The sequence below is a fragment of the Carassius carassius genome, chromosome 26 (genome assembly GCF_963082965.1).
Source record: "Carassius carassius chromosome 26, fCarCar2.1, whole genome shotgun sequence".
NCBI lineage: Eukaryota > Metazoa > Chordata > Actinopteri > Cypriniformes > Cyprinidae > Carassius > Carassius carassius.
Window position 1 is genome coordinate 6,459,620 of NC_081780.1, and position 144,179 is coordinate 6,603,798.

General features: G+C 36.1%; 5 protein-coding genes and 1 long non-coding RNA gene across 9 annotated transcripts in view; 5 read left to right on the top strand and 1 right to left on the bottom strand.

Moving 5' to 3' along the window:
* Positions 1-2,625: 2,625 nt before the first annotated feature.
* Positions 2,626-14,905, top strand: LOC132105635 (inhibitor of growth protein 3-like). Of its 3 annotated transcripts, none has more exons than XM_059510908.1 (12): positions 2,626-2,783; positions 2,914-2,985; positions 3,923-4,023; positions 4,900-4,965; positions 6,229-6,325; positions 6,603-6,674; positions 6,752-6,868; positions 9,681-9,841; positions 11,971-12,161; positions 12,295-12,481; positions 13,361-13,399; positions 14,020-14,905. In XM_059510908.1, the coding sequence occupies exons 1-12, from the start codon at positions 2,756-2,758 to the stop codon at positions 14,134-14,136; spliced, it is 1,248 nt and encodes a 415-aa protein (XP_059366891.1). In that variant the 5' UTR covers positions 2,626-2,755; the 3' UTR covers positions 14,137-14,905. The 3 variants fall into 3 exon arrangements, with proteins under 3 accessions (XP_059366891.1, XP_059366893.1, XP_059366892.1); XM_059510910.1 differs by having other exon boundaries at positions 9,681-9,820; positions 12,137-12,161; positions 14,020-14,059; XM_059510909.1 differs by lacking the exons at positions 2,626-2,783; positions 2,914-2,985 and adding an exon at positions 3,011-3,200.
* A 2,624-nt stretch (positions 14,906-17,529) lies between these two features.
* LOC132105636 (cadherin-like and PC-esterase domain-containing protein 1) lies at positions 17,530-67,062 on the top strand. Of its 2 annotated transcripts, none has more exons than XM_059510912.1 (21): positions 17,530-18,246; positions 25,841-26,012; positions 30,309-30,403; positions 31,024-31,105; positions 34,092-34,176; positions 34,256-34,412; positions 37,148-37,272; positions 37,426-37,498; positions 37,663-37,827; positions 38,117-38,221; positions 38,395-38,546; positions 39,891-39,944; positions 40,080-40,262; positions 41,363-41,531; positions 57,381-57,498; positions 58,424-58,560; positions 61,511-61,731; positions 62,593-62,694; positions 62,869-62,956; positions 63,074-63,220; positions 65,650-67,062. In XM_059510912.1, exons 1-21 carry the CDS (start codon positions 17,962-17,964, stop codon positions 65,887-65,889), a joined length of 2,955 nt encoding a protein of 984 aa, XP_059366895.1. In that variant the 5' UTR covers positions 17,530-17,961; the 3' UTR covers positions 65,890-67,062. The 2 variants fall into 2 exon arrangements, with proteins under 2 accessions (XP_059366895.1, XP_059366894.1); XM_059510911.1 differs by having other exon boundaries at positions 17,533-18,246; positions 37,142-37,272.
* A 1,126-nt stretch (positions 67,063-68,188) lies between these two features.
* On the top strand, positions 68,189-74,498 carry LOC132105637 (protein Wnt-16-like). Its single transcript, XM_059510913.1, has 4 exons — positions 68,189-68,516; positions 68,681-68,907; positions 70,884-71,170; positions 72,811-74,498. Exons 1-4 carry the CDS (start codon positions 68,425-68,427, stop codon positions 73,273-73,275), a joined length of 1,071 nt encoding a protein of 356 aa, XP_059366896.1. The 5' UTR covers positions 68,189-68,424; the 3' UTR covers positions 73,276-74,498.
* Positions 74,499-84,924: 10,426 nt separating this feature from the next.
* LOC132106258 (uncharacterized) lies at positions 84,925-86,068 on the top strand. The gene is made up of 3 exons (XR_009424089.1): positions 84,925-85,073; positions 85,163-85,243; positions 85,920-86,068. It is a non-coding gene; the product is annotated as an uncharacterized LOC132106258 (long non-coding RNA).
* A 1,585-nt stretch (positions 86,069-87,653) lies between these two features.
* Positions 87,654-103,624, bottom strand: LOC132105640 (liprin-beta-1-like). The gene is made up of 25 exons (XM_059510924.1): positions 103,448-103,624; positions 97,920-98,001; positions 96,919-97,124; positions 96,266-96,355; positions 95,985-96,098; positions 95,740-95,850; positions 95,031-95,123; positions 94,484-94,601; positions 93,653-93,714; positions 93,115-93,199; positions 92,603-92,685; positions 92,212-92,285; positions 91,805-91,856; positions 91,261-91,399; positions 90,996-91,125; positions 90,778-90,909; positions 90,539-90,689; positions 90,331-90,442; positions 89,597-89,685; positions 89,256-89,375; positions 89,039-89,164; positions 88,770-88,958; positions 88,483-88,641; positions 88,286-88,351; positions 87,654-88,214 (listed from the first exon to the last, which is right to left on the bottom strand). The coding sequence occupies exons 2-25, from the start codon at positions 97,981-97,983 to the stop codon at positions 88,137-88,139; spliced, it is 2,643 nt and encodes an 880-aa protein (XP_059366907.1). The 5' UTR covers positions 97,984-98,001; positions 103,448-103,624; the 3' UTR covers positions 87,654-88,136.
* A 30,188-nt stretch (positions 103,625-133,812) lies between these two features.
* LOC132105638 (synaptotagmin-10-like) overlaps positions 133,813-144,179 on the top strand; it is a 14,704-nt gene continuing 4,337 nt past the window's right edge. The window contains exons 1-3 of the mRNA XM_059510915.1: positions 133,813-134,124; positions 135,459-135,921; positions 139,159-139,720. Coding sequence (XP_059366898.1) covers positions 133,923-134,124; positions 135,459-135,921; positions 139,159-139,720 — 1,227 coding nt within the window. The 5' untranslated portion in view covers positions 133,813-133,922. The remainder of the gene's footprint in view (positions 134,125-135,458; positions 135,922-139,158; positions 139,721-144,179) is intronic.

The following is a 144,179-nucleotide window of genomic DNA, read 5'->3' on the forward strand; positions in this document are numbered from 1 at the left end:
AAAAGAATAGTGATATAAAAAGTTGCAATTATCTTTTTTTATTTATTTATTCATATTTTGCCATTGAATTCTATAACCTATGATTCAGATATCAAATATTCACTTCAGAATAGTGAATATTTTAATTGTTGCTAACTATTCAACCGGTATATTTAATTTCAGTAACATAAACATTTTATGAAAAGATTAGTATTTGTATTTTATTAGCTGCTATAACTCTCACATATGCCAGCTTTACTAATATTACATGCTAGTATGTTATAATCTAGTTCTATTTATATTTAAATAAAAAATAAACTTGTTCATTTTACAATTATGTCATTTATACTAAATAAATCAATATTTCGTTTTTTTTTATAACAGAGTAGTAATACTATGAAGAGGAAAACATTGTCAATAATGTATAGTTTTCAAGGGCCTCATTTGTGAAACATACATAAAATTAGATTTGATCCTAAAATCCATGAATTTCAACCCATGTCAAAACTGTGTGTGTGTGTGGGGGGGGGGGGGGTGTTGGAATTCATATATGTAAAAACTGACGTAAAAATGTTTATGTATATGCAAAACAGTCCATAGCTGTTTATTAAGATGTAAAGATCATAAAATAATCATAATATGCGTTATTATGCACTCATTATACTTGTCCAATTAGGGACAAATTGGGCTTACTCATTTTTCTGTGCCTTATATTAATTCTAATCTGCCATTCCACCCACTTAATCTGTTTCTATGCTCACAAATGCATGCATCAGCAGTGCTTGGCATGTATCCAGATCCCTACCCCCAGGATATCATATGCCTGGGTAAAGAGGTCAGATCTGATGGGCGTATTATTGTCTTGAGAAAGTCTGTCACAATCTGCTATTATCTGGGGATGTGTTGATGAATATTACTATGCTGCAGCTATCCTGGTACTACTTTATATCAGAGTGTCCATGTAAATATCAATTTACAAAAGCAGTACAACTATAATAGCAGTTGATTAACATTGGGCAAAGAAAAGACTTGCTCTTTACATTGACTATGCATAGTTGCATTACAGCACTTCATTTAGTTCTCTCACAAAGTGGCCTATTCTAACACTTAGGGTTTAAATATTTCATACTGTTAATAGTTGGGTTATTAAATATATTCATTGTTAAACATTTTAATTAATCCTTAAATTAAAAAAATTAAAAATCTGAGTAAAACGGTACTTTCGTTCACAAGCACACGGCATGCAAAACCAATATTTGAAACATCCTAACTGCTGACTGATTGATATTATTTGATATTCTTGTGTGCAAATATAGCACCAGGAAACTCATATGAGAAGAAATATAAAAAGAAAACTAGAAATAGCTTTCAAACTGCCACAAATGCAGATGGAACAGTCATCAGAGGAGCCACATTTCCTGTTTATGAGCATATTTTTATTTGATCTAAATTGAGAGGTACAATGTCAATTTGTGGAACACTTCTTGTCTACAACTGTGTGGTAATTTTGTCTAAAGAATAAATGGTTTTAATGGGATGTTTTATAAAAGCCTCCACCACGACTGCTCCAAGTCATAACTGTCTACAATGAGCATGGGGTCAAACTGAGGCTTTTTCCTCTCAAGAAACAGCTGGGTAGTTACATTATCTTCCACTGGCCAGTTTCTAGTGGTATGTGTTCCCAAAGCCTCTTACACACAGACGGTTCCAAATTGTAACTGTCTAGAGCAAACGTCTGAACTGTCATCAGGCATTGCAGTCAGTGTTGCCCTCCAAAGGCCAAAACTGAAACCTGTCAAACGAGAGACTAATCAGAGGTACAAGAGTTGTGAGTGTCTGATAACCATGATGAGGCAAATTTTTAAGAACACTATAAAAAAAAAATTTCATGCTTAAGTTATACAATTATATTATTTAGTAACAGAAGAAAACGAATGGATAAAGATTTTGTTCAAAACTATTACTATTTTCTTAAGAAAATCTTGTTGAAAAATGTTATATAGAATGGTTTTATATTATAGAATTAGACTTTTTGATTTCATTATCATTATACACACTGACAAAAGCACATATAAATAAATACATACGTATATTTATATTAAAACATTAATATTAAATAAATAAATACATGTATATATTAGTATATATTATGTATATATTATTAATTTGAACTACAAATTTTGCCATGTTTACAGTATAATTATTACAAGGACAGTCGTTCTTGACAGAAGGATTTTGGGCAATATTTCACACCAAAAACCAAACACACACACACACATAATTTTCTTAAGAAAATCTTTTTATAATATATTATAAAACAGTTTGTATTATTTATATTTGACTTTTTCAATACATTAATTTTTTTACACATATTTAATGAGAGAGAGGGGACAGAATTCACAATATTGTTTTGAACTATGTGCTAGAAACCAACATAAACATCCACTGGTAGAGAAAACACACATTTGTGTAAGCATACGTCTGCATATTACCCATATATTGCACGATAATCCATATTAAACTGCGTACATCCCAGGATGGCTGTAGTTATGTAGTTGCGCAGTTAAAGAACTACAAATCCCATGCAAGCCATTTGAAAAAAAAAGTCAGCTTCCGCGCAACTCCATCATCGTCCAATCAAATCCCACGCCCTACACGTAAGCCCCTCCCCTATCTACTTCTGTTTTACCTCCCCTTCAGTTCTCCGATGCCTGCGACGCCATATTGACGAGAAACACCCTTTCTCAAAAACGCCTGAAACACTCTCTCCGCCAGAATGTTGTACCTTGAGGATTACCTCGAGAGTGAGTATATGAGCTATTTTAATGGTTCTTGCTTATATTAGAGAGGCTAGATGTCTGAGAGGGCTGTTTTGTGCGCGTGAATGCGTCGCAGCCGTTAGCCTGTAACGCGCCTCTGTTCTTCTCCCGGCAGTGATCGAGCAGCTACCCATGGATCTCCGCGACAGGTTTACGGAAATGAGAGAGATGGACCTGCAAGTGCAGAGTACGAATTCAGTTTAAGCTCACAATTCTGCTGTAAAACATCACCTCTGACCTTGACTAATTGCAGAAATCCTTTCGTATTAGTGGGGATATGTTTGGCGGATTTGCATACATATATAGAGCATGCATGCATTATGCACTCACTTCACACCAGCATGCAACATCATGTTGGAAGTCCAAGTGGAAGTTAACCTATATGAGTGTAACTCAGCCAAGGTAAAGCTTGGGATTCGCATGCATTAATAAAAAAAAACAATAAAATAAATTATATATATATATATATATATATATATATATATATATATAATAAAAAAAAAATTACTTTTTTTTTGTACCGTCCACTGACTGTCAATACCTCACTACTTGTATGAATTAGGCTCTTCATAGTCTTCATCGCACAGTTTTTGCTATTATTTGTTGACCATTATAGGTTTTCCATGAAGTTTAAGTTGTGAGTATTTGATCTGCTTAGTAACTAATTTTAATTATTAATTAGAACTACTAATTAATTTAGCCATGTTTATAGTACATTTATTACAAGGACAGTCGTTCTTGACAGGTTTCGCCACTAATCTCATATCCAAGAACATGCCCAGGTAATAATTCACACCAAAAATAAATAAATAATTATTAATTATTTATTTTTTTATATATTTATAGCAACCCTTTTTTTTATAAATTTTTTATTGTTATGTTGAGGTGAGTGTGACCCCCCCCCCCCTTTCTATTAATTGCCTCGCCTTCAATTGTTATGGTTCATGGATCACCCTTCATGGGTGTTGAACCTACAACCTTTTAATGATCTAGCCACTAGGCTACACCACTTCCTCTGTTGAAAGATTTAATTGGGTGATCTGACCATAGGCTCCACAGGAGCCAGTGTGTGTGAGCTGAGTGTTGGGTTCTTGACTCATTCCTGCCCCTGTTCTTTTGTTCAGATGCGATGGATCAGCTAGAGCAGCGGGTTAATGAGTTCTTCACTAATGCCAAGAAGAACAAGCCTGAATGGAGGGAAGAACAGATGGAAATCATTAAAAAGGTAAAGAACAGATGCTGTGAACCTCAGTTGATCCATGTTTTACTATTATTAATAACAGTTGTATTAGGTAGAATATTGATACTGGAATTCAAATGTGACATTTTTAAAGGAAACGTTCACCTGAAAATTAAAAATTGCTCAAATGTACTCACCCTCAGGTCATCCAAGATGTAGATCAGTTTGTTTCTTCATCGTAACAGTTTTGTAGGAATTTAGCATTACATCACTTGCTCACCAGTCGATCCTCTGCAGTGAATGGCTGCCGTCAGAATGAGAGTCCAAAACAGCTGATAAAAACATTACAGTAATCCACATGACTCTGGTCCATCTGTTAACATCTTGTAGATTGAAAAGCTGTATGTTTGTAATAGCTCCATCCATTTGTTTCTAAATTCAACCCATTGTTTCCATCTAAACTGCACGTCCTCTTGAGATAAAACTGCATCCTCCAGTGTAAAGCCTTTTTTTCTGACTGTAAATATTAGTGATAACAACCAAAGGAGTTATGAATAAGTTGGTGGATTTTAGTATGAGGAAATTTTACATACAAATATTCATCTTTCTGTTTCACAAGATAATAACTGATGGACTGGAGTCATGTTAATTACTCTATTCATGGATTATGGTGATGTTTTTATTTAGTTGTTTTGATTCTCATTTTGACGGCACCCATTCACTGAAGAGGATCCATTAGTGTGCAAGTGATGTAATGCTACATTTTTCCAAACTGTTCAGATGAAGAAACAAACCCATTTACATCTTGGATGCTCTGAAGGTGAGTGTATATTTTAAAGTGAACTGCTCCTTTAATCACTGATGGATAGGTTTGCAAGTGAATGGTCATGAGCACATTTTTTTTCTTTTTCTGTTCATCAGGACTACTATAAAGCTTTGGAAGATGCAGATGAGAAGGTCCAGTTAGCCAATCAAATTTATGATCTGGTGAGTAGCAGGGTTTCCACTAGGTGGCAGCACATCATAGATAGTGAATAAGCCATGGCTCTAAGGCAGGGGGTGGCAACCTATTTATTTTTCTGGATAACCACTGTGCCAACCCCCCTTTTTAATGTATTCTGTATTTAAACGGTACATACACTTTTTTAAAATGATATGATAAAAAAAAACCATTTATGCAAATAGTTTCTGAATATTTTTTTATAATTTTTTTTTTACTTTTCAAAAAAAAAAGTGAATAACAGATACACAGTGTGCCATGTGTGTGTGTGTGACAAGGCCAATTGATTAAAACAGTTCAGTATAATCACCGTTAATGCGCTGCTTTAATTAATGCATATACACACACACACACACCACTCACACACACAGATCTGAGATCGTGTTGTGCAAAAAGTAACATTCTGAAGCTCATAAACTTGTCAGTGCTGCCACGCGACTTTTATTAATCGATACTGAATCACTACATTATATTTCTCAACAACAAAATCGGCAAAATCGCTTCATTGTTTGTAGAGAGAGACAGATGCAGAAAACTTACACATCTCTCTCTCTCTCTCTCTCTCTCTCTCTCTCTCAAAATGGCCATATTTGAGAAAAGTTTTCATCACTGGATATAGCTGTCGGTCATTTAACATTTCTATCGTGAAATGTATTATTAAAAGTTGACTTATATTAAATGATTTGCAGCTTCATCTTACCTCGCTCTCTTTAACATTCAACTGACGCTTCTCGCTCTGCTTCTGTGAACAGTAAACCCCGCCTACTTTGATTTGATTGGCCATCTCAGTCATTTTGACATTGACGAGCGCTGTTAGACCACTGAGGCTTTGATCTGAAGCGCCTAGTATGTGCAGCGTTCTCGCGCATCCATAGACTAGCGCAAGTTAATTCTCACACTTAAATAGTATTAATAGCTCCTAACAGACTGTGTGACTATGAGAAGTTATTCCCTCAAAATTTATGTCAGTGCAGTTTTCCCTATGGCTCGTGTGCCAGCGATTAACCCTCTGCGTGCCACTGTTGGCATGCGTGCCGTAGGTTGCCGACCCCTGCTCTAAGGAATGCCGCTACTTCTGCTGTTTAAGTTATAAACGCTGGTTGCTTTTCGTGTGCTTTAATTCAAGTCTCCTTTGATTAGGAATGTATTTTATTTTAGTCAAAATGTATATAATAGTACATAACCTTGATCCTGGTGAGAGGGTTTAATGGATTTCTGCTTCCTGCTGATGATGGGGTCTCTTTATGTAGGTTGATAGACACTTGAGGAAGTTGGATCAGGAGTTGGCGAAGTTCAAAATGGAGTTGGAGGCAGATAACGCTGGCATCACAGAAATCCTAGAGAGACGTGAGTGGCACCTGTCAATCACCTTCTTCATAGATGGTTAAAGGGCTAATTTAAATAATAATTAAAAGCTAGGAATTACCTCTTTTACGCTTTTAAAGATGTGATGTTTTAATGTGTAGCAAATAAAATACTACTTACTGAGTCTTTGGAAAAGTACCTTATAGAAAAAATTAAAGGTAGTCTGCAGATGTTTGGGTTCATTTCAGTCAACTGATCATGTTATGGCTTTGTGCTGATTTGAAATCGTTCACCTGAAATTTAGTTTTACGTTTTCTAGGGTCACTTGAGATGGACAGCCCCTCTCAACCTGTCAATAACCACCACTTGCATTCACACGCCACTGTGGAGAGTAAGTCTGTTCCAAGAGAATGTCTGCTCCTTGTTTCCTGCTTCAGTGCTCTTACCTGTTTTGTGTGTCTTTGACAGAGAGGAAGTACAGCACGCCAGCACACCACACTACTGAACACGTACCAGAGAAGAAGTTTAAGTCAGAGGCCCTTCTCTCCACACTCACGTCAGACGCTTCTAAAGAAAACACACCGGGTAAAACACACATGCTCTGTCTTATGAGTCACCATATGAAAACATGTCAGTCACAACAGAAAGATATTTTTAAAGAAAGTAAACTTTTTTCAGGCATTTGGCAATATTTTAGTTTATCTTAATATTTACACTGCTGTTCAATTGTTTGGCGTCGGTAACTTTTTTTTTTAACTTCCTTAGGCTCACCAAGATTGCATTTGTTTAAAAACATTTTTATAATTTAAAATCATTTTAGTATTTAATTTTAAATTGAATTTAATCCTGCTGAATGTGCATGTCTTCAGTGGCACATGATCCTTCAGAAATCATCCTTATATGCTGATTTGGTGCACAAGAAGAAACATTTCTTATCATTTTATAGTTGAAAACTTTAAATATTTGTAAGGTTTATTTTTTGTAGAAACTGCGATACATTTATTTCTTTTTTTTCCTGGATTCTTTGATGACTAGAAAGTTCAAAAGAACAGAATTTAATCTAAATAGAAATCTCTTGTAACATTATGAATGTCTTTACTGTCACTTTTAATTATTTTTTAAAAATCCTTAATCATTGTTGCCAAATGCTAATTCAAAATTATTTATGTAAGAACTAAATCTAAAAAAGGAATTATAATAATAATATGTTAAATGAACACAGGAAAGAATGACTATTTCATCTTGTTAATTGTTTACCAATAAAACTATACATGGTGATAAATAGCAAAATTTACTTACATTCCTGTAAACATTTTGATGCTAGTAAACACTCTCATACATGCATTTTGTGAGAGAGGATTGTTAAACCAATCTAACGGCACATTCTTTAGGGAACATTAAGAATCATTTTATTCTTCACAGTAATTTCCTGCAAAATCATTATAGGGCTGCAACTAACGATTATTTTGATGATCGATTAATCTGTCGATTATTTTTACGATTAATCGGTTTATGTACTTATATTTTAGTTTTTTCCATTTTTCCCCCAAAGTAAATTATTAATAAAGGGTCTTTATCATTCAGCATAGATTTTTAAGAGATTTTAATAATTTTGCATTGTCATATCCTCATCACAAATATACCTGGAGTTGTTTTATTATGTGTTAGTGATCCCTTGTCAAACTCTTCTGCAATCAAAACACTGACCCATACTCTAGCAAATTTCACAAGGAGATTTCAAATAATGTTTTCACCATGGCAGTCCTTAGAGCTCCTAAAGTAGTTTAACATCCCGAACAAAGCTTATTAAGGAATCTTTCAGAACATATTTTCACGAAGAATAAGGATAAAACAGAATAAGATTGCAGTGCGTTGTATTTTATTATTTACTGGGAAACAGCTTTATAGCTTATGCTGTGAAATTGTAAACAATCCTTCGAATAAAGTGCCAATGGCATGAAACCTTAATGGAACTCACAATTTAAAGTAAAATCCATCAGAAGGTTGTCCAGAAAAAACGGACACACAAAAAACCTGCTGTGTGAAAAAGAGCAGTGAATACTTAGAAAAAAAAAGTGCATTTCAAATATCTTTAAACATTTACCTCTCTCATTCAGTCATAATTAGGCTGCACGACTGAATTATGAACTGGTAAACGACAAACTGATCACAGAACATGTTTGTAAAGCTTTAAATGTTAACTGTTAAAAAGCAATGTTATCAGCTTTTACAACTAAACATTTGCAAACAACATTGTACTGGAGAATCTGCACAAATAAAAGGCTTAGGGGCCGTTCACATATCGTGCCTGAAACGCTAGGCGCACCCATAGACTGTGCGCACCGCTTTCTCCTCCTTTCCAAAGCGCTCGTGCAGAAGTGCCCCTGAGGCGTCTGCCTTTGCTAAGCAACCATGACGTGCTCTCTCCTTGAAGACGCGGAAATTTCAGCAAAGGATAAATGGATTTGAAGCTCTAAAAATCGCTTGCAGTAGCTCTGCTACTAAATTTATTTCAAAATGGGAATCCATATACAGCTATGATCAGCTGTTCCTTCATCTTGGCTGAGCTTTAAAAGTTGTTACGGGAAAGGATGAAGCTGATTATTTAGTTCTTGTCACATGACCCGCGGTGCGCTTGCTGCATTCTGAAAAGTTGAAATGTTTTTAACTCGATGCGGTGCGCACGCGCCTGGAAAAACGGGTGCGTCGCGACCGCGTCGCTTCCATTATGGGCGCGCATACTGCGCGCCTACATTGGAAATAACGAACATGAGCGCGCAAAAGACGCGATATGTGAACGGTCCCTTAAACAGTTCAGTAGTGCAGAGTTTACAGGTTAATCTTCTTTTTTGAAGGCTCAAAATAAAGTACTCCCACATCCTGCTGAATGCTGCAGAGACGCCGTTCGGGAAGCACGTGACATAAAACGAGGCCAGCTATTGGCTATTCGCTACTTCTCCTGTTGTACTTGCTGAGTAAATCCTCCGGTGGCTCATTACTGCCACACTTTGGTCACCGCAGATCTGAAATATGCACGAAATAAGCCGCTTACGGCAAATAAATTATTTAGCAACGAATCGATGACTAAATTAGTTGACAACTATTTTAATAATCGATTTTAATCGATTAAATCGATTCGTTGTTTCAGCTCTATATATATATATATATATATATATATATATAGCGAATATTCAGTATAACTGCAGCCCTTATCCTAATCACAGTATCAAGGGAAATAAACAACAACTATGATCTGTCGTAATGCTGCTGCACTTATTTTTGCTGAGTGTGCTAACTACTGAATGGTTCAGAAAAGTGAGTGTAATGAGATTAGTTATGAGTCATGTTGGACAAGTGTTTCTGTTCATGTATGAAATGGTATTTGTGTGTGTTGCAGGCTGCAGAGTGAACAGCACGTCCTCTTCTAACAGCGTGTATAACGTCAACTCCTCCCAGTCGCTTTCCTCATACAACCTGAGCCCACTTCCTGCGGGGCCCGCTGCTGGGGCGGGGGCCATTTCTATGGCAGCAGCTCAGGCAGTGCAAGCCACCGCACAGGTAAAACCACCGTCCCCCCTCTTCCCCTCTAATTCTAGATCTCTTTCTACCCCCTCCTCCCTTCACTTCCTGTTTCAACTATTTTTGGCCTCTTAAGGGTCCTTTTTACCTCCCATGTTATTTTTTTGTATTTTTAGGTAATGTTTTCCTGGCACCCTGCCCATGTTAATTTCAGCATTTACTATACAGAGGCACTTTGATATTGTTTCTCGAGGAAAATCATATCGACACAGTTTTCATTAAAAACTCTCGTTTTGTATTCCCATGAGACTCCTTTACATCAAAAAAGCTTAAAAGATACAAGCAACTGTAATAAGATATTGACACCCTAAATATTTTTGGCAGCTCAGACATAAAATATTTTACAATTTATTACATAAAATGTATACATTTTATTATATATTTCAACCTTTTTTGTATGTTGTTTTTTGTATTTCTTTTATTATTATTATTCATTTCATCAACAGTTTAGTCCCTTAATATAAAAATATTATGTATTATACTATATATATATATATATATATATATATATATATATATATATATATAGGTTGTTGACATGACATGGCATTTTCAGTGCCTCACAAGATAAAAATGAATATAATGAATATTGACATTATTTAAAATGCTGTCAGTTGTTAAACATTTATTTGTCTTACATAGAACTGTTGTTAAAAAAGCTGCAGTTATTCGACTTTAAAAAATGTTAAGCCAAATGTCAAAATTGTTCTATGGTGTGACTATCTCTGGCATGGTTCCGTAAATAACAACTTTTATAAATGAAAAAGAAAAACATAACATTTTTACTAAATCTGGCATAATTGTACATGTCTATTTTAGCAAATGCCAATATTTTTTTTTCATCTATATATGTTTTTGAAAGTGTAGGAACTTGATACATTTTGTCTCAAAAACCATGTCCTTTGGTGGGACACCATATCCTGATTTTAAATCACCCAAATCCAGAGAAAACTTTAATTAGTGCAAGGAATCCATTCATGATCGTAATCTGTGACGTGCACATGGACAAATTTTTGTCTTAGAATTGTTCAAATATTTTTTCCCAACAATGTTTTTAATTGATTTTTCAATAAAACAAACAATAACAAAATTCCAAATATGCTACTCAAAGCAGCAGTAATTAAAATAATACAGAATAAAAATGTCACACTCAAAACATTAATACTTGTATCCTCTTATTTCTTAAGGAAATCAATTAAAGGTGCCCACATCTCTTCAAATTGCTGTGCTTTACCCCTTGTAATGTACGTTAACTTCTCTAAAGTAACACACATTGCCATCTCCTTGATCCAAAAGTGTGCAGAAGATATTTCAGTCTCTTTCTAACTCAAAGCAACCTTCCTCTTGGCCTGCAGGAGGCCAAAGTTGATAAGAGTCCTCTGATTGTCATTGATAGAAAGATGATCTGGGTATATCCCCAGAATACAGAGTTTTGCAATGCACGGTATTTGAGTTTTTGTGATGTTACTTAAGGTACAGACAACCATTTTACAAAAAAATTACCAATTTAGGGCACTCCCATACACAGTTAATTAAAGTTTCCTTCTCAAGTAGAATTATTGCAATTTAAATTATGCAAATGTGTTTTGCAAACTGCTAATGAGGTTGTTAATTGACAGAAAAAGGCTGAAACATCCTTTAGGGTGACAGAAAATGTCCTCCGGTGTCACACCATTGGACAAAAAAATGTCACACCAGAGGATAAGGTCTCTTTAAAAAGCATTTAAAATAATTAAGATTTGTTTAACTCCTTTTTATTATTTTTGATCATTTTCAGTGTTCTTAAATCCAATAATCACATTAATTAAACTATTTTTATTTTTTACTTTGACATTTTTTTAAATGAAATAAATGTTTTGTTGTTGTTACAAAAGCATGATATTGTTTATATCAAAATTAAACTTACTTTTTCTTTTGACGTTCAAAATTAAATAGAAATACTTTAATAACTACCATTTCTGTACTATTTCTTCCGCTCTACAAGCGCCTCCTGCTGGCAGAGAATTAATTTGCATATTTATGCCGCCACATATACAAGTCTTTGGGAAACAGTGATATATACATAGGAACTTGAAAATTTCTTTAATATTTGTGTGCATGTTTTTCAGATGAAAGAGGGCAGGAGAACATCCAGTCTCAAGGCCAGTTATGAAGCTGTCAAGAACAATGATTTCTTGGGGCGGGAGTTTGCTCTGAGTCGGGACACCAGCAGTTACTCGTCTTCTGCACTGGCTAACACACTCACACAGCCCCTCATGTCCAACAACGGCTCAGACTCTCGCACTGGACGCAAGACCAAGTAAGACCCGCACTGTTTCCATATTCATTTATTTGATTCCTTAATGAGCCACCCAGACACATTTTTGTACACTGTGCCTCCTCTCAAATTTTATACGTTTGATCTGAAAACACTTTCATGCTTGGTTTTTCAGAAGCAACACTAAGTCTTCCAACCACCAGTCCTCTTCATCCTCCTCTTCCTCTTCACTGTCATCCTGCTCGTCATCGTCAGCATTGGCTCATGAGCTGGTACAGACCACCATCACAGAAACTGACACCAGCAGTCAGGTGGACTGGACCTACGACCCCAATGAACCCAGATACTGCATCTGCAACCAGGTGTGTTCCTTTCACATCTCTCTTACACAGCATTCCAGCAACACCAATGTTTCTACTGCACTTACTGTGATTCAGATATTGAATTGATTTACTATTACATTGATTCACTAATTCTAATGATTTGGGAGCACTATTTGCAAATTACAAAGCTCTTTTGTGGCTGTAATGTTTCAAACATTAAAGCTGTTAAGCTCATGTTGGTTAGACAGGTTAGTTAGTCTAAATTTCAATTGCTCTGAGGTTCCCTCAAGAAATTTCCTATTCCCTTTTCAATGTTTCTACTTAATGGAAAAAAAATCATATATATATATATATATATATATATATATATATATATATATATATATATATATATATATATATATATATATATATATATATATATATATATATAACGTATCATTTTTTTTCCCTATCCCTTTAAAATAATTATTTTATTTTAAAAGGTTTATTCCTTTAAACAATTGCCAAATATGAACAGAACAAATGTTTTGAAAAGGAACAAATTCAGTCTCTTGAGCTATTTTTAACTATCCCCAATAGAGCAATATCTTACTGGAAAATAAAAAACCTGTTTAGGGAGGTGAGGTGTGTGTGTGAGACTCCTGTGAGTGTGTGTGTGTGTGTTTTAGTTTATGTGTGAGTGCAAAAGAATTGTCTCCCCACGAATGCTTTGTTTTATGGCCTCAAAGTAATATTGTTTTTGTCAAAGTATCAAAAATAGAAAAGTGTGTGTGTGTCTCTGAATAGACATCAAAGACAAAACTTGCACAGTCTTTGTTCGCAGGTGCTCACATCCATGACACTCGGCTGCAGGTGTGTATGTGCGTTTTTTGACTTGTATGTTCTGTGTTTCATTCTCTTCCTGTCATTGTGCAGGTGTCATATGGAGAGATGGTCGGCTGTGATAACCAAGATGTAAGTCAAGACTTCATCTCTAGAGACACACAGCTATGTTTTATATATTTCTAGCTCTGTCGGCTCTTGTGACCCTTGGGTAGTTACTTTATTTGCAGAGAGGACGGAAAGCAGTCATGAGTATTATTGTTAAAATAATAAGAATATATATTTATATTAATTTAATAATCATTTCCTATCAATTAAAAATATAAACTGCTATTATAAATAAAAATATAGAGCCGTAGATCACTGACAAGCTACGCAATATCGCGTTCATTATCGAAGGTGATTCATCTGTGATAATAAACACGATATTGCGTAGCTTGTCAGTGATCTACGGCTCTGTCTATTAAATGCCGCTCCATTTGAAAGCAGGTGATGGCGATTTCCTGCTAATCAGGGAACTGGCTTTACTGACGAAATTCACGTGACAATCGCATGCGATATATCGCCCATCTCTACCGAATATTTTAAAAATTCTGAAATATGTAATACTGTAATATAACAATTTATATTGAACGTAATATAATTTATTTTTTTAAATATGTTCTTAGAATTCTTGGTCATTTTAATGACGTTTTGTTTGCTGTAAGAGAAATTGTCATGTGATCCCAACACTTTCCCGTCTTTTCCCACAGTGTCCAATCGAGTGGTTCCACTACGGCTGTGTGGGTTTGACCGAGGCACCCAAAGGGAAGTGGTACTGCCCACAGTGTACGGCGGCCATGAAGAGGAGGGGAAGCCGGCACAAATAAATTCCAGATCCCCTGGCCGACCTCTTTGAAATGACTGTCGTTCTCGACTGAGAGTGTACATGTTTCATCACCATGCGATCAGGGTGTGTAGATATGAGAGAGCGATGTCGCTGTCTGAAAGATGGTGTGGCTGCTGTGTGTGTGTTTGTGTAAATCGCAGGCAGGTTGGTGTTTTTAGCTGGTGAATCTAAGCGCACACTGCCCTCAAAACTTTTCCTGTTTTTATGTTTTTCTCTTCATCTCCATTAATCGTTATGGAGACGGATGGGCAAGATGGTATTGGGAGGCCCATGTTTTTTAACATTCAAGACATTCCTCGGTTTGCCATGCGTGATGACCCTTCGCATCTGGCAGCTCCTGCTAATCCATATCTGGATAGTATGGATTGACATGAAATAGACTGGGAATTGTAGTCCTGAACTGCTTGATGGACTACAAGTCTCGAGACATTCAGCTCTTGACAAATCTTAAAGGATCCTGATATGAACAGATTACGACAGCAACAGTGACGGCTCATTGCTCGCCAGTGAACGTGACTATTTTGCAGGATTATTTGTGTGTAATGGATAGATGATGTATTGTGTTCTCCTTAAAGGACAGGATGTTTCTTATTTTACAGAGGAGATCTTAAAGTGTACAATAGAACAAATGAACAGCTGTGACCTGTGAGTATGTTTGTGTGTCTGTGTCTCTAGCTTGTGCTGCACTGATGTGGTGATACATTTTGAGAGATGTGGGCGAAAAATAAAATGATCAAGAACTTTTGGTACACACTGTCTTACAGTGCATTGTAAAAGATTGGGAAGGATGTGAGAATTGAGAGACACTGAGCTATATTCATGAAATGAGCAGAATGGATTTTTGTGTAAATCCGTCTTGAAACAGTTCCTAAGTTTTCACACTCAAGCAAATGGGACAATTTAGGATGCCATTCTCTTCGAATTAACTCATTTAATCCTAAGCCATGACAATCCATTTGTAACAAAAATGTACGTTGTGTTTGAAAGGCTAAAAAACTGTACCCATTTCAAGTTCAGACCTTCTTGTTTCAAGTTCAGACCTTCTTGTCAACGGAGCATTTGTGTAGCTGGTTTAAATGAGCAAAATTAATTAATTCCAGATATTAATTTAAAAAGGAAACGTCAAAGCTCAACGGAATACCAAAATACATGACATTTTGTAAATATTACAGTCATAGAGACAAACATAGACAGACAAATTTTGTGTTTTTAAAGTTTGTTGCATAAGCTGTTCTCGTGCTCATTCACATTGTTTCTAAATTATCGTGTATAGTGATCAGATGCATTTTAAATAATTGCTAATAACTTTATTGGCCAAAAAATGAACTTATTCATTATTTTTTTTTATTCTGACACAAAATGACCAGGTAACATTAATCGACTAATCAAATCAGCAGCACATGTGAAAGTGTGAATGAGCACTAGTCAGTTGAAATCTCTGAAAAATAATCTACAAATACCCAAGCAGCAAACTTTGCAAAACACAAAATTTGTCACTGCCGACTGTATATATATAATATTTGAGGGTCCTATGTTTACAGGTGCATCTCAATAAATTAGAATGTCGTGAAAAAGTTTATTTCAGTAATTCAACTGAAATTGTGAAACTTGTGTATTAAATTCTGGAGTCTGGAGGAAGGGTGGAGAAGCTCATAGCCCAAGTTGCTTTAGGTCCAGTATTAAGTTTCCACAGTCTGTGATGATTTGGGGTGCAATGTCATCTGCTGGTGTTGGTCCATTGTGTTTTTTGAAAGCCAAAGTCACTGAACCCGTTTACCAAGAATTTTGGAGCACTTCATGCTTCCTTCTACTCACCAGCTTTTTAAAGATGCTGATTTAATTTTCCAGCAGGATTTGGCACCTGCCCACATTGCCAAAATCACCAAAAGTTGGTTAAATGACCATGGTGTTGGTGTGCTTGACTGGCCAGCAAACTCACCAGACCTGAACCCCATAGAGAATCTATGGGTTATTGTCAAGAGGAAAATGAGAAACGAGACCAAACAATGCAAATGAGCTGAAATCCACTATCAAAGAAATCTGGGCTTCCATACCACCTCAGCAGTGCCACAAACTGATCACCTCCATGCCACGCAGAATTGAGGCAGTAATTAAAGCAAAATGAGCCCATACCAAGTATTGAGTACATGTACAGTAAATAAACATACTTTCCAGAAGGCCAACAATTAACTTATTTATTTATTTTTTATTGGTCTTATGAAGTATTCTTATTTGTTGAGATAGTGAATTGGTAGGTTTTGGGTTAAATGTGAGCCAAAATCATCACAATTAAAAGAACCAAATACTTCAGTCTGTGTGCATTCAATTTATTTAATACACAAATTTTTCACAATTTGAGTTAAATTAATGAAATGAATTAACTTTTCAACGACATTCGACTTTACTGAGATGCACCTGTATATATGCTCTCATAAATCCTGACCACAATACATGTAAACAAGATAGTGGTCACACTGTGTATTTTGAAAATATAAAATACTGTGTTTTTATATATATATATATATATATGTGTGTGTGTGTGTGTGTGTGTGTTTGTAAATATATATGCACACCAGTGAACATTTGAAGGGGATCAAAACCTTTCATTAAAGTTAACCTAATACCTACTTTGAACCTTTTTGATCCACTTAAAATGTTGACTACTATATATATATACATATATATCTGTGTGTTTGTGTATATAGAGAAAGAGAGAGTGAGAGAGATTGTAGCACTCAGATTAAAGGTTAAATAGAAATAGAAATCTCTCTCTCTCTCTCTCTATATATATATTCTATAGCTATATAATATATTGTGTGTATATATATATATATATATATATATATATATATATATATTATATAGGCTATGTAATTTTTTTTTTTTTTTTGAGAAAGATTAATATTTAACTTACGGAGGAATTTGTTTTATTTATCTTACGTTTTGTTTTGTTGACTAAAATGCATGTGCTATTTTAGCAGGGAAAATGTTGGAATTAACGCAAGCCAGGTGCGCACTTAAACAAATAAAAAGACCAGACTCAAACATCCTCTTTTTTTTCATGCTGGCTCTAACTTAAACGGTATCTACTATAGTTAGCTACTTCAATTTAAAAAGCTATAAAAAAGGAGCAGCACACAGGAGTCTGGAGTAAAAGTTACAATAGAATGAAAAAAATACTCGAACAATACATTATGTTAATGTATTGTTCAACTTTGTAAAAGTTGAAGAATTTTAAAGGTTCTTAAAAACGTAGCGCGTATGCGCGCGAGAAACCGACAACAATGAGACGCGACGCGACGCAACGCAACCGTGATGGCAGTCTCTCGCTCGTCTAGATTGACCAGCAGTTAAAAAGGACTGTAAATGAACACTAAACACGTCCTGTGTGAAAAGGTCTTTAAGTTTAATATGTTGAGAAGCCCAGCAGCCGAACCCACAACATTCGCAGTGGTTTGGTAAAGGGAGGCAGGCGCTCTCTGACAGCGCGTGAAGGAGGCGTATCATTCCTCTCAGTCATGAGGTTCCTCCGCTCGGGAGTGTTTTTAATCATCCGTGGGGCTCAGCAGCTTTAAGAAGAAGAAATAAGCCTTCAGATAAAAATTTTCACTCAGTTTGGACACCCGGGACGTTGAAACGAGACTTCACCCGCGCGTCGAATAAGTTAAAGATTTTCCACGTTCATGTCCTGAAGCGTTCCTCACAAATGTGCGCTTTAATTCCTGAGCTGCGCGTTTGAGCGCTTGTCGCTCGACAGTGCGCCGTGATCCGGAGGGATGATGTGGGGACCAAACGCGCATTCCCAATGGTACGTGTCTTGACTCTATCCAGGAACGTTTGTGCAGAAGTGGGAATGCTTTTCCGTGGGATCTGGGCGCTCCGCCGGAGGTGCTGCACTGGTCCCCTTCTGCTGCTGGGGATAGCGGTCGGGCTGTTTTATCACACTGTGTCTATGCACCGGGACAGAACTGAGTTCAAGTCCAGTCAACGGGACCAAAGGAACAAATCTGCGGTGTTTGATTATAAACTACTCCTCAAAAACCCAGAGAGACTCGTATCTCTACTAGAAGCATCACAGGCAGACAGTTTTGTAAGTATGATGTTTGAACTATTGATTGTTTATTATCTTTTGCTAATAATAATGCTGCTGCTGCTGATAATAATAATAATAATAATAATAATAATAATTATTATTATTATTATTATTATTATTATTAGGGATCATTATAGTGCAATTTCTTTTGTCTACAATATGTAGTATTCATTTTCTTACACAATGTTTAATGCATTATTTCTGCATTTAATTAAACATTTAATTCATGTATAAAATAGTTCTTTGTATTACTGAAAGAAATACAGCATTGTTTCTTTAATATAATTATTTATTAATGTATTGTTCAAGTATTTAATGTTAACTCTCATGCATAATTAAAATAACTTTTTATAATAGTAAAACATTTTAATATTTTTGATACTCAATATTACAGCATAAATGTATTCAAATGTAATTATTTATTAATGTATTTATGAGTTTGTATAATCATTGAAGGTATTATTCACTGTGTAATTAAAATAGTTTTTCATAATCCTTAAAATATTTACAATATTTAATACTCATAATATTATGATATTAATGTATTTACATTATTATGTGTATTTAATGTTAAATTGAATGCGTAATTAAAAGAACAATTTGGAATACTGAACGCAAAATAGAATATTTAAGTCATTATATTACAGGATTAATGCATTTAAAAGCAAGTTATTTATTAACTTATTATTAATGTATTTAATTTTACATATAATGCATAATTAAAATAGTTATTTATAATACTGAAAAAGTATTTATTTATTATATTTTTGAATATTTATATGCATAATATTACAGCATTAATATTTAAATGCACTTGTTTATGTATTATGTATGCAATTATTATTTTAATCCACTTTGTGTTCAATGCACTATTTGTTTTTATTTGTTATTAAAAGTTATTTTCTATTACCTTTTTCATAGTTTGATATCTGAATTTTTTATTTTTTTTCCAAGCATTACTATAGATTTCAAAACAATAGATGTGTCACTACACTTCAGCTGTTACAGATGTTCAAATCGAAAACATCATTATTTCTAAGTTCTCATCACTTTTGGAAAAGCTGTTGCTTTAGAATATTTCCCTTCTTTCAGCATGAGACCCAGTTAAAATAGCCACCGAGTATTGTTCATTTATTATGGTCGTCTTTGTTGGGGGTATTTTAGGTGGAAAAACTCAAGGCTGCTATTCATTGGTTTAAGAGAGCACATAAAGGAGGGGTTATTTATGAGTGCACACATGCTTTCGTTCGAGTGCTGGGATGATTGACATTTGCGGGGAAGTGTTATGTCAGTACGGGATAGAAAGATCTGAGGAGAGATGCCGGGAATAAAGTACGGCTGTCATGTGGGATGCCCAGCCATAGGTTTATTTACGACTTCTGTATGAGGAGGCGGAGCATGTGTGCATGCAAGAGAGAAAGAGTGCAAAGCATGGAAAAAAGTGAGAGAGGGAGAAATTGGGAAACAGATTTTAGGTCACTGAGGCAGAAGATGAGGGCAGGAAAGCAATGAGAGGTGAGAGAGATTTAGTTTTAAGCTGGGACCGCGGCAGTATGCCATCCGATAATCCCGCACTAACTAACTCCTAGCAGGAAGTCAACACTGAGAACCATGACAGCTGTCCTCAATCAGTGTGTGTGTGTGTGTTGGGTAGGATAGAGTTATCAATCTGTGTGACCATCAGTGACTCTCTGATGTGTTTGGAGACGAACTGTGCCCTGCAGTGTCTGGTGCTGCCATATAAAAGTCATAAACACGTAGGTAACAGAGTTGAGCAGGAAGTGAAGTACCCATTGCATTTGTGGGCATCATGATTGTGAGTGTGTGGGAGTTTGTATGGATGAATTAAGGATTCTGGGATGTTTTCAGCCTCTCAGCAACAGGAGTGAGATAATGTTTGTTGTGTGAATTAACATAATACCATTTCACATTAACATATATTCATAATGTTCATTTGTAGAAGATGCCTATTCCCATGGTTGCTGTGCGGACTGTGAAAACTCTGAAAAAGTTTTCCCATCCCGCAAACTATTGCTGTCTCGTTGTCCCCGGAGACCACTGGAGGACGTTCATTCATGTTAACGAAGTCACGTCTGTCTGTGCTTTTGGTCCGTCTGGTTCTGATCCAGGTTCAGACAATTGCCTTCACTTTCAGCTGATTAACTTCTAGAGTATACACACACACAGTGAATGTGAATCAGTGCTTTGACTGCTGCCATATGTCAGTCTAATATAAACCTCACTATGTAGTGTTTAGACATCACACTTTAACAGCCAGTTGGAAGGTCGTAGTCACATACTAATCTCACAATGTATGCTCTATGTTGATTATTTTAAAACAATTAAGTATAATATTTATTTTACATTTTTTAAATGTATTATTATTATTATTCATAGGTATTTAGTATTAATGTTTGGCACTATTTTTAAAGTGATCTATGATGATGACTTATGATGATGATTATAAAATGAGCAAAATATCCCATGAACTTTGTAAACTAGGGACCTAATACTGTAGAGAAGTCCAGTGAATAATACAAAGTAATAATTTAAGAAAATAAAAAAAGATATATATTAATTTATATAAAATATAGTTATAATACCGGAAAATAGTTATATTTAGTTCTCATAATATTACAGCATTAATTATTTAAATGTATGTAGTTATTAGTGTATTATTCATGTATTTCACTTTAAATGGAATGCATAATTAAAATATAGTTATATATAATGCAGAAAAATATTTGTAATATTTCATACTCATAATATTAAAAAATTAATGTATTTACATTTAATTATTAATTTACATTTTATGCATAATTCAATATTTATATATAATATTGAACAGTTTTTGTAATATTGAATGCTCACAATATTGTATTATATTGGATTTAAATGTAATTATCTATTAATATATTATTCTTGTATTTAATATTAAATTTAATGCATAAATAAAATATAGTTCTATATGATACTGAATGATATTTATAATATCTAATGCTCACAATGTTTATTATATTATATTTAAATGTAATGAGTAATGTCTGCCTCTCAATCTCCCGCTCCATCCTTCCCTCATTCGTGAACAAGACCCTAAGATACTTGAACTCCTCCACTTGAGGCAGGAGCTCTCCACTAAAATACAGTTATATATAATACTGAACAATATTTATATTTTATACTCATAATATTACAGCATTCACGTATTTAAATGTCATTTATAAATCTATAATTTACGTTTGCAGTATATAGGGCATGAAGTCATACCTCTGCTGTCACATTGCTGTCAGGAGACACTGTAACCTACTGTCTAGAACATGCTATACATGTTATAATCTATGTTAGGCCCGTGGTTTGCACGAACAACTGCACTCCATCACTGTTGGGCTGAATGCTCCCCAAAGAGACTCGCGTTCAAGTACGCTGAGAGTTTATTGTCTGCCGTTTTGACTGTGTGGGGAGAGGACAAGTACAGGAGGTCAGCAAGTAGCGCTCACTTCTTTTCTACACCATGCATTGCATTGTTTTAGAGGGTCTAGATGTGGCATAGAGGCGTGTTTGGTATGTTATGTGTTTGTGAGTGTGTTTGATGTGGTTTATTTCGAATAGGAGAGAGGAAAAAGGGTTATTTTTATATATAGGGGCCTCTCGACAGCCATGATTAACCTCTGAACCTTATACATGGAGCCAGTGGTAACAGAACCCCTCATCCAGAGTGGCATAGAGAGAGAGAGAGGTATTTGTGGAGGGGGAGGAAGAGCAAGGAAAGTGCAGAAAAACAGGGAGAAGTAGTTTGTGGGGGGAAAGCTTGAATAAAATGTTGAGCCAATGCCAAACGTTTAGCCAAGTGAACCATTGACTTTGCATGGACAAGCAGAGTTTGAGGTCTCCTCTGAATACTAACAGAACCCGTGTTTTGTTTTCTTCCTCTTTTCCACATCTCAAGTGCTGTCTTGAAGTCTAGGACATGTTAACTTGACCCAGCTGTGCTTCGCGCTGGGTTCAAATATTCCATCTGGATTGCAAAGTGTAATTCTGTTCATTTCTATGCAGAAAATTCCTTTGAAGAATGAAATATCACGTTCTGCACTAAAAGTCTAATAAACACTTTATCCAGCAAGTAAGCGCTTCATTACGCTATCCATAATGGTGGACTGTTCATGGTCACCAAGGAATGTAGCAGCGTAGCACATCCAATCACTAATATGTGTTTTACAAAGCTTTGAAGGCAGCTCCAATACGAATCTAAAATAGATATATTTGTGTAGACGTATTATTTTAAATGTCTACATTTACCATTACAATGGTTTCAAATGCAGCTCATCCAGAATTTAAAATTTGAATTATGAATATATTAAATTGTGACGTAAGACATTATTAAGACTGAACTTACTTTATTTTGTGTGTGTGTGTGTGTGTGTGTGTGTGTATGTGTATATATATACATACATACTTACATAAATACATATTGATTTATATTATTTAGGGTTAGGAAAACAGAGCTGAGTTTTTGAGATGAGAATGGTTTTTGGCATGGGTACTAACTCCCAAAGTGCTATCTGAGCACACAAAAAAATTCTGTATGAGATTCTCAGGCCTGACAAGGGCACAAAAGGTTTTAGTAGCCTTCACAGCCAAGGTAATATCATCACTAGTACCACTTTCTGGTAAGGTCGTGTGTAGGATTTCTACATATCTGTCAGGGTGGTCTGTTCTTTATCAGTGTGTTTACTGGGTCAGAGGCCATGTGAGGATTGAGTTGTTTGGATCTGAGTACAGATGTTGTTATGCTTGGATTTGTTTCATTGTATTGTACACAACACTTGTGACCCACTTGTATATGTGTGTTTGTGTGTGTGTGTGAGAGAGAGATAAAAAAAATTGTCAGTATTGCATGCATTTGCACATATGTCTTTTCTGCACCATGTGTGCTGTAAAAGTCATGACCCTTTGGGGACAGTATTAGGAGGTTGGTTTTTAAAGATAGTAGTATTATTTTTAGTCCAAACACTTTGGGATTTAGTTGCACATACCAAACACCATCTACTCGGTCTCATTTACTTTTGAATTCTAGACTTGGATGTTTTTTAATGTCTGGTTCCCACTGTTTAATATGACCTCTGCTTGTTCATCATTTACAAGTTAGCGACAAAAGAGGATGCTTTTCCACGAAAGAGCAATTTCTGCTGTGACTTGACTGCGTTTCCACAGATCCCTGCACCAGAGGACTAAATGAATATGTATGTGTATATTCATCTCCTGTTTTTATGTGGTGGGAATTAAAGGAAGATTTCCCTGAGAGGATTTAATGTTTTGTGTGTAGCTGATTTAATTTCAGATCTTATTAAAGTTAATGTATCATTGTGCTCTCTCAGCTCTTTGGGTTTTATGTATATATATATTCCTCTCCCTCCCTACTTCCTTTTTATTTCCCCTTTTTCTTCATGAGATGTTTCTTATTGGTTGTTATTACTTCCTTTGAGCGCTGGGCTGTTTTAGGCAGCGCTTTAATGAAGTAATGATGTTTGTGTCTTGGGCCGCAGACACGGAGGGTGAAATGAATGCAGTCCAGTAATTGCATGTTTTAGATTAGCGTCTGCAGCCTGAGGTCTCACAGAGGGGCAGATGGGAGGAAGAGAGACAGACTGGGGGACGCAGGGAAGAAAGAGTGGGAAACTAAGTATGAATGGAAATGAGATGACTCTTGTTTCTTTTGAGTCGGTGACGAAGTTGGAATTCTAGTATTTGAAAAGAAAAGAGAACAGTTATACGCTGGATTTTAGTGGTGTTGGCCCTAGCAAAACTCGACATCATGATGTTTATGTGTTGATATCCAGTTGCCAAAGTGTTATTGATGCGTTAGATGGCCAAACGTCTCTGATATTCTAGTCTCTAGATATGGCTTAAGTCCATCCTTCACTGTAAGTAAATGGATGTATGTAAGTGTTCATATACTGAGCTTTATTTTATTGTCTCTTTGTTTTGTGATCCCAGGGCCCCTAATGTACTTACTTGTAAAATGTAGAAATTAACAAATGAAATTTAAACATCCAGTATAATATATTACATAGAATATAGATATAGCTGAGTAGAGAATAGACTATATGAGGGGGGAAATAAAATATGTATTGGATAATTAAAATCTACAATATTTAAATATAATTAGAAATACATATAATATATTGCGTAATAGAACATATGAGGGGGGAAATAAAATATTTAATGAATGATTAAAATTTACAATATTTAAATATAATTATAAATAAATATAAGTATTACATTTACTGTTAATAATATGTATTATTATTATTATTAAATGTAAACATAATTATATATATTATAAAAATATTACTATAACTGTATAACTAACTCTTGTTTCAATATTGTTGTTGTTGATGATGATGATGATATAAAAGGGTTATACATCAGAAATAAAACTATTATATTTACAAATACAAATATCTATAACTAAAATGATATTGTTTCTATGATTATATGTAAAAAGAAATAAATATATTACTTGATATGCGACTAAAACTAATCTACAACTAACCCAAATTATGTTAATAATAATTAAGAAGATTAATAATAAGAAAAATAATAAATGTTGTTGTGTATATCCTCTAATAAAGGTTTGTCAGTTAAAAGTTGTTTTTAAAAGTATTTTTAAATCTCTAAACTATGTAATGTATAAGCAGTAATAAAGAGTCTGTTTTGAGGACTAAATGAGTGAATAATGGGGTGCAGGGGTTGACTTTGGCCATTTAGGACCCTTTCATTATTGTGGCTGTTCTCCCAGATGGAAACATTTACAAGCAGAGGAGGAGTGGAGCTCTGAGAGAGAGCGAGAGAAAACAGCACAGCAGGATGGCAGAAAAAGATGAACACATAGAGAGAGAGACGAAAGGGGAACAGTATCATCCATGCTGAAGGAGAGGAAACACTCCCCTCCCTTCCTCAGTCACACACTCATGCTGAAGCTCTGCCCAAATAACGCTGTGTTCCTCGGATTCTGTTATGCAACACGGAAACTGGATGATCGTGTGCTATGTTTAATATGACTTTTAATAAGGCTCATGTTGTTGAGCTTTCCTCTGGTGCTAAACTGAACCATATCCCAGAATTCTCCTGTGCAGAAGCCATCACCTTAAACTCTGAGCTAGTCCAGGCGTCTGAAGTCTGCTCTCATCTAATCTGGTTTCAGCCCTCAGGGGTCAAGGTTCAAAGTTTGTTATAAGCCCGGAGGGCAATTTTTTGTGCAACTTAAAATTTGTAAGAATATCATACAAAACACACAAGGCCTCCTCCCTACCTGATGGCCCACAGAGGTCATTACCACGCTAGACTGCATTATGGGTACTTTTGAAATGCTCAGCTGCCTTTCTGATTAGCCCCTGGTGTTGTGATCCTCATATGTGACAAAGCCAGAAGACGCTTTAAACCGTTTTATAAACCTCGTCGTGAATTTGTAACCTACAAATCAAGTTTATTGTGCATTTTATTACGTTTTAAAGGAAGTAACATCAAGAATAAATTTATGTTTAAAAGAAAAAGTATAGTTGCTAAACAGTTTCTCATTTCTTTCTCTCAGGTGCGTCATTCTAAGCGCAGCTGTGCTGGAAAAGCCATTATTCTGACAGGCCAACATGCTCCGACGGACACCGAGGTCCAGTTGTACCAGAGAGTCCTACAGGAGCAGGGGTATAGAGTGGATCAGGCCCGTTATGCAGAGACCAGCGCCTCACTCAGACAGGACAGGAGAGGTGAGAGGGGAACAATAACATTTTGTCCTTTTGTGCTTTTTTAAGGGAGTAGTTCACCTAGAAATGAAAATGTACTTATTTATACGATTTGGAGAGATTTAGCATTATATCACTTGCTCACCGATGGATCCTCTGCAGTGAATGGGTGCCGTCAGAATGAGAGTCCAAACAGCTGATAAAAACATCACAATAATCCACAAGTAATCCAAACAGCTCCAGTCCATCGATTAATGTCTTGTCAAGTGAAAACTGTGTTTGTAAGAAACTATTTTTCACTGCAGCTATTAACTTTAAACTGTTGCTTCTGGCAATATTCCATAATTTGAAATAACATTTTCCCCAGTGAAAAAGTCCATCCCCTGTTGTCTTCTCACATACCAATATTATGTCTTTATGTACAGTATTTGTTTATGACTGTTTTGGACTGTTTTCACTTGTAAACAGTGCTTAATCTGTGCATTCTGATTCAGACTAGATTACCTTTTCACTGGAGAAAGCATTATTATGGATGGAGGAGTTGTATTTTTGCCAGAAGCAACAGTTTGAAATTAAAACCTCTTACTGGTGAATATGTTTGTTACAAACATATGCAGATTTTTGCTTCAAACAATGTTAACTGATGGACCGGGGTCATGTTGATTAATTGTGGATTATGATGATGTTTGCATGAGCTGCTTTGGACTCTTATTCTGACGGCACCCATTCACTACAGAGAATCCATTGGAGAGCAAGGGATGTAATGCCTTACAAGTTTTCAACAAATGTTCTTTTTTTGGTGGACTATTCCTTTAATCCAATTTTGTGTTAAATCATGGTTGAAATTACTTAGGATTAATTTGCTGCAGTGGGAATGGAATCTCAAGTAAGTGCATTGAATTGTGGGATACAGTGTTCTGTGTATTGTATTGTCATGCCACATTTCGATATGTAATAGGACATCTGCGTTTAATTATGCATACAGAACATTTGTATATAATACACAAAATGCATACTGCATACAAAATGTATACTAAAAATATGATGTTAATGTGCTGTTGAGAACATAACAGCAGCACACATTTGCATTCATGTATGGGCTCAGGACAGATTGGGTATGTTTAGACTGGCATGCTACCAACTTCTATTTTGCACCACATATCACAGTATGCTAATTTTCTGGATGCATGGAATGCCTGCTGTGAACTAAATACACCAAAATGTGTGGTATATAACCTGAGCATGCTGCAAATGCAAAGCAATACACTTGACTTAACCATCTGTTTCTAATGAGAAGAATGAACTGGAAGGGATGTCAATAATAAATAGGCCTAGAATTGTATTTATTACATTGTAGTCCCCAACAATGAATTTGATTGAAATGAATTTTTGTTTAAATGAAATTTTGATTGATATATTTATTGTTGAATAATTGAATTATGCAAGTTTTCCAAACCGTCTGATTTTACCTTTGTGGGATTAAGCAATGATTTTTTGTGTATTATGTGAGGTATCATTGGTTGGTCTCCAGGGACAATGGTCAGATATATTTTAGTGGTCATTATACAAAAATATTTCACTGCAGAATGCTGCTATTGACCAATCAGAATGAAGTTAGAGAGCCACATGTAATAAATTACAGTGCTGGCTTGTGATCTCAGAGGTTTGTTGTTCCCATCCACCGTCAGGTGGTTCAGGGGTTAATTTGGTCTCCAGCTCAGTTATAGCACTGCTTCACGGTCACAGCTGGGGTCCTATAACTTCCTCCCCTCCTCCCCCTCCTCCAGGTCGTGACTGGACACAGAGAGGTGATTGAGATGGAGGCCTCTCTCATGAACTGTGCTGTTTAGTTTCTGTGTATGTTTTTCATGTTTTGTCACTTGGTTATTCCATATTCATCCTGAAATGTGTATACAGATGCATAAACTAGTATTATGCAACCACAAATTGAGATTTATTGAGATTATTACCACAAATTGAGTTATTTCGAACCATTTCTTCAATATAAACATACTTTCTTTTTTATAAAGAGTTATTTTGACTCCTTTTGAAAACCACATTTCCTGAAACAAGTATGTAATGGCACATTATTGTGGATGAAGAAAAAATCGTCCAAACATCTGAGATCATTAGTGAAAATGCTTCTGTTGCACATTTACTTCCAGTTGAATACACATTGACAAATTATGTATCAACATAACAATATGAGAAAGACGTTTTACTTCAATATTTTACATCATCTCATTTTACATCATACCATAACAAAGTACTAAAATTGCTTTAGGTTTCAGGATTACATTTTATTTTATTTTATTTTAATTTTTTAGTTTAATTTATTTTAGTAGAGGCCATGCAAGTATGTGTATTATGTGATGAAACAAGCAGGTGTTTGTTTGGCGCTGAGGACAAAGACAGTTTGTGGACAGCTGTCAGTCAGATTGATGTGCTGGCCTGCAGACACATCAAAAACTTTGAGGTCATCGGGCCAACAGCTAGCTCCACCCAAACAACTTTACCAGAACCATACACAGAAACACTGCTGATAAAACACACACTCATCTAATGCCAGGAACGCTTCCAGTGCTTTTCTTTACCGGCACATTAAACATCTCAGATAGCGTGTGTGTATATGCATGTATGTAAAGGGTTTAATTATCATAGATTTACACGTGGTGACAGTTATATAGTCAGTACAAACCGTAATAGAGGTGCTTATTTAAATATGGGCTGTTTGGTATGCATTACTTATAAACTGTAGTCTAAGCTTTGGCCCGAAACACAACAGGAAAAGCAGAAACATTAAAATGCATTGAGCTGATTAGAAATGATGAGCTGTTAACAGCACTATCTGAACATAGAATGAGCTAGAATTACCCTGATTGTATCAGGAGGGACATGAAGGCTGATTTCCCATGATTCCCTTTGGCTATAAACAGTACTTCCTGTTGTTTGGGCTGGGACGGCACTCAGGCACAAATGTTTGGACTTTATGCCAAATACACACCAGCCCATATCCTGGAGCGGTGCTGAGCACCACAATAACTACCAGATGTGCTTTTTCCAGTTTTTCTCTCTCTCTCAAAGAATTTGATGTTTTATTAACTCAATAAACAATGGTTCAGATTTCTAAAGCATTAAACATTACATGTGCACATACAACTTGAAGTAGAATATGTTCCTCAATCAACATCCTCTTGGTCTTGGATTAGATTAGTTAGTTGGAATGTATTTATTTGTTTATTTATTACTATTTCGGGTTGGTTAATTAAGGCAGTGTATATTACATTTAACAGCTGTCACGTACTGAAGCATGTGCCATAATATATTCAGTTTGAAGTGGGCCGATCATATGTGACTTCTAGTTGGCTAATAATTGCGCCTCTGAACCCCTGGTCTGGAATTTGGTGAATTAAAACAGCACTCATAAATCATATGTGTTTGCATGCAGAGAGGTTGTGTAGGGGGCTATGTGTCTTTGATGTCTTGTCAAAGCCATGAATGCCCTTCCTTTTATTCAAAGCTGCATAAAAGATATTAAAAAGTTAAAAGACTGTCAAGTATAGATGAAGGCAATCTTACAGCGAAAGGAAAATTGGCTGTGGCTCAGTTTCTTTCTTATAATCCACTTTTGTCCTCATTTTTTAGGACTGTAAAACGATTTCACAACTATTGGCTGTCTTTATTAAAAGAGCGAAGATTTTTCCAAGTCTAAAATATTCTTCCTTAAGGTTTTGTGTTACTTTTTACAGTGTTTACTTAGCTATACTTTGGGGATTATTCTCCCCAGAAATGAGCTAAATATGACAAAACCTCCCTTTGGGGACATTCAGGAATGTCCTAATTTGGAAAAACTATTTATCAATAAAGTTATGGTATTTCAACATTTTCATCAGAAATATCGTACACAAGTAAATAAATAAAAATTGTGTTTAATAATTAGAATAATTGATTAATATTATTATTATTGTTCAGGAACAGGGATGTTTTCATTTGTAATAAAAAAAAAAAAATATTTTCTGTTGAAACAAATGTCTTAAACGTATGTATAGATATTTTATATTTTATTTTACTTTAATAGGTGATATATTGCTGCCTATAAATTATTAAACAGTTGTTTATAGTTAGGGTTTGTTTTGTTTGAACTTTAAAAAATGTCCTCATTTATAAAGCCAAGAAAATGTGTGTGTGTGTGTATGTGTGCTCATTAATCCTTTGTTTTTGGCAAACTGTCATCAGCACATAGTTGGTGCTGATCTTGCCATCTTTTTTCTTGCTTTCATTTCTTCATCTCTCGCTAAATATATTCTCCCTTGAACACAGATGGAAGAGACTGGTCCGTCTTGATATGCCTAAAGGGCTCTGAAAAAAGTTGCCTGCGAAAAATCAACTTCGCCCATCCGCAGCACCACCAGAGGGTAAGACCACCCACTCCCTACAGCCGACTGCATTCACAGCCAGTGCTCTTGAAGAGATTCCTGTTTATGATGCAATGTAATGCACAATCATTTTAAAAATATGGTGCATAATAGATCTGACACTGAGAAGGGAAAGCAAACAAATGCCAAGCGCTAATGCCAAATGCTTTTTGTTTGAAATGACTGTGAAATAAGATACGGTCCAGAGATTCAAAGGGAATGTTTATAGAAACCAGGACGCAATAAAACATTCCAGCATCCTCAACTACTCTGAGCTCATGCTCTAAATGAAGAAAACCCGTCTATAAGAACTCTCGTATTTTACTTACGATTCATCTGAAACCTGTATTTAGTAATGCACATATAATGATCAGATTTGCTTAAATATCCCAGCTGTTTTGAGTCTCCTGGGCCAGTTATAGATCTGGAGCAGATCCAAGAACAACTGCTACTTACTGTCTCAGTTATTAAATCGCTCTTTTTCATAAGCCGTTAGTCATCTCACTGGATCTTAAGCCATTACTGAAAAACCACTGTTTTAAATTATTTTAAACTATCATTCATGGTGGTCTTCGTTAAACTCTGACCTTTGATCCCTCCGGGGTAAAATCTTCACACAGGTTAACATAATACCAGCCTTTGCCGGAGCATTTCTGGACATGGGCGGAGTCTGCCGGTTTTTGACTGACAGCCAGCTGACAGGTGAGCAGAAATGTTCTAAGCATTTCTTTTACACAGATACTGAGACGTGATGTATTTTTTGTAGCCTCAACATGAATTTATTTTAATTTCGGTTTCGAATGACTTTGTTCTGTGGAGCACAAAAGGAGACACTTTGCAGAATGGTCACGCTGCTCTTTTCTGTACAACGAAAAATCAACCTGTGCACTGTATTCCAAGTCTTCTGAAACAATATGATATATATATTTTTTAGAAATTGACATTTTTGCATGAAATTTACAGTTCTCATCAACTCAAACACAAAAGAAGATATTTTTAACGGTTTTTGTCTTTATAATGAAAGTCAATGGGTCCAAACAGCATTATTGTACTATCATTTAAGTATTATTTATTAACATTTTAAATTGGCTTTTATTTTTTCAGTTTAAGTGCTTAAACTTATGATTTATCCTGTTTCAGCTATGTTTTAATTACCCAAAATGATTTTTAATAGTTTTAGTTAACAATAACAACACTGAATCCAAAACAACCTCTTCGGACTCCATTGGCTTTCACTGGTTGGAAATAAAAAAAATTCTTAAAAATTCCTTTTGTTATAATCCTTTGTAATAAAGTATCGGCATAGTTAAATTGGTTAAAAAGTCCATTCTAAATTTAACAGATGCCTCCGATGCACTTCTGTCAGGTGCGTATTAGAGCATTTTAAGCGTGTCCCTGTAATTACTTACAAAGGTCAGTGTCAAGGGTAATATTTACCATGAGTAACTCTCTACTGCAGGGATAATTAAAGGTAAGTGCATATCATAAATGCCATTTAATAACAGCCATAGTGAGTTATCTTTTCTTCAGAAAGTTGCCTTTTTCTTAATTGTCAGAACGCTGCATTACAAAGCTCTTTGAACTTGATCACGCTTAATTTTACTGCTTTGAACCAATTATGATCATCACTTCTGAAAGACCTCAAAGGAGGAGGATAACAGTGCCTACGTTTTGTTACAATAATGACCGTTTTTTCACCCGCTGCCCCTACGGCATCATGACCGCCCAGCTTCAGAAAAGAAGGCTTTGTCTCCGGCTCTGAAACAATATTGTCCTTCCTGTTGGCCTGACGCCTACAGAAACACGAACGATTGAGTCCTGGTGTTTGGGGTTTGGCTAGGCCAGGTGGTGTCCTTTTTATAATGGCATCTGAAGACAGGCGTACTGTAGAGTGCACAAATATACACATCACATGGACGGGTCAGTGACCAAGTTGAATGTAAACTCCACATAGCTCACACACTTGGGTTGGGAATGACCGGGACTTTGACAGAAGCACAAGTTACTGAGATCCTAATGCTTTTTCAAGTGTTTTGGGTCTGAAATGGGGCCCAAGGCTGGTGTGGTGTGTGGTTGAACTGAAGGTTTGGAGACATGTTTAAGAAAGTATTAAGTATTGCTTGAGTTGTATAGTGTGATGACAACCTTTCTCTGAGGCTGGAGAGACATATGTGTGTGTTTCTGATTAAATAGTGACACGGTGATTAGAAACAGTGAAGGAATGTTCATTTGCACAGCAGTGCCAGATCACCAGCCACTTACTCAGAAATGTTGAGCTGTGCATGTGCTGATATGAGGACTAGTAAACACACACATGCACACTGCACATACATTGACTTCTGTTCAGCTTGAAATATGATGATAATTGCGATCAATTGATCCTAACCACAAATAGTGAAGGGGTTAGGAATGGTACCTTATGCAATGCCACAAATACAAACCCAGAGAATGACAAAATTTCCTGTGACTTATCAATTTTTGACTACATTGGAAAAAAACTGGAAGAGGAAGGCTCCCCACCCTGATTGGTTTTATGTCACTTCTATGTAACCAAAAGTGCAACTTAAAAAAAAAATAATAATAATTGGTATATTTTTATTCAGCAAAGATGGGTTAAATTGATCAAAAGTCACAGTAAATAGTTAATAGTGTTTTAAAATAGTAAAAATGTTTTTATCTGTTACAAAAATATATTGTTTTTTAAATAAATGTAGTTTTTTTAAGCTTTTTATTTGACAAGGAATCCTGAAAAAAAGATTATCATAGTTAATTAAGCAGCACAACTAGAAAACAAAGGTAGAAAACTGGTATTTTAAATTGTAATAATTGTTCACAATATCACTTCTTTTGCTCTGTTTTTTTTTTCATTAAAATGCAGTCTTGGTAAGCATAACAGATATTTAAAAATTGCCATTATTTTAACCAAATTCTGAGGCAAAACTGCACAACTTAATGGTGGGATGCAATCCCAGAATGCATTGCGACACTGAAGATCATTATAACATGGTGGACGAATTAAGAAAATTTTTAATTCAGAAAAAAACCCGAACTTTTTTAACCTAATATTTAAGTGCTTTTTTATTTGTATGCTAAGACTAGCATGTGGTTGGCTTAGCATCAAATTCTGTTAAATGATTTGCAATTAAAATCTCTTATAAGCTTTACATTTGTTGTTGCCTATGTAGAGCGTTCAAAATCAGGTACTGTTACTACCTGTTTAGACAGAAGTAAGGCAGCTCACTATGTTTTAGAACAGACCTACAGTTTACTTATCACAGAAGCAAAACCTGCATGTGAGAAACGTGGCCTAACTCAATGATTTAGTAACGTGGTATCTCTAGTCCAATGGTCTCAAACTCAATTCCTGGAGTGCCACAGCTCTGCACCGTTTAGCTCCAACCCTAATTAAACACACCCGATCCAGCTTATCAAGGTCTTCAGGATTACTAGAAACTTCCAAGCAGGTGTGATTTGGAGCTGGTTGGAGCTAAACTCTGCAGAGCTGTGGCCCTTCAGGAATTGAGTTTGAGACCACTGCTCAAGACACATCTCTGGAGGTCTTTGTGGAAAGAATTGAAGTAGCTTTGGCCTTCATGTCGATACATGTGCTATGTGTCTTCCTCACAGAGGAAATCAATGTGCCTGAACTCAGACTTTATCCACTTCTCCCATCTGTTTTCCATCTCAGGAGTGACATTACCAATACTTCCCTCTGCCTGTGCTTTTTCCACATCTCCACAAGAGGGAACCCCAAATACTGCTGAAGATGAACGGTAAGTCAAGTCACATCTAAAGGAACTTGCCAACCAAAAATATTGCAATGTCAAGCGTTATTGTGATTGTGTCCTACAGGAGGCAGCCAATCACACACAACCTGTCGGCCAATCAGGACCTGAATGCCACCGTAAACGTATATGTCCTGGTTACCTCGGCAACACCGCTGACCGCTTTTGTCCACCGCACAGCCTTGGTCAAAACCCACTTGTATAAAACTAGTTATGCCACCGAGGTAAGAAAGCACTTGAGTGAGAGCTATAAAACAATTACAGTCAAAATAAAACAATATCTGCATCTCAATTCTCAAATGAGCTTATGATTATTAGGTGCCTTTTAGCTATTTCAATAAGCATTTATATTTTTTAAATCAGATCAGATGAGATTTTTCCAGTCTTAATATTGCAGTTTGGATCCCTGTGCTGCCGTTTAATGATGATGAAGGCTTGGCTAAGCATTTATTCCCCATGTGATGTTTATTAGGCCTCCACAGCTGTGAAACACAGCTCTCTCTCTCTCTCTCTCTCTCTCTCTCTCTCTCTCGCTCTCTCTCTGTTTGTGTGTGATGCCAGATTACTGAAGAGGCTTCAGTCAGAGTCTTGTAAACAGCTGGAGGGCACACTGAGATCTAATAAGACACAGATCATGTTTACTGAGTTTCAAGGGTTGATAAAAGAGCCCTGACAAACAAGCAGATCACTATAAAGTCTTCATAAATGTCTGCTCGTTCCCCCCTGGTTGTTGGTATGTGAAGATATGCATAGCACACCTTATGTAAAACGTAGTGTGTGTGACAGTGTGTGTCCTTGTGACAAAACCTCCCTTTGGTGACATCCTCATTAGAAGTAAATAAGAAAGCTATATAACAGACTATAAACTAAATTTATATATGGGTCAAAGATGAGACAGCCCATTTTAGTGACTGCTTCAAATTAAAGTGGGTATTTTACTAGATAAAATATCAAAATATGGGTGAAATAATCATTCAGCATAACATATTTTTATGGAAAAATGGAACAACATATTTATTCTGACCTGTACTTGATAAAAAAAAATATAAAGAATATATTTTTAAAATATATTTTAAATGATTAAAAAAATATGGGTAAAACCTAGTGGTTTGAAGAATAGTGACAAAAATGGGTTTAGATTTCAACGTACAGTATGGGATTTTTGGCCACCAGGGGTCACTCAATCAAAATAATAACAAAAGACGTACTTTGATGACGTCGGGAAAAAGCGTGGGCTCATGGGAGTTAAATTATCAGACCCCTATCAAATCAATATTCCATCTAGCTAGTAGTAATATATGTTAAAAAAACACGTTCGCCTTTTGTTAATAATTATAATTACGTTTATACTACGATATCAAATGTGGATTTACATTATACTATACATGAGAGCTAGTCCGTCTGCGTTTTACACAAGACATCATCGTTCCACAAAATATACGGATAGATACAGTTAGCTGAATGGATGCATACCTGTTTATTAGAATGCAAGCATCTCTCTGTAGTTTCAGCTTGTCATGAAGCTCTCTCCATCTTGGAAATGCAACTCCAATATTTACCTGTGTCTTGTTTCTTCTCTTGTCCCAAAACCTTCTCGGGTCATTTATTTTACCTGTACGTTTGCGCTTCACAGAACGTTATTGATTGAGGTATAAATATGAATATAAACAATATAAATATAAAATATAATAGTCTCGATCAAGGCTAGCTACTACTTTTTCTTCTTCGTCTCTTCTTTGCTTCTGTTCACCTTTGTATTTGGCGGTGCACCGGGTTCAGCAGGAAGTTAGATAAACTAGAGGGGTCAAAGGTTATATGACGCCATAGACGGGCGACAAAACGGAAATAAAGAAACGTGCCGTGTCTTCTAATTAAACTATAATTTTCTCCGGATTTGAAAGTTCGTGGAAACTGTCGGGATAATGTAAGTACACAGCTAAAAAAAATATATAACATAGATATAGTGATTTCTGCTATTATTAAAGCAGAAAAATTACATATTGTGCCTTTCAAATGACAACTAATTAGTATTTTAGGGTTGCATTGTGATCCTTAGTAGAGTCTTTTAATGTTGTCTGATGATTTTTGTTCTAAATATGCCAGGATTTTTTAAGTATACACATTACTTTTACACTGAATTACTGTTTTTGTCTGTAAATAATGGTAAAACATGATTCTTTTTTGCTCAGAGAAAAACGAAATTAAACAGGGCATAATATAATGTATAAAAAAATTGTTTTGGTTCTTAAAAACCACTTCTTGCCTATGACCCATAAATCAGTTGATTCCCATTGTTTATAATAATGTGTAGTAATAGACTATTGTTCTTCTGCTGCCCTCTAATGGTAGCGTTCTCTCATCACTTTTCTGTCTAGCTCCTCAGCTTCCTCTATTTCTGCTTATTGTACATTGGCAAGGTTTCTCTGACATGACTTAATGTCTTGATGCTAGTATGTGTACAAATCCCTCACAAAGTTAACAAAATACATACTAATATTTGTAGTGCTCACAAACATTCTTAAAATCAAAATTTGAGACACTATGCAAAATTATTAACAGTACATAGTCTTAATAGGTAAACTGATAGTTTTTGACTTCAAAAATAGCTACTTTATAGTAGCTGATTCACCCAGAAATGAACATTTGAAAATGACATTTTAAGAGACCCTTAACTGTCAACAAGTCTCAGTATGGTTTGTGTCATCACCTAGAGGTTATCGAGTTAGACCGGATACATCACTTGTTTTTGTCTGTTACTGTATCTGCAGCTGTAGACGTAAGCATGTCTGTCAGTTTTAAATCAGTATCGATGAACAGAAGTTGTAGTGTAGAGAAATTGCAGTGTTCTGCTCAATCTGTTTAGAGAGGCTGAATGAAGTAATGAGATCTCTCTGTTTTCCTCTCAGCTGAGTTTATGTTCTGTGTTAGACTGATTTAGATTCCTTTCTTTCAGTTACAGGTATTCTTTAGAGAAAGACTGGGTGCTGATCTCTCTCATCGGGCCGTTGAGCACATGAATCACGTCATCAGTGACATCCTAAAGGCTGCTCTATTAAGCACAAAGGAGAGCAGCTACTCGCCCAGGTCAAAAACACACACTTCAACCAGAAAAAAGCCACATTTTTAAAAAGGAAACAATTTTTATGTACATATTTGTTGTTACATAAACCTGAGTGTGTAAAAGTTTCTATATGTGTTTTTTTGTTGTTGTTGTTGTTGTTGTTGTTTTTCTTATAGGTGTCAGCTTTGTTTTCAGTTGATGACCTTCTCACTGCACTATAACTCTTCTCTTCATCCGGTAGTGGTGAAGGTAAGAATAAATACTGATTTAGAATTGTGCTTGGTGAGGACAGAGGTGTAAAAATGATTTTAACTGTAGATGATCTGCCATGCAAGCTCACAGTATGACCACTAGATGGCAGCATATTAATACACTTTCGCATTTATTATTGGTCTGCTCTCTTTCTGTCTCAGCTTCAGACTGATCTACACTTTGATGGAATGAAGGACCCTCTCTTTGACGGACAGATAACCAAAGAGTATATGCTGGAGGATGTGCTGAAACTGCTTTTCCCAGCATGCAGCAGTGAGCCTGTGGAGCCCAAATTTCCATTTCGAAAACAGGAAGAGAATAAAAATGTAAACATAGCTTCAGTTTTTCCTGATATTATGATGTGCAAGTGAACTAATTAATGCACATTTTCATTAGTAGCTAAGACTTTTGTTGTGATTGTTTTTCATGAATGAAGTGCATTTAATAATAAGTGAATTCAAATGTAAAAGCAGTCATTTCCCATGCTATACAAACTGTCAATTTGTATTTATTTTGTTCCATTTCCTTTAAAGTTGCTTTGTGAAGTACAGTCATTTTTAATGCATATCGAGAGCTTTCATTGTTCTGGTCTATTTATTTGAACATGATGTGCAGTACGGTGACTGTGAAGGGCCAAACGGTCTGTGTCTGCCTCCAGATGAGATGAATTTATTGCAACAGTTTAATCAGCACCTCAAGAGACCAGGACCCTTTCAGCTGGTAAAGATACATTCCTCAAAGCTTATTAAAATAGCAGAACCGGCACAAATTGATTTAATATAGTGTTAAATTGGACTTGTTTAAAGGCTTCATGTGAAATTATCACATGATAAACGTGTTACTCGTTGTGCATTTTTGTCTGTTAATAGAATCGTGTGTGTGTGTGTTGGCAGCTCTACCCTATATCTCCTCTTCCTGATGATCTCCACCATGATCTAATCCAGACAGAGTCCCTCAGCGCACAGGATTATGGATGGAGACCAGCTCTCATGGCCTTGCTCCAAGAGCTCAGCCTTTACTACACGAGAAAACATCAGACCGAAAGGTTACACGCACACAAACACACACTTGCACAACACAACACATTTGCAGATTCTCACGATCAGTCCGAAGAGAATATCATTCACAAAACAGTATTTTATATTGAGTGTGTCCTGTTGATTTAAGCCTGTGGTGCTATGGGTTACCTGCTGTCCAGTCAAAACTGTTTCACCACACAATAACTCCCAAACCTCCTGATGTCTTCATTTAATATATTCATTTTTTTTCGCACTCTCACACACTATCTTTCTCTGTTAAGAAAAAAGAGAAAAACAGATGCCCTATTGAGCTATTATTATTATTAATTTACAGTACCGTTGAATAGACATTTGCATTTTCCTGCAAAAGTAAAGTAATAATAGCTTAATTTCACATATGGTCACATTAAAATTACATTTTAAATTTACTTTTTAAGGTATTTCTAAAGGATACCTAATGTTAAATAAAAATGTGTGTGTGTATGTGTGTGTGTATATATATATATATATATATATATATATATATATATATATATATATATATATATATGGGGAAGTCGTGGCCTAAGGGTTAGAGAGTCGGACTCACAATCGAAGGGTTGTAAGTTCGAGTCTCGGGCCGGCAGGAATTGTGGGTGGGGGGAGTGCATGTACAGTGCTCTCTCCACCCTCAGTACCACGACTTAGGTGCCCTTGAGCAAGGCATCGAACCCCCCAACTGCTCCCCGGGCGCCGCAGCATAAATGGCTGCCCACTGCTCCGGGTGTGTGTTCACAGTGTGTGTGTGCTCACTGCTCTGTATGTGTGCACTTCGGATGGGTTAAATGCAGAGCACGAATTCTGAGTATGGGTCACCATGTGTGTGTGTGTGTGTGTGTGTGTGCGTGACATTTTAATATCAGGAACTATTTTATTTTATTTTAAGCCAGTGGAAATAGACAATTTTAAATAAGAAAAACTTATGGTTGAGCCATGTAAGTTCTGGGTATCTGTGATGATTGGATTTGTGTGTATGCTGGATGGTGGGAAGTAAATTGTCTGCATCTGTCTGGCTGGACGGGAATCCAAACCAGGACACAACTCCAGTGCACAATGATATAACGGTCTTTGAGCATCTTACTTCATTGAAGAATGATTGATTGCCTCTCAAACAAATTAAGACACTTTTTCAAGCCAGCACTGATTGTTTTTATATGTTCAAAAGTAGAGGGAAAAGCCATAAAAGGCTCGCTTTTGCTATGCCTCGGGGTGGGGGGGGGGGTGGATCTAATTACGTCCCATGCTACCAATCATCTGCATTTAACAGACCATTGTAGAGCACTTGTTGAGTTTCCTACTAAAAATTACTGTTATTTCTGTAATTTCAACAGTTTGGACGACCCAAAGAGCCCAGAGGCATCAGACGTGCTGTCAAGAAAAGGCAAGTAGCATGTGGTAACATATTAGCCTGACTATATGAACTACAAATACACATTTGATTTGTTTTTATAAAGCACCAGCTGTTTGTACTTAATAAGAAAATGAAATAAAACTGTTAAATACTCCTGTTTTCAAGGGAGGTGTGTTGATCCCCACCTGAGGCAGTTGTACACAGACCCCCCATTGGTGCTGATGCCAGCATTTAACACATTGGAGAAGGAATATCGGGCCGAGGTTCCGTTTGATGTGATCACTGTTCGAATCTGGCCAGAACCAGTCAGCCCACACTGCCACATTCACCTGGACGAACACCATGGACCCAGGTAAACCAAACACTAATGGCGTAACCACAATATATGTAGAATTAAGTTTAGTGGATAAAAACATGAAATCTGACTGTATGCTACGGGCTATGCAGGCATGCAGTCAGTGTTGTAAAACACAGCAGCTTGAGCTGGGAAACAATGAACAAAGGGTCTGCGGTACGGTAATGTCGTCGCTGCCTTTTCTTAGTAATCAGATCTGGCTTCTTATGTGTCAGCTCCAACTCACTTCTCCGTTTGATTGATTTATCAGATTAATTTCTGAATATGCTTTCCCATGCCCAGCGAGTCACACACATATCCCCATGTAAAATCCCTGATTACTGCCTATTAGACTCTTTTACAGCCTGTAATCTGTACAGAGCTTTTACATATTTAAAACTGACCCTGACCCAGGATTACAACAGGAGCTAGAAGTTTTCACCATTTCATTGCTGTTCAATACATTTTTTATGATAATAATAAACAAAAAAATATATATATATATTATGGCCAAAAATATAAATAAACACCAAAAATAAATTATTGTTCGTGAGAGACTAAATTCAGTTATTAAAATCACACAAAATTATTGGTGAGAGAATATATAAACTACGTAAAATTAGGTAAAATGATTAATGTATAAGTTAATAATAGATTCTTAATGATAGAGATCTTTGAAATGTTATAAAATATTTAATTATTTTAAATGACTGAATCAGTGTGAATTATTTAGAATATACCGTGAAAGTAATGGTTTAGATCACATAAATAGCACCATTATATAACAACTGCTAACTTTTTTGTTTTTTAACAATAAAGCGTTTCAGACAAAAGACTAAATAGTTAATAAAAGTTAATAGTTCTACACACAGAAAGCAAAGGGTTGACTGATCCCGTCTGCATGCAGTCTGAGCTGTCTCCTTTCTCAAGGTTTTATGAAAGCACAGCTTTATTTGTCCACGAGTGAGGGGTCACCTGTTGACTAGGACCCAGTTTTAATCCACAGTAATCCTCCTGCCCTGTCACGACATTAATAACAGAAAGTGAAGGGTGAGAGTGTGTGTGTATATGTGATCAAGTATGCTGAGTTTCTCAGAAGTTTCCTCTGTTTCCTTCAGGATGGCTAACTACCCGGTTGGCCTGGGCAACAGCAGAATCAACATTCTGGTGATGGACGAATCAGAGGCAGAGCCCGTCGCCATGACGATATACACTCTGCACATATACCGCGAAAGCAGGCCCAGTCTGCCAATGTTTGATGAGTATGTGATGTGCAGCTTTGTGCAGGTACAAACACTCACACACTCTCACCAGCTCCTCTCCTAAACACTAACACACACATCTGTCTAAGAGGAATTTGTTGGCCTTCTTATGAAGTTTGTTACATTCCTGAAGTATTTTAAGCCCTGGAGATTCTTGTAGTCTACAAGAGGAGGTGTGGATCTCATATTGTTCTTTCATTTTTAATGCAGTGTAGTCTTTAGAACTGGTTCTGAACCAAGAACCTCCCAATTTGAAGATTCCGGAGTCATTCCGGTACCTTCTTTCTCGTGGATGTTCAGGTTTCAGTGCAAGCTGATAGCGCTGATCGTAGACTCACAGTTATATTGGATCACAGCAGTGTGACTAGTGTGTGTGTGTGTGTGTGTCTGAAATTGAGAAATGATAGTTTCTATTTATACTCACCAAAATTTACCTACTTTTATTTATACCCGATAACTAAAGGTGAGACATTACAGGCAAAAACTTTTTTTTTTTCATGCATCTGTCAATTTTGAGTTTTTTAGCTTTTTGGCCTTTCATGGAATATGTATATATTTTTTCATACTAGTGGGAAGATATCATCCAAAATACACTTTTTCTAAAAGTTTTTCTTTTATAGCAGTTTTTCCATTTTTAGTATGTAGATTTCAATTACAACACACATCTTTTTTCTCACACATCATTTTCTCAAAACAAGATTTTTCTCTTGCTCCAAACCAAAAATCTCCACTTTATCGAAGCACTTCAGTAGTACTTGCATACACCAAACTTTACAGTTTTATTCCTATATTGCAAAGGTTTTTACAAAAGGGTTTGTTAATTTGCCTTATTTTTTATTCCTAAAAAAGTGTGATTTCTTTTCTTTTTTTTTTAGCTGTTGTCAGTATTTTCTGATTTAGTGAGTGATAAAAGATCAAAATCCTGTCTGTAAAAATCTTTACTAATATGTCAATAAAATAATTGAACCTGGCTTCATCATAAGTCAAGTTTTTGTTCTAGAATTTTATGCAAACAGTGCATATTTAATCAGATAATGCCTTATTTGCATATTTAAGCATAACATTTCAGAATTAACCATTAATGTCATTTTCATTTTAAGGTCCAACTCACCACTATTAAAAAACATTAATTACAACTTTTGCTCCTAATTTGCTGCTTCATAATAGTTAATACTTAATAGTTAATAGGTAGTTGCTACGTTTAGGTATTGGGTAGGATTAGTTAATAGTGAGATTGGTTCCCATACTAAAGTGTTACCTACTGTACTATACTGTACTAACATACTATAATATAAATATACAAATGCTGTCACTTGAGTGGTACCTCTTTTTTTTTTTTTTTTTGTACCTTTTAGATACTAATTTGTACACTAGCCCCATTAAGGTACCAATGTGAATGCTTTAGGTACAAAATTGTACCTTTTGAAAAGGAACCCCATTGACAGCATTTGTATTTTTAGTGTTTAGTTTTGATATAATTATCTTTTGTGGTTACCATTCCTGGTGTTGATGGGTCTTAATAATCTTTTTGCTACTGAATTAGGCATGATTTAAATATTTTGCTAAGTTTATTCAGTTTTTTTCCACTGCTTCTTAATGGTTACATTGTATTTCATGCTTAACTGGATGCAACAGAATGGCGAAAAGCAGAATGACAGGAAATGGGAGAGTGACAGTGTTCGTGACTTCTAGCTAACGCCAGTTCATAATGAAAGTGTTTTATGGCTGTATATCTGTGCTGATGACAGCATCTTCCCCAGAGAGTCATGTTTGGTTGGAGCTTCAGAGAGCATCAACCACTTTCTGTCTCAAGCGTCGTAAATAAGTTAGGTGTAAGAGTTGCTTGAGTGCTTTCTATAAAGATTCAGAGCTTCAAAACCAAGTGACAGGCTGTGAGTATTCCTAAATTAATCCCATTTGCTGTTTTTAAAAAAAAAAATGAACATAGGAAATGAAACATATTGCTCCCTATGTTCTGAATTGTTCAGTTCTTTTCTTTGGATCAGTTGAACACAGACAATACGAGAAAAATATTAATGTCAGGTGTAAACAGGTATAGCTAATGATTGTGTGTCTGGAATAGTTATCATTTGGACCAGTTGGTGAGACTTGTATCGAAGACTCTGGATTGAGATTGAGAACCGATCCTTCCTTACATACAACATTCCTTCATTTATTCCTTGATCCCTAGAGAGAAGTATGGGCTGGAAATCGAGCATTTTATCACGTTTCCCTTCAAAGACCAATCAAAAGGTTGTCTTAGGCCTTATTTACAGCGAGGCAAACACATTCATAACTCTTCTCTTTGTACATCAGGAACATAATCCGAAAACCATAAGCAGCATCAGTTTTTACTGACTAGCAGTCACATGGGTATAGTTAGAAAACAACCTTTTGTTTACAAAATTGACCAAAAGATATCTGTATGTGTCAAAGGATAATTCACTTCTTTCAGCACCATGTGTGCCTCATTAATACACACAGGACATCCTGACCTCATCCAGCGAATAAATGCGAGCGCTAAGCTTGATGAATTGTTCACTGTTTTGAAAGCATGCAGCTGGAAAGCTTATGTGAGCAATACATTATAGTGTTCATTCATTCACTTATTTTTTTCTTTTTTTTTGCATAATATGCACTTTTTTATGTATTAATGTATTACCTTTAAAATAATGGTTATAGAAAATACAGACGTGACTTTTTCTTCAATTAAACTTAAATGTGTTGCTTGTAAAATATTTCTGACTTTACTTTTGGCATTGAGCACAAATTTAAGGCACAGTTTGCACACACAATAAAAAAGTAAAATAAAAGTCAAGTATTCACTTTGTCAACCTGTATGACTCGTTTTCTTCTTTTAGTCACAAAAATATATATTTTGAATAATGTTTCAAATGTTTTTGTCTGTGTAATATAAAGGCGTTATCATAATCTGTTCAAAACAACTTTTTCTTGATTAGATGGACAAAAAAAAATCTACTTTTTGTGTTGCGTAAAGTATATAAAGTAAATTAGTACAGAATTTTCATCCCTTTAAGTGACTGGTTTAAAACTCATTTGTAAATGGTCTTTTTGACTTTAAGAGAGTGTAGTTCCTCTGTCTCTTCTCAGCTCAGTGTTGACATATAGCTTGTGATGGAATGGATTTGAAGTAGGAAGCATTTTTTTTCTTCTGAGCAGAAGCCACAATGCGGTTTTCGAGATCTGGAGCGTTTCCCCTGCACATGATGGGTGTTTTTCAAGCCTCGAGGTGACATTCAGACATAACGGAGCAGATTGGCTTGTTGCCATCTGTTTGGTTGATTTATATGTAGATATTTTAGCTAAGGAACTTTCCCGAAACTCAATTGTAGCACAATCTGAAGTAAACACTTTCGTTTTCCATTTTTGTATTTCTAACTCACGCCAAAACACATAGGGTGGTCTTGAGGGAAAACAATGCAAGAGACTTTAATTCTTTCCAACTGTTTATGCTCATCTTTTTACACCACAATCCTTCTTGACTTCTAAGGAGCAGCTCGCACAAGTAATGTACAGCAATGAAACTTAAATGCATGGGTCTTAACTTGACACGACATCATATAAACACATTTGGTTCATGCCACAACTGCAAAGACACCCATATTCTGACTCTCAGAACGTCTCCCTGTTAGTCCTCCTCAGGCAGAAAACTGTGGAAAACATTAGCGCAGAAGAGACAGGGGAGGCAAGGTGGCAGCGCAGAGGAATTCTTTTGAAGCTACAACATGTCGACATCCACGTCTACCATCTGCCCTCCCTCTCAACACACTCTCTGTTTGCCATTAGAACCCTCAGCATCCATCAAAAGCTCTGCAGAGACAAACAATCACCTCTTTTTAAACTTTCTGATTCCACAGCAATTAGATTAGCATGTGCGATTGGATCAGTAAAAGAAAATTTCACTCAAGAAATGGAAATCATTTATTTACCCTCATGTATTTTAAACCAAAACACACACACAAAAAAAAAACCTTTTTTTTTTTTGTCCATTCAATGAAAGTCAGTGGGGTCCAGTGTTGTATTGATATCTTGTTTTGCTTTCTGTAGAAGAAAGCGATAAGGGAAAGAAAATTATAGCACTTTTTTATTTTATTTTGGGCAATCTAGTTAAATTCTGGATCCTATCTTCCTATCCTGTCAATTTCTTTTTATTAGTGATGCAAACATTTAAATAATCGAAATAACCTTTGAAGAACTTTTTGTGCATTAAAAAAATATAAGAAAATGAAAAATAAGAACTTTTATTTTGAAGAGTTCATGGCTTCAGAAGACTTTAAATAATCTGTGCAAGTGGCATGGACCACCTTTATGATTCATTTATGGTGTTTTTGCATCTAAAGCTATTCATCTGTTCCTTGAAACATGAACCTCAGTTATTATGGTATGGTTATTGTTACTTCATTCTCTCTATTCTGAAGCCGTTAAAGCGAGTTTGCCTGTGTCTTGTTATTTCTGTGGGTATTGAGGGCCTGGTCTGGTGTTGTCGTTAGTCAACTGACCCCTGGTTCCTGAAGCTCTCTCCAGCTGAGAAGTGCACCACAGTGTGTTTGGCCCTTTGGTGTGTGTATGGAGTCTTCTGGCTTTATGGAGTTGGTAATTAGGAGAAGGGACGTATTATGTGTCACCCTGGCACTGTAAATATACAGATGAGGTCTTTTTAAAATAGTGTGACCTTTTCAGTGCTGTGTGGCTTATAAAGCCAATGAAGTGCTAAAGGATGTAGTTGTCTGTTAAGATTCTGTTGGGATTCTTTCTGTAGGGAAACTGGCATGAGTTGGACAATCTAATGATTTTTTTATTTATTTTTTTATTTATTTTTTTATCTGATTTGTCTGGCCTCAACGTAAGGACGAAGAGGAAAAACAAGTAGAAATTTTCAAGTTTTCAATAGGGCTGCAGAGTTAGTATGTCCAGTTACGGTACTTTTTTAAACATATTTATATGATTTGGCTTTGAATCATGCAGCTCAAATCTCTCATCAGTATGATGCTGAAATCAGGTGTTCTTGACAGATAATTAATAATGTGTAAATTAAATTTAGTGTAACTTTAAAACCAAAGTACAGTTATTGTTTTTTTCTGTCTTTAAAAAATATATAAATGTATAAATACATTTTTATAATATTAATGTACAAAAGTTTGGAGTCAGTAAGATTGTTTGAATGTTGTTGAAAGACTTCTCTTATGTTAACAAGGCAGCATTTATTTAATTGAAAAGTACTGTATGTTGTGAAATTATTACAAATTATAATAACTGTTTTTTTTTTCTATTTTATTATATTTTAAAATGCAATTCATTCCTGTGATGCAAACCGAATTTTCAGCAGCATTACTCCAGTCTTCAGTGTCACAGGATCATTCAGAAATCATTCTAATGTGCTGATTTAATTTGCTACTCAGGAAACATTTATTATTATCAATGTGAAAAACATTTAACATTCACATCAATTGTGCTACTTAATATTTTTTTTTTGTGGAAACTGTGATGCATTTATATTTATATTTATACATATTTATACATTATACATATATATATATATATACACACACCGGTATATATATATATATATATATATATATATATACACACACACACCGGTATATATATGTGTGTATATATATATATATATATATATATATATATATATATATATATATATATATATATATATATATATATATATGCCTTAATTTGACACTTATGACCAATTTAATGTATTGTTGCTAAATGATAGTAGTAATTTCTATTTAAAAAATCTTACTGACACAAAAGTTTTTAACCGTAGTGTAAACAGTGTAATTATTTATTTAAAATGTACAACTTATATGTTTTATGCAACATACAAAATAAACATATACAAAATATATATATTTTTTGTATATACACAAAATAATCTAAATGCATTGATTCAAAAATACACTTAAATGTATTGTATTATCTATTGAAAGACTCTCTATACAGGCTTGAAGGACAAAAATACTGGGATCTGAATTTTCAGTATGTGATTATGTTGCTTCAGTCCATTTAACTGACTCCCAAAAACCACCTGGACTCTTTTCCCCTACCAAGTGTTCTGTCATCTGTTCTCTTTTCATTTTTTTCTCTTTTCTCTTCCCCCTCCACCTCATTGGGTCAGCGAGAGTACCATGATGGTCAGAGCTGGATGTCTGTAAACTGGGCCGGGGGGTTGAGGACCACCAGCACCCCCTACCAAACACAAGCTCCATTCACCCTGCTGGGCTTTGAAGTCCTCTCGAGTGTCTCTGGCCACTGTATTGTCAGGCTAATGCAGAATGTTGCCTGATTGTTGGGGCAATTTGATTTTTAATTAGTTGAAGATGACACAGGCAGGATGGCAGGTATGCAAACAGTTATTACTCCCACCCACGGAGGGCAAATGCACGCATGTTCCTTCTCTGTCTTCCTATGTGAATTCCTGCTTTCATCTTGTAGTGAAAACAAACATACCAAAAACAAATATGATGATGGCACTATTTTAATGATGCCATTGAATATTAAAATATACCCGTGGAGTCGTGGAGTGGCGGTTAGTCTGATTATATTGTTATTGTTTTCAACTTGCTCTACATCTGAACCTTGTGTAATTCTTGCAAATCATGCAGTAATAAAAAAGGCACTATGGTTTACACACACACACACACACACACACACACACACACACACACACACACCCACACACACACACACACACACACACACACACACACACCCACACACACATATACTGTGTGTGTATATATATGTATATATATGTGTGTGTGTGTGTGTGTAGTATTGTATTGTTCAGAAACTTGCAGATTTAGCTTAAGAGCTGTGACTTAGCAGTAGTTTTTTTTGTGGGGGGGTGATTTTGTTTTTTGTCAGTTTTTGTTTTGTTTTAAACTTTTTGTTTGATACAGTGTGGTAACATTATTTCAGCTTCTTCAACTGTAGTTTGAGTGTTTGGGTCACAAAGCATTTTGGACCGCTTTTAAACCTATATTTAGCACTGTCCACTTATTAATGGATCACCCGAAACTGATCTTAATACCAGCTGTAAAGAAACTCAGAGAAAAGTTAATGAGACATGGACGATTTCCGAGGTTCCTCCGTAATGTGCTTGTACTTGTATTATTGTTATACTTGACCGACAAGGATTCTTTCTGACCGTCAGTTTACTTCCTTATGGTATGCTTCCACCTCTTTTCAGTACTCAAAGAAACTATGGTTTTTCTGCATAGCTTGCCAGTGGGTATGGCGATATAGAGTAAATGCTCATTTCCTCACATTGTCAGGAGCTCTTAATCCCACTTTGAAGTGCACCAGTTTGGAGGATCCTCCACCGGCCTCAATCCTATTTTGTAGAGAAAACTACATATGTTTGCTCATCAGACAGCTATCGGCTTGCTACCCATTGTCTTTTACGTACATTTGGAGCTGGCTAGCTCACCACAAAGAGCAAATTACCACAATGACAGAATTCATTGGCCTTATTAGTGCTGGACAGAGTTATCACCTGCTAGGGGGAATGCCAATTTGGAATAGTGTGCCACATTCACACAGTCTTAATGAGATACAGCTGTTTTACTGCAGATTTGATTAAGGAACGAGGTTTTTGTTGTTATTGTCAAAGAGTTACAAACACAGCTGTTGGTCATATGTGACTAAATTCAAGAGATAATGTCTCACTTATCAAAAAATGTACCATGCTAGCTATGGTATCTGCCAATTACAGTAAAATTAACCAAGAATTACATTAATTATATTGATAACAGTGGTTCTTGTAACAATGACTGTTTGAACTATTTTGTCTAAAACTATTGCTAAAGTTTTCAAAGGGCTAATATTTGACCAGATTTTTTCAAAAAGTCACATTTTATTTTTATTTGATATACTTTTAACCTTTTTATCATTTCATATTCATTTGTTTTATTTATTTTACTTTTTTATTTTAAGAATGTTTTTTTCATTTAATATCCTGTTTACCTTTAATCCTATTGTATTGTATTTTATTGTATTTTATTTTTATATATTTATTTATTTTATTTTATTTTATTTTTTTCTGGCAGAATACTGCAAAAACACCAAACTAGTTGGGGGCTATTATATTTAGCTAATCCTTCATTCTTTCAGTGTTCTTTCTGCATGATTTGACTCAAGTTTCAATCAGATGATGACAGAAGGTTTTGATTGGGATGATTGATGGAGGTGGAGATATGGAGAGAGACAGATGAGACCTCCTGAACCCACCCACCCACCCACACATTTCATCTTTCTCTTTCCCTCTCATACACTAAAATCTCTTGTTTTTTTCACTCTCCCCATCTCAAGCACTCACACTGCTTGGGACCTTTCTTTGCTCCACCAGATTCCGGGGTGGAATCGAAGAGATTATGTAGCGGTCCATATGCGCGCGTGATCGGGAGCTCTGCTTTTGAAGTCTGTCAGATCAGGGATTAACCTCTTACAGCAGCGTCCGGGTCAGAGCGGGCTGCAGGACAGTGAATGCACAAGCACGCACTTCTCCAAATGATTGAGTTATCCACTGTGTATTATTACTACTGTTTGAGGACTTTAACGCCAGAAATAAATCAGAGAACAAGCCTCCTCTCTGTTTGGTAATTTCACATCTGGCATCTGATCGCTGAGTAAAGGAGACAACACTTTTTTTTTTTTACACTTGCATTGCAAGCTTTGCCCGTTCACCCTCATTTTTGTTGCACACCTGTGTAACCTTGAAGGGAACTGACTTCATACATTCACTAAAATCAATTTGACAGCAGTAAATTAAAAGTAAAAGTGGCTCTGAAAAGTGAAGTTAGTTTTGAGAACAGCTATACCATCATTTCATTGCAGATGCCTTTTAATGTTATATTATCTAATGCAATGACATTCACATGTTGAAGTGTTTTTCTGTTGAACCTAAAAGAAGATATTTTGAAGAATGTGGGTTGCTAATCAATAACTGGTCCCCATTTACTTCTATACTATGGAGGTCAGTGGGGACCATAAAGAGTTTGCTTACACTTTCTTCAAAATATCTTCTTTTAAGTTCAGCATAAGAAAAGTAATTCATACTGGTCTGAAACAGCTTAAATGATGACACAATTTTCATTTTTGGATGAAGTGTCCCTTAAAGTGTCTGAGTGTGTTTTGGGACCGCTGTTGGTTTTAAGTAGAGGTTTGGTACCAGGCAAGATGGGGATACTGGTTTATGGCCTGAGACACATTCCCCATGGATACTGTGTTAAGAAATGTAAAGCCATGTGGTAAATTTTGGACCTGACTGCTGGTTTTCGTTGAATGGTTTTGCGGTCTGGCCACAGCCCACTTTTTGCTTTGTACCTAATCAGCTCACTTGTACCAGAGAATTGAGTAAATGTATCCGTTCTGTTCTTAATCAGTCCTTGTTAAAGAGAAATCCAGCTAAATGCTGTTTGCCAGTCTTACTCAGAAGCTGACTGCTTCCTGCTCTGCCTTGTGTTTTTGTGGTTCAGCTGCCCAATTATTTCACAATAACAAAACCGCTGGCGGTCCACTGTTAGCACGGTCATTAGGCTTTACTATGCGTAAGTCAGTTTGTGTTCTCTTTCATGGGTAAAAAATGTGGGCCTAAGTAATATATATATATATAAAACTAGAATTTTGGAGTCTATATGATTTAAAAAAAAATCACATCAGTGTCAGTAAAAACATTTGTAATGTTTCAAAAGATTTCAAATAAATGCTGTTCTTTTGAACTTTCTATTCATCAAATGATGCTAAAAAATGTGTCACGGTTTCCGCAAACATTTTAAGCAGCACCAATGTTTTCAACATTAATGATAAGAAATGATGGTGCACCAAATCAGTATATTCAGATGATTTCTGAAGTATCATGTGACACTGAAGACATTTTGAAATATCTTCAAATGTTCTTGTGGCTCAAGTGGTAGAGCAGTGCGTTAGCAGCACAAGGATGTGGGTTCGAATCCCAGGGAGCACGTTAGGTAAAAAATGTTAGCCTGAATGCACTGTAAGTCGCTTTGGATAAAAGTGTCTGCTAAATGCATAAATTTAATTTAATTTTTAATAGAAAATGGTTATTTTAAATTGTAATTATATTTCAATTTTTTTTACTGTATTTTTGATCAAATAAATGTAGCCTTGGTGTGGCAAGAAACTTAGAATAATCTTACTGACCCCAAACCAAAGTGTATATGTGCATACAAGTTATTTATTTATTGGTAAATATTGTGTATTTATTTAAATACATAAAAAAACATGAGCAGATCCTTGCCTAGAAAGCCTGTCATTGAGATGAATGAGAAAGTTTACAGCTCTTTCCAGGTATTACAGACCTTTTTTTTTACTCCAGTCAGTAAAAGAAAGATCTGTGTTGGCAGTGATTTATTCTGGCCAAAGTAAAGATGCAGCATTTTTGACCTTATTCCAATTTGTCTTCAATGACTGGAAATTTCCCGCCATTAAATCTCACACTTGCGTTCCTGAATAACTCGGGCCTGTTTTCGTTCTTCAGCTCTCCTACTGAGAGACAGTTCGGTCAAGTAAGAGCAGCTGCGCCTCTGCGTCTGTGTCCAACTGCCTCTACTCCTAACATCGCCAAAGATCTCTTGACAGAAAAGCTGTGTGCTTTTGACTTTATTTAGTGCCGTGTGTGTATGTGTGTGTGGTGTGGGAACAGGGGCCATGAGTGTGTCGCAGGTGGTACAGGGCTGTGTCATATTACAGAAGGAAGTTAGTTTGTGTGTTCTGAAAAGATGAGACTGACAGCTTTGACTTCTGCTCATTTCCTCACTGTAATTAGTAAATGCTTATCTGATGCCACAGTTCACCTGAGAAAGAGGAAAAACTCAGAGAGAAACAGTTGAGAGAAGAGAAACAGCGAAATTATAAATAGGCCAGACTGAGGCAGTTGTAATGGAGACAATTATAATGTCATGACATATTTAATTATTCAAATTACTTAAGCTGATGACATTAAAGTACTTAATAAAAAATAAAAAAATTAAATATTTTTTGTGAAATGTTTTATAAAATGTCATTTTTTCACAATATATATAGCATGTTTTTTGTGTGTATTATTATTATAGTTAGATTATTATAAATAGCATATAGATAATAATAACAGAAAGTAAAAAAAAAACAAATACTGAATCTGGTCGAATTGTTTTATTTTGAATGAGGTGATAAAAATAACTATAATTATATAAATAGAATTAATACAAATATATAACTATAAATGTATACCGTTACATTATTAGTATTATTATTAGTATAATAACATACACTATTACTACTACTACTACTTCTACTACTAATAATAAAACATATTTTAATCACAAAAATTGTATTTGTTTCTTATTTTAGTCCCATTGAGGTTTCATTTTTTTTATATTATTTATATTATTTTAAATAGGATATAATTATTAATAACAATAAAAGAAAAAAAAATTGATTTTTTTTTTCAATTTCATCTGCAATTCCAACACTTGCCATGGCATCAGTTATGACTGACACAGAAAGGAAATAAACACTTACAGAATTTGACTGTCTTCTCATTGCATCCTTGTGTTGTATCTTCTGTAGATAATGGATGCACATTTTGATTGCTCAGATCCTTTAACAGAGCTTGACTCGACACCGGATTCCATCCGTCATCTTCCATTATGACTCAAATTTATCAGAACCACAGCTGTCGAACACCACTTCAGTAAAAAAGCAAACTAGCGACGTCAGAGTTCAAAGACGTGAACCTCAAACCTCTTGAGCTTTGATCTGACCCTCCCAGATCAGATGCTGACACTGACTGCTAATGAACCCTTGAACCCCCTGCCCTACAGTTCAGCCTGGCCTGGAAAGCATTTACAGTCAGAATATCCAATAATTATTCAGAAGACCGTTGAAAATATCAGTAATTAGATATTCTGTGTGATTGTGTGTGTACTCATGTGGTTTGTATTAGTGGAATACACTGATCTCATATCAGATACAGACTTATATATTATTAGCAGTGACGTTAGGACACTATAAGTTTACGGGGCAGCTGTTTGTGAAATGCAATATAGCTTTTTGCAAACATTTCTATATAATATAATATATATATAATTTTAAAATATATTTATTATTTTATTTTTTTATATTTCATTATAAAAATTTTTTTAAACTAAATTATAATAAATAAATATTTAAAACAAAATAAAAAAACAAAAAGAAAACAAAGCAACAACAACATTTTGGTAACTTGAAGTAAACAAAATAAACAAATAAAGTAAAAAATAAAATTGAATACACAAAATTAAATAAAATATGAAATAAAAAATATTAAAACTTTAACTCAAATTTGAATGGAAATTTAAAATATAATAATAAAAACTGATTTAAAGTATTAATAAAACGAAAGTATATTAGTGTCTGAATGATGCTAAAATTAAATTTGTTTAAAAGTTTAGATGTCTTAACTTTTGTGCATTTAGAGAAAATTTTATACATAATGAATTTCATACTTCTTAAACTGTATGACTAGTATGGTGTTATACTACTGATATTTAATATTTTTGTGAATTGAGTGAAAAGGCTTTTTTCTGTGGATTTGTGTGAGATCCTCCTGTCTTTTTATATTGCCTCAGATTTATCTGCTCACTTCCATAAGTGTGTGCCTGTTTCGTTTATAGCTGGCGGTAGCTCTGCATTCAGCCCTAATAGAGATCTACTGTATGAAGACAAAGTCCAGATGTGGAGTTAAGTTCCTCTTCTGATAACCTGACCTTATAAGAGCATGTCTATACTGTTTTCCAAAAGCTATATGAGCTGTTTGGCTTGGACCTGCTACCTATGATTGCATCCATGTGTGTGTGTTTGTGTATGTTTATCTGTATAATTATGTTTGGGGACATGATTTTCAGAGCAGAGCCTGAGACAGTTATAAGAAGATGTATCAAATTGCTTCTTGCTTCCACTTCCTGATGAATGATTCAGTCATTTGGTCCATAGTTCTTCAAGGAGACACAAGAAAATAATTGTTACACTGTAAACATTGGAAATGTGTTAAATTAAGGAACTTTTTTTCAATTGATCTAATCCATAAAAATGGCTAAACTAGGGCCTGAGCATCAGCGATGTTTTATTTTATTTTCCTGAAATCTCTTTACTTATTCCTTTATCCCGAATATTCTCCCTCGTGGTCTGTGATCTTTCATTTGCTAAATGTGAATGCCAGAATTCCACTTTTTTGAAGTTGCACTAAATAAAACCTCTTTCTTTTTCTCTTAACTGATTAAAGGATCCAGTCAGAACACCTCTTTTATATTCTTTAAATAAAGCTTTTTGATGCCTTCATCATATGCTGCTTCCGTTTCTCTCCATCCTAATTGAAATGAAAGCCAATAGCTTGTCTAGGTTGTTTTATAGTGTGAGGGATTGGCTGACAGCATGACGATTCTATAGGATTACAATCCACAATCCACAGGATTACATTAAACACTCTGGGTAAAGCTACTTTCATAACAAAGGCTGTATTTCAATGACCAGATGGGACATTTGTATGGCACTTCTTACAATGCATCTGATTTAATTACACTTTCCTTTTGGCATTGATTAGTGTTGAGGAAAGCATGCAAAAAATAGATCAGCTTATCGACCAAGTTTCTTTGTTGGCTGGACACTTTGACGTCTCACACTGACCTGTAATAAAACATCTGTCAAATCAAGTTTCCATCTGAAAAAATGTCATGGTTACCTTGTTATCAGGGCAAAAGAGGAAAAGATATTTTGGAAGAGAGCTTTTAAAAATAGACTCGGTCATTTTGCCGTTATTACAAAGATTCACAAAAATAAATGTTAACAAAAGATTATTTCTTCATAATGTAATTTATACAGAAACTTGAGAAGTTTGCATACCACCGTTTTTTCTCAATTGCATGATCACAATTGTGAGATATAAAGTCAGAATTGTGAGATATATACTTGCAATTGTGATAAAAAAAGTTGCGAGAAATAAACTCGCATTCTGACTTTTTTCTCGCAATTGCGAGTTTTTAATCTTACAATTTAGACTTTTTCTGTCAGAATTGAGATGAAAACTCGCAATTGCGAATTCTAAAGTCCAATTCTGATATTTTCTTACAGTTAGCCATTTATATCACACGCTTCTAAAGAAAAAGGTCAGAATTGTGAGAGGAAATCTTGCAGTTGCAAGGAATAAAAAAATGGCAATAAAAAATTAGAAATAAATAAAAAATATCAAAAGTAGGCATTATAAGAATGTTACCTTTATTTCAACTTTTGTCATTTTTTTCATCAAAGTTTCATTTCAGCTAGCATTTGCTTAACTTTCATCCCATACAGAGGACCACTTGTTCCCGCTGGAATAGTTTTACATGTTTGATCCCGTCAGAAAGCTGCTAATCTCCTGCTTGTAAATTTTTATGTCTTTCATTGCACTACAGCTGAGGGCTTTGTCTCCAATGGTGGCTCATTAAAACAGACCTCTTAAGTATGTGTCCTTCCTCTCAGAGGGCTTAAGGACTCTCTCTTGAAACAAACTTTTAAAGATAAAAGCTAAGCAGAGGGTTCTCGTGGTTTGTGAGAGCTGGTTCTAAGGCAGAGACTTGACCACGGTGGCCGCTCAGAGCACGGTCTGATGTACGGCAGTAATCCTGGCTTTTCTTTCACTTTGATCAGTGGAGATTACACTGCCGTTGCTGTTGGTCTCTGATCCCTGTAACCAACACAAGTGGCTCGGCAAGCTTTCAGAACTTACATGTTCGCACACACTCGAAAAACACACACATACAATCACGTACAAAATGTTTCACAGAACCTGTTAAATGAGTTACGTAAATTAATAAATACTCAGCAACTGTTTTGTTTTTGTCATCTGTTCTATTCCCCGTCTCTCATGTCCACTCATTCTTACTGGTTTTGTGAAACCCTCATTAACCAGATGTTGCTGATTCATTATTCTCTAGTGATATAGAGGCAGAAGGATTTACTGTATCATCTGAAAGCCACGCTCTGATCTCAAGTTCATTCACTGGATCCCCTGCTAAACCATCCTGAGAGTACCTGACCTTGGATGAATCTCTTTATTCCATAGTTTCTTCTCTGGGGAATGGAAAAATGATAGATGAGAGAGATAAAATGAAGGGGTTTTGTTCTTTCATGTTTCTTTGCCCGCCTTGTGAATTAATTATAAGTGTTTTCCTTTCCGGAGGGACAGACTCTGATGCTGAAAGTGCTAGGTGGTTTCCGCCGGACTCGGACTAACCTGTTGATTTATGCCGGCCTGCTCAGAATCAAAAGACCGCTCGTGTTTGCACGCACACACTGTGTGCAGGTACGAAACAAGAAAATCCCTGTTAAGTTGTCTTGTGGCACTTTGTCGAGAACTGCGGCGGGAACTTGGGGAATGTTGCGTGGCTTCGAGAAGCCCCTGTGCAAAGTGCTAAGGAAGGGGGCAAATGAAAGTGCGAACGAAGAGCCGGTCTTCTGAAGTGGAGCCAGACCCGATGGCTCCCGTGAGGGACCTCGGGGGTCAGCGGAGCAGGATCGATGTTGTCATTTAGTCTGTTGGGTTTGTCTGACCCTTGACCCCTAACAAGGGGCAAGGCCACGGGGCAGGCATCGGGCGGCGTGCCTGCTTTAATTTGTCTGTGAGGAACCTCGCGTACGCGGCCACATGAAAGCAAAGGGGGTGAAAAAAGCTTTGGAAACTTTGAAACGACTCAATCTTTACTTGTCAAAAAGCAATTTTATTGTCTTGAGTGCTTAAATTTTTAACTGTTGTCTCAGAATGTCGTTCCAGACTCAAAGCTCACCTGTTTCTCGTTCTTTTCTCACTGTATCTGAGCAGGACTGTGGCCTGGTGGTCAGACCCGATCAGCCCTGCGGTTTGGAGCCCATTACAGGGATGAGATCTTCAGAAGAGGCCCAGACCTCACCTCGGCTTTGCCTCTCAGGAGATGAACCTGGTAGGTTTATTCCAGGTTTTGATCATGGGCTTGTAGTAAAGAATCTGAAATTTGAATCTGAAACTTGCTGTAAGATTAACTATCCTGTTTTTTATGTCCAAGATCGTAAGTCAAACTGGTCGTTGTCTGTTTTGTGGACAGATTATACATTTTCCGACTTTTTTCCTCCTGTATGAAAGACGATGTTGGCCCTTAAACCATATATTTCAGTTGCAAAGTAGTTCATCATGTGTTATATTAGCAGGAGCTTCACGGTTTATTAGCCGCTCCACTAGAGGATGGGAAAGGTTTGCTTGTGAACTCAGAGTTTGGTAATTTATGTGCCTCCTTTTACAGTGTGGTAATGTGCTGATTCATTGCCTGAGTTGAATCATTGCTCAATTATAAGGTTATATATAAGGAATATAATAACTTCATCCAGGTATTCTGAGTGAGTTGTTCCTCTGCAGGTTTCAATTCGGTGAGTGTGTGTTCAGCTGCTAGGCCTTTTAGATTTAAAACCACTAGGTTAGGGTTCAGAAGACGGTTCAGTCAGTGCTATAAAAGTAAAAAGGCCGTTCTCAGCAGGGTAGTACATCAGAGTCAGTGGGGATCTACTTGAATTAACTGTTTAAGGTGGAGTCACTCACATTGTGTGTGTGTGTCATTGTGTGTAAGAGAGAAAAGATGAAGTATATGTGCCGCAAATAGGGGACTGTCTGAAATTGGCACAATGAAGTAATCATGTCTAGCTGGAGTTTCCCAGCTAATTCATCATTTTATGCTGAACTTTTGACATATGGCTGTATAAGACTTTAAAACTTCACAGAGATTCACTTCACTATGAATCACCTGTGAATACTGTAAGTTGAGTAGGTTCTGTCATGGAAATTTAGTATAATGCAGTATAAAGACAGTATAACAGAATATTTTCCATCTCTGTCAGGTCGTTGGGTCGTCCCATGCCTGAGCTGTTCAGACAACAGGACCTGTGATTGGAGAGAGGTCGCCTGGCAACCCGACAGCTGTTATCACCCTTTACTGGACCAACCTCAGTTGCAAACCTGCATGATGGACCGAAGGGTGAGGAACAGGAACCAAAAAGACATTAAAAATGAAGTCAGTACCAGAGGTACCTGTAAAAATCAAGAGTTACAGGCAACCAGCTTCAGGAGATTTTTGAGTTTTCTCTACTTTTTGTTATAAACTGAAAACAAGTCGAGAAAACTCAAAAATGTTGATTTTTACAGTGTTAACCCTATATTGTCAGAAAAAGGGTATAAAAGCTGTCACTGAGATGGTACACTTTCAGAAAGTTTTATTTTTGTACCTTATTTATCCCTAAATGGTTCATAATAGTACCTTAAAGGTGCATATTTGTACCTAAATGGTACATATTAGTGCCTTTCGAAAAGGATATCATAATACACATTTTGCCATAGTAACCATAACAAACCTTTTATATAATGCTTAGCAGATCAAAGCTATTAAAAAAAGGCTGCATTAATGTAATCCAAAATACAGTAAAATTGTAAATATTATTACAATCTTTTATCTATTTTAATGTATTTTAAAAAGTAACTAATTCCTGTGATTACTCCAGACTTAAGTGTCGTGTGATCCTTCAGAAATCATTTGATTATGCTGATTTGGTGCTCAAGAATCAGTTCTTCTTATTATCAATGTTGTTAAAAGTTCCGGTGCTTAATACATTTTTGAGGACTGTGATAAATGTTTGTCAGGATCTTTTGATGAGTAGAAAGTTTTGAAATGTAAAGTTGTTTAAAGCATCTTTTGTAACATTATGCATGCCTTTATTGATATTTTTGATCAATTAAATGCATCCTTGCTGAATAATAATAATAATAAAAAAATCGTATTGACTCCAAACATTTCAATGGTAGTGTGAATACTTTTTGAGGCTACTATATATTTGTGTTTAAATGTAAAAAATATTAATGAATTGTTATTAGTACTCCGTTTGAATCGACTATTTAAACAAGCTTCTTTTTCTGGACTTGATGAACAATTAGTCAGTTCCTCTGTATGCAGCTGACAGCTGTGCCATATGTGTATATACAGTACTGAGGAATAAATTAAAGGCAGGCAGCTCAATTAGCATTGAAGTTCCAGTGGCAGTGAACAGCTGTTTATCAGAGATTAACAGCAGGTGTTTGAGCTTCATCTGCAGCTGAGCTCACAGCAAACGCGTGATTCAATTACACTGCTGCTTTTATATATGCACTTATAGTGTAAATTCCTTAGGAAAAAGAAGGAAAGATTTTCTGAAGAAGCAAACCAATACTCCCCTGTGTTTGTTGCTAGATTTTATTTTATTGTAATTTTTTTCTTGATGTGATCTGCACACCTCCTGTGTTTTAGGTTGTTTTTAAATCATTGCTTAAAGCCCAGCAGGGGTTTTCAACGCTGTGTGCCAAACCTACAGTCCATTCCTGCTTCAGACACTCCCTCAGCACTCATCCTCACTGCATGACTCTTTCCACCCTGTCTCGATTTAAGATTCACAAGATCAGATCTGACACAAACAAATGGCCACATTACACAAGGGCCCTGAGCTCTAGCTATAGACAAACCACAGCCCTCTGACTGCGAGCCCATTCAACGGGAAAAGATTTCCTCTTTCCTCTTCAGGAAAGATTGTTTCAAATAAAAGAGCTTTAGATTGTCAAGGTCTATATGCATGAGTTTTTCATGTTAAATCCATTTCTGTCATCTGCAGAGAGCCTTATGTATTGTTTGGAGTTAAATCTAACTTGTTTCCTGTAAAAGTCACACAAAACACATTTACTAACATACGTAAAATCAGTATAGACGTATAAACTGCTCTGTTGATAACTGTAGGTTTAGAACTGTAGGTTTGGAATGAAATGAGTGCAACTTCTGACTTCTTGTTGAAAATATGTGTCTTTAATCTTGTGAGCAAGTCTGCAGATCACAATGTCAGCCAATGCCTGCTCCTTGGGATCTTGTGATTTAGACTGGCATGCCTGCCAGCTTCAGTGCCAAAAGCGCACACACAGATGAACATCCAAACTTATTATACTTGTGTTGAAGTGTTTCATGGCGACTGTGATCTCAAAAGGTTCTATTGTGTCTTTTGCCTTTATAATGACAAAATTGTGTTATTTCATTTCCTCTTGTTTGTGTTGTTAGTAGTCTGCCACTCATTTAAGACTTAAGTATCATACATGTATATATACACACACACATATTTATGTTATACACATATGGTATGCAACATCCCTTATATAATATTTATATAATCTTTTCATTTGTAAGATTTATGCCTAATACTATAAATATGCAGTATTCCTTATAAAAATGCTTAATTTTACAATAAAGTTCTACGTGTGAACATTAGTTCACTGCATAAGTTTGAATGAACTGAACTAACATTGAAAAATAGATGTAATGAAAAATTAAATAGAGTATTTAATAATCTATTCGTTAAACTTACTGTCAATTTCAACATTTATCAAGACATTATTAAAATCAAAAATGTTATCTGTTAATATTATTTACTGGACCTGAACACAAACTAACAATGAATTTATTACAAATGATAACAACTTTATTAACTAACATAACATTATAATTTTTAGTTAGTTAACTGTATTAACTAATGTTGTTAACTAATGAAACTTTATTGTAGAGTGTTACCATAAAAATATACCCGAAGAATTTCTACTTTAAGCTTTATCCAAAAATGTTCACGTTAAAAGTAAATGTTAAAAATGATACACACTTATGAGATAAAGACTAAAATCAGTGGCCCTCAAAATTATTGGTAAAAAGTGGACGCTTTATGGTGAGATGAATAATAAATTGCTTTTATGTTTTAAAAACAATTTGCCAGGAGTACTAAAACATAGACAATGACTTCTTTTTGTTTTTAAATTGAGGATTGTGCATTTAGTGCAGTCTACTTCTGGACTTGACAAGATCTGGATTTAAGAAACCAGTCTAGAACTTTTGTAGTTATACAACATCTAACATGCATGTCTTCCCTTAGGTCCTGTTTATCGGCGACTCCACCAATCGAGGGATGATGTACTATCTAATGGAGAGGGTGAACACTACTCTGGAGGACTGGGACAAGGCTCACGACACCATCGTCTACCACAACCTGAATCAGGGCCGAACTATTGTCAGCTACTCGTACTACCCACAATTCTGGCTGCCGAAGGCTCAGAGACCCACTTTCCAAAGAGCTCTGCAGCAGCTTCTAGAAAGGTCTGTGTATGTGCATGTTGGATGATGTTTGTCTCCATGTGGCTGTGGGTTACTCCCATTAAGCTGTGAATGTGCGGGTTTGGTGTCGGTCTAAAGTGGCAAAGGCCTTGTTAACACACTAAATGACTTTGGCAGTGTGTTTGATGGTGGGATGTGGGCTGCGTGTGGTTGGGCGGCTGTGTGTCAGATCAGAGTATGTCAGCAGGGATGGTAACCGCTGCTGGCTCAGCGCGCCGTTGATCTCACACAGCTACTGATGTGGGCAGAGGGGTGGGATATGCAGCACAGATGTGATTGTGTGTATGTGTTATAGTGTGTATCTGTTGAGGACACATGTTTTGGGAGCTGCCTGAATGATCTGACTCATTTTGTTTTTGCTAAATTCAATTAAAAAGCAGAGTTTTCCTTTGTCTAAGTGTTGAAGTATGTATATACACTACCATGAGCAGCAAGTCAGCATAGTAGAATGATTTCTAAAGACTGGAGTACTGATGCTGAAAACTCAGCTTTGCATCACAGGAATAAATTACATTTTAAAATATTTAAGAATGGAAAATGTGTATTTCAAATTGTAATAAAATTTCACAATATTACGGTTCTTACTGTATTTTTTTATCAGATACTGTAAGCCTTGGTGAACATAAGAGGCTTTTTCCACGACATTACAAAATCTTACATACCCCGTACTTAATAAGCAGAATATTGTTTGGTTTAAGTGGTACGAAACTAAACAGTTTGTAATTTTGGGTACATATTTCCACTTGAAATTATTGGTCGATTCATGTTATGGATTGTTGATTATGTCTTCAGTATGTACTGTTGATCTTTAACCTCTTCTCTGAAACCACTTCCACGGGACAGGTCACAACCCCTGGAGAACTCACCTCAGACAGTGCTGGTCGCTGGTGGGGTGCAGTGGCTGAACCTGAACCATTTGAGAACCATTCAGCAGGTTTTAGAGAGGTAAACGTTCTCAAATGCAATTTTTGCATTTTTAGCCACATTTCAATTAGCAATGTTCTAATGGCAAGGTTATTCTTCCTTTCTTAGAATGCTGGTTAGGTTTTATGTAGTTTGCTGCCGATCCTTCTAAGTGGCTTTGGATGTTTAATATCATATCTCTAACTTATCTCCAAGGGAGGGTCTTGAGAAAATCATGGTGGTGGTGAAGTCTTTAGGAATGGGTTTCCATCTGCCTGTGGATGGTATTCGCTCCCTTCCACTGGTAAGAACCACTGGAGATCACAAAATGTCCTGTAGACCAGATGTTCTACTTTTTCAACTTCGTTTATTGACATCTATAAACTTGTCGGACTTTGTCATCTTCATTCATTGGTTCTAGAATGGAGTGCAAGAACTCTATAATGTGAACAAAAATATTCTGGAAAGTGCCAAGCATCTTGGATATGAGGTCATTGACACTCTCAGCATCACCATGGGTCGTTATAAGGAGTTCCTGCAAGGACGATGTGCCTGCCATTTCCATGAGGTAAAAGAACAAAAATATATATTATTTACAGTTTACTTTTATTCAGCAAGATCAAGAGGGACAATTAAATACAACATTTTGCAAACGATTTCAAATAAACACTGTTCGTTTAAACTTTCTCAAAAAATAAAATATATAATTCAACATTGATAATGATAAGAAATCTTTCTTTAACAGCAAATAAGGCATATTAGGATGATTTCTGAAGAATCATGTGAATATTGAATATTATTTTTTTAATATATTAAAAGATATAGTAAAAACTTTTTATTGTAACATATTAATATTTTTATGGTTAAAAGTTACTTTACATTGTAACAATTTTACCAATGTTTTATTTTTCACTGTATTTCTGATTAAATAAATGCAGACTTTCAGAACAAGCATTATAAAATCTTTTGAATGATAGTGTGAATTCTGGTTACATTACCAATACTAGATTCTCAATAATACAGTAAAAATGCAAAACAATTATTTATTTATGTCCATATTCAGAATAGAACTCCTACCTTGCATAAAAGCTTATATTAATATAAATACTATATCATGTATCTTATACAGTGTACTCATCAGTGCTGCATTTATTTAAATAGAAATACAGTAAAAACTGTATTATTGGTAAATATTATTGATAAACAGAGAATCACTGTTTCAGAGTTCTCACCCAACAGTTTACAAAACATACAAAGCCAAATAAAATGATTTATTTTAATTAACATGTTGTTGAACCATGGCCTCTGTGATAATTTTGTGAAATTTGTATCTGTAATTATATTATTATGGGTGTAATTTACTACACAGAAGTAACTTTTTAGTATTTTTAGATCCACACATTGATGTGTGTGAATGAAACTGTTCTACTTTTCATACACATGGATACAGATCCTGCTAGAAACACATTTCCAGCCTTCCAGCCCCATAAATCTTTTAAAAGAGAAGCCGTTCATTTTTTACTTCACCCTAAAAGTGCCTGGCAGATCAGTTAATGAGTAATTAGCAATTAGGCAGGCTTTTATTAGACAATAAAGGGCAGGTTGGGAACAGATGTTGGTGGTAGAAATGCCAAACCTGCTCACATATGGGACTGATATCACTGTAGAGCGGCCACATCTGACAACAGGCCAGCAGACTGAGACCTACCAATACATAACATCAGGATCTTTTGCTCAAGCTGCTTATTTTTTGATACTTTTATGATCTATTTTTGTTGTTTAGTGTTCAGAGGAAACACTCTCTTAACCATTAAGAATTTTGTAGAGCAGGGAGTTAATAAGAATTGGCAATTTAAGAGGATATAAAACTAAAATGGGATAAAGGCTAGATCCAGGGGCGTCATGCATTCATGATTTTTGAGGGGGCACATTTGGGGGGGGGGGGGGGGGGTCGGGTGTATAAGTCATTCTACGAAAGCACTGTATAACTGATATAGGCTTATTTTTTTAATTATTTTTTTTCCTTTTTATTCAAAACAATTCCAAACATGCTTATATATCAGGAAATATCTCGTTTCTCAAATATGTGTAGGTAAACGCGTTTTATTTGATCAATATATGGAAATGTAGTGTAATCTATTAACTACACATAAAAACCTGACTTTTTACTTAAGTGCCATATCATGCCATAAAATATTTTTAATACGACTGAATTTGCATTTAATGTAAATTTTAATAACAATATTGTAAGATACTTATTTTAACACTTTCATTTTACAGAGAGTAAAGAACATTTACATTATCAAAAAAACATTTTCATTCAGTCTAGCCAGAGTTCAGGCACTCTCAAAAACTCCCATTAAAATCACTGAAGCACTTTACATTATGAAACGAATATCTTACTTACATTCGTACGCACATCTGCACTTTTTGTTGTTTCTGATGAGAGAATTCGCTAAATAATTCAGTCAGCGAGCAAGGGGAAACAAAACACCGCGTTTCAGTGATGACTCTTCTGGACGTCTCTCATTGGCCATTGCATCCATAAGCGCAACAGAATAGTTTCTGATTGGTTATCATGAAGCGTTGTACGAACGCGTCTGTCTCTGGCTCAGCGCCAGCCAGCGAACGCAGATTTGAATTTAGCAGCTGATGCTGTGCACTGAACGATCTAATCACACCGCTGTGATTGTATCAAATATATAAAAAATATTATTTTCTATATTTTTTTTGTTTTTTTTGTTTGGAAGCTGCATTTAAAATCCACTTGGCTCAGAAATCTGAGGGGTCACGTGCCCCCTCACTTTGAATGGGCACGATGCCTCTGGCTAGATCCCTAATTTAAAAAATGTGTCACATGTCAGAGAACATAACCACACACCGATAGATAGACATAATGTTATTGCTTACAAGATTGAAATCTCTCATTCCCTATGCAGTTGGTCATTGATAAGCTTTTATAGCTAATTTAAAGATTTTATATTATGTTATTTGCAGGTCTATAAGCTTCCCTTTCCAACCGCTGCTTCGCAAAGAAAGCTGAAGATTTTGAGGCTCGGTGGAGAAAGCAGGAAACCGGCCGATGAGCAAACAGGGCCTCAAGAGCACAAGGAACCATCGTCTCAGCCCAGCGTGTCCTACCACGTAAAGGGACCAGTGAACGTGGTGTATTCAGAGATCCTTCTCAGCAGGATATGTGTGAATCATGCCGTCAACAGGACCATTCGCCAACAGTGACTAACAGATCATTAGCGGCTGGTGACGCTAACCTGTGCGTGTTTTTCAGGTGTGTGTCTGTAAGTTTAGCTGTGAATTTGTGTTAAGAAATCTGCGTAAAAAGGGCTAAAGTGTGCACACCGATTGCTCCGAATCTACTTAACAATATGCTGGATCAAAGAGGTAAATTGGAGGAGGAGTTAGGTAGGTGTTTGTTTGCGCATGTGTGTTTTTGTGTAGAGCGATCCAGATGGATAAAGGGTGTGAAAGGTTTCAGTGAGACCCCCTGAATCCCTTCCAAAATGACTTTGGCAGCTGCAGCTTAAGGGAAGGCAGTGGCCACTGATGAAAAATAACCGAGACGGTCGCGCTGCCCCCTTCAAAGGGCCTTGCGAAAACTTTCCTGCAACCCTCATGCAACGTTCCCACAATGCTGCTACCGCTTAACCATGGGCTGAGATGTTCCCAGTATGTTCTGGGAACGTTTGGCAGCTGCTGTGGAGTGCCTTTGATGTCACCCTGCCTCACATTGTCACTTTTATGGAAGCTCGGGCAACATTTTGAAGTCTAGCTTTACACCGCCTTTCCTTCACATGCCAGGTTCACAAGTATTTATGAAGTATTTTCTATGCCAAATGTCTTATGAAAGTATATTGTATTGTACTGTCTTATGTTTTTCACACATTTATTTTTCTACCAGTGTCTTCCAGTGCCTTTAATAGTAATCTGTGTAAAGTGTTATAAATGCTGTTTACAAAAAAAGAGGATATTTATACTGTTATACATTTATACTTGTTGCTGGGTTTACTCTAAATTGCTGGAATGCAGGATGTTTTATTTGTCCATAATTTACGTTAAACAGGAAGTGGTTTGTGGAGAGAGAAAATTAGTAGGATTATTTGAAATATCCCATAAAATGTATCTTCCCACCAGTTGTTAAACTGAGCTCAGTATGGGCACAGACACTATTTCCACTTGAAGTGAAATGAAACCATGTGTTGACCTGTAAATATTCCACAGTGAGTGATAACTCTGTTTTTAATGTCAGAATTTATTGTCAAAGGTTTTGGATGTTTATGAAGAGCTATTCCAAGATATTTGTCTGTGCCTGTGCATGAAATGTATGATTCCAACAATCATTATGAATGTCACTTATCCTGAACAATTAAAAATGTATATTTTCGTAATTTAAAATACATTGCTTCTTGAATTCAGTCATTTCCATTAGTAATATTTTAATGACAAACAGATTTATATATATAACAACTTTTTCCCCCATTTTGTACCTATGCATCGACACCAAAAATATGTTGCTTAACTTATAGGCATTATGAAAAACATCATTATAAAAATGTATTATCAATAACTGTGGGGTTTTGTTGCATTTCGTAAAACTTTTTTTTTCTCAACTGGAACGTTTAATTAATAATTTTTAGTTGTTGTATTTATATCTGGTTAGGCTAAATTGAAATACCTTTTTAAAAGTGTAGATCGAAATGAAATTAAATGCCAATATTCTGTAACTTTCCAATTCAGCAACGAAAAAAATATACATATATAAACAAATGGAAGTAACGTTTCAGTAATTATAAAATAGCAAAGAAAAGAACTAAAAGGCAGAGCGCGCATTTTCACCTGACGCTGCAGGTAACCATAACAACAGTCCGTTGCCGAGCCTCACGCGCGCTCTTCATAACTAGCATTTTTGGCGGTCGTTTGTCGATGAAGAGTGAGTAGGTATCACTTTATTATTGTTTAAAACAAATTTACATGTCACAAATCCATCACAAAACGTAAAGTTTTACTGTATAAGTGTAATTAACTCTGTGTTAGAGTTTCCAACGTAGCTACAAACGTTGCGAGCGACAATCTTTACATTTGCGCCCGGAAATTAACATTAACAACTTGGTCTAAAGTTACTTAATTTGTTGGACCTTTAAAGGTATTAAATTTTTCAGTTATTTCGACGACGTCTCTGAAAGTTATTGTATAATGTGAACACCGTCTCTCTCTCTCACATTGCTTTTAAATGTATTACTAAGCCCAGTTTAACTCATCTTTTTCTATTGCCCTGCCTTTTATTTTAATCTTGGTTTCAACGTATATGTTAAACGCTAAATCCGTTAAACATTCAAGTCCTTTTTATTCGTAACTGTTCTTTCAATCTCAAAATCCCGATGGAGCTGCAAAAATGACTGATTCTTTCTGCATCAGTCGCGCTCGCTTTGTGCTCCGTGTCTCTCACTGGCCTCCAGCCGAAGATCTGTTTATCCAATCAGTGTTGAGAACGGTCTTATCTTATGAATATTAATGCAGGTTCGACCTATCACGATGTGGGAGCATTTCACAGGAGAGTGTTTAGTTGCGCGTTTTCCAACAGCCGCATATAACAGTTTGTGTCTTTTTGAGTTCGTACCGATGGCGAAGGTGACTTGTTGGTGGTTGGATGTTTGTGATCGTACCTGCAACTTAATGGATACTTAAAAGGGAGATTTTTTAATTTATTTTAAAAGCCCCGTTTGTGGATTAACCTAATGCTAGATTAATGAAGCGGACATGGATAAAACCGGTTGTGGGATACATGCAGTTTACCATTTATTCCTTATATGGCTCTCAGTTTGCCCTCTGTGCTCTCAGGGAAGTTGGATGTAAGTATTATAAGTGCTATTTTACTTTATTGTCAATTAATGTTTGAATAAAAATGTTTGAAAATTGTCTCCTTTTCCTCGGGCCTGGTTATGGCATTTCAATCCAGGCCGACAGGAGAGGAGAACCGCTTCTGATATTTGTGTCACACTGCTCCGCATCACAGGTGGTTGGGCATCACATCTGTAGGAGTGCACGAGAAGTTGGGTTGCGCGCATTTGCCCCTGTCGCACAAGCAGAAGGAGCTATGCGCGCGCAAACCGCACCTTATACCGAGCATTAAAGAGGGCGCGCGCCTGGGCATCACCGAGTGCCAAACGCAGTTCAAACACGAGCGCTGGAACTGCTCGACCCGACGGGACCCCAACGTGTTCGGCTTCGAGCTCACCAGTGGTATGCATGCAACCTGTCATACTGAAATGTGACCCTGGACCACAAAACCAAAAATAAGGGTCATTTATTATAATTTTTTTTTTCAACTGAAAGCGAAATAAATAAGACGATGCATGGTTATTTAGGGTAGGACAGTATTTTGCCTAGATACAACTATTTGAAAATCTGGAATCTGAGGGTGAAAACAAATTCTAAATATTTTGAAAATCTCCTTTGAAATTCTTAACAATGCATTTTACTAATCAAAAATTAAGTTTGATTACGGTCAGAAATGTACAAACTAACCTAATGGAGCATGATCTTTACTTAATATCCTAATGATTTTTGGCATAAAATAAAAATCTATAATTTTGACCTATACAATGTATTTTTGGCTATTGATGCTACAAATATACCCTTGCTACTTTTGACTGGTTTTGTGGTCCAGGTCTCAAATAGACTTGTGCTTGAACTTTATAATCCAGTTTTTTTGGTTCATTGTATTAATTAAAGTTAGTAGTAAAGTTTCACCAACACGACTGAGTAATCATGAGACAAAAAATATTACAAATTAGGGTGGTAAAATTGTCTGATAGTTTTCATTAAAAATCAATAAAATGTAATTGATCAAATTTCGATTCACAGACACTGAACAAAGTCTTAAAACTTATTTTAAGAAGTGCTTTATATGGTTAAAAAAAAGGTTCAATTATTTATTTGGAGTGCAACATTAATTTAATAGACCAGGCTGTTCACCTTCAGAAGTTAGTAATTATGCTAATATTATGTTTAAAAGAAGAAAATTGTTATTTAAAAGTGATATATGCAAAAATATATGCATATATGTGGTTATTGGACAGTTCAACAAAATTAATCAATAAAAAACAAGTCTGCCATTCTGTAATATATAATGAGGGATCATCAGTTTGTAATTGCTTAAGGAATCTGAATGTTTTTTAATCGACTGGGAATCCTGTTTTTGACCCCTTAATAGCTGTTTTGATTTCAAATGTTTATGGAAAAGATGATTTGATTCTTGGAACAGCTCTGTCACACATCTGTTTTAGATTAACCATCTCTATACTAAATTTACTATGGTCTTTATCTGGCCCTGAATTTAATGCATGCAGGATTAGCGTGATTACAAAACAAAGAGTCAAACTGAAATGGTAGAACTTGTTTCTTGATTTTTGTGAATCAATTTCTAAGATTTTTAAGATTTTTTTTTAAGAAGTTTATCTTCCAGAGCAGTTCAATTCGAAGCTCGATTCAAGGGCAAACTGAATTTGATATACTGTACATCTCATTTCATGCAGCCACAACCAAGGAATTTTACAGGCATCTGGCTATGTGTCTAAAGTGTAGAAATAAGAAAAACTTACTTAAAAGTTAAAACATTATAAACCAAATTTGATTAAAAATGTGCCTTATAAATATAATTTTATAAAAGCTATTAAAATGATCTTTATAGAAACTATACTGTATGTGTAACTTTATGACTCGATTTGATTAGAGACTAGATTAAAACTACTATATTTATCTTAATAATCACTGTGTATAAACATATAAACACTGCATAGTGATTTTTATTAGGATCTGCTATTCAATTGATATATTTATTGTAAATAACATTTAATCAGAACTGCAGAAATGTATAGAGCCATTTGCATAATGTATAAAATGTTCACGTTAAAAAAACAATTCACTTCAGTTAAAAGGATGTTAAGAATTTTTAAAGCATTATCTGTTCTCACAATAAAAAATAAATTACATCAGCCAAACATTTGTGCTCATTTGTATAATGTGATATCAGTGTTTCTCTGCATGAATATAGGTAACATTTCCAGACTCTTCTGCTCTGATACTGCTGCACTGAGATCCTTCTCACAAATGTCCTGCTGTGAATCTTATATTGCCATATTTTAGGATTGTTTCAACATTTTTAAGTACTTAACTTGCATCGGCATCTTGCTTAAATTCTCTTTTTTGTTTTTAAGGTACAAAAGAGACAGCGTTTATTTATGCAGTAATGGCTGCCGGCCTGGTTCACGCAGTCACCCGCTCTTGCAGTGCTGGAAATATGACAGAGTGTTCATGTGATATGAGCCTGCTGGGCAGCGGTTCTCCCACGGAGGGATGGCACTGGGGTGGGTGCTCTGATGACATCGCCTTCGGTACTTCGTTCAGCCGTCGCTTCATCAACAATTCGGTAAAGAACATATCAGCCCGTAGTGAGGATGCCCTGCTCACTATGAACCAGCATAACAGCGAGGCTGGGAGACAGGTAGGTGACAAACAGCTAAACTCTTTAAAGTACTAGTTAGAAGTATGTTGAAAGAAATTAAATGCACAACAGTGACTGCTCACTTTTTCAGAAGCATCTGTATATTTCCCCTTCATTTTCTCCATAGGGATTTCTAAAAGTACTTTAATAAAGGCTTTAATAAGAAGTCATGGATGGAAGCCAACCAGCTTTGAGATGAATCATAACATTCCAAACTTTATTTGTAACAAAGAAAGAATTTGAAAATTGAACAAACAGACAAAGGTACAAGACTTTGTACTTAACATTGTTTATAAAAGCATAAAATACAATCCCATGTAGTATTGCAAATGACGTAATCTGATATGCTTCATGAGAGTGTGTGTGGTCGTTTCTGAGCTCTTTTGAGGCAGTTTAGATTTCCATAGTGACTTCTTTGATTTCTTTTAAGAATTATGAGTAGTTAAATTAAACATGATTTTTAAGTAAATCACACTCACTTGGAGCTTCTACAGAAGCTTATGTCATTGTTTTACATAGCTCATAATTTTGTCCCATTTTCTCATCATAAAATAGTTTTTATATAGAAAAAAATGGAAATTTTATTTCTAATTCAAGGCTGTTTCCCTTCACTGATGTACTGAAGGACTGATTTTGATTGATATGTGAAGCTGATTGGTGCATGTGACTGTGACTGTGCTTGCCTGCTTCAAAAAGACAAAAAGTAATAGAGAGTTCTCTTAATTCAGTGCTGTGTTTCCCTGTATAGACACTAATTCACTCTAATAGAAGAAAATATGAAAAGTGTGACAGTGGAGAAAATGTCTGTCCTTCCCCATTCACTCAGACAGCATTCCTGAAACATTTGTAACACATTCAAGTTCTTGTGATCTCACAGCCTCTTTTATAAACACATCTAATCTCTAAAACTGAACGTTGATCATTCAGTGTAAGGTTCCCTCAGTCCTCAGTCATAAAATATGACAGTTTTCTCCAGCAAATGAATATTTGACTCATTCTGGCTGACAAGAAAAACCATTTCAAAGCAACCAAATAGGAACAGAAATAGTAATGGGCTGTTTCAGCTCTGGCAATTTGTCGATCAAATGAGTTACATCTCCCCACATGTTCCTGATTAATCTGAGAAGCTGATGATTTGCACTGAATTCCACAGCCTTGACTGAAGAACACTTGTAAGTCTTTGGAGACCCTAAACCACTGCTCTGGTTGGAAGCGTTTAAGCGAGACAAAATTCCCCTCAAGTCAGCGAAGGGCCCCCATAATCCTTCACACAAACAAATGCTCCTATTTTATGAAAGTCGTCAGCTCACAAAGTACTCCTTCCGCTTTTATGGTGCAGAACATGAAGGGTTGGGAGAACATAAAAGCTTAGTCCGTAAAAATTATATAGTCCTTGGAAATGTGGTTTATAGCGAACCAAGGTGAACTCTCTCGCCGATGTACATTAGTTCTGCGTTTTTGCCTGAAATCCAGGAAGTCTGTCAAAATAAATTGCAAAAATGTTGGCTCAAATCACAGCTCACATGTCTGCATGCTTATTTATTTCTTGCTTGCATTGTCTAGAAAAACAAGCTGCTTTCCTAGCTTCTATCTGTTACCAATCAGATATATAATGATCTCCGTATCCTCTTCCTCTACAGGCGGTGGCCAAAACAATGTTGACAGACTGTCGCTGTCATGGCGTGTCGGGTTCGTGTGCGGTAAAAACATGTTGGCGCACAATGGCTGCATTCGAGCGTGTGGGCACCTACCTGAAGGAGCGCTACGAAAACAGCGTTCAGGTGGTGGACCGTTCTAAACATAAGGTGCGACGTAAGGACAAAGACCATCGCCACACACCTATTAGCAAAGAAGAGTTAATCTTCTTCAACAAATCTCCCAATTACTGTTTGGAGGACCGGCGGTTGGGCGTGACGGGGACCAGGGGCCGCAGGTGTAACAGAACTTCAGCCGGGCCGGACGGCTGTAACCTGCTGTGCTGTGGGCGGGGCTACAACACACACGTGGTACGACACGTAGAGCGCTGCGAGTGTAAATTTGTCTGGTGCTGCTACGTTCGCTGTCGCCGCTGTGAGACAATGAACGACATGCACACCTGCAAGTAGAGCAACTGCTCGGGGAGGGATCTTGTGAGAGGAAGTGGACCTTTGTGCTCTCAGTCCCGTTGGGCCTATACAAATAACAAAATATCCATGGCAACCGGCAGACCAAAACCAGGGAGAAATGGTATAATCCCTAAATCCACATGCGTAACTCTTCCCATGGGCTTCAAGTGGGAGTTAAGCCATTTTGTATATAGTGACTGTGGAATATAACTGGAGCATAAAGGGAACTAAAATACTGGGAACAGCAGAAAAAGTGTAAATAGATCCTTTTGTTTAAGTTTGTATTGAAGGCTTTTACAGTTAACGATGAATTATAGTGGGAATTATGTAGATAATATACCAAGGTATTTTTTATACAATGTTTTATAGGTTGCAATTGAGAATCCCTTGAGTAAAAGACAGAAATAATTCACAAAGCATGTATTCTGCAATTTTTAGCTATATATTTCAAGATTGAAATGTACATATTAAATTATGAACAATGGACGTGTGCGATTCACCTTATTAAAATAAATAAAAAAAATGTAGAGACCCTGTAATTTCTTTTTGCTTGTGACTGCTGATGTTTCTCCGTCTCCCAAACAAACAAACAAGTATAATTCCCAAAAGTGTAGACAACGGATCCAGTCTGCAATAGCAGCTTTATCGATTAATAATATAATGTATATTTCAAAATACTTTTCATGGTTGTTGTCTTTCTAGTACTTATTTCTTGTGACTGATGTGTGTGTCACATTCCATTCCTCTTAAACTCTAATCCCACACACACATCTCTGAAACAGTAATGCTTTGCTAGAACTAACAGAGTTGTGCCAAATACCATGGCTGCATTCTCTTAAACAGCCCTTAAATGCTAATGCAAGTGGCCCTTTTATGTAGCCACATTCCAGCCAACAGGACGGTGACAATTTACAGCAACACACGCAGAAGATATCAGAGATCTTCGGTCCAGTGGCAGAAGGAAAAAATCCTGTGAGTTCTGGCACATGCTGGCAAATCTCTTAAAGTCTGGAAAGTCTTGCTCATGCTGCATTTCATGATTTCACTCTGAATGCCTGCTTGTTCATTCTCATGTGGTTGTATTTACCGCTGAGTGGAAGTTGCATCAAGCGTTCTTAAAAACTTTTTTTGCCTGTGTAAAATCACTCAGATTATTCTTCTACACTGACTCTCACAAAGACTCTCAACACAATTCCATCCAATAAATGATTCCCTTTTGGAAATGTTGCAGTTTTCTCTCTTTTTTTTTTTTTTTTGTACATCATTCATGGTACCGATAAATGAGACATTTTGACCAATATTATTTATTTATTTTTTACTCTAGAAGAGATTTGCAGATAAAACCTTCTCATTCTTGTCAGTTCTGCACCCCATGGGCAGTAAGTTGATGAATCACAGACAGTGATTCCCAAATCAATTCCATTGAAAACATCTCTGAAACCCTCCAGGTATATTTTTAAGAGCAGCGCTCAGACCTTCAGCCCTGGAAATCTGTTGCCCATCATCCCAGAGAGAAACGCAGGCAAAATGAGTCCACGTGGACGCATCTGTTCTTTCGGATGAAGCCAACAGCTCAGGTAGCTGCCAACCTCTTGGTTTCCTCAGTGCCTTCCTTCACCCCTCTCTTTCTCTTTAGTATGTGTTTAATGGTTAAATCATTCTTGAAATGAGATGATTTGTCAAATTAAATCTACTGTACGGCAATATTACCTTTTCAGGTTTTGTTCCATCATTGCTAATGAGCCGAAACTGTTTCTTAATGTTCTGGAAGTGTAGTTTGCTGAGGAAAAAGTAGCACAACTGTTAAAACAAAGACAAATATGTCTGCCGATGAAATTCAATCGTATAATAAATGGAAGAATATGGGTTCCCCTCCTAACTAACACTTTAATGAAATTATTCTGCCTTTTATACTCATTGTTTGCTGAGCCCCAGAGGTTTTTGAGGCATGTCCGTGCAATATTTTACATTCCTTTAAACTAAGTTGAAGAGATTTTTTTCCTTCTCAAATTATTCAGTTTTTCTGTGTGTGTGCTGTTGAGTTGAGACTGAATGCATCGCAGTGGGTGGTGCGACCACATGCACACACGCACAATATGTTTTGGATGTTAATTTGATCCACGCTGGCCTGTGGAGACCATGGTCATCGCTCATCCCGATCATCGCTCATCTTTTGTCTCAGTATGTGAATGATCAGTTATGTCCATCCAAGCATAGCATTACATCCGAAGCCAAGAGTCACACTTTTTTCACTGGCCCATTCCTGCATGCTCTATGAGTGGTGCCATGCTCTGTACGCCTTCCCAGAAGTCTGTAGGGGCTTGTGGCTGTGTCTGGTTGTGTTGGTTAAGGCCTGAGGGGTTTTGGATTGGCGGCACTGTTTTCCTGCCAATAACTGTTGCTTAAATGTCAACAATTCCCACAACAACTGCTGCAGAGTCAATGTTAAGATTCTACACACGTCTTAGTGCTCGCTCTCCCTTAATTCATCCTGTATGTTTTCTTTGTTTCTTTCTAACTATATCTCACCATAGAGCGAAATGAAATGTTTTTCTTTTAAAGCAATTCATCACACACTTGCCAGTCGTTCTGTTCATATAAAAACTTGACTGACGTATCTTGTACACATGTGGGGAAAGGAGAATCCATCCATCAGTGACATGATGGTATCTGTCTCCCTCTACTGGAGTCACAAAGTCTCCAAGCCAGAGAGGACTACAAGAGGAAGACTGATTCAACACATTGGCATTTAATCATTATTTAAGCACTAAAATGCTTAGAAAATGAAGGTTTCGTTAAACTCAAAAAGGGTTTTACACCCTGATGCCACAGGAAAACTTTTAATTCTACTAAAACCTATTGTATCAAGGACACAGAATTATTATAATAATCAAAACTCTGCTGAAAAAACTGTTGCATACAATCCCTTCCACCCCTTGATTTATAGTTCATATAGTTTTAAATAAGTAAAAGGCAATTTGCAGTTATAGGCCTATATTATATTCCATTTTGAAAATGTGCACTGAATGAAATTTTCTGCTTTCTAGTTTGCAGTGTGTTTGTACTGCTTTTTCATTTAGATGGTGGCGGTCATAATTTGAGAAAATGGCTTTTATCTCTAGAAAACTAAATATATATGGAATGACTTTGCTGAGGTACATGTAACACTGGATGATGTGATCACACATTTAAATAACATCTTTGTGTAATACATTTTCGTATGTGGAAGTGCATCTACTTATCTACATCTGATATACATTTTGTCCGTTCATGTATTTAATTATTATTATTTTTCCTGTGCAGTAAATTTAGAATGTTGATCCAAGAAGAGATGCATCTTTAGATTTGATAAATCACTCACTTTATTGCTATTAAAATGTGCTGTCACTCAGGTATGTTTTGTGTAAGTAATATACCGTATTTTCCACACTACAAGGCGCACTTAAAAGCCTTTAATTTTCTCAAAAAAGACAGTGCGTTTTATAATCCGGAGCGCCTTATATATGGATCAAGGCGCTCTGTCAAAATGTTGACATTCCCTTTAGCACAGCTCCATCTAGTGGATGCATACCGCAAACCCAGTCAAACGTTTGACTGCAGTATCTTCTATTCTATGTGCTTTATAATCCGGTGCGCCCTATGAAAACAGTTCTAAAATAGGCCATTCATTGAAGGTGCGCCTTATAATCCGGTGCGCCTTACAGTGTGGAAAATACGGTAATAGGCTATATGTATGCCACACCTACAAAATGAATATAATTATTCATATGAATAATCAAGATTTACTTAATTTACATTTTTACATGTATTCATTTACTTTAGTAGTAGAAAGGAGTACAGAATTACTTAATGCCACCATAAACTAAAAGATTGGATTGATGTGAATGGGTAAATAGTCTATGACTTAAAAATATTAAAATTGTTTAAAATTGCCAAATTAACATGGTTAAACTGCCATTTCACGCAGACTGTTTAATAATGAACATGAGGTTAAAATATGTGTTAATTTTAACATGTTAATAACACTTTGACAAATTATTTATTGCGAGTCAATCATTCACATATAAATAATGCATAATTGATACACTATCAACTTATTTGCACAACACAAAGCGAAAGTAAAAGAACAAAAAATGTAGATCAGAATGTCCCCGTTGTACAACTAAGATAAGTGTAGCTTGCAACTACAAAACTTTCTTCTGCAAGTCAGGTTAAGGTCCGTTTAAGTACTGCAAAGCAGTCGAGTGAATATCAGTGAAATACATAAAAAATCCTGAAACATCTCTTTCAAAACCCCAATTCATGTATAAATGTCAATTTCAGGAAACAAACAAAAAAACAACTTTCTAAACAGAAAGAAACTAACTCGGTCAAATAATTCTTGTGGTGAGTAGGACCACATACGTTTATTGTTAGCATATTGTATAGTACATTGCATTCTTGTGGTTGGGGTGTCAATTACAGTTTAAATGGGATAAAAATGTGTTTGATTTTTTACATCTGGCTGGGGGGCCATTCACAGCAGATTTCAGAGAACCATTTTAAATAGCTTTTAGCACTTTTAGGAATGAACATTGAGCGTGTGGTCATGCAGTTTTTCATTTGTTTTCCTAAGCAGTTGGGAAAAACAACAAGCAACACATGCACTGTATGTACACTCTAATGATTATAAAAAATACTAACCACCTCATAGCCAAATATATATATATACACACATGTATGTGGTCTACAAGGGTTTCCTTAGTATGAAAGTTATGGAACTATGAAAGAAAAGACATGATGCAGCAAGACATAAAGGAAGTGTGTGACAGGGCATCTTCACCTGACCACTTGCTTATTTATGAGTGAGGACATCCTGTGATTCTTCTGCTTTCGGCTGCATGTATTTATTCAGTACACATACACACACACAACAGTTTGATTGCTCCTGGAAATCGACCAGTTTCTTCCCAGCTTTCTAGCTGCATTATTCACCATCTATTCAGCAAAATAGTTGTTTATTGGCCTTCATAATCATAAATGTGTGGCGTCAAAGAGATTTTTCTCCATCTCTACTTGATGGCACCAAGATCTACGATAGCTTGTTTATGCCACAAGATTAACAAAAATTAATTACAACTTTATATCTCACAATTCTGACATTTTGAGAGAAAAAAAAGTCTAAAATACAAGATAAAAACTCAGAGTTACGAGATATCAAATTAGGAGTCAAAATTGTGGAACATAAAATCACAGTTGTAAGAAAAAAGTCATAATTGTGAGATACAAAGTCACAATTACCATTTTGTTTTTATATTGTGTCATAAATAAAAACAGAAGTGTGATGTAAACTTAGATTTTTCTTTCTTTCTTTCTTTTTTCAAATCTTGTGGCAGAAACAAGCTTCCATGGAATTATCTTTATTAGTATTATTTTTTTAATTAGTGGAAACAACCTTCTATAATGATATTATTTCCAAGCTGCAAAAATCATTTTCATAATCAGCATTTTTGTCTGGTTTTCTAGTAAAAATATGTGAGCATTTTTTAATTGAGAAACAATTATATCTATCTATCTAACTTTTAGTGCTCTTGGGTCTTTACACAACACCAAGTATATTTTTCTCTCTATTTAATGCTTTCTCTGGTATGGTTAATGAAAGAGCGATGATTTTATGTGTAGTATGAAAGGGATTTAGGCATTTGACTGAAATTTTGGCGGGAAGGTGTCACCCCCTGAATCTCGTGGTGTGATACAGGAAAGAGAGAGGGAGGAACTGTTGAAAAGGCAGAAGGCCAACTTGTGTGGCCACAGTCTGGTGAAGGACCTCAGAGGGCCAGAAAGACAGAGTGAGAGAGAAACAGAAAATATACTAATTACCATGAAGCTCATCTTAAACTCAGTCTGCGGAGGTCTGATCCTACTGCTGGGGACTGACATACTCTGGATGGCTTGTGCAGCAGCACAGGTGAGATTCACACATATATACTCATGCTACATGTGTGTAATATGGGTGTTCAAGAGTGACATTATATTCTTTTTAATAGCCATACTGCAAAATAAAACATGTTAGTAGAGTAGAATTAGTAGAAAAAGCAGTTTGTTGTAGACGCATATGCTTTCCAAGGTTAATCAGTTGAAATCTTTCAAATCAAAGCTCACTCTACTTCAGTTTCCTGTTTACATTCTTTGTCAGTCTACAATCTATATAACAGCATAAACATGTGGTTCTCTTTGATATGACTGTTCATATCTGTTTCCAGGGATACTTTATCTTTATTTAGTTGGAGACTGTTTAAATTTCTGTGATTGCAGTTCAAAAATTAAAAACATGTAGCACTTTAAGAAACATTATGCAAGCAATTCTTATTAAGTATCATTTGACATGCACCGTGGAATGCTGGGTAAAGTAATCCTGAGAATGTTATTGGCCAACTGTAAAGTCCTGAATGAATCAGGTAAATCAGGAAAATCAGTAACAGGTGTTGAGATCCAGCATTCTTTCCAACTTTATTGGTTTTGTAGAAATGCCAAATGAAAGCACTGCTTTCAACAGTCTTTTTGTTAGTTTTTTTGTTGTGAGAATTAATGTGCTATGTGTATGTGTGTCTTTGTATGTGGTTGTGTTGATTTCTGTGGCCAGTACTGCTGTGACCAGAACATCCAGGTGGTGACTAAATCAAAATGTCATTCCTGCTCCTTGACGTCTCTAGTACAATGTCCTGAAGACTACACCAAGAGGCAGCCAGAGAAAAGTACAAGACATGTGTTTATGTGTGCTGGTAAGGCTTTGCTATTATCGTGGGATCAAGAACAGCAATTATTTGTTTAAAAGCTCAGACATCTATTACTACACATTATATTTAGTATAATGTGTAGTACAGACAGACAGACAGACAGACAGACAGACAGACAGATAGATAGATAGATAGATAGATAGATAGATAGATAGATAGATAGATAGATAGATAGATAGATAGATAGATAGATAGATAGATAGATAGATAGATAGATAGATAGATAGATAGATAGATAGATAGATAGATAGATAGATAGATAGATAGATAGATAGATAGATAGGCTGATCATTTTTGACTGGGAACACCATGAGTCTAACATGGTGGGGAAAAATCCTTAAAAACAAAAAATAAATTACCAGATCTCAACATGATGGTTAAATTAATGCAATTCATGCAAATCAATGACCTTGGGAGTGCTAGCGCCATTCTCTACTGTTTGGATGTCCAAATGTGTGACTGATATCACCAAGTTGACCATTTTATCTGATTGAAACAAAAGAATGTAAAAGGTTTCTTCACTTTTAATGTCATGAAATCTAATGAAAGGAATCCTTTATTCTGTCAATAGAGTGCCCAGGATCAGCAGCGACTCCCTGCAGCAATAATGAAGTCTGCTCTGATGGTATAGCAGGCAATGGGACTTGCACATGTGCAGTAAGTTTAATTTTGGACATTTTTTTGGAGCCAGGTTTCATCGGAACAGCTTGCGAGGATTGTTCAGCGAACTTAAATGGACCCACTGGAAAGCCACGCCGATATTAACTCGCGTTTTATTTCTTTGTTTATCCAAAGACTTTTTGTTCATTGCCTTTTCTTGTACTGTTACTGTCTTCCTTTTTTTGCCTGGTTTGCCTTCACTAACTGCATAGGCTGGTACTGTGAATTTTGCTTGCTGTTTCTCTGCCATTGTTTTGGTATTCCTAGGATCCGTGCCTGTTGAATTCCTCAAATCAAACGTGCACGCGCAAGTGGGCAGGTCATGTGTGGCAAAAGGGTGGTTGCCATGGTTGCGAGAGAGTGACAGTCGCCTAAGCCAATCCTATGTTTCGTCCCGAAATGGAAATAATGAGCTGTGTTTAATACAGATGAAACGGTCTAGAGTCACTCGATTTTTATACTCTTTTTATCAGAGTACTTACATTTTAATTATGCATTGATATATATAGAAAGTTTAAAAAAATTTGGAAGAAAGTTGTTTATACATGTATTACCTGATTGGAGTATCTCTGTGTGTGTATGATACATGTGACATTGTAGCAGCATATGTGTGAGTGAATTGTTTCTCTTCAGAACTCCCAGCATGTGCTGCTTTACAGTGTGGGCCAAATTCTCGTTGTATTGTGGGCATGTCCACAGGGCAACTTCTGTGCAGGTGCAAACCTTATCAAGATGATGGAACCCAGTGTACATATGAGTACTGCACTTACACTGCTATTGGTGGAAAGGCTTAGTAAAGAATTAGTTCACCCAAAAACAGGGCTCCAGAGTGCGACCAACTTGGTCCCACATGTGACTTAATTTCTCAATGAAAAAAAAGTGAAAGTGAAGTGACATTCAGCCAAGTATGGTGACCCATACTCAGAATTTGTGCTCTGCATTTAACCCATCCAAAGTGCACACACACAGAGCAGTGATAACACACACACACACACACTGTGAGCACACACCCAGAGCAGTGGGCAGCCATTTATGCTGCGGCGCCCGGGGAGCAGTTGGGGGTTCGATGCTTTGCTCAAGGGCACCTAAGTCGTGGTATTGAAGGTGGAGAGAGAACTGTACATGCACTCCCCCCACCCACAATTCCTGCCGGCCCAGGACTCGAACTCACAACCTTTCGATTGGGAGTCCGACTCTCTAACCATTAGGCCACAACTTCCCCTAATGGTACGCCTAAAAAAAAACAGTGCGACCAGCCGTTCGAGGTGGGAAAAAAGTCTTTGCGACTCTGAAAGACTCCCTGTGGTTAAACAACAAACACTAGAGCCCTGCATTTCAGACCAAGTCCAACGGTCCACGACCTTTTTTATGCCCCTCGAGCCGGGCTTTGGGGCAATTTTCACATCATAGTTCAGACCGCCTGTTTTAGACTTCTCCTTATTTTTATATTTTAGACATACATTAATTAGTGATGAACTAATGTTCAAGAACTCTGTTCTTCAGAACACAAATTAAGATATTTTTTTAGGAAATCTGAGAGCTTTCTGACCCTGCATAGACAGCAATGCAACATATTCATATTTAAGGCCCAGAAAGGTAGTAAAGACATCATTAAAATAGTCCATGTGACATCAGTGGTTCAACCTTAATTTTATAAAGTTATGAGAAAACTTTTTGTGCACAATGAAAAAAATAAAACTTTATTTTATAATGTCTTTATTTTTAAAACTTTCATTAAAGTAAACAGACCGTTATGTTTTGTGGGTCAGAAAATAGTTATTCTGTCTTTGTCACATTGTTTATGCAGCAATTGAGACCTGAGAGGCGTCTGCCATGCAAACGCAGTGTGTGTGCATACAGGACCGATCCAGCATGTGTGCACATGTACAGAAGGATACGGTGGTGATGGTAGTGTCTGCATGCCCGTCGACCCGTGCCAGACAAACCTGGGCAACTGCACATCTGGCTCTACACACTGTGTGTATGATGGCCCTGGAAAGGTGAGTTTGTAAACACTCTTTTACTCTTTTCTGAGCAGCTTCAAAGCATCCATTGCTTTGATTACAGTTTGCCATCTTCATAATCCTGCTTTTTTCCCCAGTTTGTTGAAGGGAAGGGTTGCAGTGTAAAAGATGTGTGCAGACCAGACTCCTGCCATAAATATGCCACCTGTGCCACAGTGGAACCAGGAACAGTCGAGTAGGTGACAAATGATCAATTGTTTGGATGTTTTTCCACATATTCAAAACTATGCCTTCAATTTACAAACATTTTGGCTGTAAGTGCCGTGAAAGTTACGTTGAAAATGGAAAAATATGCTTTGGGAAAATAATTCAGCAGCTGCAGGACTCGAATTCGAAGCCAGGAGGAGCGTGGACGGGTCAACTCTCCAGTGCCATCACTCTGTTTTCGGTAAGTGGTGGCCTAGGCTGGAATCTCAGTATTTATTTATTTTATTAATATTATTGGGTTTTCAACATTTTCACAGGTAGAGCCACCCCAGAGGAACATTTTATTGTTCAGACATCGCTTTTTCATAGCTCAGATTTTGTACAGATGTGTTTCATTTAGGTGTCGACATTATCTAACATGAAAAAGTGGCTAATAATAAATAAATAGACACAGTATCCACATATAGTGTTAAGCTAATTTTATTTTTGCTGTTTTAGATAAACTCATGTCATGGCCCTTGACCTCCCTTGGACCGTTTACTGTGTTTGTACCAGTGAACAAGGGTTTTAAGGGCACATCTGTGAGTTAGAAAACACAAACACACTAACCTATTATATATCCATCGCATGCACCTTATTTTTAACGGAGGATCGGATGCAACCATTTGTATCTTGAATATGTGAGGCTTCCAGTTATTTTTAGCTGCTTTATATGGCAAACTGGTATTTCTTATCATATTATTTTATTCTGTCGCCATAATTATAAATATTATGTAATAAAGTAATATTGTGAAATATTAATACAATTTAAAATTACTGTTTTAAGATATTTTAAAACGCATTTTATTCTGTGGCTATACGGATGCAGCAATAACCAATGTAAATCATCTCAGACCAGCATAGAAATGTGTATTGTATTGGTCTAATCTATTCTTTTAGTTATTATTATACCTATAGCAGCTAATAAACTGAAGTCTCGCACATTCACAGAAAACAGCTTAGTTGCATGATGCAAAATAAGGTGGATACATTCAAACAAATACTAAGCATGCTTTTGTTCCAGGTGAAAACCCTGCTGGCTAACGAGATGATAGCTCGCTATCTTGCTAAACTGCACATGGTTGCAGGAGAGGTGAACTCTGACTCGCTGAAGAAGGGAATCCTCTATCTACTACACTCTGACTGGCATGGCTGCAGAATCATTGACAGATGGAGGTGATTGAATGCAGGTTGTGTGTGTGTGTGTATTTTCCAAATGTTTTCAAGGATGTGCAAATGCAGGATACAAGAGCAGAATCATCACATACTGTTTCATTCCTTAACTCTTTTCTGCTCACATCAGATTATGTTTCATTGTGTTTGTTAAGATGACAGAGAATACATAAGAACGTTTCTGAAATCGGTAAACTTCTATTTCAAGGCAGACCAGATAAAAATCCGTCTTCATGGCATTCGTAAGAAACGAACTCTTGTGGAGACGGATATCTTTGCCTCAAATGGAATCATCCATCTGGTTGATAAGCTGATGGAAGCAGTTCCTCCTACTATAATAAGCGAGAAAGAGGTTTGTGAAGATAAAGGATTTGTGTTACATAAACATCATAAACTTACTTAATGTTGTTTTTGATTGTTATGAGGACCAATTATGTTTTTGTCTCTTATTTTTTTTAAAGCAAAACCTGTTGCAGATTCTCTCAGGGAATGGAAAATTATCTGTTTAAATCTCTGCTTGAGGTAGAGTTTTAAACTCTATTAATCCCTAAATGAATGTACTTTAAGACACTTGACCTGTGCTAGATATGACCTTTTTTATTATAAGCCAAATATTTGCTATGTTGTAAAAAAAATATATATATAATAATAATAATTCATAAAAATAGGTAATGATGTATTATATTAATATGAAGGAATTTGAATTTTTACCTGTATTTAAAATTTTGCACTTTGTTACATTATTTTAAAAAAAATTTTAAGGTTAACTAATTTAGAATTATTTAATTGGCCATTTTTTTCTGACCATATAAAACTTATCCCATTTTTTTATTAAATATGTTTTTATCTCACATTCTCTGTATATATGTTCGATCCAATCACTTAAGCAACACTGTACATTTTCTTTTAATTTCTCCCAATTTAGGGTAAGACAAAACTACTTGAACTGATGCGCAATCACATAGTGTCCACTTCTCAGGTTTGTGTGTAAATGTGTGCAAATATGTGTGTTCAAATCATTTCTAGGTCATTAATGAATTAAATGCTGTGTGTCTTATCTGTCTACAGTTGAGTGCCAGCTTCATTGTGTCGAATCCTCGTGCTGTGACCTCGACTGACCAGATCCTGACATTTAATGTAACAACTGCTGTAAGTAACAATCATTCATTCATTCAACTGAAACTGAAAAAAATACATATTCTTCAAATGTTAAAATAAATTGAAAATATGGCAATCAAAAGTATTGGAGCACCTAAGAAACATAGATTAAAAAATAAAAAATAAATAAATAAAAGATTTTATATATATATATATATATATATATATATGAAATCTTTTTTTCTTTTCTTTTTATTTTTTTAATGACTCTGTTTCACAATGAATATAGATAGATAGATAGATAGATAGATAGATAGATAGATAGATAGATAGATAGATAGATAGATAGATAGATAGATAGATAGATAGATAGATAGATAGATAGATAGATATTACACAGACATCACAAACTAACTGAAACTTAAAAAAAAGTAGATTTAAATTAAATTAATTTGAATTTAAGCATTTAGCTTTTATTTGATTTATTTAAAATTTGAATGTAGGATTGAAAGGTAACACTAAAAGTATACTTATTTATACACATGGTTAAATGTTAGTTAATTACACCTGCTGTTACTCTGCTAGGACACCTGTGTGAACTTGAGGGTAAATCCCTCCATACAGACACAAAAAATGATGCCACTGAAATAATACAATGAAAGTCATATATTTAAATTGTGATTTAAAGATCCTAATACTTTGTAACCACTGATTCCATCACATATAGGGGTAGATCCTGGTCAATGGGGAGTCTGTTCTAGAGCTGAATGTTGAAGTGTAGAATGGCCGTCTTCATTCAGTGGAGGGGCTTCTAATCCCTCCATCCATAGAGCCCATCATACCTCACAGGTGTGACATCAAAGAAACCAATGTTTTTAAGGTAAGCCCAATCTGTTATCTCCACTTCTATTGACCAGGCAATACACCTTTCTGTCTTGAAGGTATTTCTATTTGAAATAAAATGTAATGTTTAAAGAGGGGGATAATCATTTTCCCCTCCCATTGTAAATTAAACAGCACAAATACTACCAATACTGTATAAACAATAGCATATTCTTATTACTGTAATGCAAAAAGATATTAACTGTGTACTAAATGTGTTCACAAAATCAGAGGAAACATTTGTCTCACATTGAGCTAAATATTGGGTGTACGAAATCACCAAGATACAACTGAGAAAGATTGGAGTCATCCATAGAATGCAGTTGGAGTAATGACAATGTACATTTATATATATATACACCTATGGCCCAGCACCTCGGGTTTGTAGTTTGTAGTTTCGCATTATCAGCCACAAGAGGGAGCTGATGATATCCTATTATTTACAAGCCTCTATTCACATTTAACAACAAATATATCCTGCGTCCCACTGTGCATACGTCCACCCTGTCTGCCCTAAATAGTATTGAAAATGGGATGCAGGCATGGACTTTTGCTCGACTATGCAAACGTTAATGTATGTGTCGCTTAGACATTTAGTAAATGAGCCAGTTTGAATGGTCCGGGTATATTCTGGCAAACTGTTTACCAATCACGTTTCGCAATCGGCAAAACAAACTGTGGTACACGCCACTACCAACACGCGATGGGTAACTTGCAAAGCACCACCACCACGCTTGCCACAATTTTTCTAAATTATTGTTAACGTGTTCAGTGAAAATGATTCATTTAGCTTCGAATCTTTTGTCTGAATCAATGATTTGGAACACGTGACAGACTGGTCAAGTCATGTGATTTCAGCAAAACTTTGTTTATTGTTGTAAAAATGGGCGTGCCCATTTGTAAATTACATGGGTCTGGTTTCCGGTCTCGTCTGCGTCCAGCTATTTTTAGCTGTACAAAACTGTTTGTTTTGCAGCTTGATATTGAAAGTGTGTCTTATATTATTTTAATGTGTTATCTTAATTAGGAACACACTGGATTGTAGTGCAAACAGTTTTACCGTTTACTGCACGTTGTTATTCTCCTCGTTATTTACCTATGAGGCTCCCCGGGAAAAAAAAACAAACAAACAAAAGATTTCGGTTTCGCTCGGGTCGGGTCAGACGATCACGGGCACTGACCGGGTTCGGGTTTCAGTTTAAAGCCCGTGCAGACCTCTACTCTAAGCCTGCTGGAACTGTAGAAACTGAAGTGGAGTTTTCCATTTGCTGGCTGACAACATGACGCTTGTGACAACGTGTAGAGCGTGAATGTATCTTAAAGGTTGAACATGTCATGCATTTAGCTTAAAAGTCAATGAAAGCATCTGGGTTCCTACTTTTTCTGTGCAACGATTTTTTTTCTCAGGTGACCCTACACAGGACAAGTGGTTTGGAAACAGATCGAAGACTTAAAACAAGTTTGACATTTTCACATTTTTCTGTACTAGCCCAGACATGGCAGCTTGTTACAGCTTTTCATGTTAACAAAGCTCCACATGTCACATATGCATTGTCTAAAAACTTTTAAAAAGATTGGATTCAGAAAAAAAAATAGTTTTAATGGAATTTCTTTGACATAACATGCATAAAACAGTACATAGTACATGGTATTCACTGATATGGTTATAGTATAACAATATCAAGTTTTTGCAGGCAAAAATATAAATTTTCCCTCCCAATAAAATCATGTAAACGTCCAACTAGAAAAGGGTGAAAACATGCAGTGAACGGTCACATATGAATATATAGCCTAGAGTATAAAAGACAATAATCATTAAGAAATAACTGCCATTTTGATTTGTCGTCTTTGGTTTTTAGCTTGGTGCAAACACTTATAAATACTGTTTCAGTTACTTTATATACTGTAGATCCTAAACGAATAAATAGCATTTCACTGAATTAATATTCTATTGCATGTACTGTGTAATCATGTTGAGTTTCACTGTGAGCTGAGCTTATTGCTTTCATACTAAAATCACAGTAACTTTCACAGCTACAGACTTTGTCAAGTTCAAACATTCTTAGTTGTCATCTATGGTGCTGGTTTCAGGTGAACGGGACGATGCTTCCATGAAGAACTCCTCCTCTTTTAGCATGCTCTGGAGAACACATGAGGAACTGAGGTAAGAACAGGATACAGTACAGCTGGAATATTGTGTAGTTTTCTTACAGTCAGGTTGTTGATTCCTTCCGAGAATGCGCCAATCTGTTGCACGGTTCCTTCAGAGTCCTCCATCTGCACACCATCATTTAAACAATCTAACAATTACATCCAACTATGACCAGAAAACTTATTAAAAACTAGCAATTAAAACATGATTCACAATTTTAGCTCCATTGCATCCTAGTCAGTGGAATTGTCCATACCTGCTCCAGTTGATCCAAGCTGTCCTCGTAAACGCAAAGGCCTTTATTGAAACTACTGCTCTTAGGCATCTGCACATCCATGGGGCAAACATACTCTTCCATCTCCTCCTGTCGCTTCCGCCTCAATGTCCCGAAACTTCCAAATGACAGACGTCTTGGCTAAAAGGAGGAGAGAATAGGTAAAACTTTATCAGCATGGTGTTAAGTTGATAAACAGCTGTTTAATTATATTCCACATATAAGTGACATTCAGAGACCCACAGGCAACCTAACACACAGTTACTTGCCTTGACTTTGGCTGTAGCTGTCAGGACAGTGTAATCTGGGTTTTCGAGATGCTCCTGCTTCAGCCTTTGTGCCTCTGAGCCAATCAGAAGATGGAAGTTGGTTGCAAGGTGACGTCTCAACAGAGTTTTATTTGGTGGGATGTTAAGAAGCAGAGCCATTGTCTCAACATTGAAGCGAGGCTCTAAAACCTGAGAAACGCAGGTAAAAAATAAAAATAAGAAAAAACAACTTAAATAGAAACTGATGTCTTCTGCTCCATTGCACATACCATTAGGCCTCCGTGGACTCCACTTCCTCTCAGGTTGGGTGCATACTCTGCTAGATCCACTGAACGAAGCCACTCCATCACTCTGTGATTGGTCCATTGACAGATTTCTGCTGGCGTGGGATTATTCTAATCAAAGGGGAAAAAATACAGCAAAAATCAAAGTCATATTAAAAGTGACTGGTGCTTAGTGTGGTGGTATAACAGCAGGGCATGCTACCTCCGCTGGTCGGCGACGGAGGCAGCTGGGGTCATAGCAGTTGATGCGTAGCACCTGAATGGCTCTCTTAATACTGAGATGGTGAAGCACACTGCCCACTTTCAGTCCCAACAGGTCATCCTAACCAATGATATCCCAAAAAAAAGTCAACCTTAGTATTGCGTTTCCGCAAAAACTGGTACCAACATTTTTTTTTATTTTTCTTGAACACCGTATCAGTATATTAGAATGATTTCTAAAGACTATATTAATAGCTGCAAAAATTGTAGTTTGTGTGTATTATAATTTATATGTTATAAAAGAAAAGGTATTGTAATATTTAAATTGTAATTGACACCTACCACAGTCATATAGTGAAGCATGCGCCCATCCACTCTGCCCTCATCAAACTGAGATTTATACTGAGGTAGGCCGATGTCATCCAGCCATCCTTTGAGATAATTACAATAATAATATCGGTACTCTGACTTTGTAATAAAATATTAATGGTGCAAATAACATTTGTAATCAACCGTATTCAGACGTCTGGCTTAAAGCGATAGTTCACCCTAAAAATGAAAATGTGTCATTCCAAACCCGCAAGACCTTCGTTCATCTTTGGAACACTGAAATCTGAGAGTTTACTGACCCTGCACAGACAGTAAAACAAATGACATGTTTAAGGCCCAGAAATGTATTAAGGACATTGTTAAAATAGTCAATGTGACTTCAGTGTTTCAACAGTCATATTATGAAGATACAAGAATACCTTTTGTGCCTAAAGAAAAAAAATACATCAATAATTTCTTCTCTTCCGTGTGAGTATTCGCCACATGTTCAGGAGAGTACCATGACTCTCAGTTGAACCACTCATGTCACATGGTCTATTTGAACAACATCTTTACTACCTTTTTTGGCACTTGAACCTTGCTGTCTATACAGGGTCAGAAAGCTCTCGGATTTTATCAAAAATATCTAAATCCGTGTTCCGAAGATGAACGAAGGACTTACAGGTTTAGAACAAAATGAGGGGGAGTAATTAATGAAAGAATTGGAATTCGTTTCATTTAGTTATAAAACCCTGATTGTTACTTACGAGTAACCCAGTTGTAGTCCAGTTTACCCATGGCATCTTCCTCCTTGGAGCCCAGCGACTGAAGAGCCAGCTGCAGTTTCTTTCTGTGTAGAGGATGCCGGATGCCCATGTCCTGAAGCACAGACAGAAATGTCATACACCACACAGACTAACCTAACCTTACAGCTTAAGAAATAAAAGTATGTGCATGCATATTTGAAAATGTGACCTTTTCCAAATCATGCTGAGACGCCTTTAATAATGTCTGTCCAGAGCTGATCCACTGCTGAGCTTGATTTACATATAAGTCCAGTCCCTGGTTCTGCAGCCAAACGCACACCTGCTCTTTACTCCAGCGTGAAAATGGGTTGTCCAGCTCGCTGACAGTGACATTTACAACATTACATGTTGAAGTGCATGAAAAAATCAATTAAACAAAAGAACTCTTAAAAAAAAAACTGTATGTACTTGTTATTGCTTCGCTGAGGATCACGTGACCAGCCCAGTCTGGGTCCCGCTGTGGCTCGAACTCCCCCTCTCCGAAACGCCGACTCGGGAGGATCGTCCAGGTCATCGGAAGTGGACTGACTTCTCTTCATTCTGGAACAGGGATTATAATAGTTAATATCTGCATTTTAATAGACACTGGAGTTTAGTAGTAATATATTAAAACACATTAAAAAGACCTTCCAAATAACTTCATGATCCCCTTTGATTTTTTCTTTCCTTCGGGCGAGTGTGTCTCTAATGCTTTCGGCTTCTGAATTTGCAACCCGGCCAAATCCAAGTGCTCAGTCCCCTTACGCTCTCCTTCAACTGCAAAGCCAATATGTAATCAATAATTCAGGATAAATCTTCCAAGAAATATGCATACTTCATGTTCATTAAGGTCAAACTTTTGCAGTTTTTAAAATACAAAATGTTTTACAGAAAGTGTTTGGCCTCACTCACTCAGATTGGGAGCGGTGCTTGTCATCTTGTTGCCTCTGATCTTAAAAAAACCACGTCCGAAAGAGGAACGTGTTTTTTTAGAGCCAAAATTCTCAGTCGGGGAGATGGATGGAGAGCCTCCATTTTTACTGGCTTCATCCTAAAATATTATAAGCAAATTGCAGTTCTTGGTTAAGATATTTCAGTTTTTGTTTTGCCAAATGATTGGGTCTTAACAGTTCTAATTAAAAACAAATTAGATGCTTCTTTATTAGCATCATTTATAATTATATGTTTCCAGTGCAGCTATGACATCGTTTTATTATAAATAGAGCTTTTTGTCAGGCTCATGTTGATCTAATTTTACAATGACTAGTAAAGGGTGGTGTGAAATGCTGTAGGGGGAGCCACTGTGCTTACATGAAAACAGTGACATTACTGTGTTCAAGCTGTGTTTTTAACCAACATGGGGTGACCGAACCCTACATTTGTGAATCTTGAACCTTTTTACAGGACCTAATTAACATATCTAATTCATAATTTCTTATATAGATTAAGTTGGTACCTCATTATTGTTTGTCAAACGAGACCTTTCAGGCTGATGTACTTCAGAGACACTGAAAAAGCATAAGGAAGAAATCATAACGATCACAATTTTAATAATGTAATAATAAATTGTAATAAAATTTAGCAAAAAAGCACTAATCCCTGATAATGGAAGAAATTATGAATTTTATCAGTTTTAAATTAAATGTGTTAATTTTACAATTCTTGTGTTTACCTTAAATTCGTAAAACAATATTACATTTTAAAGCCCATTTTGTACTCTGTTCATGGAAAGTGCCTGAAAATCAGTCAGTTTGATCTATTTTTTCAATCTCGACTTTGCTCCCCAACCATTAAAAATACTTGAACGTCAATATATCTTTTGTATGAACAGTTGAAATAAATGTCTACAGTAAGTAAACAGACCTGTCGGTGGTCTCAGCTGCAGGTTTGTGTGTGGTCACTTCAGGGAGCAGCTCTGAACATGGAATGAGCTGAGGCTGTGTGAGAAACAACAACAACACTGATGGACACGAGTATGCAAGAGATCAGCAGTGAGAAAACTATTTTCCCTCAGGAGTCAGATTTCAAAGGACAAGAGCAGGCAGTCTGAAATGACCTGAAAATCACAGGATGCTACTCCCAAACAAAAACAACAGAGATGTTCCCCGTCAACAAAAAGGTTATGGTTAAATTGTTATTCTCTGTCAGACCATCACAATGAAAATACTGCAAGGAGGGGGTCTAAAAGGAAGTCTGAGGAACATCCTGTGTACATAAACCATGTGTGTGTGTGTGTGAGTAAGACCCTTCATACTTCATCGGTTTCCTCTGTGCCTCCTGTGGAGACCATCTCGGTGTCACACAGCCCTTCTCTTATGTCTTCATCCCTGGTTTTGTCTGGGAAAACAGCACAAGTCATAAGACAGGATAAATCAGCCAAGATATTAGACTGGGATGCAGACAAAAGCTTTTTGGGAAATATTCTTGCGATCAAAATAATCTTTTTCCTAATGTCATAAAGACACCAGCAAAAACAGACCAAGTGGTACTTATTAAGCAATGCATGTCGTTCATAATATTAATGAAATCAAGTTACTTGTAAATGTAGTGAACTGCTAAAGATCAGTGGTTTTATATTATAGCAGAACGTATAGAAATAGAAAGGCTCACATACTATTCTGAGATTTTTCAACAGGTTTCAATTTTGTGTCTTGGAGATATTGTTTTTAATTGTTTATAGCATGCCATTGCAATACGAGCAATCTTTTTTTTTTTCTCAAAAGGAAATAATAAACTGAAGACAAAAATGTGCCAAGGACATCTCACCTTTTGATGCCTGCACGGACGACACCATATCCTGCACTCGCTTGAAACGGATCAGAGACTGCTGCAGCTCTTTTATCTTCAAATCCTAAAAAGATTCAGATTAAAACTATGTAAAACTGATAATCTTATGAAATACAGATTAATAATTAAACTAAAAAAAATTTTTAAATACTTTTTGATACAAATATTCTTATTCTTATTATTTAATTAACTAAATGTATACACAAACACAGTAATATTGTAAAATATGTAAAATAGTACATTTACACCAAAATAACATCTTTTATTTGAAATCAAATTTGTGGAAGCTTTTGGTCAATTTAATGCACACTTGCTGAATATAGGTATATAAAAAATCCTTTTGACTGGTTCCGTCTACATAATATCTATTCTACATGTATAGATATAGGCAAAAACTGTTTAATTAGAAAGATTACGGAGATGGTTTAATTAGAAACCAAAGTATGTGAAAATGTGTGTGCTGGTAGGTGGTTGATGTGATCGTCACAACAAAATAGCAGGACATCATATTGTTTACCTTCTCTTCATTAGCTGCCTTCAAAGACTCAACAGCACTCCTCATTCTCTGCACCTCCATGTCTGAACACACAAAACAACTCCAGAAATAATATCTCATGGCACACAACAGCTAAACATTTCAGAACAAGACTGGGGCTTTTGATACATTTTTATGTCTCTGGAATCATTAAAATAAACACCCCAGAAAATGCATACTATTCATTTTGGAAGTATATATGATTTGCAGTCAAGAATAAATATTGTGAGACAATTCAAGCACATCTAGCAAATCTGAGTTATAAGAGAAGGGGAGTCTGCTGCCAAAACCAGGTCACCATCAATCAAAAAGCATGTCTAGACGTGTAATACAAACCTTCATATTCCTCATACATTCCAACAGTTTTTCTTGAGCTTACAGTGTGCTGGGATAGTTTCTCCTTTATAACACATAAATGTTTTTGTTCTTGTGTCATACATTTAAGAGAGGATAATGCTGCATAATGTGTCTGTGCGAGACTCCCTTTAGATAAGAGTCCAAAAGTCTACAACTAGTTACGTTTTCCACTCATCCACCATATTTATGCCAATCAGCATAAATAATGATGGTAAATACAAAAACACAAACACATACATATATATAAAACATTGATAATTGATTTTTTTACAGATCACAAAGTAGAGTAAACTAGATCAAATCTAACATTTAAGCACAATGCATCTATTTCACCTTCAGTCAATTACTTCCTGTACATTATTACATTATTTTAAATTAAAATAATTAAATCCCCTCTAGTTACATTTCAAATTGACTTTGGCATGTTGTTGCTAAAGCCGAATGTTCATATTTTACCTTTCTCTCCGTTTTGTGACTGTTCTGTGTTTGGGGCTTCTGACATGGCCTGGTCCTGAAATCTTCTAAGTGCCTGTCCTCTCTCCTCCAACTGCTTTTGTAGTGATATCAACTCCTCCTGACCAATAAAAACCACAATTAATGCTCCCAGGACATTCCAGAACAAAAAATAAGCTCACCATGTGTCGACCCCAAATTTGCTTAGCTCAAATTTACTTATCTGCAAATTCAGCATTATCAAAAAAACAATGGGACATTTCAAGGTATGCAAGAAACCAAACTGAGTGGCAGAAATGCAAAACAAATAAAAATAAAATTAGGAGTAAGGGACATGATTTTTCATGAATCTGTTCAGCTATTTGAATTTGTTCTGCTTTGAGCATGGGGATAAGTTCATTAGCTTGGCACATTCCAGTGGCTAGTCGTGAAGGTTAGGGTGAACTTTACAAGGATTTCTCAGTGATTCATATACAAGTGCTTGCTGTAACACTTCACTGCTGTTAATCTTATGTTGTGTAATTATGACCTGACCATGAGGCACTCGTACTTTGGTAGAGTTAAGACTTCTCTCATACTCTTGTCTCTCGTCCTCCATAGAAGTCAACTGAAGGCGCATGTCTTTTACATCCTGATAAAAATCCTAAGGAGAAAGACCATGATATCTATAAGTCAAAGAGTCAATAAGAATTTTGTGACTTGTAATGCTAAATGCTTTGAGTTTTGTTGGATGAGTAGGCCAAAAAATACCTCTAAGACACTTACAAAGTGGAAAAAACACAGAAACTGAGAACTTAACATTATACTAAAATGAAATCTATATTTTCATCTAACACAGAGGAAACCTAGCCCATTCTTTTGGTCCACTGTGGATTTCTGGTTTCTGAAACTGAAACTCCCTTTCGGACTCATACAAGTGAGAGAAAGCTGAATGGGTCCAGTATAGTCTGGACTCAAACGGGGCAAAACAAGCTTTATAACAGGAAATGGCTCTGGCACTCTGTGTTTTGCTCTCACCCTCTGCTGGATAAAGCTGTGGGCTTAAGCAGCAATGAATGTCACTATGGAAACCACAGGGTGGTCAAACCATAATAGCCAGGTTTAATTTCATTAAATTGTCAGTACAGTTAACTCTGTTCTGCATTTAGAGCACTTTTAAGGTTCTGATTAATGACTGGAGACTTCAATTTATTAGGTTTGTGGGACTCTGTGCACTATGAAATTTCACAGTGTAGATAGTGCAAACCTGTGCTCCTTACCTCACTTTCTCTGCAATCCCCCTCTGTAGCAGCTAGCTTTAGTTTGAGACTTGATACCTCGGTCAGCAGTTCCAGTTTCTCCATCTCTAAAGCACTTCTGCTAAGCAGTTCCTACACACAATTTACATATTCGTTTTCATTTTTTGGAAATCTATTCCTTTAATACTGACCACTCTTACAACAATGTGTCTTAAATGCTGTGCACTTCTGTTATTGCACATAAGCCTTTAAAAGAGATCACACACCTGCTGTAGTAACTCTTCTGTAGCATTCAGTTTCATTTGGTGTTCCTCAAGGCTCGAGTCTAGGTCCCTTATTTTTTCTCCTTGAACTTCCACCTGGTCTGTCAGAACACTTACCTGGGGGATCAGAGTGGATACTTACTGATTGTGTGTGATGTGTGACATTTAAAAACTACAATTGCTGCATTCAAACTGACAGCGAATAGGAAAACAGAGGCACACAACTTCAAATCTGACAAAAAAAAAATCCCACAATGTCTCTCGACTTGATTTTGACAACTCACCTGGAGCACTAGACATTCTTTGTCACTTTCCAAGCGAGAGAGTCGCTCCTGGTAGACCAAATCCCCTGCTGCAGATCCATGGCCATTGGTCTAAAAACATAAATCAACAAAGTATTACATGTAGTTGTATTCTACATGAAACATACATGAAAACGCATTTCCAAATAGACACACCAGATTTACTGGTTGTGTGGTGTGGCAACAAAATGCAGTGAAATGACCATATTCAGTCAAATGCCAGTGGGACCTGAAAAAAAAAATCACATGCTGCCATCAGTGAGTCATGTGAGGTTCGTGCAGATAATACTCTGCTATATGAGATGCATGTGAACGTTTTTCTGCCCAGGAGTGGAAATTTCACAAAGCAAGCATGCTTCAGGTTAAATATGGAAAAAGGGGATGGGGAGTTGAAATGTTTCTAATCCAGAAGAATCATGACTGGAGTTAAGGATGGAAAAAGCAAAGGGAGAAAATCTTATGTCAGACTTACAGATAAATACATTAAAGGAAAACTATCAATAGTATTTTCCTCAAGAATAATTTTTGCATCAAACAGCTTAAAAATCTTCAGCCAAAAATGATATTATTTTAAAATAAACTTTATTGAAAGCTTCCAATTTAAGCCCACCAATTGTTTTCTGCTGAAAACCCACCAGTCGGCTTTGTAGCCATTCCATCAGACCCTCAGCTGTGGTTTCCGACACCTGGCTACGCAGACTCTCCTTTTCCTCAGGATTCATCAAGTCCAACGCACCCCTCAGGTCCTCCAAGAGATGCAACACCCGAAGGCTGCCCAGGAATGGTGAAGTTGGTGACTGACAATCAAAGAGGCCATTGGTGTAATTCATAGCCTTAGAACCTGAGGCAAGTGCAGGAATGAGGATCAGTGAAAGAATTTTGGGATGAGTCAAAATTACTGGGATCCATGTAGAATTAATTAAGACTGTTATATAGTGCACAACCTGAATAGACTAATTCTATTTTTATATTTGTGTTATTTTTTTTTTTTAACTGTGTGACTGTGTGGTTGTATAACCCTAAAAATGAACAGAAAATGAGAGTGAGTAAATGACTGAAATTATTTCATTTTAAATTGAATTCTTGTGTAAATTCACTTTAAATATGCATGTTTTGCTGTAGCTACTTTCAGCACTTTCCAAAACAAAACATGACTGGATGACTGTGACCACAGTGCTCGGGTGGCTTATTATCAGATGATGTAAACAGTGGGCCGTCCACTTCCATAATTACAGAGTGAATGGAAAAGCATAGCCTTCAAGAGATTCACTCTTGCTTCAAGCGAAGACATTCACTTTTTCTCTGATGCAGCCCTGATGTTTCCAGAGATGGACAATATTGTGGTCGCATACTGAATAAGCATTAGATTTCATCAGTGCTGAAATAGTGGAAAAGCCTTGTAATGTCGCTCACTGCGCATACTCTCGGTTCTCACAAATCTGCAGAAACACTCACAGTGCAGATTTATTCTCCTTGCAAGTTTACATATGTGCATTGACCCTAAAATTTCTTTCAAATAATTTGTCTTTTATTTTTAATAAATGACTACACTGTTGATGACTGTGTAAAGCTGCAAATAAAAGAAAAGAGAAAGAATCTTTTTTTGTACATAGTATTTTTCATTATTTAGTTGTACCTGCGATGATGCCATCCATCTGCTCCAGAGCAGCTGCCAACATTTCACTCGCATCACACATCATGATCAGCTTTCTTGAAACCTGCAAATGTAACATTTAAAGGTAAGCAAGGACATTACGCTAAAAAAGAAAAAAAAAATCCTGCTTTCCATTTGTCTGATGTTCTCTCTCCTGTCTGGCACTAGTATGAGGCGTTTCTGTCAAATCATGCAGAATGGGAGGACTCATGTGTGGGATAATGGCATGATTCTCCCAGGATTTTTCTCCACTTTGCGTTGGAATGCTTGGAATTCCAGACTTTCAAAACAAAGTCCCACAGGAGTCATGTCCAGTCTGTTACTGCCACTGGCCTACAGCTTGACAGAAGCTTCCCTTCTCCACCCACCAGGTTGGATCCCTGAATGAATCTTTTAATTACCATTTCAAAATTAATTTACATTAGCAAGGCAAATTAGATCTAATAGACAGCTACGCCTCACTTATGAACACGTCCAAACATGCATGAGCAGCTGCTCAAATTTGTTTACAAAAAAAATCATATCACAATCTTTAAGGTATCGAAGACAGTGTTGTAAATCAACTAAAAATAAACTATTAAACTAATTTCCCAGAATTCAAATAAAGCTGAAATAAATTAACATTTAGCAACTAAACTAAAATAAGATTAAACAGAGATAAATGTTATTAGAAATTAGAATTAGAAATAATTTCATACAAAATATAAAAGAAATATTACATTTCTTTAGATTCTACAAATATTAAGAAATAATACTAAAATAACACTGAAGTAGGAGGAAGGGCAAACAAAATGTTTTGATTTAAAATGTATTATTATATTGCATTTACTTAACCATAATGTTTCAAATTCTAATAAATGTTCACAATCACATTATGAATAATTTAACTTGTAAGCAGAGGAATGTGAAAACAGTATACATTGGTCTCAAGATATGTTATTAGTTAGTCCTACCATTTAAATAGTTTCATTACATTAATGCAAACTAAAAATATCAATATAGAAAAAAAAACAAGAAAAATACAAACAAACTATACTACAACCCGAATTCCGGAAAAGTTTGGACGTTTTTTAAATTTTAATAAAATGAAAACTAAAGGAATTTCAAATCACATGAGCCAATATTTTATTCACAATAGAACATAGATAACGTAGCAAATGTTTAAACTGAGAAATTTTACACTTTTATCCACTTAATTAGCTCATTTAAAATTTAATGCCTGCTAAAGGTCTCAAAAAAGTTGGCACGGGGGCAACAAATGGCTAAAAAAGCAAGCATTTTTGAAAAGATTCAGCTGGGAGAATATCTAGTTAATTGATATCAGGTCTGTAACATGATTAGCTGTAAAAGCTTTGTCTTAGAGAATCAGAGTCTCTCAGAAGTAAAGATGGGCAGAGGCTCTCCAATCTGTGAAAGACTGCGTAAAAAAATTGTGGAAAACTTTAAAAACAATGTTCCTCAACGTCAAATTGCAAAGGCTTTGCAAATCTCATCATCTACAGTGCATAACATCATCAAAAGATTCAGAGAAACTGGAGAAATCTCTGTGCGTAAGGGACAAGGCCGGAGACCTTTATTGGATGCCCGTGGTCTTCGGGCTCTCAGACGACACTGCATCACTCATCGGCATGATTGTGTCAATGACATTACTAAATGGGCCCAGGAATACTTTCAGAAACCACTGTCGGTAAACACAATCCGCCGTGCCATCAGCAGATGCCAACTAAAGCTCTATCATGCAAAAAGGAAGCCATATGTGAACATGGTCCAGAAGCGCCGTCGTGTCCTGTGGGCCAAGGCTCATTTAAAATGGACTATTTCAAAGTGGAATAGTGTTTTATGGTCAGACGAGTCCAAATTTGACATTCTTGTTGGAAATCACAGACGTCGTGTTCTCCGGGCTAAAGAGGAGGGAGACCTTCCAGCATGTTATCAGCATTCAGTTCAAAAGCCAGCATCTCTGATGGTATGGGGGTGCATAAGTGCATACGGTATGGGCAGCTTGCATGTCGTAGAAGAGTCCGGGTGCTAACCTGGCCTGCCTGCAGTCCTGATCTTTCACCTATAGAGAACATTTGGCTCATCATTAAATGAAAAATACGTCAAAGACGACCACGAACTCTTCAGCAGCTGGAAATCTATATAAGGCAAGAATGGGACCAAATTCCAACAGCAAAACTCCAGCAACTCATAGCCTCAATGCCCAGACGTCTTCAAACTGTTTTGAAAAGAAAAGGAGATGCTACACCATGGTAAACATGCCCCGTCCCAACTATTTTGAGACCTGTAGCAGAAATCAAAATTGAAATGAGCTCATTTTGTGCATAAAATTGTAAACTTTCTCAGTTTAAACATTTGCTATGTTATCTATGTTCTATTGTGAATAAAATATTGGCTCATGTGATTTGAAAGTCTTTTAGTTTTCATTTCATTAAAATTAAAAAAAACGTCCCAACTTTTCCGGAATTCGGGTTGTAAAGTAAACCATACTGACCCATCACTATATAGGACTACACTGCTGGTCACAATTACAAGCCAAAACAGTGGGGTACCCTTCTTCATTTATTTACAGACTGCAAGAGAGCTGGAACTCTCAACAACTAACACAGAGGTCTTTGTTTGTCCATTTACCACCGACCCCGAGAGAAAGAGCACAGAAACAAGCTACATTCTCATTCAAACATGAACCTATTCAATTATGACCTTATCTGATCAACGAGGGCCGCAGAAAGGGCAAGCCAGCCCATGTCACTTCACAGTTTTTATGTAGCAAGAGGAGCAGACCTAGGTTTTGTTTATGGAAATTAGATTTTATAGGGTCAAAGAGTCCTTTGTATACAACGCTTGTTCCAAGCAAATAAAAGCTGTTTTAGAGCCCAATGACCTAATCAAGCTGCTGACTACAAAACATCAACCAAATACTCACCGAAACTTTAATGATGAATGAAAGTGCTAAAATGAGTTAGAATCTACTGGATTTGACATTCAGATCCATTACCACCTGTAGAAACACTGGCCAAAGTGGAGGTTCGCCAAGCTTGAAATCCACAGCTTTTCCACTTACTTTTGGCAAAAAGAAAACATTCTCCACATCCCTGGAGGGAAAAGGAGCTGTATTTAGTCAGCTGCCTGCATCACTTCCTATGGGGAAGCCCTGGATATCTGGCAGTTTCTCCAAATAGTGCAAGTAGAAAGTCTGAAAGTGAATATTTGCTTACTTCAGAAAAGCTAATCTGGGATGTTATTTGACCAGTTTAAGAGTATGAAATCAGATATCAATTATATGACTCTCAGATGCTTCATACCATATTCGAACAGTTTAATATTATGAAATCAGAAACAAATTATATGACTTTCAGATCCTTCATTCCATATATGATTGTATTATTGCATGTGTGTGGGTTTACACACACTTCAAGCCTGCATGGGAGCAATTGCGAGCCCCTCGTGATAGTGTCGAGTGATCTTTGGCTCCAAGTACACTTTTGAACAATACTTTCCAGTAGTAAACGCAACAGATTTTAATCAGTCGCAAATGGACTGAGGAATTACATTTCCAAACGGAAAGAGGCGAAAAAGCAGTCGGGTTGACTTAATTGGCTGTGTATTTTGTCTCAGCCAGAGGCCCTGTGTGTACCATGCACCAATCGCTCCATGACCCAAATGACCAGTTTCATCAAGAACCTCCCCCTTCTCCCAGATTCCTGAAAAACTCCTCCAGATGTGTGCTCCCTCTCACATACATTCACAATCAGCACTTCCTCCAAACATAGATATCGTACAGCCCGCCCTCAGGCCAAAGCACTGTCAAGCCCCTTGTGCAAATTAATTCAGTTGTTTTACTATTAAATATACAATTAATCAGTAGATTGCAGATTGCCTTAAAGGGTTGTTAACCAAAGCACTGTAGGAGGGATGGAAGTGACTAGCTGGCTTGGTGCCCAGACAGGCCTACCAGTACAAAGGTAGAAGTCTTTTTGGTTTATTTAGAGACTCTGACGTTGGCCAGATGTGGAGATATGGGATGGAGTGGGGGTAGTCTGAAAGAAAAACAACCCACTGCCCGTGCCGTTATCCAGGCTGAGCCTCGTCCCAAATACAGCCAATCCCTCAGACGGATTGTGCTACTGAGCTATACGCTATACAAACACACAGATGTGACACATATGTGGCCTTCATCATTAAAACAAGCTCCTAGTCGCAAAGTCCTATCCACTACTAATCATTGAGCTGGATACAGGAGTGTGCAAGTTAAGAATTCAACACTGAAATCTTTGCATAGCTTTGAGTTCCTGAATGAAAATAAAAGCATATTTTGTATCACCTGGTTTGATAAAGTGCTTTTGAGCAGCATTCTTCTTAAAGAGGAGTGAGCTGTCAGTCGATAAAGACCAGAGACACATCACTCCAGATGTGTCAGTGTCACCCCATACATCAGTGTTTCCCAACCATTTATGTCTAACGTACACCCACAGACCCATCAGTAAAGCCCTTAGATGACACAATCCAAAAATGTGTGCTTATTAACTTTGGGATTATTTAGCATTATCACAATTAAACTGGGACGAAAAACCCATCCACCAAAATGTACAAAACTTTAAACATACTAAAAAAGTGCAGAAATGAAACATGTTGTATGATTAAAAACATCCTATGATTGCTAGAGTTCTCCTTTTATCCCAATCACATCAAAGTTACATAAACATCATTAAAATTTCAAAAACAAATGGCTGCATTGATAATGCTTTGATTCTGTAATTTGTAGCTCGTCTGGGGTTTGCTGAAATGAATACAAGGAAACATGTGGAGGACAAGATAGGAAACATCTGACACACACTTCAAGCCTGCATGGGAGCAATTTAGGGTCTTATATTGAAGAATTAAAAAAAAAACAAGCTCTGATGTCATAGCTGACCTTTTCCCACTGTGAAAGGCCACAGTTCCACCCTGGAAGTTACAGTAAACGCATGATATGCTTACACGCTCCAGGTTTATAGGCTTTACAGCACCAGGTTAAGACAGACCTTTTACTTTATTGTGTGAAAAAAAAATGACCAACTTCATGAGAAACTTCAGATTTATTCATTCACAAAACAAAAAGTCACACCCACAAGCAAATTCAGCTTCACAAATCCACAAGAAAATAAATGTGATATTGTCCAACAAAAATACACATTAACAAGGTAAAAAAAGGAAAATAGTTACTGTAGCTCATGTCCTAAAAGAGCATAGATCTCTAGTTAATCTGAACGTAAGTAGGGATGTTGTACAAATAGGCTACATTCCTAAAATGTTACATTCATTTAAAATCTTTGAAGTGTAAAAGTGTAGTTATGAAAAAGGGCAAAGAATGAGTAGGCTAAACACAAAACAAAAAATAAATTAAATATAAAACGCATAGAAACGTAATTCTACGCATCTTAAAACGCGTAAACGACTCTCAGGTGCGACACAGATGAAGCACATTATTATTGTTTAGTCAGTTTTATGAAATATCGTAAATGGCTTACCTTCTAATGTAATGAGAGTCCTATCGTTATTCGAAATGATAAACTTCCTTCAGCAGACGCGTGTGTCCAAAATCAACAGATATTCCCGAGCGTCTCTCATATTAATGTTTCTAATTAAGTTGAACGCGTCTCCTCTGAGACTTTCGGACTTCAAGTTGAGAACTGTGAGCCCAAGTGCGCATGCGCGGGCTAGACCAGTCACAACCACAAAACCATCCAACATCATCAATTACCTCCACAGAAGACTATAAGTAAAAACTTTGATTTTTTTTTACATGCGTGAGCATTCAGTTTTCTGTTAAAGACCGATAACAATGCAATAAAATGATACCTACACAGAAAGTGAATTAGTGGAAGAAAATAAAAAAGAAGGCTTGTCGTCCAGGTAATTGGTCAGGCATTATTCAGAAACAATAGTCATCTAATTAAACTATTCACTATCTATTTTCAACATCTATGAACGTCATAGCCAAAACGTAAGCAGGAGGCATATCACGTGGTAGCCTGTTTAGTTCTTCTGCTCAGACTAGACTAATCACCGAGGTTTGTGATTGCCAAAGACAATTTCAATTTATATCATTTGTAATTTAACTTTTAATGAATATATAATGAATATATATATATATATATATATATATATATATATATATATATATATACCCTTTGTTATAAGCAGACTGGTATTTTTGGACTAAATAAATGAATAATAAATAAAAATGAACATAAAATGCCCTTTTCCTCCAGTTAGAGCTTTTCAATTAATTGTGTTTGCATTTTTTTTTTTTTTTGCTTTATATTAATTTTCATTATTAAATATACAATTAATAAAATCAAAAAGTTACATGATAAAGTATATGAATTAACATGTTTACCTATGTGAATATGCATAAACTAGTATTATGATATAATTTTAAGTAATGATTGTTGATTGTTGATGTTAGTAACAAGAGCTATTAAAAGGTTTCCAAAATTTTCTGATATGAAGTCATCTGCATAGAAGCAAGTAAAAGCTCCCGGCAAACAGATAAATATCGCCCTCTTGTGAATATATATATAGTCATGAAGATAAAGAAAACTCTTTGAATGAGAAGTAAATATATAATTTTGCCTATTGTTGTCTCCACTTCACACTAGATGGCAGGCAAACGCTAGTGTTGTTTTTTTTTTTTTTACCGTAAAAGTTTGATGTAACATCTGTTTATTTCTTTCTTTCTGAATTAAATTCCTTAACTTTATACATATGTGACTGCTATTAAAACCATTATTTACTATGGGATCATATCATAATTCAATTTGTGTATTTAAGTTATGCTTTGGATGCTCAAGGTTGCTAAAACCTGACCCTCTGTCACCACATTCAAACATTTTTCACTGAAAATTATACTAAATTAAAGTTAAGTGGTTGCAAACAATTTATTTTAGCTACATAAAAAAAAAGTTAGTCAACTAAATTTATTTAAATGTAGCTGAAAGAAATTGATTGCAATCACTTTCATCCAAAGAATTTAGTTAATTCAATTGATCTTTTTTTCTTTTTCTTTTTTTTCAGTGTTCTTCCTGGACAGACCCATGATTTTAGATTTAAAGAGATTTGCTGGTCCATCTTTACAGTCCGTACCCAGTGATTTATTGTCTTAAGACATTGAAAAACAGAACAGGTGAAGTTACTTCCACTAACCTGTAATATCTGGTCTATTTTCTCATGCCATTTGGATCGAGGCACTTCAGTGTCCATGGTAACCAGGCTCACGGGGAATCATTTTAGTCCCTTTTTCTCAATGGCACAAACAACCCACTTGTTTGCCCACTGGGTGAAGAGCTGTACCCTGCTTGGGTCATGTTGTCACTCTTAAAAAAGTACAAAATGTACTGTGGGAAGGGAAAAGGCTAATGATTCTGGAGAATACCAATATAGAACTTAGTTTTCAAAATAACTTCCCTTGTGAATCCCAGCAATTTTGTGTGGGCAGAGCTATTGCTGGATTTAGCCCAAGTAAATAGAGGCAGATACCAAATAGTATAGAAAATACTCAATATCAAAGTGGAGACCTTTTTAATCCAACTCTGAGTGAAACCAGTGACTCACTGTGTCCAAAGAACACTGAGAACTCACATTACAGCAGAGACGCCACACCGAACCACCAACATGAAGGGGTTTATGTAATCATTTTTCCTTCCAGGTGTCACAGAGATGATCTTTGTTTATTTCATTCACTGTATATGAGGACACAGCATGTTAATTAGCGGGAAGGAGAACAGCAATCTCTTTCTCTCACCTGGGCAACTGCATGGTACCACTCACATCAGTGCGCGTAAGAATGTCATTTTCACAGAAAGCAACAACTAATTTACTTGTGCAAATTAAGCTACAAATAGCACTTTGTTTATTTCATAATTATTAATGTATAATTTAAAATAAAATAACATTCTTTAGTGCTGCTCAAACATTCAGGCAATGGGAATGCATGCAAAAACCAAGTACACTGAAAGCCACCAATAATATTCTGTTGTACAAAACAAGCCATTAATAGAACGTGTGCAAAAAATCAAGTACAATGAAAGCAGCAACTAATTATTCTGTGTAAAATTAGCAATTAATAGCACCGCATTTATTTAATTGATAACTGTTTTTTTTTTTTTTTTTTTTTATAATTAAATTATTCTGCACTGCCCAGACAATCATAAGGAGTGCAAACATCAAATACAGAGGAAGAAACTAATTATTTTTTTAAATATTAAAATTAATCATAAAAAAAAAAATATATATATATATATATATATAATTTTATTTATTAATTTGTTTGTGCAAAATGAGCTATTAATAACATCTTATTAATCTAATTGATAATTAATGATTTATTTTTTAAATAATTAAATGAAATAATGAATAGCTGAATTGGTGTGAAACACAAAAGAAGTTTTGAAATCTTGTCTTAGACCGCATTGACTTTTGTTGTATGAACATAAACTGTTCATCAGAGTAACTTTTTTTTTTTCTATTCTGCAGAAGTAACAAAGTCATACAGGTTTGAAATGACATTAGGGTGAGTAAAAGATGACAGAATATCTATTTGTGGGTGAACTGAACTGTCCTTTTAAAAACCTCCACAAATAGCCTTTCATAGCATGGAAGACCCTACCACATTCAGTAATGATCTGTGGTTGCTGGGAGCCAGTAACAAGGAGCCCATGGCTCAGCAGGGGAATCATGTATAGAGGAGGCACTTAATGACACCTAGTAAAGAAATGCCCGTAAAGTTGCACTTAGTGAGATAGATGAGTTGGATCTTTGCCTCTATAAGAGAAACAATTATATTGTTCATTTAGAGTCAAGCTTCTTCATATCCCGAGGTTCCCAGTTCCATTATTCATTCATGCTCCTGCACACTTTTGTTTTTCTTCTCTAAATACTCACTCTGAAGAACATCAAATGCTGTACAGAATGTTCTTAGAAAAGAGATTATTTTTAGAGGAGTTCAAAATAAACACACCGGAGCTATGACGTTATTCATCAGAGGTTCTTGTTTGTCGTGAGCGTGCTGGGGTGGAATTGCTGATAATAATGAGCATATAGTCTTAATGGTCATTCAGAGTAGTTCTCAGATGTGTTCCAGCTCTGGGTGACTCAAGCAGTGACTCATGCATGGATTGGTCTGCATAGGATGTCACCATAGCAAATGTTAAAGCCTCAATATCTCTCCTCTTTGCAATGGGTTGAAAAATCATACTTAATTATTTTTAAAGTAAAGCATTAGAATTGCTGTCAATTAAAAGTTTAGAAAATTTGCATAAAATTTACTCACCCTTAGGCCATCCGAAATGAAGATGAGTTTGTTTCTTCAACCGAACGGATTTGGAGAAATGTATTGCATCACTTTCTCAACAATGGATCCTCTGCAGTGAATGGGTGCCGTCAGAGTGAGAGTCCAAACAGTTGATAAAAATACAATAATCCACACGAAGATGTACATTTGAATCTGTTTATACCTTTCACAAAGTAACCCAGCATAAAAAAGAAACAAGAATGACAGTATATTTAAGTCCCTCCATTGTCATATTTTATTTTGGGAGCTTTGCTGAGCTAAAAATAATGATATACGCTTTGCACATCCCTATATGGCTGAAGGACACTGGCAAATCTAATGTCTGAGAATGTAACTGAGAAGCCAATCTCTTAATGCTACATAAATAATTTACCTTTTTTTTCTTACGGATGATAGCAAGATAGAAATGTCTTTGTTCAGTATATAAAAAGCCTTTTTATTTTGGGTGCACAGAGAACACCGAGTACTTAATATAACCAGACAGAGATAAAAAAAAAAACACTCAAGAACCCAAGAACATTTATATTTATAATTATGCATTGCAATGGTTTAAAAGAAAGCGACTGAGAAAAGAAAATGTTAACATAAAAATGGCATTATGATCTAATGAAAACTTCAAATCAGTAGTTCATATTTCTGTAGGGACACAGTAAGTGCTGAGATGCCAAATCATGTATTGAAGAATGTTCAACCAAAAATCATCCTAAAACATGCATGAATTGTGAAAACTGAGAATAAATGTGTTAATATAAAAGTGCATGTAAATTTTCCTTTCTTAGTGATAAGCAATGCCGCTGCATCTTTAGTGCTTATTCATCTTGACTTTTTTATATTCTTTGTTCATAAGTCTCCTACACTTCTTTTGTTCAAAAATGTATAATACTTTTGCGATAATAATGATTTGTCCTTTGAAATAAATGAGGTCGGTAGACAGTCTTTCAGACAGTCTCCCATCTCTTCTGCTCCGCTTCTCTGTGTAATTACATAATTTCTGATGATGGGAATGAAAAAAGAATAAAACGGTCTACATACTTAAGTCACGTCAAACTGCAGGGTCTGTTGAGATTTATAAGTTTGATCATTTATTCATTATTCACTTTAATAACTTTCAATCCGTTTGTCTTGAAGTTAAACAGTAATTAAGTCATGCCAGTCTAAGGAGAAACTCAATTAATTAAATGCACGAAATACTATCTTTTCTTAGAGCTTTTAAACACAATATGCTGGCAATGAGACCCACTTATCTGCCTAATTACCACAGTGGAAACAAAGATACACACAACTGTAAAACATTAACACTGGTGTATTAATTAATCAAATCATTTTCATGTAAATTAAAGGAATTTGATATCTTATCTGAGAGGGTAAGCCAGGCCAAACCATTCGCTCCTCATTTTCATTCAGCCAGAGTTATACAAACTGACATTTCTGCATGATAAATGTAATTATGCTTACAGAAGGACTTGCATTAGGCCACCTGTTCCGATATCATAGCACTCATTAGTTCAGTTGTCAAGCCCTCCAACAAATGACATTGTGAGAGAAGCTGTAAATCATACTGTTTAAGTGGAATTTGAGTGGAATTCACGTGGGCATGAGTTTAGGTTGGTTAACGCCTGACTTCAGCTGTGTCTGAGAGCGGAAACTGAAATAAAGCAATAGAGGCAGAAAAGAAAAAAGTACATGCAGATCTTGTTTAGTAAGATGCATTTAACTGGGTGGGTTTTAAAAGGAATTAATTTAAGGACAGTAATTCACACATGACACACATAGCAGCAGTCTATTGCTGCAATAAATCTAATATTTCTTTTACATTTTATTACATAATTTGAAATAATTAACATTTGTTTAATTGAACCTGATATAAAATGAATCTGTAACAAATCAGATTTATGCGGTAATGACGTCACTAAAACAGTTTTTTGACTAACCTCCGCCCACAGGAATACACAAAAAAGGGGGCGTGGTCTTGTTGTGAAACGCTGTTATTTTCATCTCTGAGTCCAATCATCTTTGTTTGGGCTTCCCAGGGACAGGGAAGATTAATGGTTACAATTTATGTTTAACTCGGTTCCCGAAAATTATAATCTACATGTAAAACTATGTGCAGCACATTTTGCTGAGTACAGCTTCCTCAATCTGAATCAGTTTAATGCCGGATTCGCACAAAGATTATTCTTGAAAGATGGAGCAGTTCCCTCTTTGTCTGGAGAAGGCGTTGTTTATGGACCACAACCGTAAAGTGTATTTTATTATTTAAGTTGGTGCGTTTAACAGTTTCTGTAACTTATTACACAAAGGGCAACGCTGTTTAGCTTTGTTAACTAGATGGTAGGGCTGTGCAAAAAACGAATGCGATTTTCATGCGCATCTCATTAGTAAAAGCGTTCTGTGATTAGAAGTACATCTCCAGCACGTGCATTCAGATCAGGATTGCCAGGTTTTCAAAACAAATCCTGCCCACTTGCTTTCTCAAAACTAGTCCAAAACGAGCCCAATCGCGTTTCCAGGAGGGCCGCATGAGCTAAGCTGCTGTCGAATCACAACACAGGAACCGCTGGCACAATCACAACTCGTTACGTATTTCTGAAGGAGGGACTTCATAGAACAAGGAAGTCATCAGCCCGTTTTTATGACAGTGAAAACTATGACAGCTGTATACAGATAGGTGAATTGTGTAAAAAATACTGTGTTTTTTTACACGCGAAACATGAACACATGTTAAATTGCACACTGTAAACACAATCAAAGCTTCAAAAAAAAAAAAAAAAAAAAAAACGGGACCTTTAATGCATGACAAAAATATCAACAATGGCAAATATAAGCCCATGTGCTGTATTGACCTTGGTGACAGTATAGCAGTTGATCCACAACAATACTGTGTGTGTGATTTGGCAGTTGGTGAAAATAATAACAAAATTGTCTATATTATTTGTTCATAAGTACTGTATCTAAACTAAATCATCCTTAAGTGATAGTACTTAGTTTTAAATGACAGTCAATTTAGATCATTAAACATAATACCTTCTTTACTTTAAGAGGTATATTTCACACACAAAATACTACACACAATAACAAGACCCTTGCACAGTTTTGTCATTGATATTGGAATCGAATATGCCATCAACCACTTACAAGCATCCAAACTAAATTTAACAGCTTTTAATTTTCGTGTGAGCTCGGGAGCAGGAAATATGGGGCTCTGTTTGATGAGAAATAGACTTGATAGTGATTTTCTGCAGGGAGTGTAAAGCCTTATCCTCTTTAGACATCCCAAACTCTCCTGAAGTCAATTATGTAACAGCTGGATGCTGTTTGGCGCCTTAGAAAGGAGATCAGGTGCTGGCGGGGGGTACTGCAAAGAGACGATTGTCTGTCAGTATTACATAACTCTTTTAATCAAGATCATTATATCCTGCTCAAATGCTCATTTGAAATTATGTCAACATATCAACCACCTTGAAGGTTAACAGTTACATAACGACAGTTCTGGCTCACCTGTAAAGGCCACAGATCCAGAAACACTGAACTTACTGAACCAATTACATTTCTGCCGTCTTGGGCACAAGCTCAAGTTTTAAAATCCAATTTAAAAAAATAACAGAAAGAAATTACACAAATGTATCAACAAAACAAAATGCCAAAGTATGCAGTAATGTAACATTTTATAGTTATTATATTATTATATATTATTATAATATTGATAATAATATTATAAATCTGGCTATAAATGAACTAATAAATTGTATCATAAATAAAGAAAAATAAACAATTTGTTTTATGTTAATAAACAATAAATATCTGAAATTAAATGTAAGAATATTTAAAAAAAAATGTTAAAGATTGCAATTTATAGTGCTAGTAGATCAAATGTAAAAATGTAAAAAATTGTAAAAATAGATCAAAATAAGCATGAACCTTTGACTGATTTTCACTATCAAATGATCGCAATCATTAAAAAAAATAATTGGAATTGGCTGAAAATCAGTTTACTCCCAATATATTGTGCAAGCTTATTGACAATTATAATTTAAAATAAACAGCAGCTTTAATTACCTTTTGACTATCTGATGAGCAGTGCTGAATAACTTAAGATCCTGATTCTAAGGCATGTTTATCCTAGGAAAAACATTTTGGAAAATGTAATGAAACGTCTCTTATAAATGGCAAATTGCATGTTCAAGGTTAGGTTTGATTATCCAGATTTTAAGGCAATCTGTTTGCTTTTCAGCATGAATAGGCATTTATGCTTTAAAGAAAAATTTGCAGCAAATTTTGGAGCAGAGATGATGTTCACTGACTGGTACACGCAAAAGCATTTCAAGCCACAATTAAGGCTTATTGTGACCTATGAAAATAAATTGGGGGTTGGAAAAGGACACATTACCAAAATGTAAAAACCCCTTTCAGTTTTTAATTTTAATAATATTTATCTCTAGAAGTATCCATATATGACCGACCTCAAGCAGCTGTTAGTACTCAAACAACGAGATGTACTTGCAAGTACTTGTAATCTCAAAGTCAGCTATACCACAAGACAAGACTGTTGTCTAGCAGGAAAAGGTCACCCATGTGAACGCTCGTCAGCCGCTATGCTAATATTGTGCCAAATGTTTTGAGGTCTTACCCAACAAGAACTTCATAAAGGTCAGGCCGCATCTAGACATCCTCAGCATTTCGTCGTCTTAACCAAATGCCAAAACACATTTTTGATTATAACGTGAGATTATGACAACATCAAAACATGCAAATAAAAAAGGTAGAAGAAAATCAAATTACTTTTAGATTTTGTAGGACATCTTGTAATCTAGGCGAATGTCACGATATATGTGTGGAAAAGTCACTCACTTTCCTGGCAAATGTTCAAGGTTTTAAGCACTTACAGTACATCAGCATATGCACACAAAGTAGAACACTTGAGTGAAGAGGAGTTCTCTTTTCTCTCTCTCTTTTGTTCTCTGTACTGCTGAAATTGGTAATGAATTCAACCCTCTGTCTGTCTGCCTTGTATTGCAATCCTCAAGTCTGAACCGTAAATCTGTCTGAAGAATAAGCTGCTGACCTTCGAAAGAACTTGAAAAAATCAGCAAACTATGGAAAGTTGAAGTGGACAGTTTTCATGTATCATAAGAGTCTCTCAATATATATACTTGATTATGGAGGAAGGTGTTTAATAATTCAGGGTGCATCCTTTTTGTAGTTATGTCATTGTAAAATAATGTAGCTACTGATTCACTTCAGTAGACAAGCAATCATTTCTTTTTGGCAGAATGCAATGTTGATGCTATTTATTATTTATTTCGGTAGTTATTTAGTTGTTGCAGTTGTATAATAACTTCTCCTATTCTAGTTTAATCTAGAGACAACCATACAAGTAACCCACTAAAATGTATCTTTATTTGAGCATCTGAATCACCCAAACTAAAGCCAATTATTTACCAATTAATGGCAAAAGTGTTTGAGAAAACTTGCTTGTTACACTATTTCAATGCAATGTATTCCTGTGATGGAAAAGTTGAATTTCAGCATCATTACTCCAGTCTTCCGTGTCACATTGTAGTATGATGATTTAATGCATAAAAAACATTTAGATCAATTTAATGCCATAAATAAATAAATTAATAAAATAAACTACCAAAAACAAATAAACACCAAACATTTGTCCTTTTTATCAGGACAGAATGCTTTTCAAAGGTTTTCATTATAGTTGTCAAGTAAAGTAAATGTTTTTTGAATCATCCATCTAAAAAAAAGTATTCTTTGGCTTTTGGCTTTGGAGTTTCATAACTCCAATTAGGTTTTATAACTAATTATTAATCATGCATGCAGCACACATTGTGTCAAATGTTGAAAATGGTGTCCTAATAATAAAAGTGTGCATATAGTGGAACACCTTTTTGCAAACTGTTTTTCCCAGAAGAGAACAAAATCCAGATTTTTGAAGTAAATAATACATTTCAAGGCCATTAGAAAGACTTATCAGCTCGGCAATGTGCGAGCCGTCCTCCCTGTTTACGAGGAGAGAGAGCACTTAGTGACTGTGCCACTTTGAAACCTTTTCAGTATCCCTTCTGGCCTAGTTGTCCTTCATTACTCTCAGAAAGACACTCAAACCGACAGACATCAAGACAGATAAGTGTGCACGCAAATGCACACATTTATGTTTTTCTGTTCTTATTAGTAATGATCTCTGTTCCCCTTCTTTGTTCTTTGTAATCTATTGACTGTTCCAAGCACACATGCACACACACGCACACACACGCACACACACACACACACACACACACACACACTTTTCTTTACTCTCCATCTTTAAGTGTTACTTTCCTTTTTTATTTTTGCACTTGGTTTTATGTGTGCAAGGTTGTAAAGTAAGAATTTTGGCAACTTAGTCCAAAGCCCTAATTTATTTTTGCACTTGGTTTGATGTGTGCAAGGTTGTAAAGTAAGAATTTTGGCAACTTAGTCCAAAGCCCTAATTTCACACTCTTACACTTTTCTGCCATCATGCCTTTTTGTGTGAGCGAACAGCTCTAATGAGGAAGGTACCATGCTAAGTGCACATTCACTGAACCATTAATGACCTACTGTGCATCCAGCACCAGCTGCACATAAATCCTGGCAAGAAACATACACCTGCTGGGTCTTACACAACATATCCAGAGGGCAGAGTTGGATACTGCAATTGGAAATCTAAAGGCTTTTAATGTACATCTGTGTCCATATTGGTGCTCTTGAATTTCAATCACACAATGCAGTTGGACAACAGAACCCTTCAAATATAAGAGTTCCAAAAGTCTGAAAGGTTGCAAATCAGAAAAGATCATGAAAACTCCTTGCAAAGAAAAATGGACCATTGGCAGTTGAAAGGTTTTGGCTATTATAGGAAATTCTTATGGCTGAAGTGTATAATTTCTGTGCCAGTAGTCACCAAACAATATTTATTTACTTGTTTATTTTAGCACTGTCAAATGATTAATCGCTATTAATTGCATTCAAAATAAAGGTTTTTCTTCACATAATACATGTGTACTGTGTATATTTGTTATGTATATATAAATATACATACAGTAAATATTTTGAAAATAATCATTTAACAGCACTTTTATTTATTTATTCATTCATTCATTAAAATTGTATTTAAATTATGATAATAATAATAATAATAATAATAATAATAATAATAAAAGACAACATTATAATTCCTGTTCATTCTTTGTATGGTCCTATATGAAGTATAATAATAATAATAATAATAATAATAATAATAATAATAATAATAATAATAATAATAATAATAATAATAATAATAATAATAATAATGTTCTTTTATAATTATAACAATGCCTGTTCATTCTTTGTATCTTTACTTCTGCACTAAAATATGGAATGAATTTAAAATGTAAAAAGTAGTAGCTGAAAGCTTAATGAAATCAATAACAACATGCACAAATGTGAAAACTGGTAATTGTGAAAGACAGGAATCGGTGAATATTTTGTGGGATCCTATAAACACGTATACAAATGCAAAGACAAGTAATGAGAAAACAGTAATTAAAGGCTTAAATAGAAGCCCAGTTTGGTCTGACCAGATGTTTCTCTGCTGGATGTAAGATTCATTTTAGAGGACACAAATCCAATCAGAACTATTACCTAATCAAACGGAGAAAAAATACGCTCATTTACCCATTATATTTGGTCGTCTTAGAACAGCACACAAACATCTAAGACAAATTGTTTAGACATGAGCAACATCAGCAAGGAAAAAAACTTGCCTCTGGATATTACAGTTTTCACATCAGAGTAGTTTAATCACTGAAAGGGTTTTATCCTGCCACACGTTGTATCATTACACAGAGTCTCGTCTGTCCCTACTTCACTTGTATTGACACTGTAATTTGGATCTTTTCTGCCATAATGGGATTCACAGACAGATACACATATGAGAACTAGTCTGTAATTAACATCTGACCTCAATCAGCTCTAATAGTTCTGAAAGCTGATCTGCAGCTATACGCAACAGCAACAGAGCAGGTCAATGACCAACTTAAAGAAAAGCCGAATCCCATTACTAGAGATTCAGTGTTCCAAAGGGGACAATCCCTGCTCCAACTGACCTGCAAAGGCCAGAATTGGAACCTATGTGGTATAAGATTTAATACATCCCATTTACATCAATTGAATGCATTAAAATTGTAATGCATTTTCCTCTATATGCCGCAAATAAAACATCCCTGCAGTCTCTAGCCCCACTATCAGAGGGGTGTTTGTCAAGCAAGTGCTGTCGGAGAGGCAGCCAATCATTGAAGGCCTCCAAGTAGAAGCATAGGTTATCCGCAAGACATTTCTGCAGTGTGAATTGATTTAAGGGTAGACTGGAGGTTAATTAAAAAGGCGAGACAAGGGCAGAGAGAGGAGAGAGGAAGGAAGATGTCTGTGTGTGTATTTGTGTGACTGACATTATGCTGGCAGGACTATCAGGCCGGTTGGCAGCGAGCAGTGAACACAAAGCCCAACAAAATATTGACATTGCATATCAGTTTTTGAGATGCACCTGTGTGTGTGTGTGTGTATATATATATATATATATATATATATATATATATATATATATATATATAACTTTCTGCCATATTCTGAAAGATAAATTCATCAAACAGTTGTACAAGAGGATGTGGTGCTGGTCCTTCAAGAATCAGTCACAACTTATGTCCATAAGCCTATAAAAAAATCAGTTATTCTTATTAAGTCATGGTAATTTTGTAGCCATTTTTTTTTAACCCAAGCAAAGACTCTGAGAACCTGACACCTTGCAGTTCTGGAAATTGTGGTGCTAGAGACTAAATGGTTCTTGGTGGTTTTACACCTAATTCTTCAGTTTAATTTTTAATACTTTTGCAGTGTTTTTTCCTCTCCACCTGTATTTTTTTCTGACCTCGCTTACCCAATGAGCATTTTGCTGTCCAATGGTCATGTCTTAACTTTGCAATTTCTGTACTGCATTAGTTTTGTATATTTCTCATGGGGATTTAATTATTTTTGACATCTCAGTCTTAGTTAAATCTCTTTTTTGTCTCATTTTATCAGTAAAAGCCTAATAATTTTGTACACCTGAATATAAGGAGTTGTTCACTTCCAGCCTTGTGGACGATTATATATCACTTATGAATAATTAAATGTAATCAATAGTAGCTATAAAAACTGAGGTGGTTTGGAATTGGTAAAATTTGATTGGAATAAATGTCATCAGAATATCAATGTGCCTAATAATTAAGCACGCGGTATATACATATCTACAAAAATATGCAGTGTGCATATAGAAATGAGCATCTCAGGACCCTAAAAGTTATAATAATAATTATATGGAGACTATTTTTTGTCTTTGTAATGATAAAAGACTTCCTAGTCATCGGGAAGAAGGAGGCGGGAACCGGCGGACAATCAAAATGAAACTTTAATTACAAAACAAACACAAAACAGCGCACCAGCCCCTCACAGACGACTGGTGCGCACAAAATGAAACCAAAACCTAAAATAACGCCCAGGCCTGGTCCTCTCTCGTCCTTCACTGTCGTCGCTCCAGTTTTATATCCTTCCATCTCCTACGTGGGACTCGAGACCGGTGGTGGGCCGCAGGTGCCACTGATTTGCCCAATCACTGCCGGCCTCACTCGTGTTCCCACGTCCCTCGGCCCCGCCCCACTCGCCACAGTCTTCTTTACATATGATGTCTTTTTACTTCTTAAATCAAAAATTTTCAACATACATTAGCTTAATCCATATCAAATGGACAGGGATCTCAAAATGTGAGGAAAGTCAGCATGAAAGGTTTCCAAGTGCCCAAAGCCAAACAAAATAATATTAGACACTGTAAAATTTCCCTAATACCCAAAGCGTTTTGTTAGATGACTTAAGACGGGCCTAAATCATTAGCTGTGCTTATTTCCTGCTGTTATAATGAGTTTGAACAAATGAACTGAAAATGTTTTAATCATAATGTATTCTTGCTCAAATGTGGCTTTTTTTAAACACTTTGTGTCACCATCATTTTAAGAAACCCAGTAGCCTACATATTGTTCAGTCCTGCTCAATGATATAGGGCCAAGTGCACAAGATGAACTTTATCTTGATTTGAATAGCAATCTTCCATCTGGCCTTGCGCAGAGGGTTGTAACAGTTCAGATCATGTTCTGTGCGCAGGCATTGATTTCAGCTGATGGGATCAATTGTATGAAGCCACTGCCACTTTGTCTTCATTGCAGGAGACTCAGAGGGACAGCTGTGTTTGTGAGTTATTCTACACTAGCAGCTGACATTGCCTTTGCCTGCATGTAGTCAAGCTGAATGTCAACATCTGAATGCGCGACATCTTGCGGTTATTGACTAGGATATCCTGAGCACACCGGAGCATAACCTCAGACTTCGATACTTATTACCTGTCAGCCAGCGGCTGCTTTCTTTTTCTATGCTTGATTTCATTTGATTCGGCCCCTGCGGTCAGCTACTCCTGTATCTATTTGTCTTTGTTTTCTGCTGCCACTGAACTCTCTGCAGGGTCACTGAGTTTGTAAGCTATCTTAAAGCTGAGAGTCTTAACACACTACTGCTTAACACTGAGAGCTTTGGAGCCAAAGTACTGCAATTAAAGTGCAAATGTGCTGCTAAAAGTGCATTTTTTATTTAATTAAGGATTTCAAAAAAATATAATACTGATGCCATTTATTAAAAAGTAAGTTAATGTTATGATGACATAATGAATCTGACTGGTATTAATGTTTAGCGAATGCAGGACATTGGTTAAAAGTTTGGGGTGTTTTTTTTTTATTCAGTAAGGGTTCATTAAATTGAATAAAAGTGACAGTTAACAAATTGGTTGTTACAAAAAAAGTTTATATTTCAAATAATTGCTGTTCTTTTTAAGAATTGGTTTCAACAGAAATATTAATAACTGCTTGAGCACCAAATCAGTATATTAAAATGATTTCTGAAGGATCATGTGACACTGAAGACTCGAGTAATAAATTAAAATGTATTGCAAGAACATATTAAATTTCAAACATTTTCAAATAGAACAAATGTTATACAGTAAGTAAGGAACGTATATATATATTATATATATGATATATTAGAGAACATATAGAATATATATTCTCAACAATCTCAAACTTTTGAGCAGTAGTGATTAGGAATAAGCTTTAAATTCTTTTCTTTTAACTTTTCCTGAGGGTACCACATTTTCAAGGCCAGCGCATCCATGCATTTCAGACATTATACATGCACTGCCAGGGGATTGTTTATTAAATGCCATTATGCTTTATTTTATTTTAAATAATTCAGGCTTGTAGCAAGCGAGGTTAAGCCAGGCTAGTTCTAGCCACCGATGAAAACACGACACAGCACAAGCCTCCGACCCTGGTGATGTCAAAAGCATCAAAGCATGTCAAAAAGTATTTATTTCTTTGTAGCCAAGATGATTTTGTAGCCAAACGTCTTGCTTTGATACCACTCGACAGACACAAGGTGGGTGCTGGAAAGATTTTCTGCCCTGCCGATTTCAACATCGCATTTCCTGTAACCCATGCTGCCGACCCTGTCTCTGTCAATCTTGCCAGCGGTGGAGCGCTGCTGCTGCTGTTGCTGTCAGCCAGAAAATCAATTAGCCTGGTGTTTCAGCAAACTACCCCATCACCTCTGCGCCAATGCCTTTCTTTTGTGTTCATTTCACATATCTCTTCTTTGGATCCGTTGGCTTAGATGCCTCTCTCATTCCCTCTTCTGAGAGAAATTCTCAAATTATGCTTTAGTTCCAGACTCGTTTCTAAAGATTGTTGTGTAGGTGTATCTGATTTGCTAAACCCAGACATTTTGATTCTTTCAAACATATTTTGTGTGAAAGAGTCGCCGCAGGCATTAAAGTGTCACCGATCGATCTGGGTAGATCCTGCAGGGCAATGGCATAGATTTGGCGACCTGCTTCCCGTCCGACTCTAAAGCAGGTGAGAGACACATGCAGCAGGTGAACAAGAGCATTGCCAGGACAGACACGCAAATAGAAATCCTCGTTTGAATTTAGGAACCATGTTCGTGACATTTATTTGACCCCAGGCAGAGTATTACTGGCCGTGGTGACCTTTACTTTGTGGCCTGAAGGATAAGATTTTCATCTTTCATTATGTGACAGCTCCCTGGTGAAATGTAAGCATCTTTTGTCACAAAAGGAGCATGCAGGACCTGCCCTTTAAATATACTCTATATTTGCATATCTTGCTAAGCTCCTTGGATAATCAGCCCCTTTTTTATTTCAAAAGTTCTAAAAAATATAATAATTTTGACTAAAATGTAAAAAATGATGTACGTCCATGAGATAAAATCTTGAGTTATCAGTGGTCTGGAAGAAACTTCAGTTTCATTCACTTGTCTCATCTGTTGGCCACACTTTTGAGATCACATGACCAGTTGAATACTAAAACAAACAAACAACATTTTTATTGCACCTTTGAATAATACAAAATGTTCCTGAATTATCACCTCATACACTGAAATAAGTTAAATATAAATATTCATAGAAAAATGTCAAAACTAAACAAAAAGACAAAAGCCATTTAAAAAACTAAAATCAAAATTAAAATGAAAGCCAAAAATAAAACAAATAAAAAGTTAATTAAAAAAATATTAACAAAATAAGTGAGGAATAACTGATGACAGGAAGTTAAATTGTTAGAAAATTTGAAATTTTGCCATGGCAGTTTACTGAAGTAAAATGAGTTTAATCTACTAAAATTACAAAAATTTATACAAAAACAGAAGTATAAATCTAAATAGCCATTAAAAAAGGACAAAGGCACAGAAAAAAAGGAATTCAAAACATTAAAACAATAATTAAAGAGTAACCGATGAAGGGCCATTGAATTGCCACCCTAAGAGGTAATGCATTATTTTTCAACAAACCTGGAACTACTTCTCAGCTGTGTGTTCACTGAAAAATAACTGTACACCTTATAATGTTCATCAACCAATTAGAATCAAGAATTCTACAGGGATAATATATAACAATACAAAAATTATTTAGTTCAAATCATCATAAAAATGGATTTAGTCATCATACTTACAGGGTTAAAATTCTTCCTGTGAATTTTTCTACTGCTGTCCTTCTCCTCCCCGTCAGGTCTGAGCGAGTCAGCTTGGGTGGAGACCTTTTACAGATCATGTAAAACATGCATCATATGCATGTAATGCACAGATGAACTGCACACATCACCTGGTGTGCCGGCACCATTCACAGTCCTGTTCTATTATTCATGTCCGTGTTCCAGAATATTCAGTGCTCGAGGGAAGAAATCAATTAACGTTTAGGGCAATAGAAGAGACATTGCCCAGCTTGAGAAATAGAAATGAATCCAAAGGTTTGACGGGTGAAACCCCCTGGCACAGTCACAGTTATGCTTTTTCATGTTTGCATGTGTTTGCCATTCATCTGTGTGACAAAAACAAAAATGAGTTTCACAAATCATGTCTATCTCTAATTTGTATAATTGCTGTGCTTGCAACACATAATTAAAAAAAAAAAAACTTTTGGTTTTGATGTTAATGTGCAAGATTCATGCATATTTTTTCTGCACTAGACATAACGCAGCTTGTGAAGTAAATATCTTGCAGTCCAAAAAAGCCTTGAAAAGAGGCCATTTTCTGAATGAATAACATCTGGCTATGGGTCACCGCCACTGTTTTGAATATTAGAGGGTAGCCAAAAGCCAGGACAAAGACAGCTCATGCAGATTGTTGATGCATACAAAGCAGGTTTGATTCAATTATGTGAGGAACTCAGGAGGAGGCTGACAGATGGATAGAAATACTCTACTACACTTGGCATGTTAACAAATAAAGAAAATAATATACAACCAAGCCAATAGAAGCCAAATGAAAAGAGCTCATTGCACACACGCACACAAGAAAAAAAAAGTTTTTGGTTAATGGAGTACAGTGAGATTATTTCTTTGAATAAAAGGTTGGGTAACACTGTTCTATTGTTTTACAACTTTACAACAAAACAAATTATTTTGCCTCAAAGTGATACTTTATTTAAACAAATGCCACACTTTTATATTCAGTTATCCAATACTATGGCATTCATACATTTTTGAGTATGGTTTAAGTGGCTTAGAAACTGGATCATTCTCTGAACTCCGTGTAAAAACTTCACTTTGGAAGCATCATTACTGCATTTCCATATTTTTAACAAAAAAATGGTACTTTTAAACAACAAATGGCTGAGAATCTCTGTAGCTGCTATCCAGCTAGTGCCACACAGGTTTACGTTTTCTCACTCTGGGCTCAAGTGTGTGCTCAGCAGCTCTTGACATTATGTCGGCTTTGAGAGGGTAATTTCACACTGTGGATAAATCAGATAACTTTTTGGCACTGCTAAAATAAAAGATTTGACACGCTGAATAGAGGTATATGAGCAAGAACACTAGAGAGCTTCCTCTTGATTTATTTTTAGCTCCATTTCCCATCCTCATGATGTTTTACACTTCAGCCATGGAGAGGGTTTCTCTTGACCACAATTTTACAATGTGATTAATGAAAGGGTCTTAACATTACTAATGGCACACTGACATAATTAATAAGAATTGCTACTGATATCCCATTAAGGGATAGCATGTGATACTGTATGTAATTTCAAAAAATCCTGGACCTTATTAACCAAACCTACTCCTACTTCTGAATTATATGCAACAATTTACAAACATTTATGAACACATATATATATATTTATGCATAAAAGCTGTCCTTGATTTTTAAATAGCTTGTGTTAAATTCTCCTTAATCCCTCCCTGTCTAGTTTATACTAATCTGAATGATGTCTAAATCTTTGTATTATGAGCACTGTGTTTATTTGCCTTTTTATGAAGAATCACTTGTTGTATTCCTCAATTGTAAGCCGCTTTGGATAACAGCATTTGTTAAATAAATAAATGTAATCACAGAAATTATTTCTAACTTCCATCCCCTCATAAAAGATGGGCACTGGTAAAACCTCTATTAGAATAATGAAAAATGCAATTTACTATAGTTTTTTTTTTTTTTTAAGCAGACTGCATGGCTGATTGTGAATTGCCATCATCGTTTGAGAAAAATGCTTTTTGGGCATCAGGTCATGCTAAGCAAAACTTTGGCCTTCCCTAAAGAAAGTCTATTAGCTGTTAAGCACTTAAATGTACTAAATTTATGGCAGATATCTGACAAAATAAGGCTATTCATCATCGTGTGCAAAACACTGAGTATAATCTCTTTTAAAATGGGCTGTTGTGTCAAACCAGGCTCTTGAATTTTTAATATTGATGGATCGTTTGCATTGCACAAATGTTTCTTTTTAATGGCAAAGGTTCCTTTAATTAAAGTGTTTTCCACACAAAGAAAAATGGCTCTTTTAAGAACTGTTCACTGAACAGGTTCTTTAGGGAACCAAAAAATGCCATTCTAAGAAACCCCCTTTTATTGGGCACATAATACAAATATTCACATATTAAAGCTGTGAAACCAGGTCAGCTCTCATAAACACAGGCATATTATAATGCATATAACAGTTCTCTGACTCACAATCTTTGCCATTTCCAGCATGTTCCATGACCCAAATATGATAACCGCTTTATCCGTTGGAGAAATTCATAAACAAGGCAGCCTTGGAGGGGATGAGACAAGAGCTCATGAAATTCAAACTACATCACCATAATGATTCACAGAGCTGATCCAAAGCTCAGAAAACCATGACTGACATTTCAAAAAACATCAGAGGACTATGAAAGAACAAAATCAATCAGTGTAGTTTACAAAAGCAGTTTTTTTAATACTTTGAATAATAAATTTGTCTGTTAACAAGATTTGTTGTGGGTTTTAACATGTTATGCTGAGAGTCAAGCTCTTGAGTATCCTCTAATCCACTAAAGGGTCCAATTAAACCAGTGAGACTCTCACTGTCACTAGAGGAAAGAGAGCAAACACACCATGCTAAACTCTTATTTGGAGCAGCTATCAGGAGCCATTACTGATGTCATGCTGGCTGCCTTTTTCAAGTTCGCAGTGCTCAGTCGACACACACTTTTGCTTTTGCTCAGAATGCTCTCCTAAACGCAGAACCTCCCCCATGCCGGAGGTGAAGTTAGGACTCCCACCGTATCAGGTTCCAATCAGTTCTCACAGCAGGCCTCTTTTCACCAGTTCCAATTCTTATTGCTTTCATGCAGAGATGCTGCACTGAATGCTTTTAACTTTTATAAGAGGCAGTAATATCTCACCTGTGCATACGGTATCATGATCTATCTCTTAAGGTACCATGTTTTATATCGATTTTCACTTAATTGGGGTTTTAACATCTTATCTCTGTTTGTTTTCACTAGAAACCACTTAGATTGCGCAGCATTGATTTTTTTAAGCTTATAATGTTGCCCACTTCAATTGAAGAACTCCATGAAGGAAATGCTAGAAACGAGGCTCCAAAAAGCTGACAATAAACAGTTTGCCACATGAGGAACAAAAGGAACATGAATGGAAATGCAAGAAGTAGCGACTTTCATTTGTGTACCAAACATTTATAGTATAGCGAAAATACATTTTACCAGCAGAAGATCAAAACATGACTTCAGAGATCACAGAAGCTGCTCAAGTAATTTTGCAAGAGTATTACAGTTTGCTTGCAATAGTAAGACAACGCAAATAAATGCTATAAACAAGACCATCTGCAATTTAGTATGCAAATATTACATAGTTATTGGTTAGATACTGGATACTAATTCAATTTCATTATGATTATTAAACATCAGTATTATTATTAAACATCAGTATACATGGGTTCTGGTTTTCCTTGCTGTAGTACATAAACATTATCACAAAAAAAGCTAAGTCTTTCTCCTTATGTGTTCATTGAGAATGTTATGTTCCTTACGCATGTTCAAGGTCTCTTTCCTTCAGTATGTGCTGTTTCTGAATGAACAAGCTGTTTCTATCAGTGCTCTCATGCTCTGTGTTCACAATACCAGCAGCGAGGAGAAGCGCAGAGTGAGAGCGTCCTGTCCCAGACATTTTCTGATTGACATTGTCTGTAATTTAAAAGCCTGGTCCATTTATCTCCTGTCAGCAGCAACCTTCAGATCTGACTGGACGTGAGTTCAGAGAAACTGTGACAGTTGAACACCGTGGGATAAATATCAGATCCAAATTTTATTTCTTTTTACATTCTGTCTCAGCAAGGAACAAGAACTTGAGAACTATCTGAGCTATTGGTACAATCTGAAATGTACCTATAATTTTATTGTATTGATTTTGTGCTGTTGTGCTGCTCAGTCTGACTTGGCAGTGATGTTGTTTTGGTGACCTCCTGCCATCCAGATACAGACATCCTTCCAGCCATCGATCACCACAACAGCTTGACATTTGTACAGTGGATTACAAGATATAATGTCATGTTTAATGTGCACTCCCAAAACTACCTAGATATGACATTCTTTATGATTATTATTTTTTTTTTAATAGATGAGCTACAAAAAGGCAAGTATAAGATAAATGTGCATTTAAATGCAAGCGGCTCTGCTAATTCCCCACTCTTTCTCTGCTTCTGTTTGTCTCAGTGTCTCAGTATAAACAAGTGTCTAGATAAACCAGAGCGAGCAAACAGATAAAGCTAAACAGGAAACCACAAAAGTCCACACCAAGATAACAGGCTTTGCACACCTTTGGTTTCCAAACTATTCAAAAGTGTCTCACTGTCAGGTGTGACATGCCAGCTAGAAGGAAAAGGTCTGATAACATCGACAGCAGACCCAAAAGGGCAGTGAGCACATAAAGGGCTGTGGTGGAACATGTACATCTGCTGCCAGGTTATTCTGGTCACAGATCACCCACAGAGCAGCAGCGCAATACATTACATGCATAAAAAGAGAAAGGCTCCAGTCTTTCCTACTGCATCTAACGACAAGCGCACATTGAATGCTGAATGATTTTAATGATTTTGCAAAGGCTTTTAAAAAATACATTATGGCTTCAGAATCCATGAAAATTTTATAAAATTACATTTTATTGGTTGACAATCAGGTGACACAGAATTCCAATAGAACGCTTGGATACTGTGAATACTTATAAATTACAGATTTATTGCAAATTATAAAATGCATACATGGCTGGCTTTTGATTGGTCAATATGGTGTTCCAAACGTGCTAAAATCCATGATATGACATAAACATCTGTGAAAAGAATCTGTATTTGCTGTATAGTAATGTCACAACCCATTGGACATAGTTGTGTTTTCATTCCCTATGTGCTCTGTGACCTAGTTTGCCGTCTGTGTTTGATTGTGTCATTTTTCAGGTGTGTGTCGTTAATTATCTTCATTAGCTTCTGTACTTATAGTCCAGTCTGTTCCATTAGTCTTTGTCCAGTATTTAATGTAGATGCTGTAGATGTAGATGCCATCTTTGTTTAACTATTTGCCTAGGTTTGCCCAGTTTGGTTACTCACATGTTCTAATAGATTATTAAGATGACTACCTGTTGAACCCACTGTTTCATCTGTCCAGAATATGAGGAAGATGGACCGCGAACGACTGGAAAGAGCATTCACTATACATTTCTTAAGCCTGTGTGGAAAGCAGCATCAGTGTTTTCAAGCAGGATGCGCAGCAGAACAATGAGATCAAAACATCCCTAATCCTAATCATCAGTTATCCGCTGTTCATTCACAGGACATCTTCCCCGTAGCTATCATTCACTCCTGTCCAGTGATCTTATATAAGGTCCTCTTACATAATCCAGTGTACCTGATTACATAAGGTGTAGAGATAACTTTAAAACAGTCTCAGAACCACCATAAATAACACGCAACTCTCTGTCACAGACCTGCTCTCATAAGCCTCTATTGAAGCAAAGCGATTTGGACTCTCTTAGTGGATCTAGTGGTGGGTTGGTAACAGTGGAGAATGAATGAAAATATTTTCACCCTATAAACTGATGTTGAGTGAAGGTTTTATGAGGCATGGATTTGCTAGTCACGACTTGCACTGTAAAAGCATTACAATTCTCTGTTATACAGCCACGCTTGACCAAATGTCTCAATGTTTCAGATGAATGCTTCTGTCAGATATCGTTTTCGCAGAACATAAAAAATAAATAAATAAGAAATCCTTGAAAGAGCACTTGGCCGTATACTCAAGACTTAAAAATGTATTGATGTAATTGCTTTATATAATACAATCAAACCAAGTGCCATTTATTTTAAAGAATTAAGACAATGCAAGCAAACATTTAAAGCAAATAAAATGTTTCAACTGCTAAATCGATAGACCTGTAGCACAAAATTAAGACAAAAAGTATTTGGACATTTTCTTGTTGTCAAATGAGAGAGGAATAGTTCATGTGATAAACTACACCAGCGTGAAATTTTTTAACCGTTTTTCTGAACCGCAAGTTTTGTCATTAAGCCAGTAGGTGGCTGTCTGTAAGAGTGAGCCATTCCTTCAACAGATTCATTCAAAAATGCTGATTCATGATTCAAACCAAAACATCAACTGTCAATTATACTATTACGTTCTTGTTTATGGAACTGTTCAAAGTAACATCACCCTTGCAAGCACGCTGTTTTCCTAATATTGGTTTTGTAAGGCATATTATTCAGTAAGTAACTGACCCACAATGTAAAAAAAAACAAAAAAAAACTTTTTAACATTTTATCACAATTATGCTGATAATATTATACAAAATCTACAAGGAAATGCTGCTATTCATAGTGACCAGGATCACTATACAATCAAGGACAATAATTACTCTTGATTACCTTTCTTAAAAATCAGATGCTGAGAGGATGATAACTACAATTCACAGCAACTTTGGAGACTATCCATCCATCCATCCATCCATCCATCCATCCATCCATCCATCCATCCATCCATCCATCAGATAGATAGATAGATAGATACTATATACATACTGTACATGTGTGATCAGTAAGATGTTTTTAAGAAGTCCCTTCTGCACTTTAAGACTGCATTTATTTGATAAAAAAGTGTAGTAATCTTGTGAAATACTATAACGTTTTAAAAAAACAGTTTTCTATTTTAATATACTTTAAAATTTAATTTATTGTTTTATTTTGAATAAATTCTGTTCTTTAAAATTTGTATTTATCAAGGAATCTTAAAAAAAATAAATGATAATTTTGATTATAAACATATAGAGAACAATTATTATAAATTGTCATAGCATTTTAATTTTACAACATTACTGTATTTACTGTATTTTTGAGCATAAGAGACTAATTTAAAAATCTTCTGGTGTATATATACAGTATATAAGAAAGCTCTGATGTATTATTCTTATTACTGTTTCCACGGAGTCATCTGAGGACACTTTACAGTGATTCATGTGAGAATGCAGATAAACAATCACTTTTACAAGCTGTTTCTTCAGCATAATAAATATGGCAATGTTTGCCTTCAAGTCAAAGATCCGAAGCTGTAAGGATGAGGGTTTAAATTCTCACTGACTTAGGAGAATGAGTGAGTCACTGGAAAGTTACTGCTCACAGACATCTTTTTTCCATCATGTTGCCTTTAAGCTTCAAGCTAAGCCACTCCATGGAGGTCTCAACCTGCAACCTGCCGGCCACATTTACAGCTGTTTTAAAACAGCAAATTGCCAGTTTCCCGCAATTTCCCAGTTTCTTCTGTAAATATTTCCATTAACCGATCAGAAGCAGTGCAGAGCGACTGTCACTAGTTTAATGTGATGTGTAACAGGGTTTGAACACATCCATTAAGTACACGTGCAGCTGGAGGGCTCATACTGAGACACTCCCGAGATCGTCTCTGCCCACCGCTTTGTACAAAAAGCCGATGGGCGAGAATAGCGTTGGACGCTCTGTCTAATTGGAGTTTAATTATAGCCCATCTAGGTGGTAGGGGAGACCTTCACTGGCAGTCCCCAACCAGTATTGACTGGTGATGGGGTTGCCTTGGCAACGGAGCAATCAAAGAGCAAGGCTGATGAATGGTGAAGGTCTGTTTAAGAGTAAAGCTGTGGTCCAGAGCATTCTTGCATGGGGATATTCACACACATGCACATGTTACACCCTTGGGAGATTTGTGAGAGGATTGCATACTGATTTACACTATATGATGTCTTTTACGGTCAGTGCATGAAAATAATGATAAGGATATCTTCAGATTTGTGTATTGGCATACCAAAACACACTTATAACAGACCTTATGCTTAATAATCATTGTAACACCGCTGTAACAGATCTGCTTGTATGCACAAATCTCCATTGGTGCTAAAAACAGATGTTGTCAACATAATTACAATAAAAAAGCATCTTATTGTCATTCTAATCACAGATTGTTAGAACAATCGAGCTATACATGGTCATATATCCGCTAGTAAACAACCAAACATGATTGTAACAGCCTGGACATTTTTCAATTGGCTCTGTTTTGACATTTTAATGTCATTTGTTTCCATGGTGATCCTTGTAATGATAGCTCAAACAAAAAGATGCAAGAACTGGTTTTTCTACATCAAGCTCTCTGCTTTTGATTACTTCCTTTTGGACAATGGGGGAAGCAGAGACATAAAAATTGATTTTTTTTTAAATGGAAAAACAATTAGTACATTCAGGTAATTATGTCAATTATTAGAATAAAATATGGCTTTTTGCTTCTGTAATGGCTGTGCTATCAAATTGGTCGCAAGTACAATAATAACTGCTGGTATAGGAAGTGCTTTTAAATGAATCAGGAAAATATGCATTTTTCACTCAGATTTTATTCATTTATTTTGATATGCTGAGTTGTATTATAAATGAGAGTACCCTTGACTTTGACTATTACATTATAGGACGTTTTGTAATAAAATTGTTTTTGAAAAATTATCCTGAATACACACATTCACATAAAGTAAAAAATGTCAGACCTCGCTGTTTCAGGGAAAGAAATCGCTTGGAAGAAGCATACTACCAAACAATCGCTATTGGGCATTTTAAATCAGAATGTGACTGATTAGACATGCTACACAAGAACTGTTATGTGAGAAGCGACTCTTTTATGAATAATGACTTTCCAGGGGGTGTCTGGAGGGTTAGCCATGCGGAGGTAATCACTCAGAACAGCCCAGTATGAGGCTCTCACTAACCTCCACTCATCTTTAGACGAGTCTATGTGTATGCGTATGAATATGTGGTTGTGTGTGAAAAACGACCAGAAATTTTTAAAGCGTGTTGAATGTGTGCTTATATCGAGGTTCTCTATTGATAGAAAAGCAGCAGTTATTCTGAAAGGACAACTAATATGCTTTTGCTGATGTATTTATAGTTTTTCTGGCATGTGCATTCAATGTATTATTGCCTTTCTTGTCACTGAATTAGTACCTGCTAGCTAGAGAAACACAGAAAAAAGATCATTGTGAGCAGTGGCTTCGATTTAATGGGGTTCTCTTTTACAATCAGGATTCTTGGGCAATGAACCATTACACAGATGAAGAATTAATTTAACCTTTAAAGGAATGAGAAGTGATGTAGCAAATTATACATGTGGCCCTAGGATACTGTCTGTTAAGCATGTGATTAAAGGAAAACAACAGCTTCTAATTAGTGGTCCATCAGTGGCGGGAGAAACAAGGAGTCTAATTTAACTTGGTTAAAGGTCAGCTTAAAAAGTCACGCTTTTTTGAACCGCAAAATGACTAAAATGAATATTTTATCCAAAATAAAAATTTGTTGGGTGTTTACTCACCATCAGCTCATCCAAAATCTAGATGAGTTTGTTTCTTCATTGGAAAAACAAACAAACTTGGAATTTAGCATTAAATCACTTGATCACCAATGGATCCTCTGCAGTGAACTGATATATGGTAAATTTCTGTTCTGATGAAAAAACGAATTCATCTACAACCTGAGGGTGAGCACATTTTTAAATCAAATGTTTCTGATTCTGCATGACAAATTTAAACATGTATTAACTGTATACTTTGTTCAAAAACTAAATATTATATTGCTGCTCACAAGCTACAACACAACGACATGGGAGGACATGTATTATTGCACAAAGGAGAAAAAAAAATGTAGTTAAAAAAGTGACAAAAGCAGAATTGGTAAGATAAATCATAAATTAAAAACACTACTGTACATCATAAACCCAATAATACTTTTGTGTAAATGCTTGAAATCTGCCAACATTTAAGAAACAGTCCTTGCCAATTGTTTTATCTCCCAAATAGCTTTTAATGTCATGAAAATAAATCTAAGTGATATTTATGCCATTGTGAGAGTGTGATATTTTTTTTCTGTAAACAAGGAGCTATTTGAAAGAGTAATTTGGGTTTCTGCATCTTCCTACTGCTAATGGAGGTTTTTGGACATGTGAGCCATGAGAGCATCTGTACTTAATGGCGTGCCATAGGAACCATGCCACTGAAATGCTAATAGACATCACTTATCATAATATACTCATTATTTTATATTAAGCTATGGAAGCAGCACACACTGTTTAATGCTGTATAAATACAGTGTTTTGACTGACCTATTGAACCAGCCATTCTGCTCTTACATGTGCCAAATGGTGTTAGCGTAAAATAAAATCAGAAGCTGCAATAATCTCTATATTCATCAGCATTCAATTAATTTTTTTATTACTGAGAACAATGTACATACTATAAAAGAAAAATGTACTCAAAAATTAACATTTGCTGAAAACATTCTCACCCTAAGACAATTAAAATATAGATTTTGTTTTTGTTAGATGAAAGATTTGTTTTTCTTTCTCTTCTCTCTTTTACTTTAAACTGTCACTTCTGGTAAAAATATAAGTCCACAATCCAAAGTAACACTTCCTTCATTTTGTTGTCCTCATACATCACAATCCACTGTCATTGTTTAGAACCATTCACTGCAGAGGATCCACTGGTGAGCAAGTGATGTAATGCTAAATTTCTCAAAACCTGTTCTGAAAAAGAAACAAACTCATCTACGTTTTGAATGGCCTGAGGGTGAGTACATTTTCAGCAAATTTTAGTTTTAGGGTGAACTATTCCTAAAATGTGGTGAGATACCTTCATTTATCTATGTTGATATGAGAAACATATTTGTAATGCTACATTTATTACATTAATTTTGTACAATAACATTAATCTGAAATGTATCCAGCACAAGAGTGGCTCTAGCTGTAAGTACAGCATATTATAATTACTTTCAGCACCATGGACAGCCCCTATTGCTAGCACAATGAGGAGGCTTCACAAATTAATAGCATGCTACTTAAGCCTTGGAAGTAAATACTGTTTGATGACAAGCTTTTTCATGGTTGACATTACTGGAAAGAGGCATTCCCAGCGCATGGCACGCACACACCTCTAAGAAACCTGGTCACCTTTTTCTAGCATTACACTGTTATCTTAAAAATATGGTCACATCCAAATAAAACAGAAGCAAGATCTGATGCATCATATGATGTGATTTCAATTTTTTCCTTCCTCTTTAGAGCATTACAAGCTCTTGGTGCATAATGTAGATCTGTAAAGTTGCAAGGACTACAGTCTCATATCCAAAGAGATATTCTTTATCAAAGTTAAGACTCCCATAAAACGCCTTGTTTAAACACGCCCCCACATATCTACATCAAAATTGTGGAAATATTTGCGTAATGCTGCCCAAATATTTGCAAAGAAAGAAAGTGTGGTTTCAGTAACCAGGTAAGTGTTGAAGCAGCCATGTCAAGGAGATGCTGTGTGTATCTAGGCGAAAGCAAAAGCACTTTATTTGTCTTTCCAACAGTCGATGCATTTAGAAATCTTTAAGATCACTTAAACGAGAACAGCAAAGCATTTATGGACGACTGTTTCGTGAACCTAAGAGAGGAGGTATTACTGACTTTTCTATGACAATCTGGCTCTTCTGAATATGCTACTGCAAGAATGTTTTGTCATTTGTTTAAGTATTTGCTATTGTCCGTTCAAATGCGGAGTGGAGTCAGCTGTCTTAACCATCTGCGCCTTGTGTACTGCAAACACATACGAGCTTCATCACGGTGTCTGTTACACCACTCTGTTCCCCTTTCAGGCTTGAACTGATGGTAAAACTAAGGACATCATTAAAGTTCTTTATATTTATTTTGAAAGAAGAAGCTCGCGATTATGGAAACAGGCGTTATATTTCAGATGAGTGTTTTCGGTGTTCTGCCAATCACAATGCACTGGGTCAGTTGGCCAATCAGAGCAGACTGCGCTTGTCGGAAGGAGGGATTTTATAGAAAACGACACGTTTGAGAGAAGCTGGGCATAAAGGACCTACAATAATGTACAGTATTTGAAAAAAGAATTTGTTTTTTGAACATTAAAGCATGTCATCATTTTCCATTACACCAAATACACGAAATAATGATCTTAAAAAAAAAATCATATATGACCACTTCAATGTTAAAATAATAATAATAATAACAATAGACTGCACAGACATCTTTAATTATTTTCATTAATTCAGAATATATTTTTATAATAAATCTGCCCCATGCTGGGTCAGTCAGGGTTTGAGTGAACCCTGAAACTTGTTCTGTATCCATTCTGCCTGTATAAATCACCCAGGCAAAATATGCGCATCTGTTTAGTATGAGACAAGCGCATTTTCTGAAGCCGATGGCCTCACAGGGCAAAGCCACATACACATGGGTCTGCATGAGGATGATGCCTCAACTGCTCCCCAGTTTGCATTTGGTTGTCAAGGAGATTGTCAGACTCTATTAGAAAACCCGAGCCAAGCACATAGCGTTCTCTTATCATCAGACATGCATTTCCAGACCTCTTTTGTTCAATTAAACAAAATGTCTACTCATATTTGACTTGTTTTCTACATCTGACAACACTTTTACATTTGGAAACTCCTTTTTTATCGATAACGGAATGCTTTGTAAAATAAAATAAATAATAATAATAAATACTTTCAACAAACTATTACACAATACTTTAATAACTTTAAAGAAGAGCATGATGTAAATATAGGTACAGTTAAGAATCACTTAAAACAATGAAACTGAAATAAGTAATAGCAATCGTTAATCTTATTAAAAACGCAAATAAAAATAATTCCATATTCTTATATATCATATATACATATATTTTTGTATACATTATATATTACATGAACAAAGATATGCATATCTAATGTATACATGCAATGTTTATTTTATGAATAATGCACAATACAGTATTATTTATTTCAAGAAAGTAATTTAAAGTTGTCATACTTCACATTTATTCGTTTATACACTGCTTTACATCTTCATCTTAAGTTTGAAAGCCACGGACAACACTTGGTAATTACTATAAGCAATATATTATATACAATGTCAGCTCAGTCTCTGTCTTTTTGCTAAGAAGAAAATGCATGTTCTATTGGAAGAATTTAAATAATGAGAACATAATGTATATTTGTGCCCTGTTTATGATCCTCCCTCTCTAGACAACGCGTGTCTCCTATTGGGCAGTGTAGAAATGCCCCTACAGTGTTCTACCTTGCCAAACAATCTGGTGCGCCTTTGCGCGGAGGACATGGACTTGGACGCACCATTCTCGTTCCATTGCCTTACGCATCAGCTGCACTCACCAGCTCACATGGTGCCCCAATGAACCCTCATCCTCACGCACCGTCCAACATACGATGGATTAACAAAAACGAGATGAATGTCCGCACAGAGGACGGCATCAGCCTGTGCCAAAGGGCTCTCCAAATAGTGACGGAGCTGTGTCTTGCCGGGCACGTCGACAGGGAGAAATGCGCGGATATATTTCCACTGGAGAGCAACATACCAGGTAAAGGAAGTTCAGGTAAATTGAACTTAAACAATGTTCTATTATCCTCTCACAAACATATTCCCATGAACTCTGGTTAGCGAGTTAAGGAGACTTTTTCTAAGCACGAGTGCGCGGAGTTAGTATACTGAAAGTTTGGAAAGTTCGTTCACGGGCATAGAAACTTACTTTATATTCATAGCATTATCTGAAATAAAAACGGTTCCACTTGTTGATTGTCAGTGCGCAACAAGTGTGAAAATGGCAGCTGAGTTCGTTGTCTCAGTTTTATTTCAGTGGGGCGGTAGGTACAAAAGCTACAAGGTAGCTACATCTTTTTATACCCTTTTCCTCTAAGTGGTAGCTACATATTAGTACCTGAAGGGTACATATTAGTATACGTTTTCAAAGGGTTCCGCCACATTTTTTTTATGATTGTGTACAATTATAATCGTCAAACGTTTTGTATTGCGTGAAAACCTCGCGTGTACTACCACACGTCGACAATGCACATAAACCTGCATGTTTTAATGTCTGTAAAAAATATGTTTTTGTTTTTGTCAATATGTTTTTTTTAGCCCTGTAGTCCAGAGCAAATCAAAATGAAATACAAAACTACAAGTTGCATGGGTTTACAGCTCACAAAACGTCAAACAGTAAAAAATGTGCTGTATACTCCAAACAGTGAGGACCAATGTGCGTGATATCAAGACAGAAATCAAATTACACGATGGCATGCTTATGCAAATGATCATTTTCCTATATTTTTAGTGTCCATGTATGAGAGTGAGTCCATCCCTGTATCTCATTTCTAATTGGTTAGTAGCACCATTAGTATGGTGGTAAAACTCAATCCATTAAACAGCAATCAACTATAATTATGTGCTGCATTGTGCAGTCCATTAAGCAGCTGAAACTCTTGCACCTGTTGGACATGTATGAAAGTTCCACAGTGCCACTTTTTGCATCTTAAATTGACATTACGAGATATTTAACATTTAAAAAAATAGCTCATTAATGCCTATGAAAGGACTGTTTTTAATCTTTGGTTGCATGGACCCCCAAACCGGGGAGCAAAATGACTCTTCTGATCTCTGCTTTACTAAACAAGCACATTTCAGTCTTCTTTTTTCTTATACCTTGCCCTCTCATTCTTTTCTTTTTCTCTCTCCCTCTTTCTCCTGTTTGTCTGTCATGCATCATTTATTATTGCTGGTTCTCTGTCTGTCTCCATCTGGTGTTCATTTATCTCTTTCTCCTATCCTCTTCTCCTTTCTCCCTCACCTTCTGTTCTTTACGATCTTCTCAACACACTCTCCTTCCAATCTGGCCTCTTTTTCTGCACTCTCTCTTCTTCTTGTTGCCTGTAGACATCTCTGTAAGTCTCCTAGCTCTGGTCGTAGGTTTCTGTGGGCTCGCCCTTTTGGTAGTCTCTCTCTTTGTCTTTTGGAAGCTGTGCTGGCCCATTTGGAGAAGCAAGGCGCTCTCATCCAATGCTGACAGCTATTCGCTGGGGGTGCATCCCGAGGCCCCCCCAGCCCCGGCCCCGACTCCGGTGTCTCGTTCTGTTTCAACTCATCCAGAGACCAATGCAATTGGAAATGTGGGAAGGCAGCCATCGCACATCCAGCACGAGGATGAGGAGGATAAGAAGAGGAAGGCACCAGAAGTAAAGGTCAACGGACGGAGCTCGGTTAAGATTTTGGAGGCGGCCATGAAGATCAGCCAGACGTTGCCAGACATCCCTGCTGAGGTGCAGCAGGCTCTGCGTGACCGTCTGAGCAAGCAGGCCAAAATCCAGAGGCAGACAACTGAACCCACCTCGTCCTCCAGGTGATACACACATCTGAATGCCAAACAATTGATAAATTACAGTACACGGAGATCTATCTATCTATCTATCTATCTATCTATCTATCTATCTATCTATCTATCTATCTATCTATCTATATGCACTGTAAGTCGCTTTGGATAAAAGCTTCTGCTAAATGCATAAATAAATAAATAATGATCAAATAATTAGTATAATTGTTAGAAAAAATGTATAATATTAGTAAAAAAGTATATTGTCATACTACATATATACTAGTTTACTATGTACAAAGGAATTCATGTATAACATGTTTTATCACAACTTTTATTTTGACATATTTACCCTGTTGATAGGTGATGGCATGTCTCATGGTTGCTACATACGCCCATTAATCATTACAGTTCACCAATCAGAGCCCTAGAGTCACATTGCCATGGCAACAGCATTAAACGTCCCCAGCAGTTAAACAATCAGCTCTTCTTCTCTTTGTTTCATGCGGCACCGTGTTTAAAGGAAGCAGGGATGTAATTAGTGTTGCCACACAATAGAGCTGACATGCTGCGACTGTTTGTCCGACCGGGGAAGTGAGGAACAGCTGTGCTCGGTTCCTTATGGAATCCGTTACTGACAAGCCACAGAATGTTATTAAAAACTACAAAATGGTGTAACAATAAGGTGTCCTTATAAATTGCACATTGACGCAGTGCAGGAAAAGGCCAGGAGAAGTTACTCAAAGGGCATCGTGAAAGACTGTTTGACTGGACTTGGGTTGACACTTTTTTTTCTTGTTTTCCTATTCTTCTGTCATTTCTTAAATATTACCTTCTCTGGAGTAAGAGGTGATAAAAAAATCAAAGAAACAATAAATAAATAACCAGATACTGTATGCTTTGAGATAATGCAAACCATGTTCAAAAGACTTTAAAATAGGCTAAATGTGAAGCTAGGTTCTTTGAAATGATCATTTCATGCTATACCATAAATTGAAATTACCAAATTGAGCAGAACTGCTTTGGAGAAGCTAGTTAATCTATTTCTTATGAGTGAATGCACTATTGTTTTAAATCATTTCGTTTTTGGGGAGGAAACTGAAGATATATGTAACTGCTTTTATTATATAACTTCTTATTGTTTTACAGTGCCTCAAATGAAGATATCTAATATATGATTCACAGTCACAACCCATTAAGCGCAGTAATAAATTATATATTTTTTTCCACATACCAAGCAAAAATATCCATTAAATGCCTTTAATATTTAATTCAATTTCTATAGTGCTATAGGTAAAGGGCTCATGAACTGCCTCCGTGGGTTTTTTTTTTTTTGTACTGTGCTCTGAGGTCTACTTATAATGTTGTCAAAATTTTTACATAAAAAAGCATAATAGTTTATTAGAAATAAGCTATTTTCTGTCCTGTTACTAACCCCTCTCATCAGAATGCATAGGCACCGTGGACTATTTTACCATGGTCTGGAACTTCATTAAAAATAAAGTTAATCCACTGCCTTCAATATAAGCTGTTTTTAGAGTAATGACGGAGTTTTGAATTCTGAAATTAACAGGAAGTTTTTATCATACGTTGACCTCTTATATATCAAATGATAAAGGGGATTTTGTTTTCTCAGTTCATGACCCCTTTAAAATTTGTAACAAAATTACTTTATGCATAATTAATTTAATTGCATGAGCATATTACACATTCCTGCAAAAAATGAACAACCTTTTGATGTAATATGATAAAACACTCTTATTAGATAGCTTGCATAAACTAAAATCCAAAATATAATGGGTAGACAGGATAATTTTATTTCACGTGTAGCAATCAGTCATCAGTGTATAGTGCAACAGGTAACAGACGTGTCTGTGAAAAACAGGACTTTAATGTTTCCACCTCCTCTACAATCGCTTATATGGGAGAGTACAAACACAAATTGAAATCTGGCACTGGCTCACAGGTTCATTCATTATGGTTGGCAAGATGTTTCAGAAACATTGCCATCAAACACTGGATGGCACTTTGAAAGAGTGCTCTTCAAAACATAAGAAGACAGAAGTTAATTACTCTATCTACAATTTATCATTGCATTGTGCAAACTGCAAGACATGATGTGCAGCAAACGTGCAGGTGACAGGCAAGAGATGGACAAAATAGAGAGAGAAAGAGAGATTGACAGTCATTATGAGATCAGGCGAGAAAAATGGCAAAAACAATTGTGTGGAAACACAAAATCTGGTAAATATTATGATTAATATATCACAAATTTGTTAAATGATATAATCCATCACTTTTTTGTATCATGCTGTCATTGTTATTTGTTTGTTGTCATCGTCTTAAAGGTGCTATAGTTGCTAGGAAACACAGTGGATAAGCAGAGAAATATGATTTCCTCATTGGAGCCAAAATGAGGTTTTCTATAGTAAAAAGATCCCGGCCGAACTATCGTAATAATTTCTAGTGAAGTCTAGAATATAAAGGGTGCTAAAAATTAAATCGCGGTACTAAAGTGGTTGTTTTCCAGTGCTAGGGAATAATTAACTAAAAGGAACCTTGGTATTAAAGGATAATTACTCAATTTTATTTTGCTGGAAAGTAACTTAGACTCAGACCTTCCAAGTTGTAGATGAGTCCCCCCCCCCATTAGAACAGATAACAGAAATGTAGCATTACATCACTGTCTCACCGATGGATCATCTACAGTGAATGGGTGCCATCAGAATGAGAGTCCGAACAGCTGATAAAAACATCACAATAATCCACAAGTAATCCATACGATTCCGGTCCATCAATTAACATCCTGATCAGTAAAAAACGCTTGTTTGCAATTGAACAAATTCATTAAGACATATTTTCCTTTCTTATCTCATAATATTTATTTTTCTTGTGGAAAAGTCATCTTGTCTGAATCAAGAGAGAAATATGCACAGATCAAGCACTTTTACAAGCAAAACCAGTTCAAAACAGTATGTCAGAGGACAACAGGGGATGGACTGTTTCACTGGAGGAAGCATCCAGTGGATATTTTGACCAGAAACAGTGGTTTAAATTGAAAATTCATTAATAATACATTTGTTTCTTACAAACATTCAGCTTTTAACTTCAAAAATAGTTGGAGTATGGACTATGGAGTTTACATTATGGCATTGTTTTCAACAGCTGTTTTAATGCAGAAGTTCCAATATACAAAAACATTTCGTAACTACGAAATATTTACATTTGTTTTTCATAAGTAGCAATAAAGTTCTTCTCTTTTCGTAGGCACAATTCTTTCCGCCGACACCTGCCACGGCAGAAGAATGTGACCAGTGTGGACTTCACCATGGACACTCTACCTGTGCGCCAGTCTTCTGCAGTCAGTATCGGTCGTATCAAACCTGAGCTGTACAAGCAGAAGTCTGTGGACTCTGAAGAGGGTGCAAAGGAGCCAGTAGAGACGTGCGGGAAGCTGAGCTTTGCCCTCAGCTACGACTACGAGGAACAAGCTCTAGTGGTTCGCATTCTAAAGGCTCTGGAACTGCCTGCTAAAGACTTCACAGGCACCTCCGACCCCTACGTGAAGATCTACCTGCTTCCAGAGCGCAAGAAGAAGTTTCAGACAAGGGTCCACCGCAAGACGCTCAACCCCATGTTCGACGAGACATTCCGCTTCCCTGTGGAGTACAGTGAGCTGTGCAATCGCAAGCTGCACTTCAGCGTTTACGACTTTGACCGCTTTACAAGTCATGACATGATTGGAGAGGTGGTGGTTGATAACCTGTTTGAGCTGTCTGACCTATCACGCGAAGCTGTGGTTTGGAAGGACATCCTTGCAGCCACTACAGTAAGTACAGTGCGTACAGAAAAGCAAAGGTCATAACCAGTACTTTCCTCAGATCCCTCATTGAGACCAGATTTCTGGCAGGTTTGAATTTTTGGATTCATTTTAAAGGTAGCAATCTTGATGCAGAATTTAAATGTGTATTTATGGGAAGTAGAATTTTAATTAAAGAATGTTTGTCAAAAAAAATGTTTGTTGAATGGTGGCTAGGCAAAGATTTGTTTAAAAGATGAATGAACGAATGAATGAACAGAAATACAAGGACAACTGTATTCACTAACTCGTTACATACCTCTGTTTCAATCAAAGGAAATCTGACTGCACAAATGTGAAGGTCTTATTAACGGATAGATTGATCTGTTATGTAAAGTCAGGTGTCAGCAAGGGCTCATCTCCAACCTGACTCACCCTTTCAGGGCACCCACGTACCCCTTCCAAAAATAGATCCAATTGCCAGTTTCCAGATCCACAGGAAGCATGATTATCAAGTCAGAGCCTTCAAACGACAGCCATGACTAATCCAACAGGTGTGGAATTGAGTTTGTCCTATACCGTCCCACTGACTGCAGTGTATAACAAGAAATGGTAAGGTCTCTGCACACTGAGTCTGAAATTTTCGTATGCGTATTCCTAAAAATTGGTCATGCACAGAAACCTAGCACACTGAGTCAAATGTGAATGAAATAATCTGTTGCGGAATTTTTTTTTTTTGCAAAACTGCACTACATGGAGTCTTCAAGCAGAAGTAGAGTTCCCATTCAGGAGCAGTGGGATCATCCCGGGTGATTCAAAGTTTACTTCAGGATGTCAGTGGCTCAGTTTGATGCTTTGCTAGTGATACATATTAAAGTAAAATATTAAAAAGAAGCCCACCATTTTCTGTGAACTCAGTGTGTAAGGATCGTTACGGTGCTTTGTGCTGCGAGACGAAGTAGACGAACTTGACAACCGCCTTTCTGGATTTTGGCGTTTGCTTTTACGGTGGCTCTGAACTATCAAAACACCTCTGAAAATGCTTGCTACGGATGCGAAAAAAAAAAAAAATTTATGACTGACAAAAAATTTGGAGGCATTGTGTAAACGTGATTATCATAACGTTATTTCGTATTTATTTTTTAACGTGCAAAACTTTCGGAATATTTTATATATATATATATATATATATTTCTTTTTTTTTTTTTAGGTTCCTTAATCAGATTGGCCCTCATGATAATGAAGCCCACTCATTATGTCTCAGATACATTTTTCTCTTTAAAATCTGTATGACTTTCTTTCTTCTGCAGAGTATGGATTGTATTATAAAGATTGTTACAACTGTTTTTGTTTACAGAACAATTACTATACGATTCAATGGGATCCAAAACAACCCCACTGAACCCCATTGACTTTCACTGTATGGACTGCAACACAAGACATTTTTTAAAATATCCTCTTTTTTATTTCACAATTAAAGTCATTTAGGTTTGGAGTGACATGAATAAATAATATAATTTTTGATGAACTATCACTAATAGTTAGCACTTGAATAATATCAAAGTATTTAGCCTTATGATGAGCATTCTAGCAATCTGAAAGAAAAAAAAAGTTTATTAAAAAGGTTTTGGTACTTAGTTCAGAATCTATGATTTCTCCCATCACCTGAAACATTAAACCCTAGTTTAAGTGGTAATATGCACACAGGTTTGACTTTATATATTATTACATAGATACTGACTTGTTAAACTGCTAGATGATCTGTGAAGGTGAAAGGCATCATTCGTCACACTCACCTCACTAACAGTGAGTGACTCAGAAGCATTTAACAATGCAGGGTATGCAGGTGCATATGGGCCCGAGCTTATTGGGGGCCCGCCGAGCTGAGGGGAACTTTTAATTGAAACGAGGAAATGAATTTCCCTGCAATTTCCCTGAATTTCTCTTGTCCAACAGTTTATCAGAATTATTCGCCCGAGACTGGAGCCCATGTCTTTTTTCTCTCTCTCTCCCCCATTACACAGCTGCTGTTGCAGCCATTAAAATAGTTCAGTTTTGGTTTTTAATGGCAAAGTGGTAATATTTCTTTGCATTTTTTTATTAAGTTCATTTAGAAATATGTTTGGAACATTTTATGTTTGTTAAATTAAGGTTTTTGTTTTCTAAAGGAACAACCAAGTGGCTGGCAGCAGACAGTGAGCTGAGTGTATGTTTGATCAATTTAGCCTTTTCAAATCTATACGTCGTCTTGCCTAAAATAAAATCTATAGACATAAATCACTTTGTGCATTTCACAGTATTAATTAAAATTGGTTACCTAGATAAATGTGCATATCCATTCGTTTGTGCTGAGAGTGGAAGCTGAATTGCACTTTGCAGGAGATAGGAGGCACGTGTGCGATAACTAGCATTTTTTTAATAACAGTGGCAGCTTTAAATATGACGTAATTTTTGCTCATAAAGGTAAGATAATACCCCATTTGGAACTGCAAAGTCATCCGTCATTCTTCACATTTAACATAAAAAACAGGAATAAAATGTAGACTTATTGGCGTTTTTAAAAACTTTAGACATTCGTTTGTATTAAATTGTTCTGATTCTTTCATGCGCGCATTCGAATATTCATGTTTATGAAGAGGAAAATATAATTGATTCATATGCCCCTTGAACCGAGGAGAATTATCTCATGAAAAATTAAAGAGAAAACACATTTATTGTTTGCATTTTATCATAAAATTGACAAAAGCACAAAGCTGAGATTATTGGGTGGCTTGCATGCCACAAATAATGAATGGACTTGAAAACTTTAAAAAGAATTTCCAAGCATTCAGCCTATACCGTAAAACAGCTTGTGAATAGTCACGTTTCAAGTAACGTTATTGAAATGTTAACAATAGGGAAAATCAACAATAGGGCCCAAGTTAAGTTAACCGTGTTGAAGCACATAAAGTTTTGGTAGTGGGGTGGGGATTTGCATATGGCCCCGGGGCTTACTTGCTATGCCACTTGTCCCACTGCCTTCTGCTTCAAAGACAAAGTGAATGGTGACAGCGTTTCATTTTGTTCACCATAGAGAGAAATCTGTGGTGACTCATTCCTGTTTGGGAAACGCAATCTCCTCCTCCTACTTGTTAGACGCATCAGTCTCTTTAGGGCTCATTAATTTCCTGATTGTGTTGTTGTCAGCATATTTATTCATTTCCCTGTTGTTTGCTCGACAGGGATGCACATTTCTGTGCCTGTCAAATCACTTCTGTTGTGTTTTGCTAACATTTGGATTGCTCTCATGTTATTTCCTTCTCATTCTCTTCACTGACTGTTGCTTTGCCTCATAGCTACAATACAGAAGTATTGATGTTTGGGCTTGGAAAGGCGGTGGAGAGGTTTCGACTTATTGTGCTCCGTTATGAGAGCATGAAAACTGCCCTTTAGGGACAAAAACTGACTCTCAGAATCAGACCCGCTGCTCTTAGGCCCCTGACTGCAGAAAGAAGCTAGTAACTCTCAATTCCTAAAATAACCATAGATTGCAGCCTTGCTCTGTTACACTTCCGACTGCACATTGAAACCCTATGTTTTATCTTAAGCTGACATGAGAAGGTCTAATTTTGTTCTCTGTTTTTTTGGAGCACATTGCTAATGTGGCACAAAGGCCATTTCAGATCTGGAGGAGAGGAAATTGGCCAGCCAAAACAGGAAGGGTATTATTGCCCCAAAAAGATTTGTGGATTTCTTTGGACACGAACACTGATAGGAGACGTGACTCTAGAACTAGCCCGTGGCTCTCTGTATTCAACAGTTGTGGTGTGGATAACAAGAGCAGTCAGAGGAGGGGATAGGATGTGACAGAAAGGGGTTTTGACATCATATTACAACAGAGGAGGTACCACATCCTCATCTGATATATAATCTGTGTTGATCTTGTCAATTACAGACAACAGTGTTTCTAAACAAACTTTTTTATTAGATATTTTTTTTTAATAATAATGATTATAATGAAATGTGCCTCATGATAATGACAATTAAAATGTACAATACTGTTGGCAAAAAAATCTAGATTTTTTTTTCTCAAATGGTTTGGAATTCACTTGAACATTGAATGATAAAAAATTGTAAATTATACTTAATTAACAAAAAAATAATTAAATATTTGGTTTCATGTTGCACTTTCTTGGTAACTAAACCATTACTTTTATTGACTAAATTTCCTTAAACATTGAAAAGTTTGGAGTCACCATGACTTTTATTTAGTAAGAATGCATTAAACTGATCAAAAGTGACAGCAAATACATGTACATTGTTACAAAAGGTTTCTGTTCTAAACAAATGCTGCTGTTTTGCCATCAACTGTTTTTGTGGTGTTTCCGCACCACATCAGCATTTTAGAATAATTTCTGAAGGATCATGTGACACTGAAGACTGGAATAATGATACTAAAAATTAAGCTGTCAGCACAGGGATAAATTACATTTAAAATATATATTAAAAC

Bases quoted from the DNA above. Each gene is read 5' to 3' on its own strand.
- LOC132105636 (XM_059510911.1), top strand. From the start codon at position 17,962: ATGGTACGTGTCTTGACTCTATCCAGGAACGTTTGTGCAGAAGTGGGA. The intron at 37,499-37,662 runs GTAAGAATAAAT...TTTCTGTCTCAG, and splicing joins TTCATCCGGTAGTGGTGAAG to CTTCAGACTGATCTACACTT. The intron at 62,695-62,868 runs GTAAACGTTCTC...CTTATCTCCAAG, and splicing joins ATTCAGCAGGTTTTAGAGAG to GGAGGGTCTTGAGAAAATCA.
- LOC132105640 (XM_059510924.1), bottom strand. From the start codon at position 97,983: ATGATGTGTGATGCGAGTGAAATGTTGGCAGCTGCTCTGGAGCAGATG. The intron at 90,910-90,995 runs GTCTTTTTAATG...TCCCTGTTCCAG, and splicing joins ATCATGAAGTTATTTGGAAG to AATGAAGAGAAGTCAGTCCA. The intron at 88,215-88,285 runs GTAAGAAAACTA...TGTGTTCTCCAG, and splicing joins AAGGAATCAACAACCTGACT to AGCATGCTAAAAGAGGAGGA.
- LOC132105637 (XM_059510913.1), top strand. From the start codon at position 68,425: ATGGATAAAACCGGTTGTGGGATACATGCAGTTTACCATTTATTCCTT. The intron at 68,517-68,680 runs GTAAGTATTATA...TCCGCATCACAG, and splicing joins TGCTCTCAGGGAAGTTGGAT to GTGGTTGGGCATCACATCTG. The intron at 68,908-70,883 runs GTATGCATGCAA...TTTGTTTTTAAG, and splicing joins CGGCTTCGAGCTCACCAGTG to GTACAAAAGAGACAGCGTTT.
- LOC132105635 (XM_059510908.1), top strand. From the start codon at position 2,756: ATGTTGTACCTTGAGGATTACCTCGAGA. The intron at 4,966-6,228 runs GTGAGTAGCAGG...CTCTTTATGTAG, and splicing joins CCAATCAAATTTATGATCTG to GTTGATAGACACTTGAGGAA. The intron at 12,162-12,294 runs GTAAGACCCGCA...TTGGTTTTTCAG, and splicing joins CGCACTGGACGCAAGACCAA to AAGCAACACTAAGTCTTCCA.